At 37.7% G+C, this 121,896-nt stretch overlaps 2 protein-coding genes and 1 long non-coding RNA gene across 4 annotated transcripts; all 3 read left to right on the top strand.

The window, feature by feature from the left end:
* Window positions 1–1,411: 1,411 nt before the first annotated feature.
* On the top strand, window positions 1,412–62,480 carry LOC119693688 (somatostatin receptor type 2). Of its 2 annotated transcripts, XM_038117917.2 has the most exons (5): window positions 1,412–1,674; window positions 28,247–28,293; window positions 56,488–56,551; window positions 60,433–60,495; window positions 60,700–62,480. In XM_038117917.2, exon 5 carries the CDS (start codon window positions 60,744–60,746, stop codon window positions 61,956–61,958), a length of 1,215 nt encoding a protein of 404 aa, XP_037973845.1. In that variant the 5' UTR covers window positions 1,412–1,674; window positions 28,247–28,293; window positions 56,488–56,551; window positions 60,433–60,495; window positions 60,700–60,743; the 3' UTR covers window positions 61,959–62,480. The 2 variants fall into 2 exon arrangements, with proteins under 2 accessions (XP_037973845.1, XP_037973846.1); XM_038117918.2 differs by lacking the exon at window positions 28,247–28,293.
* A 3,891-nt stretch (window positions 62,481–66,371) lies between these two features.
* On the top strand, window positions 66,372–67,889 carry LOC125489079. The gene is made up of 2 exons (XR_007266730.1): window positions 66,372–66,724; window positions 67,517–67,889. It is a non-coding gene; the product is annotated as an uncharacterized LOC125489079 (long non-coding RNA).
* A 20,679-nt stretch (window positions 67,890–88,568) lies between these two features.
* On the top strand, window positions 88,569–89,444 carry LOC125489112. The gene has a single exon (XM_048623758.1). It carries the CDS (start codon window positions 88,569–88,571, stop codon window positions 89,442–89,444), a length of 876 nt encoding a protein of 291 aa, XP_048479715.1.
* The last annotated feature ends 32,452 nt before the right edge of the window (window positions 89,445–121,896 follow it).

Here is a 121,896-nt window from a genome sequence, read left to right as displayed (position 1 = left end):
CATTATAATGAAATACTATTTTTCTGTCTATCTTTCTTTCTTTCTTTGAAATACTAATTAAAAATATGTTAACTAAAAAAACAATATTAATAAAAAAAGTATTGTTATTTTTGATATTTAACACTAACGAGATGTTACTGATACCCCGTCAAGGTCTTAACAAGATTATTTGTATATTAAATTAATTAAAATTAAAATTCAGAGAATATTAGTGGATACCTTCATATCGCTTCGTTCGTAGCCTATGAGCTAACTACATAACTAAATACCTTAAATTTGAACGTAATTGTCAATTAAACAACATTAGTAATATTGTCTCAAACAGCTTTGCAGTATAGTAGTTCCGCCAAACGATTAATTTGGTTGAAACATATGCCGGTTGCAAATACACGACTAAATAATTATATCAAAGTGTTAAATCATGACATCCCCATGGCGGATTGGTTAGTAACTCTGTCTTTTGTCCGAAGGACCCGGGATCAATTTCCGGCCGGGCACATATATTTATTTGTACTAAAATTAGCAAATCGTACTTATTAACGGTGGCAGAGTTTTGGACATACTTCCGTAAGTTACTCGGCCGTTGCTGTTTTTTTCTTAGTATTGTCATTATTATTATTTGTTTTTTTTGCATTAACCCCCTTATTCATTAAAAAAGTTACTGGACGGATTAACTATTGAACTGTTCTGTCCCTCTCTAACAGAGAACAATTTGTTCTTTGACAGAGAGTGACAAAACAGTTCAATAGTTAATCCGTCCAGTAACTTTTTTATGAATAAGGGGTTAGATTGGATTATGAGCAAACAGCTTGTGCTACACCTATGATGAAAACCATAATAATTATATTTCTTACCCACGCATGCCTTCAAGTAATTACTTTGAAGGATACTGAGATATCTCGTGGCAAAACAGAAAGTAATGATGGCGCCCACTCAGAATTCAAATATAATGATGGAAATATGTAAACCACGCACGAATACCTATACCTACATATAATCCCGTTTTGGAAGTATTCATGTAGATAAATAATACAGGCACTAAAATTAAAGTAATACAGTCGTTAAAGTTAAAACGGCTGAGCCGATTTTCAAAATAGAATAATTGTGCAGAGCTAACTATTACTACAATCACAAGTACATAATATAATAAGGTAAGTGTATTTTTATTTCATACATATACCTACATTGTTAATGCAAAGATAATTTTATGCATGAAATAAAATTATTTTATGCATGACTTTTTTTTCGTCCGTATTAGTACATATTTTTTAAACACTTTAATTCGGAATCCTAAAAGGAAACCTTTTAGGGAGATGCAATGTAGGCGGGCAAAAGCAGGTACAATAATTTTATCATAGCTCCACTGCTACGCCGTGCTACGCGGCGCTACGAGGCGGCTACGAGCGGCTACGCTCCCGCTGCGCGTCAGTCCGACACGGCCGCTTTCGAGTGAACCACGTGTCAGCTACCGCTCCATAACTTTACGCGATATTTCGACTTTTTCTTCTATATTTTGTTCTACGTTCCAATTTCAAATTTTGAACAATAAAGTTTTTCTTCAGTGATGTGCTCTGTGGCCAGGTAGTTTGGAATAACTTTTCGGTGACTTTTAAAGTTTTTCGTTTGGTCGATAATTTTGTTTGACGGTTTCTGTGGTCCTGTTATCTGAGTGAGGTAAGTTTGATTAGCTTTATGCGTTATAGCTACGTATAGGTATGCCATATGCAAATATTTTCTAAGTTTTAGACATTAAATAAGTGTATGAATTAAAGTTTATATTGTATCCTATGTAGTACCTCTAAAATAATATATACTATTTTTCTTCGTGAATTCATAAGTATTTCGTTGTAATTAAGAATTATTACTTTAAATAAATCTATAATGCTTCTAATAGCACAGAATTATTGAAAATGCACATATTTAAAAAAAACTCGGTCATAAAAGAATTATTTTCTGTGCAGTTTTTTTTTACAAAAAGTTTTACTACTAACTAATACTACTAGTTCTACTACTTTATTTTTAATTTTACTAGTTTTAGTTAGTTTAGTTTTAGTTTACTACTTTAGTTTCCTATGCTTACATCAACGTCAGGTTTTTCTTAATAAGATACCATAAATAAGTATTTATTTTTACAGGCAGAATGTTAATTATATCCCAAAACATTAGTTAACATAGAAACTTCCAGGAGGTCTAGCACGGAGCGCAAGACGCGCACGCCAAGACATGACAAAAGTTTTGCTTCTCCCTCACCCCCATCGCGCGGCTTCGAGAGCGAGCGCGACGGAAAACTTTTGTCATGTCTTGATGTGTGTGTTTTGCGCCCTGTGCTACGGTAGCAAGTATAGTTACTAAAATCTGTCTCCTCCGAAAAAAAGTGAAAATAGGACACCGTCGTAAAAACGCATTGAAGTAGTAAACCACGTTTGTTTATGAAAATATGATTATAATGTTTAGGGTACGGTACTAAAATAAACATTAAGTGTAAAGTGTGTTTACGCTGGTCCCACCACTCATAATAATATTTTATGGATCATAATTATGGAGACCTGTTAACGAAAAATAGGTCGTATCTATGCCTCCAAGTTAATACTGAAAAAATATATTTATTACGTAAACGAGATCTCAAGTGAAGATCACGAACAGAAAAACATAGAGTGGGACGCCCTCCAGCCAGGCAAGTTCAGTCCAGAGTGTTGCGGCGCACCTTAGGAGAGACCTATGTCCAGTGGTCCAGCAGTGGACGATTACGGGGTTTAATGATAAATATAATGATGACATCTTAATTTAAAACTCCAGTATATATCAATTCTATGCTATTTAATTCTGTGGTCATTATTCACTTGATGATGTCTCTCGGCATTTTATGGATAAAACTTTTTCATTGATATGCTGACTGACGGTTATGAACACTATAGGTATAGCTCAGGTGTTTGTTACCGACACACTATAAATTAACAAGAAATATAAAAGATAATTTTAAATTTATACACTCACGGGCAATGAAAAGGTTCCACTAAGAAAAAAACCAAATTACTTCTAAACGGAAAAGCCTATCTTAATGCCGTCTTCTGCAACATTGAAGTACATTTATCAGAGCATCAGGATATTACCAACTAAAATCGGTTATATTTTAAATTAAATCTTTGAAAAAATTGGGGTCGTTTGTTGTTGGCATTTTGTGAGTGGAACTTTTACATTGCCCGGCAGTGTATTATCGCGATTTTTCTCTACAACTCCTGTCCATTTGTAGCGAGTTCCGAACAGTTTCAGACGCAGGACGTATCTTATCGGCTTCGACTCTTGCGGCCCCAACCGTGCGAGCCGGCAGCAATAAATCGTGCGCGGATCAAACTTGACAATAAATTCTACGCTGTGCTGTTCCGTTCTGCAGTTTTACGACTCTCCGCTTACCGTGCACCGTCAAAGTGGAGCGGGCAAAGTTTGAACTGTGAAGGCAGGCGGCATACAAATCTGGCCAAGTGCTTTAAGCAGCTTATGGCGATCACGTTCTGCCTACCCGCGCCGCGCACAACGCGCTGGGTTTCAAATTGAACTGCGATCGCCGAATAGTTACCATGTGTGAATATGTCATCATGGTTGTTTTCAGCTAACTATCGTTCATTGTGAGACATATGCCTGTCAGCTCCTGTATATATATATATACAGGAGCCTATACGTATTAGGTATATACATATATATACCTAATACGTATAGGCGTTGGTTCGATTTTATATCAAAAACAAGAGAGTTACCCACTTTTCCCAGTATATTAGTAAGTAAGAAGAGAAGGTAAGAATATTTTCTTGCTTTTTTAATATAAATGGTTATTATTTTACATTATAATCACCATATTTTACGAAACGCTTCGTAAGATCAGATATAAAACACGAGGAGAATAAATAATCTGGCTAACCATAATTAAAATCTGTCACGAACACCAATTAATTATGATAGTCTTTAATGAAGTCAAGTTTTAAATACTAGGTATTTATAATTACAAGAATCGTCTGTGCCTTTGTGTCACTTGTGGTATCGACCCTTGTCTGTGAATCCGAGACATTAATTATAGTCACGAAGTTAGACTAATAGCTGGGGCACCTCGATAACAGGGCATCTGGTCTGTTTGTGTGTTACTGATCATGGATTAATTAACTCCACGCCCTTATTAACAGCCCCGTATGAGTGAACTGTTGTTAGTGTTGTCTGTTGTATCGTAGTGTTTTTCTTTTTTCCAGAATAAGCTTGTTATTCTAAAAACTAATATGGTGAAATTTCATGTTTTTTTGGGCAGTTACCATAAATGACTAATATTTATACTAAAAACTCATATGAACAACAAAGTGTGATGGAAAAGAAAATGGTCTTTCACGATTTTTCCAAAAGCATATATTATAATAAAGGTTGTTCAGAATGGCTTACGTACCTTTTTGTAACATTCTGTATGTATGCAAATGATTTCCTATGGCACGTACTATTTGCGAATACACAAGTGATAAGTATAAATGGTGTTTTCCGCTGTAATATAGAAATACTGTTAATGTTTGCTAGAATTTCTTAGCTGCTCAATGCTCATTAATTATGTAAGTGGTGCAGTAAAACAACTAACATATTTAGCGTGAAATTCCGTTTAAAGGTAAGGTCTACCTATTGGTATGTTACATATCGAACCAAACGAATTTTCATGAATGTATGGATAAACGGCGTCGGTAATGCCGATGAAGTTGACGAATTTGTATGAATTTCTATACAATGAACACTGAATGCGATGCGACCATGTGTTCCGTTAAAGGTAAGCGTCCATTTTTCGGCACCGTACGCAAAGAACGTATATAAATTCTCACAAGTGAACTGTAAATACTAAATAAAATTCACTTAAATCATTTAATCTTTGCAACATCACAAAAATATCACGTTTATATCCTCTTAAATCACTGTGATGACACCGCGGCTGCGCCTGGGGCCATTAAATTAGCCATTTCCGAATAAAATGACCTGGAGCTGGCATCACAACAACCCTTGCCATTATGCCGTACCATTGATATCCAAAGTCACGCACGACATCATGATTTGCCCTACTCACTCGTTCCTTCTATTGCCTACCTTATTCCAAGCTTTTAAGGATAAAAACTGTGTGTTTGTGGTTTCAGGATTAGGTTGGGTTTATTATGAGGCAGTTTTTGTCAAGTTATTGCAAGCTTGTGACTGTGTGAGGTTGTAAAAGCTCTTATTGGCGATAACAAAACAATCTCGTTTATTGACTAAACATATCTATTTATTTGGTTTCTATACATACTGTATATAAACCAAATAAAAACCAATATATGAAAGTTATTATAGAATTTATAAATCAATTATAAAACTTATGCCAATATAAAATAGACATCAGACCATAATTCAGATCCTAACCAGAAATGACCCTGGACTATTTCTACTGTACGTATTATGTCGACCGAATTGTGCACCGGCCATTTCGGCAGACTCGCCAAATATTATAAGGAAAGGTTTTACGGACCCGGGGACTGTCCAATGAAGGTTCTACAATATTTATATATTTTCATAGAATACCAATCGTCAAACTAGCGGGCCCAGTATTTCAATATGGGAGTAATGAAAGTTTTTCTTATAATTTGTGCAGTGAAGAGTTATGTAAGTAGGTAATTTTGCTGAAGTTTGTCTAAGCTACATAAAAGCTGCACTTTTCTTTTCGTGATTTCAATAATTTGTTTACCCCAGCTTTTTTCTTGCGTATACTTTTCACGGAATTTACATTATTTTTTATTGTGAGCCTTTATTTTCGGTTGAAGGGGAAGAACGGATATAGGTAAGTACAGTCAACAAAAGAAATATGTACTTAAGAAAATCCTCAGCACAAAGAGTTTCATCCTAAAACGGTAGGTACATGGGACAGAAATGAGTTTAGAAATAATTACATTGTAGAATGAGAGATTCATTTGAGAAAGAAGCAGAAATAAAGTGTCATACATAGAAAGTACATTCAGCACCATTATTAGCTGAAATTCCATTAGTGACGTGAGTAGATATGCAAAGGTAGATAAGTTCTTTTGCGATTAAAGACATCATTGACAAAACATGATGTGAATAAAAAATTGAATTTAATACATTACTTTAGTGTGATTATAATAAACTTTTTAATAACTCAATCTTCGTTACTTATACGCTTAATTCTACGCTTGCTCTTTAATTTCTTTGTCGACTGTACAACCATAAAAGCATCTTCCGAAAAATAATAAGCAAACCACAACAAGAGAGAAGTAATTTGCGTGCGACGGCGGCTTAATGACGTATGATTTGATACGTGTCGAATAACGTCACGTTCACGGAAACAGGCGCCTCATTTTGATCCAAAACCTAATATGGAGGTTTATTACGCAGCCACAGTACCAGCTACACAGCTAGCTAGCGAGTGAGCTAGCGGGCGAACCTCATCTCACAGTGCGCCTTCTTACACTCACGACCAACGTGTAATGAAAAATGTAATTGTTCATTATTTCTATTCACATTGTGGGTACTTCACACTGTGAAGTACCCAAGTAGATTCAGGTAAATTCTGGGAAATTTATGTCCGAGAATTTGCCCTACCCTAATAAATTAGTTTTTTTTTACCTATGGTAGTATAAATTCACCTACCTCGCGACCGTGATATTAGCTATATAGCTGGCAGTGTAGCTAACGCTTAATACGTTGGTTTAATTGTGTTTTGGGAGGCGAAAAATCCCAACGTTGTTTGCGTGATATTTTAAAAACATTTGTATAGTTAATAAAAAAAATTATATCGATTTCTTAATGATAATTAAAAATATTTAATTTTAATTACCTATCATTAAGTTTATCTACATATTTAATATTGCTAGTAGTATCAATTATTCTCGTCAAAATTCCCCAAACGAATAGTAAATAATTGAAAAGTTTGATTAACTAATGATTTTGTTTATAAGTGCACGGTGCACTGGAGCCTTACTAATGAACTTTATATTAAGTCGTTAACTCATTTCCCTGTTTTACGAGTGCGGCAGAGCGACGCGTGCGCCATAAACCCGGCGGCTGCAGCAGGATGCCTCAATTAGGTCACCGCAATCGTTAAGGGAGAAGGCAATATTGCCCACTAACCAATAGAGCCCTCATTTCCTAACTACTCTCATGGTAACCAACCTTAGTCTATACTTAGGTTTTCAAACGATTAACACATTTTCAAATGGATAATCATGATACGAGATTAAAGAATTTTACTTTCTTCTTTCTTTCTTTCTTTTCTTTCTTTCTTTCTTTCTTTCAAACATACACAACAGTCACAAACATACACACTAAATATGGTATAATATACTCAAATAATTTAGGATCTTTAAAGAATTCAGAGTAGCATCACGTAGTTCATCATCAAATAAAGAGAACAGCGAGGCGGCTAACGACTTGACCTACAGATACACCCATCAGACACTAAGTGCGGCCTTAATACATTAATCATATCTAGCCCAGACTCGTTATAGTTTTTGCCGAAAAAGTATTTTTAAGATACCACGACAGAAAGGAGGCAGCCATTTCTCAGCTCTTTATGAAGTTGGAACACCCGACAATTATGACAAATGAGCCCTCTTTTTATATTGCAAATATTATTAAAATGAGCGCTTAACTTATTCAGGGCTGACCCGGGTTTGCTGATATCACAGATTTGTAACCAGTGACCAAAGCATCAAAACAAATGATTTCTGAACCGGCAATAGTATAATAGATAAAGTCACATTCCTGCCATGCCTTAATTTAGATAGACATGGGGTATGTTCCTTGTTCCTATTTTCGCACACGTTGCCAAAGTAAACACAGGAACATAAACAGAATAATTGACGTCAAAGCTTACGAGTAGACTAAACATGCTGAACCCGTCGACCAGTGAGAGAATCAGTCATCAGGTGCTGATCACGCGGAGTATTGGCGCTATGTGCCGCACAATTAGAGCCTCGCTGATTGATCCACAAGATTTGTTTGTAGGCTAGCAATCTTATTGTTAGATTTAACTTTAACAGGATGTAAATGGTGGATTCTTTTGTGAAAGTTCCATCGGATACCATATTCAAATGTGCTTTCACAATGTGTTTCACAATGGTTTTACAACTGAGAACATCGAAATCACAAAAAGCTGATCTTGCGCAGCAAGTTAAACACATTCTGTGTAAATAAATCCACGGTGGACCAGCGTGGTGGAATATGGTCCAAACTTAGGAAGAGAGTAGTAGTTAGTAGGGGAGCGACCGTCGATATAATATGCACAAAAGCTCCATTGGAGAGAGCCAGTTGCAAGTAGTTACTAACACCCTCATAGATAGTTTGATAGTAGATTAGAACAGCTACAGCTCTTCTCACTGTAATAATAATATTTAAATAAATAACTTAAAATAATATTTTTCGAAATTTAATCATTCAGCTGCGACAGAGTAATAAAGTGCTGTAAGATAAAATATGAGGTCGAAAATTTACATTTTGGAGTAAAAATTTCCATACATATAGTGTTATTATTCTCACTAGAATGTATAAATTTTATCGTGATAGTTATTATTTTGTGACATCGATAGAATCCCCGAAATTGATACTGTGTGTTTGCCAATCACGTAAAGGAGTGGGCAAATACATTTTGCTTTAAGTGTAAACAAAGCAATATATTCGACTGCTATTGAATATCTACGTATACTTAAATATTGACTTTACTTGTGTATTTAGATGAGAAATATAAGCTTAGAGAGTTATTTATACACTATATTTATTTAACCATAGGTAGGTATATATTCAACTTTATAACGATTTAAATCATTTAAGACCTAGGGCAAACGTACAAATGCTTTAGTTAAATAAAATAAAACAGTTTTCGTGTAAGTGGAATTACATTTTTGAAAATTACTTCAAATACTTCCCTGATAGTTCCCTGAAAATATTTATTAAGTTGAATGTGAAGCTCTTTTTTTGTGTGCAATAAAGAGTATTTTTAACCGACTTCAAAAAAAGGAGGAGGTTCTATCTTATCTAGTTTCTTCAGAAACTATGATTCCTGGTAGCGCGCTAAGAGCAAACACAGGAATACCACGAGTATTACATACTTTCAGTTCACAAAAATCTTGAAATATGTATTTTCAATAAATAATTGGCCAATTCAAACAAGAAAAACAGATTGTCGTAAAAATGAGATGTAGTAGATAGAAGACTTGAAAGAAATATACCCAGGTAATATATATATATAAGTGTATTTATTTATTCAAGGTTATAATATAAATTAACATTTAACTAATGAAGCCTAACCTAATTGTAAATAAAATTATGAAAACTGAACTGAAAGATAAAATTTTAAAAATTCAAAGTATTCGCCTCAAATATATATATTTATATATTACGTAAGTATATAAGAAAAGCCTTTTCAAATATAAAAAAACCAACATACTATACTATTGCATCTAGTACTATCGTTTATTTCCAGTAACTAAGCGGTTCCTCATGGTCGGCTGGATCGCGCTCGTCAGACGCAGGTCTATAAACCTCAGGCCGGTGTGTTCAGCCATTTACAAAACCTTTGAAGAAAACACTTCATTCAACCTTAGATACATACCTACCTACTCCAGTGTTTAAGGAAAACTTTTCCGTTATATAGTCGGCTATATTTATAGGTACGTGCCCCGATATTTTCCGAATCCACTGCGGAGCGGTCAACAAAGTTTCATGAAAATTAATGATTCCCTATCAAATTAACGCCGAACTACAAATTGGATAAATATAAATTTTGTTTGCAAATGGCTGCCCAGATTAATTTGGCGCTCGATGATAAAGGATCAATGCCGACTGCGGTCGAGGTTTTTCAACGATAAATTGAAAACTATAATTCAAAACTCGTCCGAAACTTTAGATTAATGACTCGACAGAAATGAAAACAGAAGTGCCACAGTGGTTCAGATTTAAAACAAAGGGAAATTAATGAATTTAACACGCTAGGTAGTTTAATATTTTTTTACTAAGTACTAAGGTTTGTTTTTTTTACTAAATATTATAATACTTTTCTCTTTAAAAGAGTTTTTATGTGCGAACATAAATTTAAAGTTAAGCCGAGAGCATCACCAAAAGTCGCAAAAAATTTACACCTGAAAGGCAAATCAAGAGATTACGAGTTTTCTAAATTAAGTTGGTGCTAACTTAGTTTGAAAAGTGCTATAAGTTAAATAGACCAAGTAATTAAGCAGGGGCGGCGAAATTGCTAAGATTACCGACAAAATTTGTTCTCCGATGAACCTCAAAGTACGTAAATGATTTCTTTTGGATTCACAATTTAGATTGAATTATATTTTCTTAAAACATGAATGACTGCGCCTATGTATGTACAGATTCCCATTATTATATTTATTTTTATTATTTAGTTTTAGATTTAGAATGAATATTGTGATCCATCACATGCAATAATTATGTTTACATTCCATGGGGTGTTGTAGTGGATGCCAAATTTTATGAACAACCACAATACGTGTATTCATTAGTTCAAAAGTACCTTCTAATCGTGTCTTGATTGTTCGGAGTTTAGGTTTTTGTTAACTATGTGACGACACAAAAAAATTCATCTATAAAATATATTTATAACTTTTTTTACATTTGTCATTTTCTTATTCAGGGCTCGTTAGTTTCCGACACAAAGATGCGACAAGACTAATGCAGAACTTTAACCCCTTTGTCTTGCCATCCGCAATCAGACCATGAACGTCGACATTGTACTGCGTGCCGAGACAATGCTGCCTGATGAGCACTGCGTACTCTATTAAAACATTTCTTTTCCATAGTAATTCGGTACTTATTTCTAAAATAAACAGACATATGAATAAAATAGTCTATTCATTTCCTGGATAGGTTTCTTTGATGAAATATCTGTGTCTCATCTTATTTTCCCTGCACTCAAGGAATTGGTACGACAGGAATGCGAATCAAACAAAGAAATTGTAAGTGCGAGGCCGTTATTATTCTGAGCTGTCAAATCATTTTGCTATGAGCATTCCCTGGTATTCACATTATTCAGAATGTCGTAAAGCTGAATGACATTGCTCATTACCATTTCACAAATTTAGCATGTTTATTATGCAAGCAGGTAGTTATTGCCGGTGTGTTTTACAGGCGATAAAATAAATCTGCTGTCGGAGGCGCGCTAACTGGTGAGTTTACGCGAATTGTCGAGTTCAGAGGGGTCACTCCATGTCACTCTAGCGAACAAAAAACAAAGCTTCGGAGTGTTACTGCGCTAGCCGCGACTCTAACAAGTTGAGTTAAACCTACGGATTGTGTGACAACTCCGGTTCATTCATTTTTGTTAAGCCAGAGTAACCCAACTGTAATAAACGACGCACTTACATAAGCCGACTCCGTAATGTATGTTTTAATTTGTCATTCCTTGGTCGTATTCTTTTTCTGGATACATTTACAAATTTTGTCTGTTAGCTAATAACCAGTCATAGTCAGTGTTACGAGTACTTATTCACAGTATCCACTGTCGATTATAAATGAGAATAAGCTAATAATTAGATTGATGGTAGGTATATAAATAAATAAAAATAAATAAATAATCATACTGATCTAATCGACAGCTGATGACGATGATGATGCTATGCTAGCTGTGGGTCGAGTATCAGATAGAATAGTAGGTAAGTACCTTACGTTTCTTTAGCTTGCTTTGGGTACACCAATATGATTATTTTAATATGAAGGCAACATCAAAGTATTTTACCTAGTTATCGATATTGAATACGTTTTTTTCTGTTACTTAAATATCTTTATGCAGTATAAAATATAAATTCTGTAAAAAATACAGTATAATTGGTGCTTCATTATTCTCAATATCAATTGAGTAAATGCAAATTTTCCCTCATTTCTTAATGGAAAAGACAGATTTCGTGACTGTGGGCAATTAATTATCTGCAGATTGCCAACACGGTCGATAAATGGCGACAATTATACTAATTGTAGTTCAAGTGCATAAGATATACCTACTTAGAAATAAAATATTTTAGGATTTAACTGAAATCTCTTATAAGTATCTTAAATTACTCGAAGCTGTTATTTAATCAATAATATTTATCATGTTATTAATTAAAAAATCATCTTAATTAATGACCAAGTACTTACCGAATTATTAATTTTGTAAGAACGTCCGTGGAATTGTTTTAACGCCGGCTTAATTCATTAAAGGGGTGTATTTCATGTAGAATTAGGCGGTTTTAATTGGATGTTGGATCCAAATAAATACGTTTGTTACAAAAACACCTGCTGCCACTTCGTATCTACTTAAATAAACCTTCTCCATATTTTTAAGCTGACATAAATAAATGAATATGCAAAAGTGTACCTATTAATTTTATTGCAGCTCTAAAATCAGGCCGATATAGTTTAATTTGCAGAAAGTATCATAACTTCAGACAGGTATACTTATCTGATTTAGTTATCTGTTAACTATGGCACTGAAAGTACTGACTCCTTTAAAATACAATATAATATATGAAGTAGATGTATAAAATACAACTTCCTTTATGATTATGACCCACTGTCCGTCCGCAGCTGAACGCGATCTCATGAAGAAATAAAAATATAATAAGAATAAGCCACTCTCCCGCAGTGTTCGCCCGTCGCGGCGTCCTGGATATTTAATACTCAGAGTGAACTCCGGAATTACAGACGCAAATGTTAAATGTATCTAACAAAAGGTTTGATAAAGTTAAATTTTCAAATCTGTCACTTCAGCTCGAGCTGACCCCAAACCACAGTAGGTACTTTAGCAAACCTGACAGTAACGTATTACAATTATAATTTATAGGGGTTACTTATCGCGTTGCTATTACTAAGTGAGACACGGTCTTGATAATCAACAAAGAAATGTAAAATTTTACGGTCAATAAAATGATATTCTATTCAATTGCATCTAATGCACCTCTGCCTACCACGCAAGGCGTGAGTGTTTGTTTTTTTATATTTTTTTGTTCTATACTATTCTATGCACTCGCTTCTTCCTTAAAAACCGTAGTCGTAAAACCGAAGTAACCACCCCGGCGGGTCTGCGAAGTTGCAATCTGAAATAGTTGAACTCTTACAAGTTGGAGCCTCTCGAGAGGAGCCCGACCCAGGGCTCTCCTGTCGGGAGCTACTTTACTACTTTGCATTCTTTTATTCGCCGAGGTTGCCTTATTTCGCGTGATTGCATTTTGCAAAGCGGAAAAGTGTTAAATGGCGTTCATTTTCTCACTGCTTGAATTATTAGTTGCGTTGGTGAATAGAATAAATATAAATTGTGGTAGGGTAACACTATAAAAATTAATTACTCTCTTAACTCTATAGTCTACAGATTATTATGCATTCTAATTCCGCATAGCAGAAACAGCGGAGAACAGTTGCATATGTACTCATATAATTTGTTTAGGTAGTGATAACGATAACGTATTGTAAATATGAACTAGCTAATGTGATTAAATTTGTAACACTCGTTTTAAATACCCCTAGTGCTCAGGTATTACTGCTAATGGAAATTTAAAACTTTAGTGTGGAATAATTAGACATAGCATAGAAAATTTAACGGTCGACATACATATAACTATTATGAAATACTTACTTTATTAATAAAATTTATGTTATTTATAGATGGGGATGCTACGGATAGCTCATAAATCTTTAGAGTATACGTATATGATGTAAGTTCTCGTTTGAACTGGCAAACCGACTGATAGAACCAGCTACTCGTACAAAAGTGATATGAAAGGGGAAAAAAACTAATATTGGCAGTGGTATGACAAGGAAGTCCTATATAGGACAGAGTGTGGCGCTCTCCCTCCAAAATTATGTAGGTATATTGAACCAACACTAATGTTTTAATAGGTTACAAAGTATGTAACAATAGTATCTAGAAATAACAATGTAGTTATCACCAACCCCCTCTACCTTTTCAGATTCTGTCTACAAATTATACACTCATTGGTTTTAAACAGAATTAAATCTGATTCGCAGACAAGTGTTAAATTCAGTTCCGTAATTAATTTTCCGACGGAGCGGAATGATCCGAGAGTCAAGTGATTCAACCCGTCGTCGAGTCGGAAACTCCCGCTCTCCGGGTTGACCTTTTGAAAAAGTTGGAGCGAGTGGCCCGGCCGCCGCCCGGTCGCCCGGCCCGGGGCAACACCGCCCGGACAATGGACATGATCCTCCCGGACATTCCGGATTATCATTTCACCAGCCAGATCATACTGGTCAATGTAAGCGTCAAACTTTCCCAAAAGTTATAGTTAAATTTCAATTTGTACTTAATCCCCCGGCCTATATAATTTGGGCTATAAAATAAGTGTGCCTCAGAATATTTACTCGCGGCTTTAGCCGAAATTGGCTGTCATAATACCTATCTAAAGACATAATTGGTTCAGCTTTTGGAAAAGCTTCTTTGGAACATTTTGTTGTTATTGTTGGATGTATTTAAAAACATTTAATATTAAAATAGAGATGCATAGAATGAAAATGTCACTCATGATTAGGTAAATAAAGAAGTTTGTCTTTGCTTGCTTTCAACAAGATGCGATGTCTGGATTCCTCTTTGTACCTGAGAGCAAGCAACAAAATTGACTGTTAAAATGTTATACCCATAATGTGTTCCCTGAAGCACACAAGTAACTTAAAATGTGAAATGTAAAAAAATATAAAATAGCTAGGTACATGTGAGAAAGGTGTGATACTAATGCCCCATACATTTCAGAATAAAAGGTCACCAAATTTTAAGCGAAGCGTCCGTAGTCGAGCGGGCCTCAGTGATCGTAACTGATCGCTGAGGTTAAGCAACAACTGACACGGTCAGCCATTGGATGGGTGACCAATTAAAAGTAGTGCTTTTCTGGACGCTTCCGTGCTTTGGACGGCACGTTAAGCCGTGAGTCCCAGTTGCTGCTTCAGCAGCAGTCGTTAAGCCTAGTCAGAGGCCTTCGGGCGGCTTGAAAACATCTGACAGTCGGGTTGCCCACTTACCCGACAACTCTCCAACTAAACTCAACCAACCCGGACTTGGCCAGCGCGGTGGACTAGGCCTAAACCCTTCCTTCATTGGAAGGAGACTCGAGCCCCAGCAGTGGGGACGTAATGGGTCGTGATGATGATGATGATGATGATGAAATTTTAAGAAGTGAAACTATTACGCGTGTTATTTTGGTTATTTCAATACATATAGAAACCCAAAAAGTTTAAAAGAAAGTTGTATTGGTACGGCATAAGAGTTAAATTTGCGTAGCACGTTTTCGGATTATCGAATCCAACAGTACAAGATTTACTGGAGCTAAGTAATAACATTTTAATAAAATTACAGCGGAGCGTTTTCAGGGGGTGAAAATGTAGTGTCACCACGTGCCGACATTTGTCAGACAAATGTTTGTTTTGGTGGAACACTCTTGGAACACTGGTGTGAAGTTTATGAGACACGCGTGCCGTGACGGGATGCGCTGAGCCACACCTACACGTATAGAAGTTGTTGAATTATGCTACAATACGGTGGGAATTGTATCCAAAATTAGTACCATAATTCTGGGTTAGGTTTTGATCAGAAGTTTGATAGTTTTTTAGATCAGATTAAAACATAGAAAAGTGTGTAAAAAATGTTAGTAGGAACGGCAAATTTGTTCAAAAACGGTGTTTTAGCCGAAAGAAAAGGAAATTAAAACATTCTCTATACCTATACCTTAAAAAAACCGAAAAAGAGTCTAACAATGTTTTTTTTATAAAAAGAAGATATTTTATTTTTACACACAGTATTTCAGGATAGTCTTAAACCACTCTTAAACAGTAATTAATAAAAAACTTCGGCATTAGTTAAACACCCAAGTAACACTCACTTTCAACCCATCAAACAGAACTTTTTCTTATTTAGTACGTATTTCCTTTTACACTTTAGCTGGAAACAGCCACTACATCCATTAAGCCACAGCCAGATAAAGACATCGCTAAGAAGCAACTCCGCGCCCCTCGGAGCTGCGACCCAATTAGCCCCTGAACACCTGCTGGCTGGGGGGGGGGTATTCTGGATACTGGGATTACCAGCTGGCCATAGGTTTAGTTATAGGGCGCCTGGAACACTTCTTTGAACAGTTGTGGTGGTGAACCACTTTTGTATCGTGGATGAAGCTTTTATCAGATTTTTATAATGTGAGTGTTTTGCACTAAAAATATCTGCATCTATGGCAGCATCTTGACAAGTTAAAAGAATATTGTATTTGTGTCCTAAGGTTACATTGATTACAGATTACTAACAGAACAGTAACAAACAAAACTTGCTTGCGTTTGTAAAGATTTGTGCATACGACTTCAGCCCACGCATCTGAGAATAGCATCCCTGCTCCCGCACGCCAGAGCTCGTGCTGGGAATAGTCCCCAGGCGTTCACTTTTCACGAGTCTTTGTGGAGCATCGTCAATTAGTGCCGGCTCCGTCCGTAATAGGAAACGTGCGAGTTTAGTAATAGCCCCCGCTTCCGAGACCACCTAATACTACTGGCTGCGCTTACTAAGTATACCAATTGAGATTCCAGTTCTGTCGATGGGTTGGTATTGTGTGTGTTACAGACTTTTAGTACTCGTGCTCCTTGTTCGTTAGTTGCGGTGGTTTTGATTATACAAGTTAGGGCGAGGCCCCATTGCTGCGGTGCGTCGCCGCACTCTGGTGTTTTTCATAATATAGATATTTGCCAGTATCTTGACATAAATAAAGAAATATGGAAAGCGTCCGTAGTCGAGCGGGCCTCAGTGATCGTAACTGATCGCTGAGGTTAAGCAACAACTGACACGGTCAGCCATTGGATGGGTGACCAATTTCAAGTGGTGCTTTTCTGGACGCTTCCGTGCTTCGGACGGCACGTTAAGCCGTGGGTCCCGGTTGCTGCTTCGGCAGCAGTCGTTAAGCCTAGTCAGAGGCCTTCGGGCGGCTTGAAAACATCTGACAGTCGGGTTGCCCACTTACCCGACAACTCTCTCAGCACAAGCTTGCTTGTGTTGGGGTCCACCAACCCGCACTTGGCCAGCGTGGTGGACTAGGCCTAAACCCTTCCTTCAATGGAAGGAGACCCGTGCCCCAGCAGTGGGGACGTAATGGGTCGTGATGATATGGAAAACAACAATGTTGCAATGAGGCCTCACCCTTAGCATGGAAAGTGCTTTAATTTTAAGGCCTTAATCTCATAAGTATCCTGAAACCCAGATAATATCGATCAGTACCTATGTTTACTAATAAAAAATATAGATTCTAATGAAATGAACCCGTATGAATGTTCTGTTCAATGATAAGTATTTTCCAAATTAATCGCACGATTACACCCAACTAGTTTTATATTCGCAATCAAGTGTTTACCAAACAAATTCTATTCATTATTTACATATTGGGGGACGCCTATTATTTTTGTTGTCGTTCATAATGTGGTTCTCATGTAGAATAATTGCCACAGCTATTCCAAATACAATGCCATGGGAAATAATAATATACTGGTATGTATAAAATTACTTATATGATAGTTTTAGAGCACCAAATAAATACAATTTACAGAGAGCTGTAGAACGAAAGGGAACTCACTCGCAAATTATATCATTCATTTTCATTATAGTAATTGCCTAAAATTACCATTCGATGGACCCGAATCGAAACATGTATCTCCATATTATTGCAATAAAACTTGCTATTACAACGAAGTATTTTGCAATGTAACTGAATAACTTACTAAGTAAGTCCTTAATAATAAGGTAAGTACCTACATAGTTTTCTAGTTCTAAGTCAAAATTATAAACATTTTCTTTTGCTGATTTGAAATTAAACAACACACAAATCAACGCTCACGACCACCACTGAAAGTGTTGACGTAAAATAATTTAAATTAAGGCATTCGTTTATATAAGAAACCAAAAGATTTGGCTGTAATTATCCCGAATAAGCCCTTTAATCTTTCATCCTTTTCTGAGGTCGCGTACATTTCAAAGTCAAAAATCCGTGTTTCATTATCGTTGAACCCAAACACGAATTACCCACTTAAATCTAGATTAGCAAAACGGTTTAAATCGTAGTCAGGAAACCTTCCCTTTACCTAATTCCATTCATAATTAAAATAATGTATATTTATTATTATTGTACCGACATACCACACGTATGCAACACCATGTATTAGATAGAAATATTGTCTTAATCATGTTAAGTATAAATAAATTGTCTGCGATGGGTTTCATTAGGGGATAGTGTTAATTAAAATAGCCCTAATGACTAAAGAATAGACTCCCTGGAGATATAACGCATTTCCATTACTCATAACATGTCATAGTGCACTTAAAACTTTAGACACTTATTTAGTTTTTATAGTTTCACTACTGGTCATTTAATTAATAAACCCACATACTTACTACTTACCTATTTGTAATATATTTTTATTTACCTATTCTGTTCCATTACTCTCAACATTCGACTAAGAATCTACAAACATGTCCTAACGAAAAAGTAAGTATATCAACAACTCAGAAAATCATTAGCCATCTGTTTATTCTCTATTTCAATGAAATAATAAATGTATACCGACGAAATTAAATTAATAAGCGTGTTGGTAATTTAAGCGGTAAGTAGTTCACATTCAGTATCAGAATTAATTCTCACTAATGGCTATCTGGAAACAACAACATCGATCATTAAATGAATCAATAATATAGATGGGTTGTTTACAGGAGGCATGCAATTTTCAAGTGATTACGTTTCCGCGTCCGTAAACTGTATAATTTTGAGCGGAAAACTAATTTCGTTGTGGTTTAACTACTCACTCACAGGATTATTTTTTAGAATTCTTTATGATTTCTTTTACACATAAAAACCAGCAAAATTTCTGCTGCTTTTCTTCATCATGCAATGTCAATAAAGACCAGCTAAAGCCGTGTTGTGTGACAGAACCTCTTCATTCTAGGTAGTATGTTTTGGTATATTAAATATTTATGGTATATTCTTTATTCCTGCTACACTTTACCCTTTACATCTAAATATCCTTCCACCCAAAGGTTGTCTGGAAGAAATCGCTTTAAGCGATAAGACCGCCATTTGTACATATGTGTTAGATTAAGTTTTGTATTGTTGTCCATATTTTTGTGTGCAAATAAAGAATATCTTATCTTATCTTATCATTCTTCTGGAGCTAATCGGTAGAATAGAATAGAATAGAAAAAATCTTTATTCAAAGAAAACAACTTATGCTATTACATACATCCCACAAAACCAAATGTTAATATGGTTTGACTGGTAAACTTAGTTTTCACATACGAACCACTAGTAGAGCTATAAAAACATAAGAACAATCGATAAGTTATGATTGCTGATGACAATGAAGACAGGTGACGGGGGCCGTGAACTGTAAAAATCGCGAATAGGAAGGTCACTTCAGCTTTCAGGTGAAGATCAGCGCGCACCCGTGGTCTCCGGCTACCGGTTGCGCCACGCGCCGCGCCTGCGTGTTCCGGGGCAGCGCCAGCGAGGCGGTGGAGTAGGATTTTACATCCGCGATGGTGTAAATGTTCGTGTTCGCTCTCATCCCGTGGCCGCTAATATTGAGCAGATGTGGCTCACGTGCACTGTAAATTCTGTAAAATTACTCGTGGGCACAGCTTACCGACCACCATGGCAAAATTTAAACTCATTCCTCGACGCCATCACTGACACAATAACATCTTTGGCTGGCTACGATAAAATTATACTTTTAGGAGATTTTAATGTAGATATACAGAATCATGATAGCTACACGCAAACTTTCAATGAGTTTGTATCTAGCCTTTCACTGAATCAGTTGGTCACCGAGCCGACTCATTTTGCCAATGCTGACAGTGAGACACTGATAGATGTCGTCTGCACGGATATTGAGACGCGTCGCACTACGGTGGACTATATTCCCCCCCTTGGCAGGCATGCTTTTATTTGTGTAGAACTAAATCTTAAAAAAGCCAAGCCTAAACCACGATGGATTGTTTATCGTCCACTTCAGGATATTGATATTACTCAGTTTGACTCAGATCTGAACAGCATTAACTGGGAGGATATTAAAACGCTTGACAATTTAAATCGCATGGTTGATTCATTTAATGACTCTGTTGTTAGGCTCTTTGACCTTCACGCACCAGAAAAACGCGTTCTTATAAAAAATAACAGCCATCCGTGGATAACAGACACTGTTAAAGATATGATGGAGCTAAGAGACGCTGCGCACAGAAAGTCCCGAATCACAAAATCGGATACTCAAAAGCAATCCTACTTAGATCTAAAAAGGCTAGTTAACTGTGCAATTTATAATGAGAAGCGGGCCTACTTTGAACATAATATTAATAAAAATATTAAAAACTCTGCCACACTCTGGAAAAACCTAAAGAACACCGCCCTTCGCAGTCACACAGAGCTAGGCCTTCCTAATCATCTACAAAACCCTGACAAAATCAACCAGCACTTTTTGGATCTACCGGGTAATAGCTCGGTTAGTGAAACGGACGTCAACTTCTACGAATCGCACAAACTTGGTACCTCTCACTTCAATCTTTTGACTATCCATGAAGAAGCTGTTACCAAAATCATAAACGACCTTAAGTCAAACGCCCGTGGAGCTGACAACATAGCGTTAAACATGATTGTCTTAACCTTACCGCGTACGTTAGAAATAATCACTTTCCTTATAAACGTCTCAATAAAAACTAGCACTTTTCCGGATCTATGGAAAATTGGTATCGTTAGGCCTATTCCAAAAAAAGAGAATCCTGCATCCGAAAATGAGCTACGACCAATCACTCTATTGACTTGTCTTTCAAAGATTCTGGAAAAAGCTGTTAACAATCAACTTACACAGTACCTTGAAATTAATAAAATCCTGCCAATGGTTCAGTCCGGGTTCAGAAAGGGAAGAAGCACAGCAACTGCATTACTGAGCGTCGTAGACGACATACTTGCTTCTCAGGATAAAGGCATGGGAACACTGCTAACGCTGCTTGATTTTTCCCGTGCGTTCGACACTATAAATGTTTCCCTGTTATTGGCAAAATTGTCATACTATGGATTTGAGGTCTCGACAATCAACTGGTTCAGAAGCTACCTCACTAATAGGTCGCAAAAGGTCGTGTTTACAGGCACTCATGGGAAAACCCTCTCTTCTTCTTTGCTACCTGTGACGAGAGGCGTCCCTCAAGGGTCAATTCTCGGTCCTATCCTGTTCATCTTGTATTCCTCCGATATAATCAAATGTATCAAGCATTGTAAATACCACATCTACGCTGACGACCTACAATTATATCTTGATTGTTCACCGGAGGATTGTGTGGATACAGTAAACAAGATTAATGAGGATTTGGAACGAATAGTGGATTGGTCTAATAAAAACTGTCTGGTACTTAATCCCACTAAATCAAAATTTATGACATTAGGCTCAAAAAATCAAATTCAGGGAATCAAAGATTCAAACCCCGACATAAAAGTTAACGGTACAAGCGTGGAAGAGGTTACTGAGGCCCGTAATCTTGGCGTACTCTTTGAAAGAAACCTTCGCTTTGAGAAACACATTTTAAATGTAGTAAGAAGCTGCTTTTACAAACTTAAAGTACTATACAAGATAAGGCCTTACATTAATGAGGAGCTACGCATTCAACTATGTGAAGCACTGGTATTATCCAGGTTAAACTACGCGGATACTGTCTACGGTCCTTGTCTGTATGCTAAAACGCAGAGCCTTATTCAAAGAGTCCAGAACGCTTGTGCACGTTTTTGTTTCAATGTCCCTCCTCGCGCACATGTGACCCCATTCCTCAATAACTCCAACTTACTGAAGCTATCAAGCAGAAGGAAGCTGCACTTTGCTACCTTATTATTCGGTGTCGTTAGGAACGAAACCCCTGAGTATCTTTTCAAGAAGCTCACATGGTCACGTCAATTTAATAAACACAATACTAGGGCCTCCTCTTATCTATTAATTACTCCTAAGCACAGTACTGCAGCTTTTAGATGCAGTTTTCGCTACGCTTCCTGCAAATGTTGGAATAATCTCCCTCCTCCTATTCGTGACTTAAAAAAAGCCAGCACCTTCAAGCAAAGACTTAAGTTACACTTGATCACATTGCAAAAATTACAGCCATAATATAATTTAAATTACAAATGAATTCATATAAAATATTATAAAACAAAGATCAATAGCTAAATCAAACTAAAAATAATAGCTTAATTAAGGTACATAAAAAATAAAATAAAAATCTTCTGGATAAAAAATTACATAAAATTTACAAAGTCATAGTCATCATCATTCTACTTCATATTATTTTATCCACTACTCACTTAAACAGTTTATAAATTATTATTAATGATATTTAATATAAACTTCATACACAAGTTGTATGTTGTATCTATGTATTTTGTAATTGTTTTAATATCTATTTGTTATTTACTTACCTATTTCTCTCTTTCCTGTCCAGTCCCTTCGTGATGTCACTGCAAAGGCTCCAGCTGAAAACCAGCGCTATAATCCTTGGATTATAGCACATGCTGAGTCTGGAGTCCTTTTCGACACTACGCAGCAACTTGCATTTTTACTATTTGGATATTTTATGTTTAGTTTACTTGTTTTTATTTTTTATATAATTTTAAATGTACACGTTAATACTAACCTAAAACTAAATATTTTCTAAATTTTAATTACTAACAGTAGATTAGGTTTAGATTAAGTGTTTAATTGTAATGTGTGTTGATAATGTTGCTGTTTATGTGTTGAATAAATGTTTTCTATTCTATTCTATTCTATTCTTTCGAAACACCAATTTTCGAAATGCTGTTACGCTGACCACGAATCTATCTCTTTGTATTAAACCTACCAATGCAATTGTTCGACAGCTCTCGTTAGTATTATTATATATTTATTCATTAAGAAATACATACAAAATACACAAATATAAATCCACCAAACTATAGACACATAGTTTGTTGGCGGAGAGAGAGAGCTCTCTTATACATAATCGTGCGTTCGTTTTTATCAAGCTAGAGTAGCCCTTGCATTCAGCGGCGTCGCTCGGGATACCAGTGTGTTAATAGCTTTTGCCGTAAACGTTTAATTAACATGTAAATAGCGCTGCACCGTGCTCTTGTAAATTAATGCAATATTTGCACTAGGTACATGTTTGCCGTGGAAGCGTGAAATCATCACATTTGTTTTGTTTAACACCGAGTAAAATGTATGCTATGCTAGTACATGATAATGTATACGTACTTTACGAGATAAGCTACCGTTGCAATTTAATTCATACTAATTCGTATTTCATAGGCATTAATTGTTTCGTTGACAAAAAAAAACATCATAAAATAAAGCGTGGACTACATTTCCTAAAAAATATCTCAGTAAAATACGTTCTAAATAGTGAGTAAGCAATATAAGTTACAAATATACTCGCGAGCAATGAAAACGTTCCACATACCATTGCCGTTTCAAATGTCACTGAAACTCTTTCATTGATTATGAGTGTAATAATTAACTTAACTAATAAGAAAGTGAAAATAATGTGGAAGTACATAATACCTAATATAATCAAAGTAGGAAACAACAAGTCACTTGTTGATGTATTTTTATGTGATTTTCCGCAACAAATAGTTTTCCTCATTGATCCCTAATCCCGTAACAAGTTATCCTTGTTCGATATATCGCCCGAAATACATTAGCATCCTGCTATCTATTATCAAAACAATAACACTCAAGTGCAGAGATGTTCGAAACAGTTGTAGGTTTACTTGAGACAATGTCTGTCGCAATAGTACTGACGCAATACAACAGTCGTAGGAAACTGCCTGTTAAGCTTCAATTTTCAAAACATCGGTGGAAATAAGTGTTAATAAATGTCGATCTTCACCAAATACCAATAAATAACTCTAATAAGTATAATATAATAAGTGTTAAAACTTTCTTATCGTAAAAACGCACCGAGCTTTAGATTTCAAATGCGCATTCCTATTCCAATTATTTCAACGACTTATCAGCGGCGTCGTCAATATAATAAAATGCTTCAACAAAACCACCTTCTCAGAAATGGTGAGGGAAGTGTTGTCAGATCGTTAGTGAAGACATCGGCGGCCGAAGAGGCTTCTTCAGCTCGCCTCGAGGACCCTTCTGAGGGGCCAAACCACTGACCAAATTATTGTTCCCTTAAAGTGCTTTGTTGGGATTTTATTTAGTAGATCTGATTTTCTGTCCCTGCTCATGTATTTTCTGTGTTTTCGTTTATTTATTTTATATTGTCGGGTGTCCTTTGAATTGAAAATTATAAGCTTTCCTTTGTCATGTTTTTTTGGGACGACAGCATTTTTCCTGAACGATACGCCGAAAACAATTATCTTTGTATTTTTAAATAAAATTACCTACATTCAATAATTTGACGGGTTTCTCCAAAATCGACCAGCAACAAAGCGAGCTTTCCCTAATCCAGCTGCTATACAAAGAAAACCTGGAACGAGGGTCATCAACAATTGATATCATCGACGATTGCTAGACTTATGGACCAAATTAATCAATCGATTTTATTTTACATCTGTACTTTAGGTACCTAGGGAGGTACCGGAGTTATAAAGCTGATATGACACAATGGGCAGGCATTCCAGTCGGAGGCTCGAAGCGGCTAAATCCGGTTAAACCCCGGCGAGGCACGCGCGCCCGTCGCCTGCTACCCGCTATTTGTCATACTAATCACCTTCATATGTATTTCACTCTCTTGAATAAATAAATATACCACTCACATTGTCAAAAAGACATGCAAGTGCTATTTGTTTAGGTGATTTGCGTGAGTCAAAACTGAATTGGAGTGAACATATAAAATATTATGATAGAAAAAGAAAGATATTTGCTGTTGCCAAACAGAAACACTCAGTAAAATGACTTTCATTATATTTCCGGATGGTAACCTCTAAACTCTACCGGTTGAGTGCAAAAAGTTTGGCCATACACTTACAGAAACTTCAGAAGCAAAACAATGCGAATAAAATAAACTACTAGTTGGGTAACTTTCAACAAAGCACGAACAGAAATTGTGGACCAGTTATGATCCGGACAAAGCTCTCCTACTACCCAACTTTACCTCTCTGTAGATAGTTTCGGGTATTTTATTATAATACTATGTGTATACCAAAGTGTATTATTGTCACCAAATGGCAATGCTTTCAAAAGTAATACCTATAAGTAAATGCCAAAATTAAATGGCAATTTTTTTCGTAAACATGTTCACAGGTTCACAGTAGGTACGTTGGTGTAGCTAATGCATTATACACTCGCATTACATTATTAGAACATTTCTTAATTATTTGTTACTATTACTTAGGCATCTAGAGAACAATGCATTTTTTACAAAAATATTCATTTTATCTTTGAATTGCAGTTGTTTACCTTTGTATGCGTAGTTTATTTTGGAAGATAGACATATTTAAATGAAGTACAACAAAGTTAAAATTTACGAGGCAGTGGAAACGTCCGTCTGTGTATTCCATCTTCGTGTATCAACGGAGGAAAATTTAATGGACGTAAAGTTCCGAGGAGCAGCGCCCTCTGACAATGGGCCATTAAATGCAAATGTATCGTGTTTTTATTGAACTTTTTTAGTTCATTTTCCTAAAAGGTTCATTGAAATCTCTTCACCATTCGTGCGAAATACTAATTGCATTCGTGTCTCCATGGTTTAAAGCAGAAATAGAACTTTTATTACGAAAAATATAACAGGATGTACCGTATATTTTTCCGTGACATTTTCATTGCAGAGTAGACCATGGTTTTCCTGTGAATTGCGTAGCCACTAGCCAGTTGAATTTTTTGGATGAAATGTTTTAGACTTAAATTTCCTGGTAGGTTATCAAGATCATTGTGTATTTCCATTAGGAATGCAACAATAAAACCTGGAATTGCATGCAATTTCCTTCGGTTATCAGCTAGTAATGTGAGCGTCAATCAATTCCATTAATTCCCAGCTAATGGCTTCAACTGAGAGCCAGGGGGTGTGGACACGATCGATAACTGCTCAGTACTGTTAGGCTAGATTGTAAATATCTAGGTCGACTATTGGGTACCTATCACTTGGTCTAGAAGTTGGTCTTGGACCAATTGTAGAACTGGGCCGATTATGCTATCCCTGGGTATATCACGTTACGCTTTAACTTCAAGATTTGCCAATGTTATACCAACTTAATAATATATCTTTCAGAGTAAAGCGTCGATGATTTGGCCGGCCATGTCTGGGCACTGGGCAGATTGTATCAGTTTAACATCCAAATTATCACGTGCCTTGGGATCCTGAGATTGCCATCGATTAATCAAATGAACGATACTACGCCCACGGATTTATAAATATTTTTCATAACTACAAAATAACACCGTATTCAGTTCAAACGTGGTCCTCCGTTTTGGAACTATATAGGTATCTACCTAGGTACATACATGCACCTAGGTACTTAAAATAGATGACACCCTTCGATTTCTGTTGTTTACTACCTACCACAGCCGTAAATAAAAAGCTCCAATCATAAGTGGCTCCGAGACACAAACCCTGTTCGCTATAGATTGAGGGACTATAGTTTTTATACAATTTTTCCTGGTTATCCTATACCTGGAAAAAGGGAAGGCCATAAATTTACTTTGCCCGTGGTCTGTCTTTGACATCAAACGATTGGCGGAATTTTTAACCAGAACTTGCAAAATTTATGTTGGCTAGTACAGGTTTATGTTTTTGCTAAGAAATTTCGTTCTCTTTTATGTATGTGTTTTACCAGATTTTCGGGATTTCCCTACAAAGAGTTTCGTTTTCACAAGTAGGTACATACGGCCTCTTTTATTTAGAACAGTCAAATATTTTTGAAATTTGCCAGAGCGCAGAAAACGTACCTACATATACACTGAAACACAACAAGTAGACGAAAAGTAATAAAATTTTTAAGCCCCATATATTCAGTTTATCCAGCTCAGTGCAATTGCAAATAACATAACTTGGCGTTTTACGGTTAGTTAGTCAAATACGACTTCCAGCCAAGTTAACTTCACTTAAATCAGTGTAAAACAGATGCTTGCCAAATATCGCTTGGTTTCTGCCAATTACAGTCTCTATAGTACTGGAATACGAACCAATAGCTAATATCTACTGCTCTGGATCCGGAACATTTCATGTCATGTCCTTCTTGGCACTGTGCTATGGCATGCACCCAGGAGAATCAATCAAACTGATAGCCACTCTACGAATCGTAGAGCAAAAGATTTACAATATGTATACATATATCGAGAATATTGTATGCATTTGTTCCAATTCGCATTTCTAGGGCGATGCACAATTGTACGGTACGTACTAGCAAATGTTCATCAGTATGTAATTACGTTTTCAGTTTTAAGACCTATTTTACGATATTTCAGAGACGTGTACTTTCGTGGAGGCCCTTTCGGAACGTTCTATCTATTTTCCAAATATCTGTTAGCAGCTTTAATATGAAGCCAGAACGATTACAGTATGTGCCTAACATATTTCGAACGTCCAAATTATGTAAGCAATCATACCCGAAGCGCTCCCGATCGTGCTCAGAATAATAATAATAATAATAATAATAATGTCCTCCTAGCCGAATTTCGACCACGGCGGCCAATCTCAATTGAGATCAGCCATCTACGCAGGAGTAGATTATAGTGCCCAAGTGTGTGCGCAGTACACAGGAGCACTCTCTGTTCCATCACTCTCATAGCCCAATGGGACGGATTGACCGACACGACTGGAGAGAGCTAGGCGCAGGACCGACTGCTTTACATGCCCATCCGACAGCATGGATCGTTGCTCAGAATAAGTACTCAACCAAATTGAATCCAACACACTGTGTGGTATTAACTCAATCAGTTATCAAAATCTTTACGCAAAGTGTTTAATTTTATTTTGGTATTTATAATTCCAGATTGTTTATAATTACATTTTAAATTTAGGGCTGTACCTGCGCAAACATTGAACTAATACGAAGTGTTACAGTATTAGTGTGTTGATGAGTTAAAATAAATGGTAGTATACTTATTACTTAATAAATACATAAAAATACGGTTTATATTTGGACCATGTTCATGCGTATTGCTCAGGTCATGGATAAAGTATGGTTTACAGTTTTTGTATTTGTAATTGGTACATGTAATACCTATATTGTGTTCAAAACATGCGATAAACTATTTATTTCTTTTTTTGCAGCTGGATTAGCAATCGTCATTCTGCATCCAAATCATATAGGAACCTAGGTAAGTAGATAATTACTAAAATACAAAAAATCATAATGAAACACGCAAGTGCACACATGGCGGCGTACAGTGGACGGCGAGCTGCGAGGGCAAGGCCTGAGCTGGGCGGAGGCCAGAGCAGTTGCTGAGGACAGGACGGCGTGGCACACTAGAAATTAAAACATTATAATGGTTTTAATGATAAGAAAGTATTTTTTACCGTTGTAATGGAATAAGATCCGTTATTGTGTCTTGTTTTTGTGTACAAAAGAAAAAAATAGATCTATCTAAAACAGGTCAGAACTTAGGTAAGTATCCGAAATAAATTAATAACTATGTATAAGTTACATAGTTATTAATTTATTTCGGAGGCCTTTTGCTTTCCTTCTGAGTTTTCTCTTATTAAATCGTTAAAGTTCTGGTACGTGATTCGAATATAAATAGGGCAAACTACGTAGCCCAATAATCAACTCGGGCCAATTTTCCAATTAAGTTCAATTCCATTGCTTTGGCAACAATAATGGTTTTCTTAAGCTTTTTATTCGTTATAAGGAAGGTTGAAGATACGGTATAAATGCTGAACAGATATTTATGAAACATAGCTAAGTATATACACTCGGCCTCCAGCCATTTGGGATTTACGCTACCACCACAGAAAAATACACACACAGGGATACACAGACCCGTTAAACTTATGTCACTCCTCTTTTTCCGTCGGGATTTAAACCAGCGGGGAACAAGTATCTTACTTAATGGTATCTGGGCGTGGATGCAGGTATCCTGTGACTACAGTGAACACAAATACAGTAATGAAACTGAGTCTAATCGAACTGGCTAATTAATTTTCTAAGGGATACCTAGTCGAGATCTAGGGTTTAACTTCTTCTTCTTAAATTTGATTGCCTCTCCACTGCTGGAGGTTGGCGGTCAGCTCTGTACTCATCTCAACTCTTCAAGCGCAACAGCTGTTCTACGCTGGCAACTCCCGTCTATTCTCTATTAAATTGCATTCATGTGCTGTAAAGGTTCCAGGGGAATTTACACGTATTATAGGCAATGGGTAACATAGAAATTCATCCTAATCCTAATCCTAACTAATATTAGGTCCTTACATATGAAATTGGCGTTTTCTATAGGAGGAACATAAAGTCGTTTTTTTTTAAAATGAAATATATTAAATTAATCCAAGTATGTACCATTGCTATGTATGCACTTTTGCCATCTCATAGGTAGTTCATTGATCCCCTTACTAAAAAAACCATTCGGGCGGGAATCAATAAAATCTTTGAAGGCGGTTTGGACTGCCCCATCGGAGTTGAATTTTTTTCCTTGCAAGTAGTTATCCAAATTGCGAAAAAAATTGTAATCTGTTGGATCAAGGTCCGGAGAGTACGGTGGATGTCTAAGACATTCTAATTGAAGCTCCTCTAATTTGGTAGCCGTCTGTTGCACAGTGTGTGGTCTAGCGTTGTCCTGAAGCAGCAGTGGCCTAGAGCGATTGACCAGCCTCGGTTGTTTAGCAGCTAGCTTTTCCATCATGCTTTGCAGTTGCTGACAATAGATATCTGCCGTAATCGTCTGGCCAGATTTAAGAAAGCTGTAGTGAACGACACCGGCACTAGTCCACCAAACACTTACAAGCAACTTTTTTTAAGTCAATTTTCGCTTAGGGCAGGATTTGGCTGGTTTGCCAGGGTTCAGCCATTGCGATGAGCGCTTCCGATTATCGTAGAGGATCCAATTTTCATCACAGGTAATGATTCGATTTAAAATTCCTTCATTATTGTGCCGGTTGAGTAACGTAACGCAGCAGTCGACGCGCGTTTGTCGGTTTGCTTCACTCAATTCATGAGGTACCCACCTTTCAAGCTTTTTCACCTTCCCAATTTGCTTTAAGTGGATTAGAATAGTTTTATCACTAACACCGGAGCCTGCAGCTAACTCGGCCGTGGTTTGCGATGGATCCGCTTCCACAATAGCCTTCAATTCTTCATTATCAACTTTGGTCTCCGGCCGTCCACGAGGCTTGTTCTGCAGGTCGAAATTTCCAGAACGAAAACGTTGGAACCAAAAACGCACTGTGTTTTCTTTTGCGACACCGTCACCATACACATCATTAATCCTTCGAGCCGTTTCTGCAGCACTGGTGCCACGGTGGAACTCATACTCGTAAATAACGCGATATTTCAAGTTTTCCATTTTGTAAACAGAGTGACACAAAGAAAAAAACAAAAGAAGAAAAAACAAATGAATTAAGGGGTTTGAAACACAAATGCATGAGTAAATAGCTGTATGAATTTGAATTTGGAATTCCTAACCATAAAGGTAATATTTGAGATCAAAGTGGCCAGTACGACAAAACGCCAATTTCATATGTAAGGACCTAATATTATAAATGCGAAAGTAACTGTGTCTGTCTGTCTGTCTTTCTGTCTGTCTGTTTGTTACTCTTTCACGCCAAAACTACTGAACGGATTTGAATGAAATTTGGTATACATATGGTATAGACCCTGGGAAAGAACATAGGGTACTTTTTATCCCGGAATTCCCACGGGAAAACTTTAAGAGGCGAAGCGAAACGCGCGGAAACATCAAGTATTCTATATAGTGGAATTTATTTTTTAAACCAAAATGGCACCACCTTTCAGGAAAACCCAATAATGAAAAAAGTGTTATCAAAATCGATCCATAATTCACGTAAAAAAATACATGCAGATGAATTAACAACCTCCTTCTTTAGCTCAGTTGGGTAAGCGTCCGCTTCTTACCCTCAAAACCCGTATAAACGTCCATCCTTTTTGTAAGTTTAAATTATCAAGCCTCCCAAAATAACTAAATTAATTTCCAAAAGCGGTGTTAATCTGAAGAGGTTTTCTCGTATCAGCAAATCGGTGCTTGTCACTGGCTGATATCGCTCTCGTATCGTGACGATATCGGATAGTTATCGGGTCATACTCCACGCGTCTCTAATTAAGCAGATAAGGGGGTTAATTCTCGATCGATAACTATGACATATACGTACGTTTTAAGTCATGTTGTGTGGACATTTTCTGGAGCGTCACTCTAGCTTCACGAAATACCTACCTAGTTTTGTACGCGACTGATTGAGTCTTTCTATTTAACGTACCGGATGCATAAAAAACTCTCGTTCGTTCCTTTTATCAAGTAAGAATAACCCCTTTGTAGTGCCACTCCAAGTTTTGAAGCGCTGCAACTGTAACCGCGACTCTATCTCGTTACATTAAACGTACCTACTGATTGCTTGACATCTTTGAACAATAGTAGCCCTCCTGTTGGGTACATATACATTGCGGATGTTAGAGGCTCGCCCACGGACGGACGCTTTTTGTAGCGATGGCGATGCTCTCCTGTCAAGCGTCTCGGCCCTCGGCGATGTCAACGCGTTACAGCATCGATCGTGACTGCATTGATGCAAACGCCCCACCACGTAGCTCGATATTCGGTATATACACATCTAAGTTCTCTGTCTATCCCGTTCCAAACGATCAATTTATTCGAAAGTAATTTCATTTCGTCGTCGTATTCAATAGCATATTGATGTAAATTGTTCACTTCATATTGTTCAATTAATGTCGCGACTATTGAGTATCGGAAAACTGGCAAATCTAACGTTTGTACCCGTTTTATTATGCCATGTTAAAACCCTATACAAATATAAGTGGGTAGGTACTCCGAATGCAGCGAAGCACTACCAAGCTTTGCTCACAAGGAAACCTGGAGCAAGTAATACCTGCATTACCTTTTCAAAACCGCAACATCTACTCGAGGTTGCTCTTAACCCTTTACACGCCACCCAGCCAGCGTTCTACAGCTCCCGAGAGCTGTTGCCCACGAGGGGACTTGGTTCTGTGTTTATCAACCTATACCCCCCCCCCCCCTACCTCAGAGGCTCTTACCCCCCGCCCCGCACCCCTCCGCCCTACTGACCGTGTCATAATCGTAAAAGACGCCACGTAGACTCAAGTGCAATACAGAGAGCGACAGCTTTTATGTTCCATGTGAAGTGAACGCTAATAAATTGAATGAACGTGCGCTGGGCGCGCGCCGGCAGCTGAAATGCATCAAACTAAACAGTTTTCATATAAAATACTGCGGGTTCTGCTCTTGATGTGTAAAAGTGTTCGAGCGTATTTCAAAATGTAATTAACGTTAAAAGTAAACGTCTACAAAAGTTTAATAGGAACTAAGCACACTTATTAAATACGATTATTTTATTTCGGTTATGACTTTTTTTATTACCTATATTAAACTAAGTTTGAATTGGATTTACTTCCAATGGATTAAAACCCTGAAAAGCGGATGCAAAATCGTGTTGATTTTGTTAAAGCTTCCTTTCACCTACTTCTGAGTATCGATATCGGACTGACTCCATACGTAGGTGTGTATGATAACGAAATTACCTGAGTATTTTTAAAACTGAGATTAGGGTTGACAGGTAGCTACTGTCTGTGCCATTATCTATGAATTCCTTCTGTAAGATACGTACTCTGCAGTGGTTGTTACGCTCCGTGCCACAGACTCTCTTGCCTCTCAGCGGTCACTCTAGCTTGCGAAAAACGGTGTTTCAGCGGCCTTAGTGTAGGTTTTTCAATACCGACTGAGCAGAAACCTAACGCAGATTGTATGGCGTGGAGCTAGTGCAGCTACTTACCGCTAGGTAGCGACTCTCCCCTCGCCATACAAATTGCTGCGTTGCTACGCTAACCACTACCGCTCTGTCAGGTTGTATTAAACGTATCCTTCGACATCGTTCGTTCGTTTTTCTTCAAGCTGGAGCCAGCCGTGCAGCTTCCATTACGATAATACGATGCAACGCGCGCGCTAAACACATTAAGATACTAAGCAGAGATATTTAAATTGGCTTGTTTTCAAGGGGGGTCGTCTGTTGTTTTACAGCTGATGTGCTTATTTTTATTTTTCTGGTGGGTTTTTTTTTCTCATCAGTTGATTATTTAGGGAGTAGGTTAGTAGTATAGTAGATGCATACAGTTATTTACTTAGCATAGAGGATATAGATTCGAATTATTCAAACTAGTAATTAAATAGCTATTCTAAGACAAAGTATTACAGAATGAATTAATTCTCTCTTCAATATCACCTAGCCTTTGATGATGAAGAACAAAATTTATTACTATATTTCGTCATAAATAACCAATGAGCTGTTTGCTTTATCTGATATTTTTTCTTTAACATTTCCTAGTCATGATTAATATTTATTTTCTGAATGGAAAATCACTGCTGGAACGATCGAACACGGTATCTACTGTCTACGGCAGGTAGGAATACCCAGAAGTTCTATTCAAAGATGTAATCTAGGTATATCTTGTACAGCTTCAATATCAGTAAGGATTTCATTAAGTCGGTCCCCAGTCAACATTATAAAAGTATTGAGCTCATGTCACTGGGTCAGCAAGGCAGTTAGCTTCTATATAGGGATGGTTGTCGTACGTGTAGATTGTGTACGTATGTGTTTGGATCCCGCGTCGTTATATTGTTCAATTTGAACCCACTTTGACAAGATTAGGTTTCATTACGAGTTTTTATATTGTACAATTGTACATTTACATGAAGAAAAATATGTTAAATAATCCAATACTAACTACTTTTGGCTGAGTCGCAGCCGCTACCAAACTTTTATGGAATCACTCCGGAAAGACCTCGAATGAAAATCCCGTACCTTGCAGCATAAACCTTTTCCGTTGACATTTTTACACTCGCTTTTACGCAGAATTTTTGAGCGCATTTTCAGGTGCAAACAGAATTCAAAAGTTATAGGCAATAATGTCGTTTTTGTGTAAGTCTGCCGTAATCTCGAACGCGAAAGGCATTTGTTCTAGTCGTTTGTCACAGTTTAACTGCGACATGGTTGCGCTTTTACTGTTACATAGTCATACGACTAAACAGAAAACCGAGATTATAATATAACAAGGTTATATTGTAGTAATGGCCACAATGAAATCATTTCTGTAAGTATGGATACCAAACAAATATCAGAGTAACCGCTTGACTGCACCTACTGCAGCGAAAAATAATAAAGAAATCTGGAAGTTATTACTTTACGCCCGACTAAAAATCCTTTTATAGAGAGGGCCACGTGAGCTCTACATCCGGATTACAGAAGGTAAAAGTATTACTTCTTTTATTTATCTGATAATCAACTTTCGTACTGTCTAAAGGATTATTGGGAATGTAAAATTGAATAAAATTGATCTACGTAGACACAATTTATGTTGATCATCTGATTATAAGCATATGACGTATTCCCAGATTCGCTTATTAAATAATTAACGCTAGTGACTATATGTTATAAATAGGAAAGTTTGAAATACAAGAGGTGAGTTAGTGAGAGAAAATTGAAAAGTAAAGTCAGCCAGTAAATACCAAATAAAAAATGGCCTGAACAAGAAAAAGCTTGATAAATTGGAAATGTTCGAATAAAGAGAGCCCATTGTCCGTTGCGTCTGTGATCCAATAAGGAAACCACCCAACAATACTAATCATTGTTGGTCTCGCGGCCTGTGACTCAGACATCCTACCTATCAAGTTACAATAGATCTCGTACAAACCTTGCGTATACTTTGTGTTCGTGACATTCTACAGAAAAGTCTTTGTCAAGATCCATTTCGTAAATTTTCCATTGTATCTCCGTCAGCGTCGCGGCGCAGACAAGTAATTGTTCGCGTCTCACACGCCAAACATTTCCACGTGTCACCAACATTTTTCGCAACGCTAAAACTCCCTCATTTTATAACTTTTATACAGTAAACTAAGTAGGTTATACAACAATGAACCTATTTATCTGAGGTTTCTTAATAGGATAGCTTCTCCTTTCTACAAAATACTTCTAAAGTTTAGTACAGTAATAACAAGGCGGTAGTGTTCCTCTCGAGGGCACTTTCTTCATCTTATTCATGAGGATACCTTATATAAAATAACTACATACTTATGTAGATATCCTGATAAACTTTTACACTTTTATAGATCGTAAAGTAAGAAAAGATTTATGGCAAGAGCCGAATTGCTGAAAACAAAATGGAAAAGATATTTATACAATAGATCAAGTTGGCCCATAAATTTTATTCGGCGTTCTTTTAGTTTTATTGAACCGATTCGGTTACTAATACTTTATAGATTGGTATTGTAATCGCCAATATCTTTTAAATATTGGACCAATAAATTACGAAGTCCCACAAACTGTCTTACTACCTCTACATAAATTGCTATGTTTTTTCAGAGAATGTAACCCTACCTCTCTTTTTCATGCCTTACGTTTTAAGAATGAGTATAATACCTAAATAAAAACTGTAAAGAAATAATTTTTAATCCTTTCTAACTTTTAATATATCTAACTCAATCATTTATGTAGAACATCATATAATATTTTCTAGTTACATCCGGTCAATGCCCCGACACTGCATCGAGGGGCGATATAACTGCTCAAGTAGCAGCATAAATGGTCGGACCAGCTTTCAATGGCACCTTTTGTTAGCTAAAACCCATTTAATATGCAGATTACACTGAAGGTTTTTCGTTTTTAGGTAGGCTAACCTCTGCGTTTAAATTAGAAATGCTTTTTGTATGGGCTTAAATTATGCAACCGTAAGCGCCCCAAAGTTTTAGAGGTCTACTTTGAAAGCGAGCTGTGAGAACAATAATAATCTTACATCGGCGTAGGTACTTAAACATTATTATTTTTTGTTTTGTTTCAGAGATAGTGGTAAGAGGCTAAGAACAGAAACACATTAATTACCTTACTGAATTTCCTAAGATATTAAATTTATCACCTATATAAAATAAATGCAGAGGCCACAGTCGTAATCTAATTATTTTCCCTTTTTCTGGCTGGGCAGGCAGGTGCCACATAAAATTATTATGTAACGTTCCTTGGAGGATGCGTAAAGCTAAAGGGTAAAGCGGGGAAATCCGCAATCACAGAGGTCTCGGCGGGTCATTATGTCTTAAAATATTGATACAGCAGTAAGAAATAAGATCAAACGTGGAACTAACTGACAAAAAAGGGACATTCCCTATTTTTATTTAGTATTTTGATAGAACTCGGATCATAAACATTCAGCTTGACGGATTTTCAGAGTGAGATTGAGCACACTGTGATACTCGAGTCGGCGTTTTTAGGGTTCCGTAGCCAAAATGGCAAAAACGGAACCCTTATAGTTTCGTCATGTCCGTCTGTCCGTCTGTCCGTCTGTCCGTCTGTCACAGCCGATTTACTCGGAAACTATAAGTACTACAGTGATGAAATTTGATGGGAATATGTGTTGTATGAACCGCTACAAAAATATGACACTAAATAGTAAAAAAAAGAATTGGGGGTGGGGCCCCCCATACATGTAACTGAGGGATGAAATTTTTTTTTTCGATGTACATACCCGTGTGGGGTATCAATGGAAAGGTCTTTTAAAATGATATAAAGTTTTCTAAAAAACATTTTTCTTAAAGTGAACGGTTTTTGAGATATCAGCTCTCAAAGTCGTAAAAAGTATGTCCCCCCCCCTCTATTTTTATAACTACGGGGTATAAAATTCTAAAAAAAATAGAGGTGATGCATGCTAATTAACTCTTTCAACGATTTTTGGTTTGATCAAAGTATCTCTTATAGTTTTTGAGATAGGTTGATTTAACTGTAAATTATATTTGCTGCTACGGAACCCTTTGTGCGCGAGCCCGACTCGCACTTGGCCGGTTTATTAATTATTTTCAGCAGCCTTATTGAAGCAGCCATAGTGCATTCAATAGCCATTATTTTGCCGAATATGTTTACAGTATATAGCATACCATAAATTATCGTTATAAGACTTATCTTACAGGAGATTTATAGAGCATTTCAGTGTTATTTATAGCCCTGCGATTTGAGAACAAGTGTTATTACAGAAAGATATCTAATGTCCGAAGATAAGTCATTAAATTAGAAGGAGGCAAGGTGGAGCCAAGTCATCGTATTTGCAAAAACAAAAGACAATTTTCAAGCCATTTCTCTCTATTCTTTCAACGACGACAGATTTTATTAATTTCCACTATCCTTTAGATTAATTTTTATGACCTTTCAAAGTTAATTTCGACAGTATTTAGTACGGCAATTTTTCGTTATCTTGTACCTAGATGCAGACAAATTATCATGTATACAAAATCTAAAAAGCAAAAAACGCCAAAAGTCATTGGGTCATTGGCAGGGATTTATTCCGCGTTCGTCTTTATTTGATTTGCTCATTTTTCACAAGAGAGCGGACTTCTTCGAAGTACCCTACAATACACGCTCCGTGTCAGCGAAGGCTTTCACTTCTTAAAACGACAACTTCCAAGAAGGCTCTAATCGGGTGCGACTGCCACGCGGATTTTTTGGAGACAAAATATCATGAAATAATGTATCCAAGCTTTAAAATAAATAAATATTATACTACGTATTTGTATATAGGTACTTACTGCCGTACTCAAATTTAGAAGGGGCAATTTCATATAATAAAAACACAAAGACATTTTTTTGTAACATTCCTTTTTTTGACACGGCATTTTATTCATTTTTATTTTTGGCTTCATAAGTTTTAAATTCTTAAATCATATTCAAGTAATATTGTTATGGTTATAATGTCGCTGTTCACACATACTGAAGTGGCACAGTTCCAGTTTCCTAATGGGCCAGAAATGTTTATGATAATTATCCGCACTGCAATTGCAACAGGAATCCATTCCCAAGTATTTCCTCTCATTAAAAAGCTTAAAAGTAATGGAATAAAGTTACGGTAAAAGTTGAATGTGAAATTGCAAATTAGCCGGTTGTCGAGTTGGCAGCAGTTTTTGGCTTTGCGGGTTAGTTTCCATTTGCATTCGTTAATTAGACATGTCGCAGTTTATGCACTCGGGGCGGTTTGCATGTAACATGGCGAGTCTCGTCCGGGGATTCGTTTTCAGACCCAATTAAACAGTTCATAATTATTTTGAGTATTTAAGCGTGCTAAACTGCCGAGCGTGGGCTTTGATACGCAACGACGACTATGCCATTTCCTAACATAACACTCTAGCATAAAAGGATATATGAAGCAAATTAAGTACATAATTACGGCTAATATTATATATGAAGATAAACTTAAGGTTAGACACCTAAATGTAAGGTTAATTTAAATAATCTGGATAAAGGCAGGAACTCATAAATGTGTCGATAAAATGTTTATTTGCGTCGCGCTCGCGTCACGACATGCCAATGCGCAATGTGCACATTATCTAAAATTATACTTTTAATAATGAACCAATAAAACCAATGGTTTAAACTAATCTTGGTAGAATTATATCACTGAACTTCACGAGGCACAGGCAATGTACCTAGCACAAATGTGGATTAAATTATTATACAGTAAGTATACATTCGCGAGCAATGAAAAAGTTCCACTTACTGGTTTATTTGCTAAATTGATTTTTTTAAAAGTTTTACCTTAACATTTAATAATAAATAATAATAATAAAATAATAATGTAATGTAATGTAAATGTATACTTCTATATTGCTGACAGCGCGGCGGCATAACCTAGCTTTTAGGAGTAATTTGGAGCTATGTTACTGAAACTTTTTTATTGCTACGCTAGAATAGTAAAGTCATCAATCTGCGTCCCACACGCGGCAACTGCACAATCAAAGTCCCCATTCACGTAAATGAACGACTCAACATACGCAGCCGTTTCCTGTAACAGGCGTGATTGATGTAACACCGCCGCCGCAATAGCGAACTCACTCACCTTTACGGCACCCGTGGAGTAAACTAGCAGGGCAGTGTCACAACCTGCCATTGTTAGATACCGGTACTGTTTAAAAAATATATGACATGTATACCTAGTCCTGTTATATTTATTTCCACTACACTTTATTCAAACATATTATATGGATCACATGAAACTGGTAATTACTGCTCTTGAAGGCATGGTACATTTGATGAACCTATAGGTACCTATGCATATGTAACGTAGAGGTATGTTATACTAAGCCAGTTGATGGTGCCTACAGTGTAGAGGCCCCTGTACTTCGTGATTTATAGCTTATACAGTGACCTCAATGGTTTCAGTCGCTTTGTTTGCATTGAGTTTTATACGTCATGTTTATTACATGAGACCAAACAAGGGAATACTTATAGTTAAAGTTATACCCAAGACATTTCACTGTCACTACTGGGTAATCTTAGTATTTAATAATTATAGTTTTAGATTTAGGCTCTTTTTCGGGTTCAATTATCCAACACCAATATAAAAACACAATGACGACGATAAAGCTAGTTCAGCTAAGGTTCAGCTTTAGTGTTGGTCACCGACACGCTATTTTGTATAATTTTTTTATAGCTGAATACATCATACATACATCACGACCCATCACGTCCCCTCTGCTGGGGGACGGGTCTCCTTCCAATAAAGGAAGGTTTTTAGGCCTAGTCCACCACGCTGGCCTAGTGCGGGTTGGTGGACCACAACACAAGCAAGCTTGTTCTGAGAGAGTTGTCGGGTAAGTGGGCAACCCGACTGTCAGATGTTTTCAAGCTACCCGAAGGCCTCTGACTAGGCTTAACGACTGCTGCCGAAGCAGCAACCTGGACCCACGGCTTAACTTGCCGTCCGAAGCACGGAAGCGTCCAGAAAAGAACCACTTGTAATTGGTCACCCATCCAATGTCTGACCGTGCCAGTTGTTGCTTAACCTCAGTAATCAGTTAAGATCACCGAAGCTAAGATTACGGACGCTTCATCATAGCTGAATGTTTTATATTTAAATATATAATTGTGGCTGAAGATATAGCATCGCATCGAATTTTACTCTCATCCGTAATTGCTCCGCTCTTAATTCCCGGCTTGGTTCGTAGTCGACTCGGCCGGGTCAGCCGCAGATTGATGGAGTTCCAATAGTGCCAAATCTATTTATTCATTACGCGAGTTGCTATGCCAGAATGTTTCCGTGCCTTTTACGTCGCGTCTGTTTTTTTTAACTTACACTTTAAATGTTATGCAAGTGCAGCAACAGTATGAACGTTTATATTAATTTATTACATAAGTACATGACTTAGCATCGTGATCGCATGCAAATTGTATCATTTTATTCAGTAAAATTATTAATTCACATTTCCTGCGCAAACTATCGGATATCTATTAATCTTAGATCTAAGTTCCCTTGTGATTATATCAGGAAAGGCGGCAGGCCACAGATTGATAGAGTGCCGCTGGACTGGCTCCCTCTGACATGAACATTGAACGCTCCCTGGAGTGTCGTGGCGATTAGCCCGTCGGCTTTTGCTGAAACTTTCTTTACTTATTGATAGTCTTCTGACTACAGCATCTAAAACCTATAGACCAACATTATATTTTAGTAAAAAGGTATCGTATTCAAATTAACATAATTAAATAACTGCTAAATAAATACACCAAGTTTAAAGTTATTTATAGAAATGTGTAGCATGATATTTGATTTTCTAAAACTATCCCTAGCTAGATATAGCCATACTAGACGACCATAGTCTGTGGTTTTTTTTTAATAAGTAGGTACTATTTTGTGTAAAAAGTCAAGTTAACTTTACATTAAACAAAATATATACTTACTTACTTCAGTAGTACTTACCATGTATTTTTGGAAACTTAGATAATGAGCCGTTTTCCTTGACAGCTGTCAGTTGAGCTTTTGGGTAAGCCGATAGATGGCGTGAAAACGCAGTGTACCAACTGTCAAAAATTACATAGAGAGCAAAGAGTACTAAACTCAGAATAAGAACTCACTAGTTGTGATTAAATGTCGGGTGGTAGCGCGAGCCATCCTTCCGAGGCTCAGACTGCATGTGGCTTGGGATAGTGCTAAGTATTCTGTGAATAGTTCTACCCAGTTCTTCTATCAAGGAAGGAGGAGCTGATAGCTCAACTACAACTCAATTAATACAGGAGAAACACAAGGAAACTGAGAAAACTTGAAAAGAACGGCTGTACGCACAATCGCACTGAACGCTGAAGCAACAGTGACATCGACATCATAGAGAAAATAATACTACAATTCTACCTACCTACGTCACTTTCACATTTCGTTAGCCTCACAGAATAACATATTGTGATCTGAGTGTGTTCTGAGGGTTTGAAAGTTGGTACAACCCCAGACAACGCCATCTATTTCTCCAAAAAGGAACTTTTTTTTTTTTTTAACAAACGCCTCATAACACGACTTGACGAAATGACGAATGTTTTGATGTTAAGGGGTAGTTACATTCCTTCATAAATAGTAATCACCAAAGAGAAAAACAAAATTATTGACAGACCAATGAGTCACGAAATTCACGAAATAAGAGATAAACAATGTTTTATAAACAGAAAGAGGTCGTCTAATACAGTGTTGAGAAAAGTGACAAAAAGATGGGGAGGTTTTTCTCAGTATTCTGCTTGCTATTTATACATTGCATAAATAAGAACTTAAGAAGACATTCATCTAAGTTGTACCTACGAGTTATAAGAAGACTTTGGGGTTAATTTTCCGAATGTCAGATACCTAAATATTAATGACCAGAGGTATATTCTTAAATATATGTTTCACTTTCTTTCTAACACAATATATCTAAATGGATGGTTCTGCATTAAAATAACTTAGGACTCCCTAGATACCGTTACAACTCTTACAAGTGTAAAATTTAAATAAATCACCAATAAAGCGTGGTATTTACAAACGATTAGATTTTAAACTTGCTATGCTTATGTATCACATAGTCCTCAGTTTGTGGTTTGTTGGATGATAATTTCAGTGTAGACGATAAAGGGTATGAATAATGGATCTCCTACAAATTGATGTCACACAGTGTATACGCTGTGCCGCACGAGGTGGAGTCGGCCCCGTACGGCGATGCCCGTGATGCTAAAAAGAGCAGTTGAGTCCGTGCCGCCACTGAAGTCTTACGGTAAAAGCGGGAACTACTTGAACGTACGATAAGATCTGACACTTAACTGCCTTGTAAGTGCAGCGCCGCGTCTATAGGACTAGAGCGGTGGCGCAAACTCTAGGTGTATGCTTACGTTTTTTTTTATTTTTTATCTATGGACCGCTAAATGCGGAACAGATCAAACACTTCCATTTCGACAGCCAAAAAATAGAAACGATTTTTGTAGCTCTTAAATCCATCGAAATCCTTTTAGGTTAATCCGGGGATTGAAGGGTTTTTCTCAGCTACACAAATTACAAACTTGTTACATAGAACCGTGGCTGGGACTCGCCGGATGAGTATTGCTGGTTTGGTTTTGTTAAATTATATAAGAATGTCTGTATACCTAAGTATGCAGACTCTGCAAATGGAAGGATTTTTATATATTAATCTACTATGCAGACTGTCTCATAAGTCAACGTAATCCCAATCCTGTAGAAAGGCTACTTTTCACTGCGTAATTTTATGGACATATTTTTCATTGCTCGCGTATTTATAACCAAAAACTAGCTGTGGCTCGCAAACATCACTTCGCTTTTAAAAGTTTTCCAGTGAAACCAGGTTAGTTTAAACCGGGTCCACTGTTGGCGTCAAGTGCGTCCGCTCGCCACGTGTATAGAGGTGTCGCAATGTCAACACCAGAACTTCAGTATCATCTTCACCCAATCAGAGGCAACAATACGAGAGTATGAATAGATTATTCCACACTACATGTCTGGTTTTAGGTGGATTTAGTCGGAACACAATATTAATTTATTGCATAAGAAATTAGAAACAGTAATAGTAAAAGCATCTTCATCCATAGAAATATCATATTATTATTTTGCAAGTAATGAAAACCTTAAGATGCCGGAAATTTTACAGGTAACTTGTGTGCAACAGCTTTAAGAAACAATTCCTTAATTCTATTATAATTAATTAACTTACACAATAAAACCCACTTCATTCAACACAATTAAGTTTACTGTATAACAATGCCTAATACCTCAATAAGGTACTTGAAGGTACTCGAGATCATTTAATACGAAGCCCTTAAACCGAAATCCGACCTAATTAGTCATGACGCGACGTAAATAAAGCGTTCCAGCCACCTTTGTAGGTAAATGAAACACGGAAGCATGAGTACAGTGAGTACACATCTGTAAGCCGCGTTATCTTAATCTCCACATTCCACATACAAGTACACGGGTACGTAGGTGAGGCCTCATAGAGAGCAGAATATAAACAGTGTTGCCATATTCTAGCGTTAACATATAATTTATATTTAAAACCGGGCGTAGTAATTGGTAGAATGAGGTTTTAGAGGTGATTAAGCCAATATCATCATCATTACGTAACCGTACACTGCTGGACACAAGCCAAGGACCGCTACAACACCGACCGTACACCTACACTGTATCGTCGGCCTTTTTAATCCAGTCACCGACCACACCATAAACCGACCACTTGTCAGGTCGTCGGTCCAGCTGGCCGTATTGGTCATAGTAAAATTTGTTCACCTAACTTTTTGCCGGTCATCTGTATTCCTTACTTTTTTTCGTGAAATAGTGGCTTTGTTTAGCCACAGCTGGTGTTGAATGTAAATTGCAGCATGTCACGTAGCATTAACAATAAAGAATGATGATAAATCGTCGCGTCGGCGACATAGACAAATTATACTGCAAAAAGTGGATCACTTCCATGTTTCAGTAGAATTATATATTTTGTACGCTAGCCAGTCATTTATAGGATGCTTTTAAGGTCAGTGACCATCAGTGACATTTCGATTATGTTTATATATGTATACCCTACCCTATACTGGCTCAACGGTTTTGATGGTTGACCATCACAGATTGATTACTAGTTCTAGGGCCTTATGAATAAAACTTACACGCGTCGTCAAGTGGTTGTCAAACGCTTTGTAATCTCTTGTCACAAATGTTTAAAATACCCGTCCTTATGTATTCTTATAACCATTTAACTTTTGTTTTGTGCGAGCTAATCTAACTATGATAGAAATTCAATTCAAATCATTTATTCAGGAAAGTAAACATTTTACTTCGGCTTGTTGGTAGCATTTTGGTGTTATATTACCTCGCTGTTCGTTCAAAATTAAAGCTACAGTGTTCAACTGCTGCAAGCTTCTGCTCTTATTTTGCGAAACAAAAGATCTACCTTGGAAACTAGTCTTATTGTGGGCAAAAATGGAACGTGCGAGTAATTGCAGTATTTTGTTGGAAACTAAAAGACAACACAGAATGAATTTCCATTTTCGTATTCACCAAGCAGAACGCTGTAAGAAGCTTTGAGCCCGTTTCACTGAGTCACACGGTGAAACGCTTTTCTCGGCCTCTTGATACGCTTATTTTTACATGTATGTACATACTATACTAAAATGTATTGTTTGTGAACGTCATTTTAAAGAAAACGACCTCCTAAGAATATGATTGAATTCTCCCTTCATTAAGTTAAATCTACTAATATTAAGAACGGTGAAAGGATAGGCCAGTCAAAATAGTGTCAGTTGATACGACATTTGAGGCGCCTCGTACATCCCAAATTCAGTAGAAGGAAACTTTACCTTCATACCTTGACAAGTATGACAACGGCTATATTGAACCGTTTTCGGATCGATCACTGGTAAATTTTCACTACGTGGGTAGATCATTCAGTAAAAAGGTATTGAATCTAATCAATACCAAAGATATTATAAGAAATAAACAACCAAGAGCAAAATACCGTTTTGAAAGTAAACCTGCTTAAGTTAATCCAAGTTTTTGTCTTAAAGCTCTCTAATTAAGCAATCAATTAGAACGTTCAAAAACTTCAAAGGTCTCCGAATCCTGAGGCCGTGTCCCGGTGACCTTGATATTGGAGAAACGTGATGAAGTCATTTCTCCAGCGTGTCAAATATCCTCGCAGCGACTTGATCACGTGGGGAGAGGGGCGACTCACGTTATGAGCTGGGGGCGCACTCCGGTTTGTACACATAGGAGTAACGATGCGGGGTTTCACTACATTAGAATCATGAAATCTAAAACATAAAAATAATAAATATATACACTGCCGGGCAATGAAAAAGTTCCACTAAAGATTTAATTTAAAATTGAAATAAAATATTACCGATTTTAGTTGGTAATATCCTGATGCTCTGTTTGTGTAAACAATGAACTTCAAAGTTTTGAGCTTTTTCCGTTTAGAAGTAATTTGGTGATTTTCTGAGTGGAACCTTTTCATTGCCCGTGAGTGTAGTAAAGTAAAAATATAATGTAAAGTAAAAATATTGTGTAAAGTAAGTCTAAAATGTAGAGCATGAGTCTTTTTAGCAAGTAGGTGTATCTGTCAAAACGAGCCTATTGCATTGTGACGACGATTAGGTCTAAAAATGTATTGCAGGCAGAGAGTCTGCCTACGAATCATCCAGCTATCTGATCAGCAGAATATTCTGTGAGCATCGGAGACTTATAAGATTTATAGGTAAATGTACAGTCAGCTGCATAATTACCTGTACACATTTGTACCTTGTCAAACTCACAGACTGCCTATTCAAACATTGACAGTTGGTTATGTAGGTAGTTTGACAAGGTACAAAAGTGTATAGCTACTTATGCAGCTGACCGGATGTTGTATGAATATTCTTTTAAGATCCCTTCACTAGCAGTCGCCGTGACTGCTCGACTGTGTAAAATTTTCTTCGATGTTTTTGACAGACTTTACCTAAGGGTCTAAGCAGAAATAAACAGTTTACTGGGAGCGATTCTTAAACATTTTTATTTATTTAGTAATGGTAACATTTAAAATACTCGAATTTATAAAATTGGCTGCGTAAATAAATTTCATTTCAAATGCCATAATCAAAATTTAGGTTATTACTATTCAGTATTAATTAACATTGTGCGTTCAAAAACGCTAATATTCGTAAATCTGAGTACCTACCTACATACTACGTAAAAGCCAATTGTAGGACAAACAATTCGTTCCCTAATTTCAATTGGAACCCAGGGTGACAGTGAATAATAGTCATGTTCACAACCCAAGTAATTTAAATTAAAATACCGATCCCATAGTAGGCTACATGTCAACGCGGCTACATTATTTTGAATTTATCACTATTTCTATGCATAAGCCTAGTTTTTCCTGTAAATACATACTGGAAAAACAGTACTTACCTGCCTTTTACGACGTTAAATCCACAAGTTTTAACCACCATGTATATTTTTTTCCCGTGTCTCTTTGGCCCATTTTCTTACCTTCTAAGATTCTAACTTACAACATATCTACTAAAAACGCACTACAAATACAAATTAGACAGATTTTTGTACGCAAACATAGCTAACACTGATTGGTTCGCGTCTCCACTAACGAACCTCGAACATTCAATATGGTGCTCATGAATCATGAACAAGCCAAATATTCTTGTTTGAGTATTGTGTTTGCTATGTTCTGCGTGCAATCGCACTGTTATCAAAATAAATCTGCTTATACCTACATGCTGCAAGTCCCTACGCACATGAACGATTTATTAAACATATACCTAAGTTCCCTGTCTATCAAACAAACATAACTCAATAACCCTTAACCTCTCTCCAATCATCGTTCAAGTGAGATTTGTGAGTAAGAAATTTCCAAGACATTGTTTGCTGGTAGGCTCATGTTCCCAATGATCTTATTAGGCCTTTGTGTTGCGAGCAGCTCGTATTGACGCGTTTGATTACCAGCCGTTCCCGCTCGCTCCAACAGGATTATGTCACTCCAGATTCGATAAGGAAATTTTGTTGAAACAAATCTTATTTCCGCATTCGGCAAGATTATCTGGCTCATTGCATGTTAAAGGGAACAACACGAAAACACGGACCGTTAAAATGATCGTGGTAAACATAGGTACGTCATTTAAAAAACATAAAGCATTTAAAAAGATGTTTAACTTTAGAGGGATATACTTAGTATAGTAGCAGTTTCTTAAATAAACTAGGACATGGTTAATATCATAGTTTCTCATCTATTCTAACTACTTAAACTGGATGGCTCAGTAAGTAGGTGCTTGACCGTCTAGTGATCTCTTTACTAAAGGCAAACTTTTAACAGATGTTCTATTTTCCCCGTTTATGAAAGTTTTATGCGCCATCCCGACAATAGTATGACCTCAAAGCGATTTGCCAATCTTTTCTAGATATATAAAGTGAAACGATCGCAGGCACAATTTATTCCGACGATTCTTTCAAGCGGGAAACTGAAGTACCTATATAGAGATGTTATGTTATACAATGAAAGGATATATTCTCATAAAATTATAGGAACGTTAAGGTTACGAGTAAAATAATACCGACTTCAAACATTCATAAAAATATGATGTGCTCTTATCTACAAAATGTATATGGGTCATGAACCCTGCTTATTAAAAAAACATAACTAACTGTAACTGATTCATCATGTAACCACTTGACTGTAGCATACAAACGAAAACATACAGACTTATAGACAGAACCATACAGATTTAGAATCATAGAAATAACACTTGCTATGCAAGTAAATACCAATTATACAATTCAAAACTGATCTTCTGTTAATGTCGACAGTGAGTACCGACCACGTATTTCAGCAACCTACACACATCCCAAATCGGCCTGTGATCCTGAAATCTTTGTGTAACTATTTTGTTAAGTCTGAAATGCTTTTGCAGGGAAATCCCCGACCTCGGAAGGAACACTATTTTGAGCTTTTATTTGAGGTCGAACATCAAAGAGGAATTGATAAGTACAAATTGCGGACAATTTGGTGCGGTATTTTTGTTTTCCAAACCTCAGAACTTTAGCATTATAATGTAGGTATAGTTGGGTCTTTCATTATAATCAAAGAGTTGGGTACGTTAGCGTTCAAGCTGAAAGTTGTCACTGTATAGGTGTAGGACGTAGGACATTGACCCGGCCCTGTTAAAAGCAACAAAGATACTTACCAACAATTATTCTATTCAGCCTGAACCGCGAGCCATTGTCATCTGAAACCGAAAACAGAATTGTTTTAGTATTATTACCATACCTATATAGTATGGTCCCTTACACAGTATTTAATATAGAGCTATGTATATTTTACCTATAAATTGATAATGTATCAATGAGCTCAGCTCTATTGTTGGTGTGTCTTCACAACTTAGTTATCTGAGATAGATTTATAAACTAAAATTAGTGCTACAAACGAATGGCATGAAATATTGCCTAAACTTCACATAATATGCGTGATATAGTTGTTAGCATTCGGCTTACGCAGATAATCCGGCTAAGCGTGTAGAGTATAATGGTAAGCTTCAAATTAGGAGCGAGTGTAAATTTTATTGGCCTTACACGAGCGGGTCATTGGACGATAACACTCAAACTACCTCGTTCGTTTTCCGTAGCCAATGTAATTGATCGTTTCAGAAATATATTGTTGCTTAATAAGTTGACATAATCTGGTCGTGGAAATGAAATTAAGAAGTTTATAAATAAGTAGGTACTCAAATGTTTATTGTCGGTTAACTTTATGGTAACTGCTAAAGACAGCCTTTTACCTCAGATATCCTCAGTTCTAGCCACCTGAATATAGTAAAAATAAAAATAAACTATAGCCAAACTACTATTAGCGGCAATATATTATTTGCGGATGCAATATATTCCGCTTGTAAGATTCTTAGACTAATATATTATAATAACAATATGTGTAGTTCGTAATCAAGTATATGCTGTGCAAACATACCATTGCGTATATTAGGTTCCTACCAAGATAAAGTGGGCAAATATTTGGATAGGCCTTAGGATACACAAACATTCTGGGTTTTCATTAACATACTGGGTGACCATTACCTTCAGATTAAACCAACACGGACAATACCAATCGGAAATCGATACCATCTACAGATTGAGTTTGGAATGTAGTCCGAGTAACAATTAGCTTCACAAGATGGCCGGAGGATTTGATTTCAAAACAAGAAGCGGATCACTCGCTCGAACGCAACTGCAAATATGGTGAGTCATTGCAGCTTTAGGTTTGATACGTTAGTAGCACGTAGGTAGAGGCTACCTTAATTACTGACGCTAATCTGACGTCAATCCTTTCACCACGGTGACAAAACCCTAGACTAGCTCTTGTATTTGTCACCAAAGAATACAATTTATCATTATTGGTCTTCAAAATATCAGAACAGGAAAAAAATATAACTAGAAACAATAAAAAATAGGCGACCTTATCGCTAAGAGCGATCTCTTACAGGCCACCGTTAGTTACAAAAAAACTACTACTTATGTTATCCAGTAAATCATCATCATCATCACGACCCATTACGTCCCCACTGCTGGGGCACGGGTCTCCTTCCAGTGAAGGAAGGGTTTAGGCCTAGTCCACCACGCTGGCCAAGTGCGGGTTGGTGGACCCCAACACAAGCAAGCTTGTGCTGAGAGAGTTGTCGGGTAAGTGGGCAACCCGACTGTCAGATGTTTTCAAGCCGCCCGAAGGCCTCTGACTAGGCTTAACGACTGCTGCCGAAGCAGCAACCGGGACCCACGGCTTAACGTGCCGTCCGAAGCACGGAAGCGTCCAGAAAAGCACCACTTAAAATTGGTCACCCATCCAATGGCTGACCGTGTCAGTTGTTGCTTAACCTCAGCGATCAGTTACGATCACTGAGGCCCGCTCGACTACGGACGCTTCAGTAAATATTGTAATGAAACTCAATGTATGATAAAACCCAATCCAACTAAATTTAAGCTACCCATCCATATCATATCTGGACTCACTCCACTTCGTCTTAAATGCAATAGAATATGAAGTATCTTACCAAATACATAATTCATGCTGCAGAAATAAAATTTACCATTGACCCTAGCACATTATGCAAAGAGTAATTTTATAAAAATGGAAAACATAAGTAAAGTGAGTGAAGGTGAACCATCTTCTTTGTGGAGCAGTCATAAACTTGCATGAATAAAATACTTGATGCACGTTGCACCCAAACAACTATTTGGCATAGTTCACCTGGAGCTGTTACACGACCTCGCTGATGTTTTTATAGTCTTTGCTGAGCATGAAGACCCATCTGCCGGGAGGAAAGGGCAAACATTTGCGTTGCTAAAGAATAATGTAACAAAAGCAGAGTGCTTTGTTCCTTGCAACGGCTCCAGTGTTGCATGTTCTGTAGTCGTCCTTCAAGTTGCTTCTAACAATGCGATACACGTGCTTAGTGTTAGGAATACGTTCAATGAACCACCAGCTTATTAGGGCAAGTTGCAAATGTTGGAATAAGATTTATAAAGTTCTGTAACATGCATTTATAATATAGGTATTTTGGATATATCTATTGTTTTTGAAAAGTTCAGTTAAGTCATTTAAACGGCATATACCTACCTATCTGAACTGTATATAGCTGTAAGGGTACGTTACAGCTGTTTACGAGTACACTATTCAGTAAACATATAAATTTATATATGTGTGATTGTAATATATACCTTTACAGAAGTATATTAATAAAATTACCCCCTTATTTAAAAAAAACTTACTGGACGCTTTAGCTATTGAACTGTTCAGTCACTCTCTGACAGAGAACAATTTGTTCTTTGACAGAGAATGACAAAACAGTGCGAAACTTAAAGCGTCCAGTAAGTTTTTTATGAATAAGGGGGTTACTCTATACAGCTTGGGTACACCTCCTATACCTATACCTACGCACATTATTTCAGCGCTACTACATAAAGTTAGCCTAAGCTGACCCCTAAGGGTAACCATCCCCATCACCAAAAGATTCAATTACTTATTTTTTTATCTCATTTATTTATAGAGGCTTTTTTCTCATATGAGAATATGTCAGCCTCATCGTAACCTAACTTTACGATTCAATTACTACGTGTTATCAAAAATAATAGACTCGTCTGTAACAAAACTCAATACCGATTAGACTAATCGGCGAAAGTTTGGAGGAGAGGATCACATAATACGCGACAAAGTCGCTGATGCTGCCATATTCAATATCGGGAGCGTCTCGCCGGATATTCTTATTGCAGAGGATGCACAACTTTTATTGAATTGCGATCCGTAGCGACGTTGCCGTCACGAGATTTGCAATAACACTAAAAGCGACCTTATCTCGGGCGGAGAGAGACTTATTTCACTTTTCCATTACGGGAGGGGTGCTACTGAACGTTGGGAAGGAATATTCGCCGACACAAGACGAACGACTGACATCAATAACCGCAGAACATCCTGTTCTGGCTTCAATCGAGCATCAAAACCAGGCTTTTTTAATTATAACGTTATATGGCTTATCATAATCAAGGTAGAGCTTGTTCCATTGATGTGGGAGCAGTAATTCCTGATAGAATGTACTTAAATGTGTGAGTAGGTTTATAATGATATTAAGTTAGCCACTTCAGTCAGACATTTTAAATATAAAAATAAAATTCTTCTTATCGTATTAATTATTTTCTTTACTTTTATTTCTTTATATTTAAGGTTGCCTGTAAGAGATCGCTCTTAGCGATAAGGCCGCCTATTTTTCATTGTTCCTAGTTTATAAGTTCTCTTTGTATGTTTTAATTTGTGGTGACCAATAAAGATATTCTATTCTATTGTCTTTCCTCTTTCAGATGCTCTGTTCACGTATTATTTCAGTATAGTATAATTGTCGCCCTATTAATATGATATGTGTAAAAACTTTTATAAAAGGTGGCGTTACATTTATAATGCTGCTTTTTTATTTTAAACCTGTTTGCTAAGGCTCAAAATATCCCAAGAAGTTTGGTGCGAAGTAGTTATACCGGCTAATTTCAGTTTGAGTTAAGCCGTCCAGCTGGCGTGGTCGGGGCCATTAATTAACAAAACAAACGTGCTTCGACGACCATCGGCCTGCGCCGGGAAGGTCACTCTAGCTTGACAAGAAACGAACGAATGGGGTCAGTTATGCAATCGGTATGTTTAATACAACGAGATATAGAGTCGTGGTTTGCGAAGCAGCGCTGCGAAACTTAGTTGTCCGGTGTCTAGAGTCACCCCAGTAATCTCGGAGACTATCGGAGACGATACGGCGCAGTCATGTTACTGTCGGCATTAACTAGTAACTGCCTCATTGCACCAAACTATGTATGTCCAAAATAACAAGTAAGTATGTATAATAATAGTCTGACCTGACTACGCTTACTTTGCAATGGGTAAAGGATGGGAGTTTTTTTTTTCTTTAAATTGTATACGAGACGGGTGTCAAAAATTACAAAGAATAATTGTTGCCATAGTAAATTTGTGACTTGTGAGCTCTCGTTTCGGTTGCGCATTTACTGTTTTCAGTCACTATTTAACTTTGACTTTAATATAAAGTCAGAAATGATATTGTATGAAAATATAAACGTAGACTAGACATTGACTGATATTAAAACTATTTAGGCTGCGAACGAATTGATGAGCAGTTATTAATCTCAGCAATAATGAAACGCTTCTGTAAAGAAATGATTGAAGAATCTTATTCACGGTAATATTTTTTCTGAGGAAAAATAGGGCCTCAGTATATTTATGGCCACATTTTTTACGGATCTATCGTTGTTGTAGGAGAGTAGATAAATTAGGTATGTTGGTTACATGTAATTCAACATCAAATTCCTTCATAATTCAACACCAAGACCCATCATCATCATTAAATAAATATAAAACCACAGTACTACACTAATAAAATTCACTTAAAGTGAATAAATTTTCATTAAATAGCCGTCGAGACACCAAGACTATGGAAATATTTTGTTAAAGTACCCTTCCCAGCGGATGGATTCGGCGACACTGTCGCTGTGAAAGTAACATTTTTCGACCAAAGCGTCACAGTTGAAAGTGAAAAGTCAGTGTCGCTGCGCCCAAACAAAAGTTACTGCGTGTCACCGGAGCCGCTCGGCTCGGAAGTGTACTCTTACATTGCATCTGCCACATGGCATGGTAGTATGAATGGTACGAAAAAAGCGGCAGAGCTTTTCAGTATTTCGCTACCTACCGGCACAGTGTTATCCTAACCTGATAAGGTCCTTTATATCCAATATGGTCAGTAACTCCATAATGTCACACCTATTTTATTCCTAGAACAGATACTACATACATCCATATCATAATGATTGTTACATTTTCCAATAGAAAATTTAATGAATAAATATTCAGGCTTCCTCTCCCATTCATTTTCCAGATAAATACCTAACTGAAAGTAAAATTTCTTATTATTTTTACATATTATGTTTCTAAATAAATAGTTTTTTTAGATTCATGTTCAAGTTAGGGCATTTAGTAGTTACTTCTAAGAGCTAAAATGAGTGTGATTCTCTCTACTTTATACAACGTAAAAATATTACAAAAAAATAATTTACATGGCTTCTATTTCTTATAAATTCAAATACTTACTTAAATAAACACAACACTGAGTAAGTACTCTGGTATTACCAAACAAAATTCAACCATTACTTTTATTCCCATTTTCATACACTTCGTAGTATATTTGGTGAATACTAAGGGATTTATGTTCTAGCTAGACCGTAATTCACTGCTCTCTAATATGGCACAGTGAAACCGCAAAAAGCTGAGATGCGAATATAACGCTACATTAACACTTTTATGAATACGGTAATATTCATATTCAGCCAAAAGTGCCACCTGCATTTTGACATAAAAAAAAACCTCCTCATCCGGATCTGAACAATTTTTGTTCTTCATCTTTTGGAAATTCGTAAAACTGAAACAAAACTATTTATTAAGTAATATTTGTTTGGCCGATCTCGTTGCAAAAGAACCAAACTGATAAAACCTAATTATCAATAAATTTAATATTTCAGTACGGATTTCATTGTTATTTGAAATATAATTTATATTTATTACCTACGGTGACAGTGGTAGTTAAATTATATTTCATTGAATTTCTGCGTGGTGGTTTGATAATTTTTGGTTTCATTCAAATGTGAGCTAATTAACTTACCCGAACCCACACGCGGCTTATCTGCCATGCACATTATATTATTTGTGGTAAGCTGCTTCAAATTGTACCTACTCTTTTCAATTTAAATCAAAATGAAAGTAGATAGGTATTCGTTAGGACATTTTGCTTATCTCTGTTTTTAATGCAATCCCTAGCTTGTTTTTATTCTGAGCCTATGTTTGTTACAAAAAGTAGTACTTAGGTAAGTAGGTACTATGTAGGGTTGTGACTTCTATAGATCGTCATCGTCATTAAACACAGTTGCAGCTGGATATAGGTCTATGTCAAAGCTTACTCGTATCATTTCTAACACACCATACTGTTTATATTACACCTAAAACCATGCCTTACCTAAATACGAGTTGCACTTGGTGCAACAAGGGGGATGAAATAAATCTAAAACAAACAAGCGGCTATTGTATATACAAAATTGACGTCATGAGATAACATTGTCTGTCTGTTTGTCAGCGCTATTGTTCCGCAACCGGGTTTACGGTGAGACATTTGCCAAGATGTTCCCTTGCGAAATGGTATTTCGATTACAGCTGCATTGTTTCTATATATTCACGATATACCAATTTACCAAAGCGTCTTAATAATTTCAGTGGTTAAAATGCCTGTAGCACCCTGGAAAGGGACACAGTTGTTCCATAAGCATCTACAATGCATCATTCTTTTTTTATCTTACGGGTCAATACTAAGGTTGTCTGGTGTTACGGATTTATTTCACAAAATTTTATACTGTTATATTATCTACAATTATGTAAATAATTAAAGAATATTGTATGGGATGATAAATATTTATTTTTATTTCTAATCATTTGAATAGAAGTAGTTTTTCATTCCCTCCCACGATTAATTTTCAATCTAATGTAAGAAGATTATTATAAATTCATCTCAAGCGCTCCAGTCACTTTCCTTTCAGACTGAACCTTTATATTAAAAAATAAAAGCTGAGTAAAGTCAATTTAACTCTGTTAATTAATTGCTCCAGGTTGTTAAACTCATGTAGCTACTTGTAAACAAAAAATAAAGAATAAAAGCGTTAAGTTATTTGCAGTTACCAATGTTGGACTGTCCAACTTGGTTATATGCGTTATAATAGTTAGATTTAATAAAAAATACCGTAAACTTTATAAACACTCGTGTGAGTGAAATACAAAAAGAGCATAAAATTATAGAGTGTGAATTGAAAATCCATTTGCCTACACACCATGCCTTCGGTAGTATCATTCGCTACCTACTCTGGGACTGATGGCTGAAGCTGTGAGAGAAAAATAAGATTAGGCGATGGGGCCAGGAAGTTTCAGATACAATCGTACATAGATGTGGTGATCTTTGTTCGCGTTATAATAATACAGCTGTATGTACTGTATGCCCTTACAGATTTTAAATTGTTAATTTACTGTGATGTACACTTTTATGTATGCGTCATATTTTACATAAACTTATACTTAGTCCATCACCAACAGGGCAACAGTGATGTACAAAAGCTCACTCGCTTAAAGGTCTGCCTTTTTATCCTTGTTAAATTGCCTCAATAAATTAATAGTCTTGGCATTGGATCTGATAAAATTAAGTGTATTCTTGTTATACATGACCAAATGTTTTCATACGGTCCGAAGCCATCTTAGGGTGCACGCGCGCCAACAGAACTAGGGGTCGAAGTGGTAGCCATGGCCGAAATCGGTCGGACCTATCATCATCATCATCATCACGGTCCGAAAACGTTATTCCATGCCTCGTGCAGACCCAAGCAGAGATATGATAGCCACTTGCTTGAGGTTTACTTCTCTAAGGACTCGAGTAATATGTAGATTATTATAACTATATGTTCTGCCTGTGAGTTCCCGCTGCAGGTGTGGCCCACCATCCCGAGTCCGACGTCGTCGCCCGAACAATTTCAATCATGACACATTCTCCGTCGGTATTCCGCTGGAGACGCCATTGTAAAGTAACTATCTCGGCGCTCTTCACATATATTCTAGGTCATGCTTTAGAACTCCGGCTTGCTGATACTGATAAGGGAACAGAGTGTGCTGTAAGAATTTTCTGGAGAAAATGATGTGAGTTTTCCATTATACGTCAATTTGAGTGGATGGGTATTATAGGTATTATAGGAGGCTGCAGAATAAAAAACAAAATACCCCTATCTAGACAGACATACAGAAGGAATAATACCTGGAATACATTTCATAATAAGTACCTACAGATTTCTAGAATCGAAACCGGAACATTCCGAACGACAGCCTTGTATTCTCCCATTTCTGAAAAAAACTTTCTAAATGAATTCTTTGTGACGAATGTTTTCTTTCCTATTGTTTCAGATTACAGCAACGACTACTATTTCTTCAGAGGATCATGTTGCAGACCCATTTTATAAAATAGCAGGTAAGATTAAAATGGTAGAATTTCCGTTGTTTTCATTCTTTCATCTCGGACGTGAGAACTCAGCCGTCGTGGTCTGACCGTTATAATTTAATAAGAACGAACGTAAATTAAATTGTAGAAATTACTTTAATAGTAACTATTATTCTGGCTATACACACTAACAGCCATTTACATACGTCAAGGAAAATCATCTAGAAAATATATTAGATTCTAATATAATTATAGAAAAATAAAACTTAACAGCCATCTTGTCTAATGCAAAATATACATGGAAAAAACTCGTGCTTTGAATTTAAAATACTTGAAAATGTCAAAGGAAAACGCCTTCAGTCTAAAAATAGAGATAGAAATGTGCATGGATGAATTCTCGCAAAGGCTTAAGGAACCGACGCCACAGTCACAGCGGCGGCAGCGGCGGCGGTGTGGAAGCTTTTAGAGTGGTTGGGTTCATCATACAATGGGTCACTCTCTAATCCGATGCTTAGGAAAAACATAGCTGCAACGCTAACCACGTCTTATTTTATTATTATTGCGTGATAATTATCGTTCGTTCGTTTTTTTTCAATTTAAAGAGCGTCCCCCGGACTCCATCCGACCACTACGGACTTTCTAAGGTTGTTCTCACACTAGCACGCATGACGCTGCATGGTGCATGAATGCGAGTCCGAACGTTGCTTGTAATTTTCACATTTTTCACCGTTTGTATAGAAAACACTCACAGTCCCACATACAGAAAAGTCATGCATTGAATTCACTCTTTTTTGACAGAAAACGCATCTACGTGCGTTCATGCGTTCATGTAATGAATTATTCACGCATCACCCAGTGTAAAAAACGTCACGTCACAATATCACCAACTGCGGTAAACACAGCTACATGATTGGTAGGACGTGTATACGTCTTTATCTACGTTTATAAACGCTAGTCTCTCCTGTGTTTGTTAGATACACGATAAGAATATCTACGTAGATAAATATAAAGGGAGTTAATTGTCGATTTTTACTATCGCTTTCAATCTGACGGAAGCTACCTAATTTCTTACGATTCTGATTCTGCTTAGTTAATATTGTGCTGCCAGATTTCACAGCTCTACGAATACGAATTTCGTTGGTTTTTAACTATTGGTAGGCATTTTTGACCAATGGTTGAGTTAACTAGGGATCAAAAAACTGGCCCTAAGGCCGAGTTTTTTGATCCGTGGTCAACTTTAACCATTAGTCAAGTCACTTGTCAAACATGACAGTTGCATACGAATTTTGTTGGATTTTAACTAATGGTAGCCATTTTTGACCAATAGTTGAGTTAACTAGGGATCAAAAAACTGGCCCTAAGTCTATATAAAATACCTACAGACGATCGAATTATCAAGAACCTCCTCCTTTTTTCGAAGTCGGTTAAAAATAGACGTTAATTGCAGATATTTAAGCACTTGGAGTTTGATATAAATATAAATCAGAGATGTGCTTCATTAAGATCATTAATTAACAAATTAATGAAATACGCAATGCAATTAGATACAAATTGGTGATATTGAAGTGACAATTAGGTATTTCAATTAAAGCAGTAAATAATTTTCAATTTAGCCTATTTATCGCACGGAGAGTTTTATTACAAGCACCAAATTTTATATTTCAATAAATCGGTTTATATTATCAAATACAATTTCCCATTCATACAATTATTGATCTTCCGCCATCTGCTAATGTAAATAGCCAATATAAACTACATAAATATAATTATAATATTCTTAATAAGTTTTTTATTAACCCGCGGATAGTCGCGCGTGGGTCGAAAAGACCCAGCACTCTATTTATACCTCGATAACTTTTAAAATATTCTATATTACTAACTGGCGTGCTTAGTACCTTTAAGTTACCATATAGGCTAGCCGCACTCCCCGCCCCGGCCAGATTCAAAGGTCAGACGGACATTCAAAGTGAGTATGGGTCTTTTCGACCCAAGAGCGACGCTTTGTGTCAGTATAATTTTTTTGATATTTTTTTTATTTTTTCTTTTCAGAAATATCACGTAACCTTTTAGACGATCGTTGTAGAGATCACACTGCATTTTTATGCATTAATTGTAATCCGAATATGTGAAAATACCGAAGAAAATACCTAATTATATTCTTAATCAATACAACGAAGAAGTAATTTTATATGTAAATTTATGTTAACTTTGAAGGCTGATTGTTGAATATTTAACCTTATTAGTTTAGATATAAAATATTTTTTTTTATTGATAAATATAAAATTAATAAAAACAGGCTGTAATTTATGTTCCTATGTAGATAAAAAAGAACATGAAGCATACTAATTTTGAAACTGTCAAAACATATTTTTTTATACCTACATAAATTCATAAATAATTTTGATTTGAATATAGTTTTATTACTAACCTTACGTTTAATGTACAAAAATATCAAAATTTTCTTATGTTTCGAGAAAATAAAGCAATTTACTTTCGGGTCTAAAAGACCCACATGCGACTGTTTGTGTCACGAAATTTGACGCGAGCACTGGCGGGTTAATAAACAGTAATAATTTTCAGTGATGTTACTTTCAATCCCTATTTTCAAGTCTGACTGGCACTACACCACTATTCACTATCCGTTACAAAACCCAACGCTATAACAATACCTGAAGTGGGTACGATTAGGATAGAAATTTCAAATGAGTGATAACAAGAGGCTTTCGCTCAGTAAGCCGGTTCCGTGAGAGCTACATTGAAGAGTAACATAGAGTCCTCGGTGCGACGGACGCGAGTCTATTGTCTCGTACTCTTTGTGCTGGCAGCTACGAGTAGCGGCGCTCAGTGCGCGATCAGTTTAATGTGAATTCTATTCTCTGATGCTAACTTTTGTTACTTTGGTTTGATTTGGGACGCGATCACTCGATTTACGAATTATGTCAGGGAATATGCTGGCTGAGGTAGTGAAGTAGTCAGTGTATTCAGCCAGGGTGGTTAAAAAACGGCTTTTTTTATTGGAGTTTTGATTTAGGATTGAATTGGAACACATTACAACCTTGCCTACGCTGTCAGGGATTACAGGCGCAAGTGTGTATAAATTTAATAATATTCTTTAGTTTATGATTAGTTACTAGCAAACACACACACACTAACAGGTGGGCGAACCAATAAACCAATTATATTTGTATGTACTAACATGCGGCTTGTATCTCACAATGATGCCGTGTTTACATCGGCGCTGTCCGAGTCCGCGTTGTTGTATGGCGCTAGCACAACACGAGAGACTTATGAAATGTGGACACAAATGACCGTTTAGCCGATGAGCAACAGCCGCTAATACACAAAGCGCACCAATAATTGCATTATAATTTGTGCTTCACTTTACTAGCCAGTGCTTAATTCAGCTGTGACATTAAAAAATATAATTATAGGTTCATCAATCAAACATGGGGTTTTCATATTATTTTACAATAACATTTACGAGACTCAGTGATGAGCCAAATGAATTTCTTACGGAATAACCTAGCGGAGCTTAATTGACTGAGTTAGGTACTACTTACCTATATCAGTTATCTTCCAAAAGGCCCACTGTATGTTTGTTTTTTACACATGAAAGCGTATTTTTTATTTAACTTAAAAGTGAATGTAGTAGAAGGGACACTCACATTTTTTATCTATCGCAAGTTTAAAATAATTTAGGTATAGGTTTATTTCAGGAGCGTGTCGAGAATGAGCTTTAAAACAATTGACATTCTAAAAATAGAGAGTATTTAATGTATAACGTGCTAAACTTGTTTGCGAAATACCACTATTGTCATTACAAATAATATTGAATTTATCTACTCATTTCCCGTGTACAAAATCAGGAAGGGTGTTATTCTATTTACTTATAACATTTTGTTTTGTTTCAGAGATGCCTCGCTTCAATTCCCGGTGGGATACGAATAGCTTTTAATCTCAGGATCATCAATTATGTAAGTTGTTTATGATTGTTGATTCGATGGTTTATGTTTATTTGCTATATTTATATAGGACCTGATTTTACGAGGATATCACTTATTACAACCCTTACTTAAATGGATCAAGGTCCTTAATAAAATTGTGTCGACTATTTACTCATCATCCTCTGTCCGTTATCCTCTTTTATATGTTATAAATAAAAGGCATAATATTTTCAGGTAATCTGATCTCCAATCAAGAACTCAGCAAACATCGATCCACAATGGAGCTGGAAGACGTGGAGCAGTACGGCGCGATGAACTTCAGCTACTATGACAACAACACGTACAACTCGACGTTCGAGGCGTGCCCCAACATGAACACGCCGGCCGTGTACCTCGTGACGCAGGCGCTGTACGCGCTCGTGTGCGTGGTGGGGCTGCTGGGCAACACGCTCGTCATCTACGTCGTGCTGCGCTACTCCAAGATGCAGACCGTCACCAACATGTACATCGTCAACCTCGCCATCGCCGACGAGTGCTTCCTCATCGGCATCCCCTTCCTCATCACCACCATGTCCGTGCGCTCCTGGCCCTTCGGCAAGTACATGTGCAAGGCGTACATGATCTCCACCGGCATCAACCAGTTCACGAGCAGCATCTTCCTGTGCATCATGAGCGCCGACCGCTACATCGCCGTGTGCCACCCCATCGCGGCGCCGCGCCTGCGCACGCCCTTCGTGTCGCGCGTGGTGTCCGCCGCCGCCTGGACCGCCTCCGCGCTCGTCATGACGCCCATCTTCATGTACACCACCATCATCCAGACCGACAACGGCCTCTCCTGTAACATCGTGTGGCCCGAGAAGGAGATCAACAAGGGACAGAACTCCTTCATCCTCTACTCGTTCGCGCTCGGCTTCGCGACGCCGCTCGCGCTCATCTTCATCTTCTACTGCCTCGTGATCCGCAAGCTGCGCACCGTCGGACCCAAGAACAAGTCCAAGGAGAAGAAGCGCTCGCACCGCAAGGTGACCAAGCTGGTGCTGACGGTGATCGCGGTGTACGTGCTGTGCTGGCTACCGTACTGGGCCTTCCAGGTGGCGCTGATATACTCGCCGGCCACGGAGTGCGCGTCGCGCGTCACCATCACCGTGTTCCTGGTGGCCGGCTGCTTCAGCTACAGCAACTCGGCCATGAACCCCATCCTGTACGCCTTCCTGTCGGAGAACTTCAAGAAGAGCTTCCTGAAGGCGTGCACGTGCGCGGCCGGCAAGGACGTGAACGCGACGCTGCACGTGGAGAACTCGGTGTTCCCGCGGAAGCGCGGCGGCGGCGGCGCGGCGGGGCGGGCGGCGCGGGCGGCGCGGGGCGCGGGGGCGGGCGCGGCGGCCGTGCGCGCCTCGCACACCACCAGCGAGTCGCTGCTGCTGGAGCCGCGGCCGGCGCTGCTGCCCGCGCTGGCGCCCAACGGAGGCGGCGAGGCGCACTCGCAGCTCTGAGGCTCGGGCGCGCGCCGCAGCGACCCCTCGCCCGTCGCCGATGAGGATACGCTGATGGTGTCGCTGGACTGAGCGCCGCGTGACGTCACGAGGCGCGCGAGCCCCGAGCCCGGGCTCGTGCGCGTCCTGCCTGTGTGCGCGTGCGCGTGTGTGAGCGTGTGCGCCTGAGTGCGAGTGTGAGTGACTTGTGTACCGGAGTTCTCCTCCGTGAAGGATTGTAAATATCGGTGGATAGTTCGTACGTACTTATTATCTCTTTATTTTTCAATGTTCCTGTTCAATAAATTACTTTCTAAATGTATACTTAACATAGCAAAAGACCGAAGTACCTACTCTCGATCGAATTAAGATGTTAGAATAGGGTCGTAACGAAGAATTTACTAATGTGTAATTTTAAGATAATCGTTTGTACTTATACTGTTCATTATACTTTACATTTTATTGTAAAAATGTACATATCTTGTAAATAGTCATAAATTGCCATTACTAATGTGTAAATCGTAATAAAATTATGTGAAGCAAGTTTGTGATAGTTATTTTGTAGTCTTTTCAGCGCTAAGTGTGGGTGTAGTACTTCCTGCCGCCCCCACTCGCAGCTGGTATCAATCAAGTTCGACATCGGGTGACGTCAGCACCGCGGATATCGGAATATCGGCAGATTTACACAACCAACCGCCGGCGAGCCACGTGCTGCTGCAATACTAGAGAGTGTCATATGGTCAGCCTGGCTTAATTTATTATAAGATATTTGAAATTCGTGAATTCGTGAGAGGCTATTTACGATGGGGGGTCTGATGATGATGATGAAGAGCTTGTGAGCGTCATAAAACTTATACGTACATTACATACTAACATAAATATAAGTTCTAAAGTCACGTATACACTACTGTTAGCAAAATTTTAAACGACCGATTTATCGTAGTCTTAGGTCAAAAACCGTTTTCAAATAAATAGGTACCTACTCGTATTGTTATTATGCCCGTCTCACTTTCAGGTAGTATACGGTATACCTAGGTAAACTTGGACTACAATATCATTTAAATGGAATATCGCTGATTAATTGTGACAGCTACCTTGATGGACAACTGCGAGATTGTAATTATCCTAATTACCTTACAGAAACGCGACAGAATTGCTTTCTCTCTAGATGAGTCCTCGTTTTAGTTTGGACGGTAATGAATATCATAAATCACAGGATCATTTAACTGAGATCACAGAGTTGGGTTGTTTGATTTATTACTACGTTTCAAAAATAAACAGAAAGTTTCTTAACTATTCCAATTTTATGTAAAACATTTCTAAATCGTACCTAATTAAGGTTCCATTTTATTTACTTTTAATATTTATTTTACCTATAAGGTTAAGGCTTCAAACTAATAGTCAAGGTAAGTAATGTTTCATGGATTCCATTTGAAATGTTTATACCTAATCTATTTAAATGGGGAATATTGTGATTATTTACGTTGCTATTGATTTTTAATTATTACATACATATTATTAATACAAGCATAATTTCCTTATATTAAATACCCAAAACTACCTATAACTACCTATGTCCTTAATTTAAAAAATATCAACAAGTAGTTGACTTGATTGCTGCTCATTCTGCCCATTGAGTTCAATAATGACTGAGCACTAATGCGCGCATCGAATGAAATGAAACTTTTAATGGTATGTTAGTACTCCGGCAGATTATCGGATTTTCCATCAATCGGGTTGATCGGCAAGTCGGACGCGCTGGCCGGGCCCGGAGGCGAAAATATGCAGAGCGTGGCTTCCACTCTACGAATTTTATTGTTCATACCTTTATCCAACGTACCACTTTAAGAAAACGATCATCATCGATCATGCGATCTTGAATCATCTTGGAACTTCTAGATAGGAGTTATTCGAGAGACGGCTAACCTTCGACCAATTTGTAGACAATCTGGATAAAGTATGTTCTAATAAAACCCATTCTCATATTAGGTAGTAAATAGAATAATCTATAACAACGTGTAAAAATGTAATTATCGCAGTGATGTGGTTGTACTATCGACTCTTCGGAAAGTAGAGCTGGGAGCCGCAGACAGCAGATCCTATGATAAGTATTCCTACAACAGTATCACCTATACATACAATTTTATTCAAACTATGAAATAGAGTAGGAGTTTGACTTATTTGTGTGTAAGCCTTTTTATTATATCTTCAAAACATTTGAATATATTTTAAATACACTCACGGGCAATGAAAAAGTCAGTTCCATTGAAAAAATCACTAAATTACTTCTAAACGGAAAAAGTTAACTTAGTAGCGCCTTCTGCAATGTTCAAGTACATTCATTTTACGGCGCATCAGAATATAACCAATAAAAAACATAAACATTTTGAAAAAAAATTCAATGTTTTAAAAAATTGGGGCCATTGGGTCTGTATTTTGTAAGTGGAACTGTTTCTTTGCACGTGAGTGTAAATGTTTTAGTTGGAAAAGTTACTTATACCTAAACATAAGAAAATATAATTTGTTCAATAGTTACAAGATACCTTCTCAACATCGAGGCATTTTTTTTAATTTAGTTAAACGTGGAGGAATAATAAACAAAATCACAGAGTCCGAAGTGCTTTGTTTAATCAAGGAGTAATCGGATAGGACTGCTTAGTGCTTATTGGATTACACACTTGTAATGTAATTGACGCCGACCGGTGGATGCAGTGAGGTGTACGGTGAGGAAAAATAAGTCGGGCCCTGAAGGATCACTCTAGCTTACTTTGTTTTGTTTATTAATGTTGCAGCGCTAGCCACGACGAACTCTTTCTCTATACATTAAACGAACGGCTTGGATGAGAGCGTTTGTTTTTTGTAGCTAGAGTTAACCAGAAAGTACCTTAAATTCTTTTAGTTGGCTTATTTTTCTTAAAAAAGAAACAACATTGTATTTTAAGATTTTCTACTCTCAAAAACTTGCGAAAAATTTGGGAGCGCTAACCAAGACTAACTCTTTCTCGTTACGTTAAACTAACCCAGTGTTTTTCAACCTGTGGGTCGCGACCCCCTGGGGGGTCGCGAAGCTTCTGTAGGGGCGTCTCCAAGGGTCGAAAAAACTGGGTACTTTAGTGAAAAAATACTATAAAGACAATTAATTTAATTATTATTTCTATTAGATAGATCAGCGATCATAAGCATTTTACTCCATCCTTGTGAGCATGGATTTTTATAGCAAACTACTACTAAATCTGGCCAAAATCTGTAGTTTTCCCGAGAAATCTTTTGTTGATACCTACATACAGAAGAAGAATACAATTAGCTCGAGTCTACTCTCACTTCATCTTGCCTCTCACCGTAAATTATTAAATTAGAGAAGGTTTTTTGATAGATTTTTTGTTTTAGGCCATTTTTGCTTCCAATGAGTGCAGAAGATAATAAGTATTAATATTAAATGTATTAAAATATATCAGTTTTCAAAATTACGTATAAATTAACAACTATTCTCAGATTTTTCATAGTGAATCCAGAAGCTGATAATAATAACAGAATTGAATTATTCAGGGTGTTGCAAAAAGGGTATTTTTTCCGCAAGTTTTGAAATAAAATTCTGATTTCATTTTCGGTCTTAGATATACAATGAATGCACAATTGCACATGTAGGTTTATTTATTTTATTTATTTTTATTTTAACACTTTATTGTATACAAAATACATACTTAGTTACAATAAAAGATGAAGAGAAATAAACTTAACTACCTAGTATACAAGGGCGGACTTATCGCCTAAACGCGATCTCTTCCAGTCAACCCTGCTTCGTTTCGGCTTCGTAAGAATACCCTTTTTGCAACACCCTGTATTTAACATAACTAATAAGATACTTTGACTATATTTAGGACTTTTTATATGGTAGCCAATAAAAAAAAACCAAAAATAATTTTGGCTCCTTTATACATACCTACATGTTAATAAAAACCGAAGGGTCAAGAGGGTCGCGAAATATTTTTTAATACCAGGGGGGTCGCGTCATGAAAAAGGTTGAAAAACACTGAACTAACCGATTGGATGAGAGCTCTCGTTTGTTTTTTGAAAATAGAGTTAACCTCCCAAAGATAAATTAATTTAGATTCCTTTAGTTGACTTTTTTTTGATAAGTAACAACATTGTATTTAAAGATTTTCTATAACTTACTTAGCTTGCACATAAGCATAATTAATGTATTTTTACCTACCTATCTAAAATGTGCTTGGATACCTAGTACTCTAACGATACCCAGGTCTAACACAGGCCAATATCAAGTAACAATTTGCTATTTCATAATGACCATCGCTAGCTCGTTAGCCATTTAGTCAAATGCGAATGACAGATGATCGATGGTGTTGACCATTCGTCTATGAACTTATCGATCTGCTATTTCATTGCTTGCAAGTGTATTTTCCGCCCTAGAGCTTGTAACGTTATTTATTTCTTCAAAATAAATAACTTACAAAGTAGTAAATAATCTTCATAATTTATTAATTTTAAGTATCGACTTTATCGATAACTTAATCTTCGCGTCGATAATTCTTCAAATTATCGACGCGTTCCCATCCCTAGACAGCGAAGCGGTCTTTTGTTCTTGTCCCCACCTCTCGCGGCAGCCCCACTCGGTGACCACTGGCTCTCGATCATTCGGCCACGGGCTACGGCATCGACTGCGCGTGACCCTACCTCACGGCAGTCCTCTAGGTGCCTAGCCCGCTCTAAAGTGTCGAATGACCTAGACATTACCAGTGGTATCGTGTGTGTGTCTTCCCCAATATTGGGTAAGTGTGATCAGACTTGCTTAGCTCATTTTAGGAACCTATTTGTGCTTTAAACGTTTACTTATTGTGTTTTAAACTGTTAATTTAAATGTGTCTAACTTAGCTTCCATTTTATTTTATTCGCTGCTTACGCCGCTTACGAGTTAGCACATAGCTAACGTAACTACTTACTAACTGCGCACTTATAGCAGCCAAGATGGCGGATATGGATGGACGGATGGACGGTCGAATGGCGTAGTGGTTAGTGGCCCTGACTGCTATGCCGAAGGTCCCGGGTTCGATTCCCGGCTGGGGCAGATATTTGTTTAAAGACAGATATTTGTACTCGGGTCTTGGGTGTTGATATTTATATTTAGTATCTATCTATCTATGTATTTGTGTAGATATATCAGCTGTCCGACACCCATAACACAGGTTCTGCCTAGCTTGGGGTCGGATGGCCGTGTGTGAGATGTCCCCACATATTTATTTAAATATTTAAATATGCAATTACGCATTATCATTTTGATGTTTCATCAGCTTTCCTGTTTCTTTTATTATATCTTTTTGAATACGCTAGCTAGCCTAGATGCATTAAATACTTTTATCAAAATTATGCTGCAGCTAGTGTACCGCTTTCGGCCTTTCCTAATTGTTTCTATTTTTTATTTAATTAATGTTAGGTATTCCGTTCTGGTTTTCACTGCCGCCTCAATCAAGTTAGATTAGGTACTCTGCTGTAGGTCTTGATGACGGTATGTGGAACCTAGACGATAACGGTGTACTGATGCGTTGGATTTCCATCTTTTCCAGGGTCCAAGGTCCACGCTACTACTCCAAGGTCCATGCTTACGTCCACGGTACGGTTTACCGACTACACGGATCTGCTACGTGGCTTCTACGGCTCGCCCTCTCCGTGCTGGTTCGGCAACCCCCTACCTTCGTGTTGCTGACCACGCCGCGCAGCCGAGCTACACGCCACGCGCACGCTACGGCCACGTGACCTGCCTGCCTACCTACCTGGGCACTGGAGAAGAGGACTTCCACGCCGGTCGCATTATCGGGATTCCACGCCGATACTCTTCGACTCAGGGGAGTCCCTATCCGTACCAACTGAAAACTGACTGATCGTGTAGTGTAGGCCTAACCCACACTTGACCTCTAAATAAATTTGTGTCAAGCTAAACCCTGGCTTCTCATTTCTACCTCTCCGTTAGCTAGCCATTTTTTATAAGCGCGACAAGCTGAAGACGAAAGCAAACATAATAATATAGTATGTGGATATCTCACACACGGTCATCCGACCCCAAGCTAGGCAGAGCCTGTGTTATGGGTATCGGAGAGCTGATATATCTTACACAAATACATAGATACATACATACTAATTAAATATAAGAGGGATAGATGCCGTCGGATGAGGTCCAAAGGTGAAAGTTATTGGTATTCAATGAATGTTCAATCATCTTACGCAGCGATAATGTTTCAAAAATGTAGTTACCCACCCACGCTGGCCAGGAACTTCATGATAAAAGTCCACTAACATAGCTGTACCTATTATTTAGTGAATACCGGGAGTTAAGAGCAGATATAATACTAAACATGTCACTGTTTTACTATCCCCTTGGCTTTGAAACGGAATTTCTATAGAAGATAATTATATTTGTGGTCCGGAGAGACGGGAAGTAGTAAACTTTAATTGGTATAATATATATAAATACCAACCTACATTTTAGGTTATTTATTTTATACTTTTTCCTATAACTGGAGAGCGGTCAATATGACTCAGTCTCGGAGGAAAGCAACGTTTCCTCACGATGTTTTCCTTCTCCGTAAAAGCACGAAGTACAAATTATTGTACTTAAATTATTTAAATGAAAAAAAACATTGCTATTTGTTAGGATTTGAATCCGCAGCTTATTGAATGACAGGACGAGGTGATTATCCATTACGCCACCACAGCCCCAAAGTTTTTATCGTTATTTTATTTTAAATAAGTTTTTTTTTTCAATTTATAAGTTGTGATGGATTTCCGAGGCCCTCGCCCCGCGCCGGACAGCGGACAGTGATGTATGGCTTGGTCTATTTCAGTTCAAAAACAAACGTTCATGGTAGTAAGGAAATATAAAACTTTTTTACAATCAGTCAACAGGGCAAAAATCTTCGAAAACTATTCATGTGAGAGAAAAAAAACAGCAGGGCGACTCCGCAACTTCGTTCCCAAAATATGCGAACATATTCATACCCTAAGAAAGATTTTCAGTAAGTTTATCACGTACACTGCAAGACCGATATGAATTTTACTTATAAATTTGCTCCACCTGTATAGCATTTCGCCTTAGGTAATCGGCGGGCAGCCAGGTTTATCCAGTTTAGATATAGGTAGGTACACTATCAACGGCAAGGCTGAAGTTACCACACTATCTGTCTGTCTGTCAATGCTGTCACAAGCACGTCTCGGCGTTCCAGTGCGGATATAATTATACATTTGCTTACGAAGAGTAAATTTGTACCTATATGTATGGGGGTAAGATATACATTAAGCCTTACGTTCGCATATTTTTACCGCAGCATATATTGGAAAAAATCTTACCAGCGCATTACTTCGAACAGCTGTGCTAATTTAAATAGATTTATTTCATATAGTATCATTGCTCCGGTCCTATCCACGGCTAGCCGTTACGTAAAATGCCTCTGCAAAACTCTACGGTCTGCTCATAACTCGATTCATGTACGTTAACGAAATCTGAACGATTATAAATGAGCCTATGACGCATAAACCACAAAAAGCCATGCTTTATAGGCTACGGCAGACCTAGCAGGTAGGTTAGTTCCCAGAATTTTTCCGGAAGACTTCACTGGTGGCGCGGCTCTACGTATCGACTTGAGTGGCACTCGGAAAAGCTCTTTTCGAGCAATTCTACCTGCTCAATAATACTATGAAATTAATGTAATCTAATGTGGCTCAGGTAAAATTGATTATTTTTATCATTATAATGTTTCAAGACATTTAAATGGATGAATGGACTAATTGTAACTTGAAACAAAAGAATAATACTCCAACATTAAGCTAACTTGTTTATTCAGACTCAGCCTTGTAAATAACTCCGGTACTTATAACTTTGTTGTACACAAGAACAATAAAAGTTATACAAATTTTAAGAACACTCGCTTTTACAAATTAATGAAATAAGTAAGTAGAGCACTAATAACATTTTTTTTATTAAACTGTCACTCCCTAAATATTTTCAAACATATTAAACTCATAATTCTTTCAAAAATACCGGGATTTATTTTATTCCAAGATAACTACGATTTACGTATAGGTAAAGGTATACAAACACGTGTATATTTTTAACGAAGAAGTACCAAAAAATGATTTTATTTCTATTCAATAAACTTCGTTAAATACATACATACAATACATTGCAAACGAACTCAATGAAAGTAAAAAATGTGTTCTATTCACCAACTAACGCAATCACGAATAGATTTACCAAGAAAATTGCTACTCCAATTAACTTTCGAATTTTCGTAAACTATATTAATACTAGTAAGACCAGCCTTTTTCGTTGTATGTATTAGAATAATAAGATACCTTTAAAAATATATTTACATTTCGCAAGCTTTATTATACACAAAAATATTGATATTAAATGAGATGCTTTATATCAGCCGTAAAATATATGATCGTAAAAGCGTGAATTTTATGTACATACAGTGATATAGCACATAAAGGTTTCCTATCGCCTATAGTAGGTAAGTACATGGTTTGTGGGCTATATAAGTGAGCCAGTGGTAGTAAAACTAACTTTATGGTGTTCTAACAATAAAGTTATACCTACTCCAAATTCATAGAACGAACTGTCCGCTTTACAAGAGGCTTGCAAGCGTCCCCATGATACTCGAATCTTTGTGTTGGACAGTGGTTGGACATAAACTCAAAATTCGAGTATCACGATGACACTTGCGAGTCTCTTGTAAAGTGACCATGCGCTCTATGAATTTTGTTTTGGAGAACGGATAATTTCAAATGCTCCAATATTTTAAGAAATAAAACATTATTAAATAGGTACATACGCACACATTGAATTTAACCTAGATACTTACTATCCTGCAGACGCGTTCCATGCAAGCCTTTCATTGGAACCAGAGCACAAGAATAATTGATGAAAAGTAAACGTATATCTACTAATTTAGTATTTGTTCAGCCACCCCTAATGATGTAGCAAATAGCCAATCATACTGCAATCATAATATTAATAATGACACGCTCTGTGTGTCGTAATTGCTTAATTGAGTGGTTCCGTGTCAGCGGGCACGATGTCACGATGTCACGATGTCACGATGCACGTCATGACGTCACACACGTGGCGCCCACTTCACGCACCGTGCCCACTTAGGCCATCTTGCACCAAACCTTTAAACGAAATTAAATCCATTGCTTTTACAGTATAGTAGCATAGCAAGGCAGCTATTGATTAAAATTATGTGATTAGCACGCAACTCATTTCCCACAAAAAACAAAATGTGTAAGTATTTAATACACTTATACTTAATGTTAAAACAGTACAAACATACACAGTCATATACACAACATACCCTATGAAAGTAATTGTCACATGCAAATAATCGAGCTGATTGTCTGTCACCGCGAACAGTTGCGATCGGCCTTTGAAGTTCAAATTAAAAGCAATCAACTGAAGATAAATAGAGTGTGTATTGAGTGACACCCTAGAATGGCGCCCCGAATTTGTAAATACTCAATAACGATGAGTTTGTTTAGTTTTGCTAATACAATTTAAGTTTGTGATTTGATTGCGAACGCACTCCATCTATTGAGAGTTTTCTGCCAATAAAATATTCCTGAGTGAGTTTGGAACATCTCTTGTGAACTTTTCTAATTTAAAAACGAAAATAGATTTTTATCCCTCTCTGCGCGACACCCTATTAACTGAGTGTGGTGGTGGGAGCCCTGTATGGTGCTCCTGTCACCGCCCCCACTAGTGCTGAGAGGTGATCTACGTATCATAGGTAGGTAACATAATTTAAGTATTTTAAGACCAATGTACGGTGGCCTGCGCCTAAAAGTATACAGGCGGAATTTTTAAAATAGCGATCCTTGATGATGAAGGGAACAGCTACATCTGTTATAAATCCGAGGCCGTGTTGTGTGTGATGTGTGTAGCAGTGGTGTTTATGTGGATGTGCTTGAGCAGCATGTGAGCTTGAGATCGCTATTTTAAAAACTCCGCCTGTATACTTTTAGGCGCAGGCCACCGTACGTATGCAATGAGTGAAGCCGTGCGAATGTCGGTGTGCGGTCAAACCTAAACTGGTATTTGTCACACTGTAACTGTTTTTTTTATATAAAATGTAACTTTGTGTAATTTATAATAAATAAATAATAATAAATAAATGGATATAATAAATATTTATAGGTGCTTAATGGACATTAGACAGTACATAACCTTTAACGTGATTTATTTTCAAGAAGATAGCAAAAACTAAATCCGTTTCAGTCCAACACCCGAGTACGCGTTGTTTTATATCCAATCTGAACATTCAAATTTATAACCGAAAATGAGTTGACTTCCGAATGAATGCTACTGAAGACTTGTAAACATCGCTTATCTCCCAAGTTTATTCATAATAAGTACCCAATTGTAATTAAAAATAATATATTTGATTTTACACATCTTTATTTCCTTGGTTATAGGTAATTGAATAAACTTTTGGTCTATAAAACGCTAACGCGGAAATGTTCACCATAATCTCCACACGAACAGACTGCTTCCAGAGAAGTCCATAAAAACAACTGAAAGTGTGAATAAATGAAATAATTGCTGCTAATGGCCAGCACCAGCTATCGTTAAGCTTTTTATACCCTTTAATCTCTGGGAAAATAAATTAGTCTTCGGGAAGAGTTTCAATAAGAAAATTGAAGTTAGTTTATGTTAATCTTACGTAACCGTAAAGCAGATTTTGAATAATGCTGTTTTCTGCAGATTTTGAATCATGCTGTTTTTTGCAGATTTTGAATAATACTGTTTTTTATTGGTTCAATATTAATGATTGATAAAATGAAAGATTACCTATATTCATTCGCACAGTTTTTTTATTTTCAATAAGTCGTTTTGGGGGACCTTGGAAGGTATACTGTCAGTTTCACAGTTGAGAACATCAAGATAAGTAGAGTTTGAGTATGGAATGCAGCTCTGTGATTGGCTGAATTATCGTTGAGTCGGTCCTAAGTTCATGCTTAGGTAGATTTACTCAAATGTGAAACTGAGCCATAGTCCAGTAGTTGATAAACTTAAAATAACACAAATTTTAATACATATATTATTTTCAAAAATTTTGAGCTAAATGATCTGTAGGCCTGTAATCCACAAATAAATCCATCATAACTATCCCCCCTATATAAACACGTCAAAATTATAAAAAAGCTTTCATTTTATATTTACCATTCTCAACCTGTGCAAAGCAAATGCTTTTAAAATTATTACAACATAAAAAATACCGTAGTACTTTAGAGAAAACTATTTAACTGTTTCTTTCAGTGGTAACCGGGAGTGAAGACAATACTTAACTTTTAAAACAACGGAAAGAATAAAGAACAAAGACTGAAATTTTCATCACACTGCCAGCAGCTTTTGTCCTTATTTTTGACCAACATTCAGAAAAATGGGAGGTATAAGGTTGACCTGTTTTATATACTATGTATGATTAAAATACTATCGCAGTTACCGTCACTCAAATATCATTAAAATATTTATGAAGTTTATGCTAGATTCTCCGCTTTTCTAAAATCTAATACTTTTAAAGAAGCAAAATTGTCCTCTTGCTGAAAATCAAACAATAAAATTGTATTATTACGTAAATTACATTCCATACTTACATCTTTATAGGTCATATTATATTCGCGATAAAATTTTTAATAAATATGTACGTATTTAAACGTTAAATACGTATCATAATAGATATCCATAAGTCTTAATAAACGGTTTTATTTTCAAAGTGAAAATGTTAAGTTTAATATCCAGAGATCTCGTAGCAATTTCGTAGCATAGTGCTACGAGTGACGACGGCGTAGCTTCTCGTAGCAAAATACATTTTGTTATCTTTTTCATTTGAATATTAATTTCTACCAGTTTACTTTTTCTTTATACACATATTTTTAATTCTTATTCTAATACACAAATACCTGTGTTTACTTGACGATTTTATTTTTAAAACGCATAGCATCTCTTTACAATTTCTTTTTAATCAGTCGAATGAACCAATCACTATAACACTTGGACACTTGGTGTGAAGTACTGTGAAGCAATGACATCAATTTTTGAGACAATTAGCTGGGGTACGGGCGACAGCGGCCGGCGCCGGGGGAAATCACTAGTGATACCTCCAGCGACTAGTCGCGGCTCCGATACAACCGCAATCTGCCCGCTAACCATGTTACTCTTCATTTTAATCCATTCTAATACCTAATTTGAAAGTGTGCTATTTTTTGGCCTGAGACCTAACATACTATTCTGTTTTGTAATTATAATTGTTTTGTAATTTGTATTTATATGAAGACTCCGCATGAGATTTCACAATTGTAATTAATAATGAAAATCACAAAATAAACAAAAATGAACTTCTTTTACGTCGCAATGGGCGGTGCACAAAATCGTGCAACGTGTCACAAAGATTATGATGGCAGGAATTTTCGAGAACTAGCAAATGCATCAGTCAAATTTTGTTACAGTGCCACAAACTTATCTGTTCCGGTGACAGCTCACATAAATGTGTAATATTTCTTCACTCTATAAGATTTTAACTTTGCCAGTAGTGGTAATTCGCTCTTGTGGTTTCAATAAACCCATCTAATCTATATCAATATATAATTCATTAGTATATAATGAGATATGGATCAATTTAGTTCGCTCTCACCGGAACAGATAAGTTTGTCGCACTATAGGTTTTCTTTGGAGATCCACCTGTCATGGAAAGGATTACATTGTTGCATGATTTCTACGTTCAACAATACATTTGATTTAAATAGAACCTTACGTATAATATGAAATAAACATACTGCATGATTGATGAACCAAATATTACGCATGAATGAACTAGTTTTCAAAAAAACCACACATGTAAGGTACCTGTGCGGGAGACTGCGTAACAATATGTTTGTTATGATATGAAATACGGCGCTTTTCAACTCACAAAGAGATGATGTAGAGAGGATCGATCAAAGTCCGATCCTTATTCTTGTGATAATAGAATAGAACTTGCTATAGTGATGGGGTACCACAGTGTGGTTTATATACGAAGATGCACTGCCGCATCGTATTTCAAATTAACTTGGGGTTAATAAAGGGTAGGGTAGAGTAAGTAAATTAGGTGATGCAGTGGTCATTCTGAACAACTAAAAACTTTGCTTATCCGTAGAAACTTTCTTGTTCACGTGACTTTTTTACTCTGGGGAGTAGAATTTTGAACAGCCTGTATGTATACATATTAAATAAGTAATTTAAAAAACCGTTTTTAAATATATGTATGTCCCATCCCTAAGCATAGCATGTTACGCTACAGGCGAGATGGCTCACATTTAGGGCACTTATCTCGGAACAGAACTATGAAATATTGAACAAAATCTGGAAGCCTTCCAAACAGAAACACAGATTCCAAACGCTGTTTGTCTTTTTAAATTTTATGCTTGCTTATTTCATAGTGTTCTTTTGAAGATAAGTTTATGTTAGAAATAACATTATACTTTTCAAATTAAATTTATAGATTAAAACTTTAATAATTTCTCCTACGTAACCTCATTTTATAGATATACAATCTTCGATCATAAATAACTCTATAAAAACTTCGATAATTTAAAATCTATCCAAGTGTATTTAAAATTTGATAATATACTAAAGTTTTACTGTACATCCATCCATACATACATAATAAAACTAGTATTTATCTAATAATATTTTACATCCTAATCTTCGCATTTATTAATTATTTAAAATATTTTATATCCTAACCTTCGCATTTATTAATTATTAAAAATATTTCCATCCTAATCCTCGCATTTATTAATTATAGTATCGTACACATTTCATACATGATTATTGTACTTACTCGTATATCTCTATCTCTTCTACTGAACCACAATTAGTCTTGGGCACTTTATTGTTCAAAAATGACTTTTGGAACGATCCGCCCAAAATGTATCAAATTGGGCTAAATGTATAAAAGTCGCGCGCAATGAAACAGTTTATGTGCTGTTGTTTTTATGTCCCTGTCTTCCTGTTTCGCTTATTTGGGAAATAGCTTTTTTGTGACTTTTAAATCTGAGTTCAAATTGAGACTCTTTTCAGACAGCTTAATTTCTTTAGTGGGTACTAATTAAATACTGTATCATTAAATCTAATCATATCCATCAAGTATAACAAGACTATAAATGGTTTTGTTTAAACTATGTCTTCTATCGAGCGGAAATGCTACTTCCCGAACCCAATACAACTTGGTCCATTATTTAATGCAAAATTCATGCATAGTTTCTGTGTAGTCAACAAATCAAATGGGATTCTGGATGCGATAGTGCATCGAATTAACTGAACTATCCAAGTATGAGATATTATTGTGCCCTTTGATTACCCATCCGATATATACCATACGAAAACATACTTATATGTATGTACATGTTTGCAAACAGCACACACTAGAGGGTTGTCTGGAAGAGATGACTGTAGTCGAAAAGACCGCTGTTGGTATCTTAAGTTTGCAACTTGCGTGTCGGTGACTAAAACTAGAACTGGTCTAGGGGTATGTTAAAAGTAAATGAAGAGTACTCTATCTACTAAGTATATATTATACGTACTTAATCATTATATTTTCAGATAATTCAACAAACAGCTGGTTATCATACCTTGAGCGTCAAAAGATCTTTAAGTTTAAGCTGAGGTAGTAAATACAACTCAGATTTCATTGCTCATCGTATCATAGCAGTAAAAATGTATTTATGTCCATCATAAAATCGTACTTACAATACCATAAGATAGCATTTTTCTCTTTCTTTAATATTTTGTGAACCAGTTTCATTTCAATTCACCCCGAATAAAAAAGGTTATATGAGTTTGTCGTGTATTTGTCAGTAGGTATCTGTCTCAGGCCACGTAGCTTGGAAAAGCTAGAGGTATTTGACAGTAAATAAATATAAATAATAATAAATAAAAATCTTTATTTTTCTCTCACACAGATGTTTACAGAAAATGTATAGGTTGTTATGCTAAGATTAGATTGTACATTAGTTTTGATCTATGTGAGAGACTGGTGTCCGTACTAGGAGACCTGTATGACGGATTACCAGCCTCTCCTACTCTGAACCATGTGGGCAATGGATACAATGCGTCTTAACTGATAACAATGAACATTAAACAATTAGTAGTAGTAGTAATAAATTAGGGTGTGAGGGTATATGTATGCGTATATGTGTGTGTGTGTGTGTGTGTGTGTATGTGTGTGTGTGTGTGAGTGTGTGTGTGTGTGTGTGTGTGTGTGTGTGTGTGTGTGTGTGTGTGTGTGTGTAAGTGAAAGAAATAAATACTTTTGTGGCGACGAATAAGTATAGTTGACATATTTAGGTAATAATATGAAATAATAGGTATTATGAGACGACGTGTAAAAGATTTTCGGTTTCTTCATAATCAAGTGATCTAAGCCATTCCGATACAACTTTTTTGACGTTTGCTTTGGTTAACGAGTATATTTGAAGCATTTTATTTGCCTTATTATAAAGGTAACCTCCCAAGAATTCAAAGAATCTATTCGAGAACACTGTATTCATAACTGTATTTGAGCGACAGATCATATGTTTCACGCGTCTATTTTGCATAATAGATGGGTCATATTTGAGGCTAGAGTGTTGCTTTAGTATGGTATTAAGAACGAATAGTTTACGGATAGAGAGAACATTCGACAAAGAGTAGAGATCTTTCGTAGGGAAGAAAAATGGTAAAGAGTGACTGACTTTTAGGACGGCTCTTTGCGCCCTTTCTAATTTTATTATTCTAGATTTGCATGAACCCCCCCAAACAGTAATGCAGTAACACAGGATTGATTGACATAGTGCTAAGTACACCATGTTGATGATGTTTTTATCAGAAACATGCCGCAGGGTTTTGAAGATAAATATAAGTTTACGAGTCCTAGATGACAGTAGGTCAATGTGACGATTAAAACTTAGAGTGCTATCAATCATTACACCCAGATACTTTATATTGAATGCTAGAGTTAAATCGTCACATTGACAAACTTGGTTAGATTTACAAAAATGAGCTTTAATGGAGTATTTATTATGTACTGACACCGCCGACCTTCGTATTGAAAAAGGTATAAATTTTGTTTTATCAACGTTCAGCGTGAGAACATTATCAGTAAGCCAAGAAGTGACAGTATTAAAACCTGACTGCGCAAAATCGTAAGCTTGTTCCCAAGTATCTCCATGAAAAATCAAAGCGGTGTCATCAGCATAAGTTATAACTTTGCCATTTGGTAATTGGAGGTTGCACAAATCATTGATGTAAGTTAAAAATAGGGTAGGTCCGAGTACACTTCCTTGAGGCACACCATAAGTTATTGGTAAGTCCTCACTTACGTTCTCATCTATTTTAACTCTTTGTTGTCTATTCGAGAGATAATCTTGAAACAAGTTATGTTGTATCCCACGGATTCCAAGTTTTTCTAGTTTATCCATTAGAAGTGGGGCAGAGACTGTGTCAAATGCCTTGGCTAGATCTAGAAATATTCCTATAACTTTCTTACCGTTGTCAAGTTTAGTCACAATATGATCCACGAGCTCATGAACAGCATCACTTGTTGAAACACCAGCTCTAAAACCAAACTGTGACTTCGATAACAGTGTTTTACTGTCTAAATAGTTTACTAATCTTTTGTTTATCAATTTTTCTGCAACTTTTGATAGAGTAGGAAGCATTGAAATTGGCCTATAATTATTGACACAGTCTCTGGCCCCACCCTTATGAATGGGAATCACCTCTGCAAGCTTTAGTTCTGAGGGAAAGATACCTGTGGAGAACATTAAGTTAATTAAGTATGTAAGAGGAGAAGCCAAAATATGAATATATCTTACAAGGAAACCAGCAGAAATACTGTCACGTCCTGTGGAATGGAGCTTTTTAAGGTTGAGTATGCAGCTACTAACTTCTTCTTCATCAGTAGGATTCAAAACAAATGAGTATGGGCAGGGAGGTAAAGTAGATTTTTTGTTGTCGGTGTCTTTCAAGATCTTTTCGGCTAGGTTCCTACCGATTGAAGCAAAGTAGTCATTTACATCATTAACAGCTGAGGTTGGGTTCAATTTAGATATTAAATCGGAAGCAGAACTATGAATTCTTTTTGAATGCGTTATATCTTTTATTGTGTCCCAAAGTACCTTGTTGTTTGTTGTTGCAGCTTTTTGTAATGTATTTTTTTCATATTCTCTTTTAATCTTTTTTAGTAACGAGTTACAGAAATTTCTGTACCTTTTGTATGTAATTTTTATAATTTCATCATCTGGATTTTTGCTACTTTTTTGGTGAAGTTTATCACGATTTTTCATGCATTTTAATAGTCCTTTAGTTATCCATGGTTTTTTTATCTTCTGACGATTTGAGATTTTTATAACTTTTGTATTAGAATTTATTATATTGTTCAACTCTCCGACAAATATAGACATCGCTGCATTTGTATCGGACGTTTTATAAATTGAGTGTACATTTAGGTTTTTCATAGCGTTATCTAGACCAACATAGTCGATTTTTTTTTACAATAGTTGATTTAAAAGGAGAGCGGGTATGTTCCTCTAGTATGAGGATTATAGAGTCATGATCTGTAATTGAGGTTTTTGCAACATAACAATGAGCAGGCCGTTTACTTTTGAGCATGAAGTGGTCGAGGCACGTTTTTCCATGAGTGACAATTGTATGTGCAGGTAAGATGGTCTGATATGCTAATAGGTTTAAATAAGTTAGTGAGTGTGGGTCGTTTGTTCCAGGCAATATGTCAATATTAATGTCACCCACCACAATAATGTTATGATAATTTATGCCAGTTAAAAAATCGTTTAGTGATTGTAAAAATGGATCAGCGTTTTTATATCTTGAAGGTCTATATAAGGCAATAACTAGTGTGTTGTTGTCTATTTCCAAGGTTAGGCAGTTAGCATCCTGTATGTTAGGCTCTGATATTGACAACTGCATATGATTTTTAAAGTAAACTACAACTCCTTCGTTTTGCGATAGGTTCTTCTCCGTTTTAACATAGTGGTAACCATTTATGGCGGGAATGAAAGACGTATGCGGAAGCCAACATTCACTAAGAGCAATGATGTCCCAATCTGTATTAGATCTATCAAGCAGTGTCATTAAACTAGATAAATTGCAATTAATACTGCGAATATTTTGATGGATAATTTTTAGACTTTTATTGGGTGTTTTAATCAAATTAGGACAATCCTCTATAGTGCATATGGATGATTGTGCAATATTAAAGTTATCCAGATCATAGTTTATTATATTTGTATTATCGAATTTTAATTAAAATATTTAATAGTGATGAAAAACAAGCTAAGTGTATGACTAATTGTGTACAGTTAGAGACTAGTATCATATGTAAGTCTATGTTGTCATTTATTTCTTCAGTGTAAGATAGATTCGTCGCGAAGTGTGTAAAGTATGTGTGTAGATATGTAGTATATGTGTAGAAGATGATAGTGTGTGTTTTATGTATTTTCAGTTGTGGTGTGGTGTGTATTTTACAGATACCAAAAAAGTTAAACTTATAAACATGCAAAAAATGTAGAACTAGTACTAGTCATTTTTCTATTTGATTTAAGTCTTGCTCACTGTCTATACGTACTGCCGGTGAGTCTGTAGTCTTCCTTATATAGACTTTGCCGTATGAGGTCCAGGTGCTGTAGTGGTTTTCATGAGCTAACTGTCTGGCAAGGAACGCCAGTCGCCTCCCATAACTAGTCAGTGATTCATCAATGAATATGGGTTTGGATGGGCCTGACAGTTTGAGGTGAGAAGTGCTGAGTTTCTTTTCTTTATTAGCTTTATTAAAGGATCTGCAGTTTCCAATAAAACCATCCTTACAGGTCGTTGTAGTAAAGTTGACGACAATATGATTGCTGGACTCTTTTTTGGATTTTATGCGATACACATCTTGGATATCAGAGTCAGATACAGGCTGTTCAATAATCTCTCCCACTTTTTTGACCAAGGTGCGTAGAGCTGTTTTATTTTCAGGGGTCTGTTTAGGAATATTCCTGATTTCTATCATAGAGGATCGGGAATTACGCTCCAGTTGCTCTATCTTACTTTCTAGATTTCCTATTTTCGTTTCATATGCTTTGTTTTTTTGCTCTAGTGTCAGTATTTTCTCCATAGCATCATCGTATTTGGATGATAAAAATTCGATACTTGTCTGAATTTCAGTGTTTTGGTCTTTTATTGTTTGTGTAGACTGTATAATCTTTTCTAGTTTTAGGTTTTGTTGTGCTTCAAAAGTATCGAACAGTGACTTCATTTGTTGCAGAACTGTCTTTTCAGAACTTTTCACTTCGTGCTCGAACTTTCGTTTAGTTCTGCGTGAGATAAAGTCAAGCGAATCACCTATTTCTTGACAATGCGTGGATTTATACAATTGAGGATCCGAGGCAAAGCTAGTTAGTGGAGTATTATCCAAATTTTGACGTTTAAGTGTCTCTGGCGGTGGCGTGCGATGTATTGACATTTTTGCACGGGTGTACAGTGTAAGCTTTTTGGTGCGCTGTACTTACAAATAGTGGCCGCTAAACAGGTTGCTGGACGCGTGACGCGTGGTGCGGTATTCGGCGTAGCACTTGGTGGGGCGTGTAGGTAGTTTGCCGCTCGCTCTTGCCGGCCGGTTTGCGCTAGCCTCTTCACTAGTCTTGCGCTCCTGGTAGTTCGTTGAATTTTTGCAGCACTATTTTTTGATTTATTTATAAAACTATTATATATTAATTTTAACAGACAGTTGCTTGTAAACACGTCCGTACTCCACGGGGGTCCAGGGGGGAGAGACAGTGTTTTGGAATAGGTATAACCTTAGGTATAACAAAGATCTTGTGAGATAATTTTTTATCCGTGTGTTATTAATTTATCCATGGAACAAAAAGCGCGACGTACGGAAATGGTAACCTAACCTGACTGACTTGACGTAGTGATATCGACATACGCTTTCTTGTGAAGCCTCATCAGAGTCATCAGTTACATCGTTTAACGTTAGTACACGTTCTCGATGAAATCCTGTGGTGCAATTCTCAACCGCACTCCTTTCGAGACGTCTGCCGCAATTCACTACAGGATGGTAACTATTATTCCATTAAGTCGTAATAACGACTTAAATGTGTTTTTGTGAATTTTCGTCCTGTGCTAGGGGCCGACGAGACAAGGGATAGAAGAAAATATTTCCCCCGGGTAAATTTAGAACAATATTTTATTAGCCTCAGGTCACGATCGCAATTCGGTCAACTTGGTTAAGTAGTTTGAACTTGTTGACAAGCGTTCGCTACACTACGCGATGCCGAACCTTTTACGTGAGTATGTAACATCAAATATTAACCGTTTATACTAAATCTATTTTCTTTAAATCGGTTGTAGAGGAAGAATTTCCAATCGATTAACGAAGTAAAAAAGTATGAGTTTTGTTTTGACCGACTGTTCTAATTTTTTTGACCATATTATTAGTATGGTGTTTTATCTTATTTTCTAAAACAAAAAAAGAGTTTAACTAAACAACATGACTTTTACTGGAAAGGTCACTCTCATAGGGTCCTTAGCCGGAACCAAAGCGTATCTTCGCCGGAACTGATAGAGATGGAGACTTATTTTAGCCCTTTAAAGATTAGCTGAAAAGTCAGAAACCCTCAAAGTCATTACTTTTAATAAATGCTTAGTTGTTGTTACGGGCTCCTTTTTCAAGTAATAAAGTAAACCTTACTTCTACTTTCAAGGATTATAGCCACTTTACTTTAGGAGCCCTCATTACACCTCGAAACGAGATACACTGAACTTAATTTTACTATCTTAACGTAATTTCATATATACACAAAAGTACCTTCGTAAAAGTTAATTATCTTTACCAAACAATATATAAAAAAACGAAAAAGAATCTCTTTTCCTTTGCAATTTAATTATATCATGTTCCGTTTGAAATGTTAAATGTTTTGCAAAAATATTTGTTAAGGTATTCGGGATTGTAAACGTGATACTTATTTACACTTTAGGTTACAATATAATAATTCAAATTAAGTATCATGCGAAATGTACTCATAGCATAGTGCGTGTCGTCGCTGGTGAATACTAAACCCGTAACACAAATATACTAAGTACATGAATCTGCAAAGCTTAAACGCCGTAGTAATTCAGAGTACAAAATGCAAGCAGTAGCAGGTAACTATTACCCACAGTAACGACATTAGAGAAGTATGTATAAGTATATTAGCAACCCTAACTTCCTAACTAATATTATAAATGCGAAAGTAACTGTATCTGTCTGTCTGTCAGTCTGTTACTCTTTAACTCCAAAACTACTGGACGGATTTGAATGAAATTTGATATACATATGGTCTAGAGTAGAGTCTAGATCCTGAGAAAGAACATTGGCTACTTTTTATTCCGGAATTCCCACGGGAAAACTTTTTAAGGCGAAGCGAAGCTCGTGGGAACAGCTAGTTTTCTATATTTTTATCTTACAACATGAATTGAAATTCCAACAGCTCTTTTCGATAAATTCGACTCAATTTATGGGAAATGCGGCTCGTTTATTAGTTTTTGATACTATTGCGGTAGGCTGACTTTGAAAATTTTCTTAGTTAGTTTGTTCTCGGGTTTTGGATGTGCCCGTAAAATGGCAATAGGCCCGCCCCCTATTACATTGGGACTAACATACACTCTGGCGAAAAGTGGGTGCAGCAATGCACCTCTGCCTACCCCGCAAGGGAGTACATTAGTACAAGGCGTGAGTGCGTGTTTTTTGTTGTTTTTTTTTATTAATTAGCGGCATGCCGACTTTTTAAAAAAATCGCTTCTGAATCGTATAAAATACTATACGAATTAGTGATGTAACGAATATTCGCATTCGCATTCGCATTCGCAAAATTTTGTGCGAATGTTTTGCGAATATCAGTAGGTACTTTTTAGAAAAAAACTATTTGAAAATAATGGTAGGTTAACAAAGTCAAAATCCATTCGTCTATAACTTTTTTTATTACAAGTTACCCTCTTAATTACTAGTCTTACTTTATTTACTTTGGAAAATAAAACTATAGTTTAGTTGATAGTTTCATAAGACCTAAACATAAATAAGCTCTTTAAACAATCAAAAAGCGTATTTTAACAATGTAGTGTCAGAGCAAGAGAGCCATAGATTTAAATAAGGTACGTGCGCCAAAGATGGCACTATTCCTAAGATGGCCAATTTCAAAATTTCAATCTTTTAGACGCCCGGATAAGTTGTAATTTCGCTCTAATGTTTGGTTAGTGCCATAGTAAAAATAGCCTACGATTTACATCCTCATTTTTATAAACTTATTAGTATTTCTTAAAAATAAAAAAACTATTTTCGTTTTTTTATTCAGACTTTCGTAGGTTCAATGGCATTCTGAAGAAGCTAAGCGTTGTTTGCATTCTTTGTTGATTTTTATTTTATTTAATTAGTTCTTGTCGCCTTGTTCCTATGAAGGCCCACCACACGCGTTGCCAAGATGGCCCAGGCCTTACAGGACTATACAATATCAAAGTTTCTTTGGAACATGAAAGAGACAATGAGTGATTTCGGCTATATTTTTATTATTATGTTATATTCAAACACAGAAACTAAACTTTAAGCGTAGTTACAGTCTCTTATTATTCCAATTTAAGTAATTATAAAATTAATAAAAATTCAAACATATTTTTTTATAAACCTAATAAAGCCAATATTCAAGCATTGTTTTTATTTTTGTGAATTAGTAAAAAAACTGTTTTTACTTTAAAAAATTGTTAGAATAACAGAAGAACATTTTTATTATTTTAATATCATTACAGACTTTTGTAATGAAGTTAGATTTAGTTTTGCTAAGCTAAGATAGACCACCGTACTATTACGTCCAAAAAACGATAGTAATTGACTAATTAACAAAGAAGTTCATATTTTTGTTTATTTATTTATTTAAATCTTTATTGCACAAATATTACAAGTTTAAGTTTTAGGTAAAACATGGTTTTTGTTTTGATAGCATTTATAAATTACTTGATTAATATCGGGCCATGATAAGTGCCTATGTTCCTAAGAAGGCCCACATTAAAGGTGTTCGAAAATGATTGTTTCCGTAAAGAAGCTTGATTTAATCTGATGATTTATTTGTTGATTAATATTCAAAAATAAATGCAGAATATAGTAGGTAATCATGTTTATATTCTTAAATTGTTTCTCATTTTAATATTTTTTTCTCATTTTTTATTTATTTAATTATTGCAAAAAATGGGCATTAAAAGGAGCACGTACCTTACGTTCAAATGTTTTGTGTTTAAGTCACCCTCAGAAACCGCACACAGTCGCAATGAGTCGAGATAAATAAAGGGTAACTACTTAAAAAAAAAAACTGCAACTGGTATTGGCTAATCTGATTCGGAATGCGATGCGCCTAGAACGGAACGTACCTCGTTCAGTACGAGACTGCCATCAAACCATACAAATGACGCCAAATTTGAACACAAACTGAATATTCGCATTCGCATTCGCATTCGCGAATGTCGATATCAGATATTCGCATTCGCATTCGCATTCGCGAATGTCCAAAAACACACATTCGTTACATCACTAATACGAATGAATGAATGATACATATTTTACATGATACGTAACGTACAATTTCAAAGCATTGTAAACTCTCAAACAAAAGTGTTTCCTTTACACCACAGTTGCATTCCGTGCTCATTGAGCCAGCTCTCGACTGTAAAACCACGAGAGCCACATAACATAGCATTATTGTATTAAAACACCGCGAGCTTGCTACCTATTTCAGAAGTCTTACAGTTGTGGTGCTCCAAGAAATAGTTATAGCTGCCAATAGAGCAACGATATACAAAAGCAAATCTGTTTTTTTTAAGAAAAATACTTTATTATATTTATTAATTACTTATGACATGATTCATTGATAATTATTTATCTGACTTAGGTATTTCTGTTCTAGTTTTCCTATTCCTTAATAGAACTATCACGACTTATTCATGACTTGTACGAACATCCTCTTAAAAACCTACTTTAAAAAAACTTAATATTATTATACTTAATAAAATCTTTGAAAAATATGAAACAAGCAAAGCACATCAAATATTTACACATTCCAAACAAAATGTCTAAAACAATTTCTAGTCTCAGAAAAGGCTATTCCTATGCTGCACCCTTCTTCACATGGAAAAGACTCACTTAGCATAAACATAGTTGACACAAGTTTTAGACAAAACAGCTAGAATACGTATATTATTCCTTAACTAAACACTTGGGACAAAAATCACGTTTCACTTTGCATAAAATTCAGACAATATTTAGGATTTAAATTTTAAGTTAAGAAAATAGACAATGGAAAACATTGTGTGCCACAGTGCGTAGGTATAACGAGTGGGATTTTCCTGAAAACAGAAATGTTTATTTTAAATCCAACTTCCTACACTCGTCAGCACAGTCATCCATCGATACTTGTAGGTATCATTGTTGGGTTTTTCAAATTCTGTTCGGTTTTATCCCGGTATATTTCGGTATTGCTTTTTCTGTTTCATATGTTTTTGACTCGTAAACTGATAACCGAAAATGAACAATGAAATATCGCAATATTCCTCTGAAAGTAAACAACAAACGCACGCACGTTTTAGGTTCAAACGATTTATACCGACAGGTTTTTAACTTATTTTAATTTAAAAAAAGGGTAAATAATATTTTTTATTGTGTGAGTGGCCGATGCATGGAGGGTTCACATAGATTAACATACAAAGAAAGTCTATACAGTACTTCCTAATTTAATTCCTGCATTTAAACTTGTAGAGGTATGAACCGATAATATCTGGCCCGTTTTCATAAATTTTAGCATTATAGTTAATAGGGAATATGCAAGTGGATCAAATAAAGGTCAAATATTATTTATAATAAACTTTGTTGTTTCATAACTACGACTCCATCATAATTTTTGATTATAATTTATTTTTGAGCAAGTAAATGAAGTTGAAAAGTACAAAAAAACTTCGGTAAATTCTAACTTCCGAGAAACGTCACCCATTTTCTTAGGGCGGATGTGACGTCATAATTCTTTATATATCAATCTCAGAATAATAACTTCTTTGCGTTTGCGTATAGTTAAATAAATGTCAAGTGTAAACAAAGAAATGTTAATGTCACCGAGTATTTGTGATGCTCGTTGTGATCAGATACGATGGATCACATAAAAATTCTTCCAATACGAGTAGATCCTAGCCTCCTATAACCTCTCCACTTCTTGTTTGATATTATGCTTGTTTGTTTGCAAAGTTTAGGACTTTTTATATTTTTTGTTGGTAGTGTATGGGCTGCCACTAGTTGTTCTTTTGTAATGAGGCGTAAACAGCCATTCGCTAGTCAACGAGCCACTCAAATATGCTCCATATTGCAACACAATAAAATTAAATTTGTATTGTAAGTATTATGACATGAACATGACACAAGTTGCTCTTTCTACTTTTAGGTTATAATGGCAGTCGTTAGTATATTTCAAAAGATGTTATTTTTTTCTAAATTAAGTAATGGAAGAATTCTCGTAATCATAAGAACTGGACACATTAAATTTATTACGCAGTATGAACGAGTAAACTGTGGCCAGCTGCGGAAAAGGACAGCAAAGACTATTGAAAAGTCGAGAGCCGTGTGCCCAAATATTAGGGAATATGCATATATTTTTATACTCTTATTCGATAGTTTAGATAAGGGGGTTTAGACCTTTGAGGGGGTTTAGAGATATGCACAATGGTTCCATTCAAGAGAGCCAGGTGCAGGTTCTTACACCCCCACAGATAATAGAATAGAATGACCCACTAACCCTAGTCTCTCTTACTGAGAACCAAAGTTACAGTAAGTACTTACATACAATACAAATATTACTTTATATTCATATTGCCATAATAGCGTAATATTGTGTATGTGGCGTACTCACCACACATAAATATATTTATCATTATATTTATTTATTTACCTATTACAAATATTTACACTTACACTATACAAAATAAGAAATAAAATTATAATCTAAAAATATCTATTTATATACCTACACCTATATTATTATATTGTATAAAACATTTATCATTTAAACCATAATTATCTATACAGAAATACACGTCAAAATTATAACACCTTATTTTTGTTGTCAGTGGTTAAAAATGTGATACACACTTTGCCGTTTTTATTATGCGCTTACCCGCGAATTCTGTGCGCGCGAGCGAGCGCGCATCAGTCGCCAGTCGTGAACTACACCTCCGCGGCTATTACATTATTTGTTTGCGCTCTCGCCTGTTACGCGAATACCAACCGTATGCCTTTGTGATAAGGACTATTGACTGTTCGTGTTTCGTGTATCTTGTGTAAAAACTGTTCGTTAACTTATCTAAAAACTATTTGTGCTTTCTTCTTTCACACCTTCTATCTTTCTATCTTTCCTGTGTGTGTTATTGTGACGATAATAAACTTTTGATATTAATTTGGAGTTCGGACTTTAATTTAAATCGTCGCACCTCAACATACCTAAATTGGTGACCCCTTTGTTGGACCGTGAAATATAAAGAAGATGACGGACAGTGAAGCAGATACTGCAGAGTCGCAGCCACCTACGCCGCGCGCGAGGAAGCGCGCCTCGGTGACCGCGGTAGACCAGCCCGACGTGTGCCGAGTGGGCGTAAAGGTACCCCCGTTTTGGCCCGAGAAACCGGCGATTTGGTTCGCACAACTCGAGGGCCAGTTCGTTATTTCACGAATAACGGATGACACCACGAAGTTCTACCACGTCATCGGGCAGCTCGAGCACCAGTATGCGGCAGAGGTCGAGGACATTATCACTTCGCCTCCCGACACCGACAAATACGAGAATCTGAAGGCGGAGCTGCTCAAGCGGCTGTGTGTCTCCAAGGAGAACAAAGTGAAACAGCTGTTGATGCACGAGGAGCTGGGCGACCGCAAGCCCACACAGTTCCTGCGTCACCTGCGTCACCTCGGTGGTCCTGACGTTCCAGAGGACTTCCTCAAGACCATCTGGACCAGCCGACTCCCCAGCAGCATGCAGACCATCGTGGCTTCCCAGGCGACCTCCAGCCTCGATGCGCTGGCTGAGCTAGCGGATCGTATCCACGACATCGTGCCAGGACACCACCTCTCAGCCGTAGCCAGCTCAAGGCCAACGTCGGCAATGGAGGAGATGGCGAAGCAGATCGCAGCGTTGACGAAGCAGGTCAGCGCACTCACTGCCCACGTCCACGGCGACCGATCCCGATCCCGCGACCGACGACCACCGCAGCGACGCGACCGCCGATCACCTTCGACCCGTTCCCAGTCCAGCTACCGGAAGCACCCGATCTGCTGGCACCACTGGAGGTTTCGGGACCAGGCGAAGCGGTGCATCCAGCCCTGCGACTTCACGGCGGGAAACGGCCAAGAGGGCCGGAAGTAGCGACGACCGTACCCTCCAACGCCACTGCCACAAGTCGCCTCTTCGTGACAGACCGTCGATCTGGACTGCAATATCTGGTCGATACCGGAAGTGACTTGTGCGTCTTCCCCAGGTCGGCACTTCGTGAGCGACGTGCAAAGACTACTTATGAACTGTGTGCCGCTAATGGTTCGACCATATATACCTACGGTTCAGTGCACCTCACTCTAAATTTAGGTTTACGCCGAGATTTCAATTGGACATTTACTGTAGCTGATGTTACTAAACCCATCATAGGTGTTGATTTCTTATCATTCTACAACCTTGTGGTAGACATAAGAAATCAACGCCTATGTGATAACACCACTAGTCTATCTAGTATAGCTGTACCTGCTGATGATAATGATTCTTGTGTTTACAGTGTGAAGGTCTCGACTGGCGACTCCAGGTATCATGTTATTCTTGCTGAGTTCCCTGACATTACACGGCCAGCCGGCTCACCACGCACACCTAAACACAACACACAACACCACATCCGCACCACCCCAGGTCCTCCAGTGTCGTGTTCCCCGCGCCGACTCGCCCCGGACAAACTTAAAATTGCGAAGTCGGAGTTCGAGGCAATGTTGGCGAATGGCACGGCGCGTCCCTCCGAGAGTCCTTGGGCGTCTCCTCTTCACCTGGCGCCGAAGAAGGACAACGGATGGCGTCCTTGCGGTGACTATCGGGCGTTGAACGCCAGAACGGTACCGGACAAATACCCAATCAGGCACATCCATGACTTTTCTCACAGTCTGTCGGGGTGTACGATCTTCTCCACGCTGGATTTGGTTAAGGCATATAATCAGATCCCAGTTTTCCCGGAGGATATCGCGAAAACTGCGATCACTACACCCTTCGGACTCTTCGAGTTTCCGTTCATGACGTTTGGCCTACGGAATGCAGGTCAAACTTTCCAGAGATTTGTTGACGAACTGACTCGTGGCCTAGATTTTTGTTATCCATTCCTGGACGATTTTTTGATCTTTTCCAGGACCCAGGAAGAGCACGAGAACCACTTACGCCAAATATTTTCCAGGCTGCAGGAATACGGCATGCTCCTGAATACAGCGAAGTGTGTTTTCGGCGCTCCTGAGGTAACATTTCTAGGCTACACGATCAACAAAGACGGCACCAAACCTCTGGAAAGCAAAGTGCAGGCAATAAGGGAGTTTCCAGTACCAACCACGGCAAGGCAGCTCAGGCGTTTCCTCGGCATGGTCAATTTCTACCGCCGATTTTTGCCCAATGCTGCCGTAACTCAGGCTCCCCTTAACGCTTTGCTGACCGGTTCCATAAAGGCATCTCAGCCCGTCGAAGTGAGCGGAAACTCGCTGCAGGCCTTCAGCGACATTAAGGACAGCCTCTGTAGCGCTGCGCTACTGGCTCATCCTGATACGCAGGCCAAATTCAGTCTGGTCACGGATGCGTCTGATTCGGCGATGGGCGGCGTTTTGCAGCAGTACAAGGATGGGATTTGGCAGCCTCTAGCATTTTTCTCCCGCAAATTGAGCCCTACGCAGGTGAAATACTCACCCTACGACCGGGAGCTCCTTGCGATTTACGAGAGCATCAGATACTTTCGGCATATGCTAGAGGCCAGGCACTTCACCATCTATACTGACCACAAGCCGCTGTGTTACGCGTTTCACGAACGCAAGCGTAACTGTTCACCGCGTCAGTATAGACACCTGGACTTTATATCTCAGTTCACCACCGATATCCAGCACATCGCTGGCAAGGATAACGTGGTGGCTGACACGCTCTCTCGTGTTGAGGAGCTGCAAAGTCCAGTCAACGGTGAAGTATTAGCCGAATCCCAAGCTTCAGACACGGAGCTTATCCAATTGCTGCAGGGTGATTCATCGCTTCGGCTAGCCAAGGTACAAATTCCCGGGTGTCGTACTGAATTGTACTGTGATATCAGCACACCGACCCCCAGGCCATTCGTACCTAAGCCTTTGCGCAAGGCCATTTTCGACTGCCTACACTCGATGAGTCACCCTGGAGCCAATGCTAGTGCCAAACTAGTAGCACAGCGCTACGTTTGGCCACTGATGAGGAAAGACTGCCGCGAATGGGCTAAGGCATGTCTAGACTGCCAGCGTTGCAAGGTTACCCGACATGTGTCCGCGCCTTTGGGCACACTTGACATACCTGCAACGCGATTTAGACATGTCCATATAGACCTCATCGGCCCTCTTCCTCCTTCCAATGGATACCGGTACTGCTTGACAGCCGTCGATCGCTTCACACGATGGCCGGAAGCTGTCCCAATTACCGATATCACAGCGGAATCAGTGGCTAAAGCGCTGCTAGCTTGCTGGATATCCAGGTATGGCTGCCCAACCTCCGTCGTTACCGACAGGGGCCGGCAGTTTGAGTCTGCCCTCTTCCAGCACCTGTCCAAATTTGTCGGTTTCCAGCACCGAAGGACCACCGCTTATCATCCGCAGTGTAACGGGTTGGTGGAGCGTTTTCACCGGCAGCTTAAGGCTGCAATCATGTGCCACGCTGACACCACCTGGACCGAGTCGCTCCCACTTGTTCTACTCGGCATAAGGAGTGCCTTCAAGGACGACCTCCAGAGTTCCTCTGCCGAGCTGCTGTATGGCGAACCATTACGTCTGCCGGGCGAGTTTTTCAACTCAACAGCCATTAGTCATACCACCGATGTGACTGAATTCGCCGCCCGACTCAAGTCATTCGCCAACAAATTGCGACCAACTCCAACTTCGCACCACGTCAATCACAAGACTTTAGTATTTAAGGATCTCGCCACTTGCAGCCACGTATTCCTTCGAGAAGACGCGCTGCGAGGCTCACTCCAACCCGCATACACGGGCCCGCACGAAGTCTTGGAGCGCATCAGTGCCAAAGTTTTTAAGTTAGATGTCAAGGGCAAAGCCGTAACAGTATCTGTAGATCGTATTAAACCAGCCTACATACTGACGGACTCGAACACCCTTGACCAGCAACCTAACGTGACACCTGCCCCTGCACCTGACGTCACACCTGCACCTGCACCTGACGTCACGCCTGCACATGCACCAGTACCGGACGTCACTCGTGCATCTCCACCTCAACCTCCGATCAAAACCACTCGTTCTGGGCGGAGAGTTCGGTTTTCCGATTTTTATCGCCCGTAACCCGGTCTCTGGAGGGGGGTGATGTGGCGTACTCACCACACATAAATATATTTATCATTATATTTATTTATTTACCTATTACAAATATTTACACTTACACTATACAAAATAAGAAATAAAATTATAATCTAAAAATATCTATTTATATACCTACACCTATATTATTATATTGTATAAAACATTTATCATTTAAACCATAATTATCTATACAGAAATACACGTCAAAATTATAACACCTTATTTTTGTTGTCAGTGGTTAAAAATGTGATACACACTTTGCCGTTTTTATTATGCGCTTACCCGCGAATTCTGTGCGCGCGAGCGAGCGCGCATCAGTCGCCAGTCGTGAACTACACCTCCGCGGCTATTACATTATTTGTTTGCGCTCTCGCCTGTTACGCGAATACCAACCGTATGCCTTTGTGATAAGGACTATTGACTGTTCGTGTTTCGTGTATCTTGTGTAAAAACTGTTCGTTAACTTATCTAAAAACTATTTGTGCTTTCTTCTTTCACACCTTCTATCTTTCTATCTTTCCTGTGTGTGTTATTGTGACGATAATAAACTTTTGATATTAATTTGGAGTTCGGACTTTAATTTAAATCGTCGCACCTCAACATACCTAAATGTACAAAGGTCCTCTGGTTGCGCGCTCCCATTTCAAAAGAGCTACTAGCAGCTATTTACTTTACGAGCTCCCATTACAAAACAGCCACTGGTCACACTTTATTACCATTACAAAACAGCCACTGATCACACTTTATACACTTCCTTTTTCGTTTGTTACCATGACAACATTGGTTTGTTGAAAATACAAAAGTACTCTGTGATTACTTGATTAGGTAAAAAATCTATGCCGACTGACGGGACTCATTATTCTGAGCCGTGAAATTAAACGATTATGACGTCACGACAGCCCGCCATCCTGACGGGAATTTCAAAGTGGTCGTGATGGTTGTAATTTTTTAACTTTCTTTAAAATACCTTAAATTACTTATTTTGGCGTTGAATTTTTTCTTACTATAATAAAGTGATGTAAAACTATCCAATAAAAGTATTAAAAAAATTACGCATATTCCCTATTATCTGGACTAAACCTAACACTGGCGAAAAGTGGGTGCAGCAATGCACCTCTGCCTACCCCGCAAGGGAGTACATTAGTACAAGGCGTGAGTGTGTGTTTTTTTAGTTAATTATCTGACGATGGACTTAAACAATATTATTATTATTCTGGAAGAAATTCATCTTTGACTCATCGATGAGTGCCAATATAAATATGTTTTTTCTATGAATGACAAACCGACATAAAACCTCTAAGTATCCTGATTCCTCATATTGTACCGTTTGAGGTTTTTAACATCAGTTATGATATTTTATTCTATTTTAATAGCTCTGTATTCCTTCGTCTGCCGGTGAGTGAGTGACGGCCGACATATTGACGTACACGCGGCAGACGGAATTACCCCGAAACAGAAGCCAAAATATTGAATTCAACCTATGATATTTCATTACGAACTAGATGGAGTGTCAGTGCAAAAGAAAATTTCGACAAATATCACACCACCCACTTCTGCCACTGCGCTTCATCATCAGCCAACAATCATCCACTGCTGGACATAGGCCTCTCCCAAGGAGCGCCACAACACTCGGTTCTCGGCCGTACTCATCCAACCACTACCCACCACCCGCCTAAGGTCGTCAGTCCAGCGGGCAGGAGGGCGTCCCACGCTGCGTTTGCCTGTTCGTGGTCTCCACTCGAGAACTGAACCACTGCGCTTATTATGAATTAATTCGGGTAAAAGATTTGTGACAATATTCATTGCTGCAATGGTTGTACTTAACAGTAAACAAATGCTGACAGTTTTTTGCTTTGTTTTTGTATGTGACACACCATCTTGTCCGTATATCGTTAATCTGAATCCAACCTTCCACTACGTGGGCAGTCGTGGGCACGTGCAGATGGTATTGCGATTTTGTAGCTAAGTAAGTATACAGGGTGTTAACTAGAATGCGTTTGAGCGGGAAATGGGGGTTAGTATTAGTCTAACCAAGCACGTTTCTAAGAAAAAAAAACATCAGAATCTCGAATATTTATGTTTAAAGTCTAAAGTAAAGTGGAAAGTTTTACCTTAATCAAAAACATGGTCACCCTACACAAACACATAACCAATGAGACATTCGATTGCAAAAGAACACACACTGTAAATTTGTTATCAACTTCACTTTTCATAATTTATTTGATGTAACTATGATTGTAATTAATTACACAGTAGGTAATAACAATTATTAAATAAAATTGAAATTATTCATGGTGATTAATGACATACTAATCAACAATGAGCCGTTTTCCTTGACAGCTGTCAGTTGAGCTTTTGGGTAAGCCGATAGATGGCGTGAAAACGCAGTGTACCAACTGTCAAAAATTACATAGAGAGCAAAGAGTACTAAACTCAGAATAAGAACTCACTAGTTGTGATTAAATGTCGGGTGGTAGCGCGAGCCATCCTTCCGAGGCTCAGACTGCATGTGGCTTGGGATAGTGCTAAGTATTCTGTGAATAGTTCTACCCGCGCCGTCACGTAGTGTTCTTTTCTCTATGCGCGCCGTTTGAACGGGTGCTGCGTGCGAGAACTGATTTTCTATTTTTATTTATTGTATGATCCTAAATAAGATCCCAAAGAAATGTGCGCTAACTCTACAGTATCAAGGGAGGAGGAGCAGATAGCTCAACTACAACTCAATTAATACAGGAGAAACACAAGGAAACTGAGAAAACTTGAAAAGAACGGCAGTACGCACAATCGCACTGAACGCTGAAGCAACAGTGACATCGACATCATAGAGAAAATAATACTACAATTCTACCTACCTACGTCACTTTCACATTTCGTTAGCCTCACAGAATAACATATTGTGATCTGAGTGTGTTCTGAGGGTTTGAAAGTTGGTACAACCCCAGACAACGCCATCTATTTCTCCAAAAAGGAACTTTTTTTTTTTTTAACAAACGCCTCATTAAACAGCTGATTGTCATAAAGTTTGATAGATCGTACAGAATATAATTTATGACTTTCTAGGAGCTCAGAACAATAATTAAACCTTTTTACTCAGAATAAGGTAAGCGTTTAGTATTCACCCTTGATACTTACCACATTTTATTTTTCTTTTATTACCTAAAGATGCGTACAGACCGGCCCAACGAACGTCCACCGATGGACATTTATCATACATAATACAGGGGCAGATTGAGCAACGAAGGTCAACAAAACCCGTTCGTTGGCGTTCGTTTGGCCGGTCTGTATGCAGCTAAAGTTAAAAGACCACAATGCATAACAGGATGATAACAGGGTCTACCTTCAATGACGAATTGGTTTACTTACACTCGCTCATCTCGATTTGTGTTGCGTACTTGCGATTGAGACGTCTTTGATGACGAATAGTACGGAAATCCTCATAATAAGTATGGCCTCACTTTAAATACCAGTAGAATAATAACAATCTCGCGTATCATAACCATCGAGTATTTATGATAGTCATTACCTTCTCTGTGGATCTAGTCTGTCAGTCAGTCATTGTTGTTTACTTGTTTACAATCATTTTTTACAATTATTACCTAAAAGGGAAAAGGTACCTACAATTCTATCTTTTGATTACCAAGCCTTGTTCCTCATTTCGTTTTATGTTGTGCTGTGCTGTGAATACGTGTGACCTATGTTATGAAGCATAAAATGAAAATGTTCTGTATTCATAAAAGATAATTGTGTATCAATAAAGTGATACTTATGGAGTAAAATGAAATGTCTACAATGGATTGGGTACTTTGAGTACCCAAAATCTCGGTAGGTACCTTGACGATGTGGCTCCACGAGTGTGGTGCAGATGCACGCATACTTTTTTATTGACCTTGGCTTTGAATTGTTTGGCCTTGATCTTGACTTTCAAGTTCATGGTCATTCTGTCAAACGTACCTAAACCTGAATAGGGTGACTATGAAATTTTAAAATGTACTAAATAAAACTGTTTTATGTTGGTCAGCTTAAAGCAAATAAAATACGTTTTTTAATGTCTTATCGTGTTCAGTATCATCAGCTGTATCTACCATTTCCCGCTCCAACGCAATTAAGTTAACACCCTGTACAGTACTGGAAATCAAACACGAGCTTTGAAAACCTAGGTCTACTTACAGCTTTTATAAATCTAAACGGTGTAAAAAATGGTACTCGTATACTCTGAAAAACCGAGGTCTACTTACAGCCTCTTTATCTAAACGGTGTAAAAAATTGTATAATAGCCGATAAATCATTATCGTGTTTAACCAGTAAATTGTAAAAACTGTTGATTTGCGAACATCAAGTTGAATTCGTTTTATTTAAACCTTTTTTACGGATTCTCTAAAGCGTTTGAGGTCCGCTAGCTATGTAAGTACATCACGGAAATTGGAAACTCTCAATTTAATGTCTCATTAAGGATAAAATAATTTATTTATTATAACTTAAACAAATTATTTTCATGAAATTACTGCTACTTATTTGATACTTTATTGCACAAATATGAAATATAAGTGTACAAAAGGTGGACTTAATGCTAAAAGCATTTTCTACCAGCCAACCTACAGGAGGTACAGAAAAACTAGTAGAAAGGTGCAACAAAAAAAAGTAGTTACTAAATTCAAAAAGCAAAACCTAAATATAGTTTTAAAAAAAACACGCATTCACGCCTTGTACTAATTTACTCCTTGCGGGGTAGGCAGAGGTGCATTGCTGCACCCACTTTTTTTTTAGAGTGTTATGTTAGTCCCAATGTAATAGGGGGCGGGCCTATTGCCATTTTACGGGCACATCCAAGACCCGAGAACAAATATCTGTGTTTAAACAAATATCTGCCCCAGCCGGGAATCGAACCCGGGACCATCAGCTCAGTAGTCGGGGTCACTATACTAACCACTACGGCATTCGGTCGTCCTAAATATAGTATTAAAGTAAGTATAAAATGTTTCCCCGGTTTTCACCTTGTGTGGTGTGGACCTGCATTAATGCAACATTTAAGTTTCCTACAAACTAGTTACACAGTTATGCGGACAATGTTGATGAAACTACCAGCAATAATTCCTCTGTCACAGTACTTATACTTTTTATTTTTTTCAGAGATGCTTAAAAAATGTTTTCACGGCTTACGTTTATAAAGTTATAAAAAGTTCCGAGTTGGTAGCGGGCGACATGACGCCGCAGCAGACGACGCGTTGCAACGACAGCACTGGTTTCTCTGTGATGGTATGGGATACATTCGAACCCAGCGACATGAAGCTAGCGACGCGTCGTCAAGCAGCAGGCGACACTGTCGTCCGACCCCAAATAAAAAGTAGTGCCGCTGACGCCGAAGCAAGTCGATAAAAGACAAGCATGTTTCTTATTAAAATGTTTTTCTCTTAACTGGATTCTATCTATGCTGTTGTCGTTTATCGCCCGCTTCCAACAGTTTCATTCGCACGAACAGAGAAATCTGCTCAATTATGCCTACCTATGTAGTAACACATAACAATCCGATATTGCAATGCGACTAGTTATGCGACTGTGTTCAATATTGGATTTGGAATGTGAGATTGTTTTGTACCTACACAGACACAGTCATAGTTAATTTGAAACGGTAGTGCCAATAATACATACCTAATGTAATGTGTATTTATGGGTGCCTACGAGGAAATGAAATGACTAATTAATTATGTTATTATAAACTAATCAGTCAGTTGCCTGGGGAATAATTGTGGCTCTAAGCAGAGTATGATATACCGTTCTACAAATTTAGTTTAATGTAGGCTTTCTAGGTTGGATACTGTAGGTTTGTTCAGTTATTATAATAATATTAACCTTATGCTAGTAGGTACTTAAACAGTGTGTAATTACTGTTTCTTCTGGGCAGGCGGGGCTGATATATCGTATTTATTATGTGGTGTTAGTGCTCGTTCACATTGATCTTACGAGTGTAGTCGCGGGCAGTCGCCTGGACCGCACGTGCGTTTCGATTATCCTAACTTCCTAATATTATAAATGCGAAAGTAACTGTGTCTGTCTGTCGGTCTGTTACTCTTTCACGCAAAACTACAGGACGGATTTGAATGAAATTTGGTATACATATGGTCTAGACCCTGAGAAAGAACATAGGTTACGTTTTATCCCGGAATTCCCACGGGAAAACTTTTTAGCTCGCGGGAACAGCTAGTTCATAATATACTTGCGAGCAATGAACTGGAACTTTTTCATTGCTCGTGCGTTTATTATAACGTCATATTATATTTAATATTTCGTGACCGTGCTCACGAGGTCAACGTGAACAAGACCTTAACAGGCACTTCTACAAGGGGTCAATACAAAATAGGATTTTCAGAAATGTATGTCTTCTTGAATGATAATTTCACCTGTGGTGTGGCACTGTTTTGGTACGATCTTAACGCATTATATATGTCGCAGGCATCTGGTTGAATCTCCTTTTTGATTGAACCACTAGCCCGTTCATTGGATGGCGCTATTCAGTTGTATGACTAAAGGACAGCTCGTCAAGTCGTTGATTGTAACGTTCGACGTCTTGATGCCTGCTACCTATATTTTATATTCTCACGTCAAATTTCGCAATATGTTAGATCTGCTGCTATTTTTTCAGTGTAGAGCGCTCTGCGAGTTTGCAGAATATCTATTTTGCGCTTACTTGTTGATAATTAAAGCTTTAATAATAAAGTTTTCACTTTTATTTCATGTTCAAAATTGTTTTAATGATCTATGTTTGTTAATGGCGCTTACGCGTGTTTTGAAAGTATACAAGGCCAGAACGCACCCATAGTGTACTAGCACTGTATAGTTTCAAGTGAAAAAAATAAATATTTTACTTGAAAATATACACGATTTGTGCGTACTAATCGCGTATACTTTCAAGTTGGGATTTACTGAATCGTACTTGAAAATATACATTGCTATTACGCATATTGCTTGATTGGCGTACTTGTCGCATATAATTTATACCTACATGCTGATTCTAATTTACTTAACTATTTCGGTAAATGTAAATGACTACAATTGACTTGTTCTGCCTGTCATACCTATAAAATTATAATAAATGAAGATGAACAAGCTCTAATTTGATTGATAAATTGATATTTATAGCAATCATACTTGCAAGTAAGCATACCTACTAATATCTTATTATTTAAATGAATTAAGAGTAATACCTACTACACTCCTGAACGGATAAGACTAACTTAATGACGCCGTCGGCAATATTAAAGTGCATTTAACAGCGCATCAAAATATTATTATAACCAACTAAAATAGTAAATTTTGATCAAATTTTAAATTTAACGGTTTAAAAAAATTAGGGTCATTTGGTGTTGACTTTTTGCTACTTGGACTTATTCATTGCTCGTGAGTGTAGTAGGTATTACCCTATAGACCTATTATAGACATATTTTTCATCAAGTTTTGAATTCACCGTAATTGTCTTTTATTAATTGTTCTACACCCTCTCATGAGATAATTTTTACTATTAACAACAGTTCTACAGTTTAATATCAATTTACTTTTTAACTTACGGTGTAAACTAAAACGCCTAGTGCGGAATGATGATGCAATGTTTAGAAAGCAATAGACTTATTACTATTTCGCATGAAAGAAAGAGAGAGCAACAATTCAAAAGGGCTACCTGGTAACTAATCACGTATAGTTTCAAGTGCTCGCATTGCCGCTTGGCGCTTGAAAATATACACGATTAGTACGCAGTGGTAACTGCTGCAGTATATTTTCAAGCCATAATTTTGGCCCAACTTACTTGAAAATATACGCGATTAGTGCGTAATGGCCTTGTATACTTTCAAGTAAATCATGGCACCATTTTAATTTGAAAATATACGCGAGCAGTCCCAACCTCTGCGTTCTGGCCTTGTATATTTTCAAAACACGCGGCGCTTACGTGATCTTACGTTAGTCAAAAGTTATAATTATTATAATGTTATTATTTCTTAACTTTTGTATGATAATAACGGATCCATATTTTGCAACAAGATTTTAAAAATGTGGTATTACCCGTGGCATATTTTTGTCTTGGTTAAGGTATTCTCGGACATAGCTGCGTTTCCTACAATCTACCCGATGGTAACAGTTCGGAATAGCGTAATTTTTCATAGAACGAAACTTCGTTTGAAATTCCCTATATTTTTATCACAGTTTCACAAAATATATTTACAACCATATGAGGTATCACACGTTGTAAATTGGATTTATGTGGGTAGTAATACACTGTAAAAAAGGTTATGGACCAAAATGTAGTCGGTACTGTGTACCCAGTGGCACAATAATAACTACTTAGTAACTAATTAATAAGTAACCTATCCTTTTTTTAAACTACTGGTGGTTTAATAAAGGGATATTATTTCTGATTAAATTCGAAGACCTATAACTTATTGTAATAAGAATGATGAGCTCTAGCTGCAAGCAAAAATAGTATATACCTATATTATATATATTTTTATAATAAGTAGTATCAAATACTTAGCAGCAACAACTTTAAGCCAGAATTACAACGATATTATTATTCTTGGAAGAAACTGAAACTAAACACCAGTACTCATAATATTATTTTCGTTAAAACAAACGGGACCTATTTCGTATCGTATTATTGTTACTGAGTATGAAATAAATTCTCTTCGTCTATAGATATTGATGTTCCACTCAGCGAGTTGTGAATAGCTTTTCTAGCAGGCAAGGAGAATTTATGACTATTGTAATACACATCGTATATTGTAATGTACATCATATCCAACTATTCATTATTTTGTATTTATTTATCAATTAATCTCATTATCTGCTCTAGTTTTAAGACAAATACTCGTATAGGTACTTAACATAACGTAGATTGAAAGTGAAATGACTGTCATAATACCCACTCGTATAGGTACTTAATTACGATAAATTACACTGGCGAGCAATGAAAAAGTTCTAAACTTACCTAGAGAGTTGAACTTTTTAGTGCTTTTATTTCATTTTATCCCAGGTCTTTATTGGTTCAGTTTATCCCAGGATACGACAGTGACGGTATTCACTATTGCATCTCTTTAGCCAGTTCTCAACACTGAAGTACAAAACGTTACACTAACATAATTTGCTCACATCACCACATATATTAACTCTACGAGCCATTGTTTGCCAGCCATTGTCAACATGATACACAGCCCCATATTATCAATACTGACGAATATTATGCCGTGAAACATGATTACAGGAGTAACATTGACTAATAACAAATAAATGGGAATTACATTTTATACGATTAATGACCTCCGCTCAGTAGTTGTGTCAAAAGTGGAAAAGGTTGCGCATTTCAGCAATCTATAAAAGTGCTAAAAACATGTTCAGGGAATCATGTTGAACAACTTTTTGAAAATCGATGCATAGTAAAGAAAAGTCTCGAGCCCTGAGTCACCGTGCTTCGCCTTTTGCTACTTATATACTACTTTTTCAACACCCTCTATTATTATGCATTATCGTAAATAAATGTCGCTTAAGTTAATTTGCCTTTGCACCGTCGATAGTAAATATGTAAAAAAAGAAGTTCCATTGTAATGTTATAGTTATGTATGTCCCACGTTGGGCGCCCGATATTTTTGATCATTGGTTACGTGTTTTATTCCCGGGTTAAGATAGATTATGATGAGGGTTTTTCAGGTTGATGTAGGTTTTGTCCGGCTTTCCTATTCTTTTGGATATTTTATTTTCCTAGGCTTAGGATGCTGCTGGAGATTCTTGCCTATCTAAGCTAAGTGGGGCACACATGACATATACATGACATATACATGTTATATATATATTTTTTGCTTAACTTACCTTGATACAAGTTCACCTCAGATTATAATTTTATTATTTGTTGTGATATTACCAATTATGTATAACAATACCTAAAACATAAAAAAGTATTTTGTTTAGTATAAGAGACTCCGATCCCACAGGCAAATTGTATACAAACAGTTTTGTGGGACTCATTGTAAAACTACAACTAATATGTAAGCTTATTAAATAAATAAATAAATAATAATAATGTACACTAATAGGAATACTTACTTTCATAATTCAGGAGTTACGATGCATATTATTTTTAAATATGAATGTACCTGAGTCGCCAGCACAAGTTTCGATCCTCCGTTAACGTTGCGTATCGATAACTGTCACTGTCAAAATGTAAGGCAAAGTTAGTTCCAAAAGTGACATTTGTTTTTTCCATATGTTAGGTGGAATTTCACCAAACGCTAAAAGTATTTAGTAGCCTGTCATACGTCTGTCAGTTAGTAAAAAATGTATTTAAAATTTGATTTAAATACGTTTAGCGTTTGGTAAAAGTGACCCTCGTGTAGATTCGAAAATAGTATCGAATCCTATGCTCGCTGCACAGCTCACTGTGGAGTCTAACTATAAACGAATTAATGTTTCGCATTGTATTGTCAACAATGACCTCCTGAGTCCGACCTTTTGGCTTACTGTACCACTTTTGCAAGAGCTTGTATGTGTTTTAGTCGCTTCAGGTGGTCAAAATACCTACATTTTAACTTCATTCTTTTTCATTGACGAAATCATTCGTGTAACATTACTAAAGTTAATTGGGACTTGAATTTACTTTGATCCAGCACTATCATGAAATCCATACAGGCACATCTATGTACGAATACCTTCTATATAAATAAAGATTATTTTCCAATTAGTACCGACTACTGGCAATATCATAACAAACATAATAAAATAAACACATTTAATATCCGGTCGTTGTGTGAGGGTGTATTGATAATATCTCCGGCAGTTGGTGCGGAAATTCGCCTCTTATTTATTAGTTTTTACTTATTTATTAGTGTTACAAGCTTTTATTTATTTTCTGTATCTTATTAATCATTTTTTGTAGGTTTTTCATTACCGATCCAGCAGTACGTGACACTAACGCAAAATTGTATGGCGCGCAGCTAGTGCAACTACTCGCCGCTTGGTGGCGACTCTCTCGAACCCTACGAATTCACGTTTACTCGCCACTTCTCGAACGGTGTAGATGGTGTCTCGTACACCCCAAATAGTAGTCATAATTTAACCTGGATCTGTGAAGCGAAAGGAGCAAATTAAGTTAACTTTATGGTACAGTCTAGCTAATCCGTCCAAACCGCACCTCCACTCAACTTCACGCGTTATTACAAAGTTCCATCTAGTCAGTCTGGTTGCCGACTCAACTTGCACAATCATTGGCTACCGGAACTTGGTCGCAGCCAAACACTGGAGGAATTTATTTGCGAATAACTTTGCCTTAGTAAGAACTCTGAGTCAGGCTCTAAACGAGGCGATTGAGGAAGCAAAGTATCGCTTAGTGATAATGCCGATCCCAGTCCCTCTGGATGGAATCAGCCCAACTACCCTGTTAGACCGACAGAGGCACAATCAAAACGCTTACAGACGACCTAAATACTTAGTCAATGTAAAAAAATGTAGAACAAGGATTTCAAACCCTAATTTGCCAACATTCCACCATCTTTCTTAAGCTCTTTTCACACCATTCATTGTAAGTCGTGCAGTGGATTGATAATGTCAGTGGTTCTAATAATGGTTCAATAAGCCAAAAAGAGGGTGACTAAGGGGCTCAACTCAATTCTTACCAATTTCGATGGAACACTTTTGTATAAACTAATTGCGGGCCGACCGTATCTGTCAAAGAGCCGAAAAATCTCCGGCTCGATTTACCGATGGCTTTACCTCTATACCGGTTATAATTATAAGGTAGTCGTTATGGTTATTATAGATTTATGGGGAACAGGAGCAGTAGAAAATTTGCCTCTAGTTGGGAACATGTTGCGGTTAATGTAATTTCCTGGTACCCAAATATTATTTATTAATATCGATATCGAATATCTATAGTCATGTGAGACGGAAAAGGGTTCGCCAGTAGTGGCCAATACTTAGTGAGTACTTAACCTTTGACGGCGAGCCTTCCGGCACGCGCGCCGGCCAATTAACCTTTTACCCGCGACGCTACCTTTCCACGCTACCGTCCTCTACAATGAATCATTCAGGATATAGGGAAAAGGTAAATCTATAACAGGTTACTAGTAGTTATTATAATACTAGCTACTCCCACGAGTAATGTGATAACTACACATGTAAGTATTAAACGAATACATACTTAGGCACGTCACTCCCTCGCTTCGAGGGAGTGACGTGCCATGCTCATAATAAATATGTTAGAAACAATCACCAAGTTCTGGATTTCCATATTCAGGCAAAGAGACTGTTCTAAATTCAGTTCAATTACGGATGATTTTAATGTCAGTATTTTAGGAATTTATAAAAAATAAATAATATATTATATGTATACAGAACACAATATCCCTATCTATCTAAAACACAACTAGCTCATTAATTCTCGATGATTCTTTTAAAAGTTATCGTAGGCTATTCATAATCATATTACATAATTATTTTGCATATAATTTTTCAATGAGATTATAGGTACGACGATAAACACAGTAACACCTAACTGAATGACGATTACGAGTTTTCCCCCTTGCAAGCATATACGTGTACCTATGTGTCAATAGGTTAGTATAGTTTGTATTAAAAACATACGTATTTTTGGCATTTTTCGAACATTTGTGGTAGTTTTCGCTCCCTCCATAGACCTGAATAAGGATGTTCGCATTTCCCTAGAATTTGCTAATTGCCTAATTCCTTATTGTTAACTCAACTTTCTTAACTCAACAATTGGGAACTTATACTTACACAATTAGATCTAAGAATTACTTTAATTATTCTCATCGTGTACGGAGACATAATTATAAGTCAACAAACAAAGTGTGGGCAAGAGTGAGGAGAGAACTTCAATCAACTTTATGTGTTCTCAGAAATCCTAAACTTCATATTTATGAATTAGGTATACGGCTCACACTTCCAGACACGAATGATGATATAACTTAAAATAAAAATATATACCTACAAGGTATGACTTACCTAAGGAAAGGTTTTCAGGTTTGATATTGCTCACCTAGGTTACCTGCCTATTAGGTCTATCTATCTAGATGTTTTACTCAAATTTTCAATGGTTGTTACCAGACCTCTTTGTTCTCAGTAGTCACAAAAGTGGTAGGTATAGTAAACCAAAAAGGGGTGAGTCAAGCAAAAGAGTTTTTCAGTCATTCGAACATAATTTATGTTTTTTGTAATTTTAACAGTAAAACAACTAGCGCCACCTGAAAACGAATAGCTTCACTAAATTTTATGTAAGATTTCTTATAAATTATTAGGTGTGAAACTAAACTAATCCAAAATATTTATTAAGTAATGGTTAATGGTTTAATAATAAATGGTTTGTGCTATATACATTTATAATTTAGACTTTTGAAGACTTTTCAAGGCACATTCTTAAAGAGCTACCTAGCGTCGAGTAGAAAAACTTAATAGTTTATTTTCATATGTATAGATGGCGTTAGTTATCTTGATAGAAATTTTAAAAAGTGGCTTAGATAGAAGATAGGATACACTTTATTTGTACACCAACAAAGAATAATAACATACACACATTGCAACTTAATTAGGATACAAAAGGCGGTCTTATCTCTGCCAGACAACCTTTAGTTTGTTTTCATATTGTTTATATAGGATGTTGCAAAAAGAGTGTATTAATCCGAAACCTACGTGTGCAACATGTTATAACAAATAACAAAGCCCGGAAATAAAATGAGAATGTCAAATTGGCGTTTTTTTTTTTTTATTTTTTTATTTATGTTATATTTCTCAACCGGGATCGAACCAAGGTTTTGTAGTAAATAGAGCTTGTACTTCTATACGTAAACCAGAAAGTTAGTTTATACGAAGAAGTAGGTACCTATGTAGTATTAGCTAAAAAGCCTTACGAATGTACTTTCTTATACGATTTCTTCATGCGCGTTGAACAGAAAATAAGTGTATGTACCTAACAGCGCGCGTTTAAGTAGGTACGCGTTTTTACTTGTCTTCTTCTCTCTTAGTAACAGGACCACGGAGACCTCCGACTAGTTCCGACCCTCAGCTACGCCGCGCCGCTGCAGGAGATTTCTTCAGCTTGGCAAAAAAAGAAACGAACGCTGTCATGCGATCGGTACATTTATTTATTTGAGGTAAAGTCGTATTCAGCGCAGCAGCGCCCCGAAACATACTTACGTTTAGCAAGTTAGAGTGATGACCTCTCAGATAGTGGACGTTACTTCCACATTATGAACTAATATAACATGCTAGTACATAATATATTAATTTGCATACAAATTACTTATATTTATTGAACTCATTTAGCATAGCTGGCCTAATCCTAAAGCCAAGTCAAATCTATCGACCTACTTAATTTAAGCCACATGTTCCGTTTCTGTCGCTACTGTTGTAGTATTCAGCTTATCATTATCGCAAACATTTTATCAATGTGTATTGTGTGTATTTATAGCAAAAACCACTTCCGTGGGCTCATTCACTAGAGTGTGGGCAGATAGTTGTGGCAGGGCGACCTCCTGCGACCGACCGGCCGAGCAAACACATCGCATAAACAATCACCCCATGGACCACCATATCTACCTACATATAAGCCACATACTTATAGCTCTCAGCCTCCCCACAACCCATCAACACTCCATCCATCCAACATTGTAAATCGTCCGCCGACTGATAGCAAGCTAATTACTTCGCCCCATTTATTATCGAAGGAACGTTAAAATTTCAAAACCAATAAATAAGCGATAACGAAGACATCGATAAGGACAGTCGGCAGCGCGGGCGATGTGGATCGTCATGATTTGTGTTACGTAAAGCATGCACGCCGAGGAAAATACCGGAGCTAGATCTGAGTTGCGGTGATAGCCCGTGACCCCGCAGTGGCCATTGGATTTGAAGCCGCATATGTGTGGAGATATGGGTTAGTTTGGTTCAAACTGTCACGCAGAGGACACTGGGGTGATAAGAAGTGCCCCCTGAACCGCTCGTCTCCGCGAGCTGATAGCGCGGGTGGCTGCAGCTTGGGCCCGTGGGGACACTTCTTCTAACCATCATTGACCAGGGTATTTACTCTATGAGTAGGAATGTAAGTCGGCTGGTGTTCAACTATCCACGCACGCTCAGTGGGCGGCCACTTGGCGGTCTCGGGGGAGCGGGGAGGGCAAACATCGGGGGTCGCTCTAATTGGATGTCCTGCTTGTAGTTTGTACCCAGTGCATGCAATTATAATGTTTTCTTTCTGTAGGGTATGTTTCAAGATAATATTCAAATTCTTACAGTTTTTGTGTATCTACGTGGTTTCACATAGAGTTGGTAGGTACGTAGATAATAATCTAAAAGTATAAATTTTAATGTACTTGCTTACAATGTGATTTTTTTCAGCGAAGTTCAGATAGGTAAATTAATTTGGCAACGGGAATTTGACTGAAAACTCCATCCTGTATATAGGTACACGTCTCATTGTCGATGCTGAACTCTACCTCACAGCAGACAGGCTGAAGACGTCATTCGCCGAGTTTACCTCATCGATTGACTTTCAAATGTGAGTTGTGCCGAAGACGCGGAGTACCTAAGTCCACTCCGATGTAAGTACTTACCTACTTGTGCAAAACGCGTACCTACCTACCAGCCTGCTGTACTGTCACGTTTGAGGTGCAGCTCTCATCCAAGGAAAATAAGTGCTTCTCTAACGAGATCTCACCTTTCATTATAGTTATTGTTGAAAAATACTTAATTTACAAAAGCCGTCAACATGTAAATAAGCTAATCTGAATTTTAAAAAATCTGTGTTTTATGCCAAACGGCGGTCTAAATTCTCTATTGGACCACCTAAAAACTTTTAAAAAACTTTTTTCAGTCAAACTGTATGAAATTAAATAAAACTTAACCAAAAGGTTGAATCTTGATTATGAAGCTTTTACATGATTTTAGTTATCTTTCACTGACGGTGAAAAACAGGAGTTGAAGGTATCACGAGAAATAATAGTCTCAGCAACAGTACCTACCTATATTTCTGTGACCCAACTATTCCGCATACCTAATAGAATACATGAAACATTCATCGCACTTAAAATTTATAAAATCGTGTTATCATTATCACCATATCGATTCGGGACAACTTGTGAATCCCAAATCGGTTTTTTTGTCAACCCAAAATATAATGTCGATGTCAAGGTTGGATTTCTGGACCTACCTACATAGTTACGTTTACATAGTCCCACTATCAACAGGGGCGTATTTAAAGATTACGCGCCCTGGGCTCCTGTAGTTTTCCGCCCCATCAAGGAATGAAAGAAAAAAACCGGCCAAGTGCGAGTCGGGCTCGCGCACAAAGGGTTCCGTAGCAGCAAATATAATTTACAGTTAAATCAACCTATCTCAAAAACTATAAGAGATACTTTGATCAAACCAAAAATCGTTGAAAGAGTTAATTAGCATGCATCACCTCTATTTTTTTTAGAATTTTATACCCCGTAGTTATAAAAATAGAGGGGGGGGGACATACTTTTTACGACTTTGAGAGCTGATATCTCAAAAACCGTTCACTTTAAGAAAAATGTTTTTTAGAAAACTTTATATCATTTTAAAAGACCTTTCCATTGATACCCCACACGGGTATGTACATCGAAAAAAAAAATTTCATCCCTCAGTTACATGTATGGGGGGCCCCACCCCCAATTCTTTTTTTTACTATTTAGTGTCATATTTTTGTAGCGGTTCATACAACACATATTCCCATCAAATTTCATCACTGTAGTACTTATAGTTTCCGAGTAAATCGGCTGTGACAGACGGACAGACGGACAGACGGACAGACGGACATGACGAAACTATAAGGGTTCCGTTTTTGCCATTTTGGCTACGGAACCCTAATAAAAAGTGCAGTCAGTTTAGAGTACCTACCGACCTAAATTATGTATAAGAACATTGTGGTGATAGATTTGCATAGATAATGATATCTTCTGAACAAAAAAAAGATTTTTCTGGATAGACGAGTACATTTTAGAACGTTTAGAAATAAGCTTGAGTGAGGCAATTTGAAGAGCGGTGGTAGCTCAGTTGGGTAAGCGCTCGCTTCTCACGCCAGAGATGCGGGTTCGAATTCCGGCGCTGACATGTACCAATGAGTTCTTTTAACTTAAGTACAATGCATACCATCGCTCTTACGGTGAAGGAAAACATCGTGAGGAAACCTGCATATATAGATTTAGCACATCTAGATATGTGAGCCCACCAACCCGCAGTGGACCAGCGTGGTGGGAAATGGTCCAAGCTTAGGAAGGCAGTTTAGACCTTGGGGATACGCACAAAGGTTCCACTCGAGAGAGCCAGGTGCAGGTACCTACACCCCCACGGAGAATAGAATAGAAAAGAGGCAAAAAAATCTTTATATTTCCTTAAAAAAATACCGAGGCGGAAAAAAATTTGAATATTCCACCGGTTTAGAAAAGAACAAAGGCCGGCTTTCATACTTTAAAAATCTCAGCACTGCTCGTTACCAAAATACCTCGGAGTGACCCTAGATAGATCCCTCACGTACAAAACCCACTGCCAAAAAACCAAGAAGAAAGTCAGCTCCTGAAACAACCTTCTGCGACGGCTTACGTCTACCAGCTGGGGCGCCTCTCCGCAAGTTCTACGAACAAGTAGCCTAGCACTCTGCTTCTCAGCTGCCGAATTTTACCTGCCCCATAATATGAGCAAGGTCCGCGCATGCTATAGAAGTAGATTTTGCTCTTAACGACACAGTTCCTATAGTAACGGGATGCCTCAAAACGACACCGCTCTACAAAGTCTACTCTCTGGCTGAGATAGCACCCCCTAGCATACGGCGAAAAGTGGCATGTTCTGTTGAGAAAGCCAAACAAGAATGCGACTGCAGACCTCAGAGACTTTTTAAAGTAAAGACTTTTACTTCAGACTTTACTCACATACTGCCGCACCTTCCCACCTTAAGAGCCGCAAAGCGTTTCTAAATAGTGAGGTGTCCTTAACGTATGAAAACCCACAAAACGCAAGGCAAAGGCTCTGGAAGGAAAATCCGCCCCAGGATCCTTTCCTACCTCTTGATAAAAAACTTGCTCCCGGTAACAGTCTGAAGCGTCCGTAGTTGAGCGGGCCTCAGTGATCGTAACAGATCACTGAGGTTAAGCAACAACTGGCACGGTCAGCCATTGGATGGGTGACTGATTTCAGTGGTTCTTTTCTGGACGCTTCCGTGCTTTGGACGGCACGTTAAGCCGTGGGTCCCGGTTGCTGCTTCGGCAGCAGTCGTTAAGCCTAGTCAGAGGCCTTCGGGCAGCTTGAAAACATCTGACAGTCGGGTTGCCCACTTACCCGACAACACTCTCAGCACAAGCTTGCTTGTGTTGGGGTCCACCAACCCGCACTAGGCCAGCGTGGTGGACTAGGCCAAAAACCCTTCCTTCAACGAAAGGAGACCCGTGTCCCAGCAGTGGGGACGTGATGGGTCGGATGGTAACAGTCTCCCCTGGCACATTTGGAAGACTCTAAATCGGTGGCGAGCAGAGGTAGGCTGCTGCAAGGAAAATCTTTGCAAGTGGGGCTATACCGTTGGTACCAACCTATGCGACTGTGGTACCGCCCCCAGACTATGAAGCATTTACTCTCCTGTCCCCTGTGCCCTTCCACATGCACTCGGGAAGACTTACTCCAGGCCAACCAGAATGCTATCAAAGTTGCTTCTTTTTGGTCTGGACAAATTTAAAAATTCGCATGTTTACTGACACGAAAGAAGAAGTGTAGAGTACCTACCGACCTACATATGTATACGAACATTGTGGTGATAGATTTGCATAGATACTGATATCTTCCGAACAAATAAATATATTTTTCTCGATAGACGAGTACATTTATTGTGGAACGTTTAGAAATAAACTTGTACAGGGCGACTTTTTTTTCCTTCAAAAAAATACCGAGGCGGAAAAAAATTGACTATTCCACCGGTTCAGAAAATAACAAAGGCTATGAATCAAATTTCTTAAGACATTAAATCAACATGTGGAAAGATGGCCGTTCTAGGCTTACGTCCTAAAATATTGTTCTGTAATTTTTGAATCCTCCAAACTAAAGCCCAACCAGCCCTGGGCCGCCCTTCGCCGCCTACCGCCCCGGGCTGTAGCCCTTTTAGCCCTAGGGTAAATACGCCCCTGACTATCAATATGTTATAACTTGGGTGATATCGTGTAGTAGTTAACTACCTCCTGTTCTCTGGGTAAAATGTTTTTGCCAGTATCTTAAGCTTCTTCTACTTAGTTCAAAGTGCTGCTCAATGAAAAATCATCCAATCACTGCGTGAGATTGTTCTCAGTTCTGAAACTGGCAGTAAATGTGCCCTTAAATCTTATTTATTTTCTTTAGGCAAACATAGAATGTGACGAGTAAAAGTTTGTCCTTCATATGAGTTGAATTTAAGATGAGACACAGCTAAAATTTATCTGAAAAAGAGATTTAAATATTAACAAACCTGTGCAGTTTTACCTAATAGCTCCTGGACAATTTATACTGCATCTTTAAAATTTGATGGTGTGAAATTATAGAGCTAATAAAATATCGTTTTATAGGTCACTAAATAATGTTCTTATTTCATTCAAGTATGTCTGCCAACAAGTCGACGTCTGTGTGTGTGTGTGTGAGTGGGCCTCCAACGCCACCTGCGACAACACATACACATCATTAAACACCATTTACAAATTAAAACTACAACATTCATCACTTACATTCACATAGAGGCGAATCAAAACGTCTAAAATCCATAGCGGACCTTTGCAATACGTAAACGTCTTCTGAATCTTACCTCTGTAAGCCCTTTGGCTTAGTTAGTTTAGGTTTTTTATTATCGATCGAGCAGTGGGACCTAACGCAAAATTGGATGGTGCGGTGCGGAGCTAGTGCCTACTTACCGCTACCATACAAATTTTCTCGAATGGTGTAAAAACTTACACTCCCCATAGTAAGTTTCACAGTTGAGAACGTCAAGATAAGAGTTTGAGTTTAGAATGCTGTGCTGTGATTGGCTTATCTTTGAGTAGGTAGATTTACTCAAGTGTGAAACTGAGCCATATATTTATTCCTAATATCCTCTATATTCAATAATGTCCCTTTAGGAGCTGAATTTCTGCAGCGTATCTTGGAGTGCGTAAGGATTGTTTGCGAGGAACTCCGTAACAATAAAGTGTGTCTCGTGTGGTGGCCGTCGATATAAAGTGAGTATAAAGAGTGGAGGAGGAAGCGCGAAAGTGCCACATACCCAACTCTCCATGCAAATGAGCCAGCTCCACCGTAAATTGTGGCAGAAGTGTCTCGCGGCGACCAAACAAGTCTTTTTATGGCCGATTCCGTCCGAGGTTGTCTCCAAGCTCGATTAGAAACGACACTAAGCTCACTCCATTTCTTTCATTCTAAAGTAAATAAAGTGAGAAGAAATATTTAATGACAAAACCAGTTATTTGATATACTTAATATAAGTATGCGATGAACATTCGGCACTCAATGATATTTTTTTCGACAACGGTTTTTTGGAGTTATGGTATGATATGGTTTGTGTATGAATTTTTGTAAAAGATTCAAACTAAAACAATCTGAATAAACAACAGATCAAAGATAACTGAACTATCTTATCTCCTTCCTGTCAGATGACATTTTATGGTCTTTTATCGTTACTCTCCTACCCTGCCTGGATACAAGTATTATGTAGGTAGGCCCTTAAAGTTTTTTTCTAAACAATTTGTAAGTTAATGTTTCGGCTCTTATCATACAACCAAATCTCATATCGTTTATACATCCGCATATACGATGCGGCATTATGCAGTTGCCATTCAAAAGCTTTTTTTAAAGCAGTGATTGTAACTGATATTTAAACTGCTGTTAGCTATTAAAAAAATATGTATTAGGTAACTATGGCGTTACACGAAATCTTTAACCATTCAATATTCAATAATTCAGGTGAAATGCAAATATGCAATTCATAAAATAGACTGATATGATAAACGTCTTCATTCATCCTCTGTTCATGATTTATCTGAGGTTTCTTAGGTTTTATCTCAATCCGCTGATATCACGAACTAACTAGTAGGAATTTACATAAATAAGTAGGTACAGTAAGGTGCAGAGAAACCTGACCCCCCTCAGATACATTGTTACTATGAGAGGGGGGTCAGGTTTTTCTGCACCTGACCGTACTAATTTGTCCGATTACATTTATACTAACCACCGCCACCGAATGTATTTTTTAAAGCTCGTGCTGTTGGCTAATAAGGTAATAAGTTTATTTGTAGCAGCACAGTTCAGGAGTGGTGCGTCTGATCGATGCGGTGTCGGTTCCAGCGATAAATATGCTGAAAGAACGAAGGGCGCGGCGCGGGGAAGGCGGGGGCGCGGGAGGGGGCGGCGCCGCACCTGTGGAGCACCCCCGCGCCCTCGGCCCCACCTGTGGAGCCACCACCACGCATCACCTCGGACTCGTCACTACATGTGGCCGATCGAAAACTCTTCCCTTGACTAAAAGGGTTAACAAAGTAGAGAAGAATCATATCAGTGGTGTTTAGTATAATGTTTGATCCCTTCGGTATTCGTGAAGAGAAGTGATTGCACGAAGTCTCACTTTACTACAAGATAAGCAGAATTGGTTTATTTTCTTCATCGTGTCTATTTAAAGCTTGTCATGTGACTTGTTGACCCTTGGGCCGTCCTAGTTCGATAACACCCTGGCTCTGCTAGAGTACAAGAGACGACACTCGTATTGGGAACTATTAGTTACAAATCACGGAGGCTTGTGTCTTGCATTGCAGTCGTAAAATGGAAATTAAGGAGAAATATCTAGGGTTGGACAGAAACCGTATACCTGCACTTACAGATGTTTTCAGTAGGTAATTAACTGTATGAGGATTTGGTATTTTGCCTCAACTTCACTGGTTGGGTATAAAGATCCATATCGCAATTTCTCCTCACATCACAGCTGCAGATAAAATAAAAAATATCCCTACCTCCCTAATGGAAATATCTGGGGTTGGGCTGAAATCCTGTACCTCCATATGTTTTCAATACCGTAGAAGAATTCATTGGGTTTGAGCATCACACAGGCCATAAAGACAGCTACTGATTATTGTTTTGGTAAAAATGTATAAATATGGTAGGACTATAACTCCCTACTTCATTCCTACAGAACATAGTTACATCTAGACATCTTCCATGCAACTATGTAGTTTGAGCCGCGTGAGTCACAAGCTCGCGAGGGTGAGTCCACACCGCCTGCTCGTGGTTGATCGGTCCCTGCGGCAGACAATGTCATATTCGGGGCAGATAAAGCCTGCATTACTTACTGGACTTAATTAAATTTGCGTGGACACGACTCCACCGCACGCGACCCGGGGCCGCGCGGTGGCGGCGGCGGCAGCGGCGGCGGCGGCGTCATTCACTCCACTCTACAATATGCTATTAGTACAGAGCCACGTCTAACGGAAGAAAGAGTTCATTATAAAAGTATAAATTCTTATTATTTTTATTTATAAACATCTTTTTAAACGATATACTTATGTAAGTATAAATGAGATTCAATTTATCTCAAATCCAGATAGGTATACTAATCGTATTTACCTCTGCATTCAGGTTGACAACAGTCCAACTTGTCTATTTCTGCAACAAAGCAACATTTCATACATAGTGTCAAGTTCGACTACTCTGCACGTTTCTTTCCTGTTCCAAGAAATATCCTTTTGTCATTGACCGGTATACTCACCTACTCGTACCTACAAAGAGTCAATATTTCATACATTTCATAAAAAAAACCCTCTCCAACTTTTAATAATCGTCGAAGTCCTCTTGGGCCTCTTGAGCGTCTAGCTTGTTACACTGGATGCCATCTTTGTTTTAGAAAATGATTTCAGTTACTGCCAGTATGATTTTCATCATAATCTTTATCCAGGCACGAACTATTTTCATTAATATGAAGACAATAATTCAACTACTACGCTGGGTTACCTTACCTCTTCATATTCAATGAATGGATTCATTAATAAATTTCATCGTCTGTCACATTGCAACTACATACATTAGTAATCAGGCATGGCGCATAGCTCACTTAGTATAATCCGTAACCATTACAAAATGTTCTCGTACGGTCGCCATTTACAGTTTACATTTATATAATATGTTGTTAATATCCGGCACATGGGTCCATGCGATATCACACATGGCCGCCACAGCTGTGTGAGTGTGATAGAGTCATTAGTATGATAAAAAAAACAACTAATTCTTGAAGATGTTCCAAGAGAGATAACTATCATTTGATTCTATCATTGATGAACCATGAACGATTGTTGTTGAAGTTAAACATATGAGCTTCACAAGGTTTTTTTAAATATTTAATCAATAGTGCTAAAGTTATAATTTAAGGAGCCGTCATTACTACCCGACGAGCTATCCTGTAGTCCTCCTGAAAACATTCAACAAGTAATTGTGAACACTTGTGATAGGGTTGTTTATCCAGTGTAGGTACTCGTTGTTTCCATGTCTTCGGTCTCGCGGGTTATCGCGCGACCTCTTATCACTTCACATTCACACACACGCATACACACAAGTATTTCGATTGACGGACAAACGCTTAGAGCATTATTTGACAAATAAATCTTGAGCGTTATCTACGTAATTGCGCTTACATTGTTAACACATTTATGTTTTACCAATACATTATTCTAGAATCTAATTTATCATTTTTATAATGGGCAAGGAAGGAACAAATGTGTTGAACATGGTAACTGCTGTGTACACAGATACGGCACACAGTGGTGCGAATGTGTAGTGTGTTGGAAATAGGTCGAGTAGTCGACATCTGGGTCTACATCGGTGACACTTACTGCCACATTGTCACTTCATTATTTCGAAATATTTACTTGCTTACACATTAGTAATGACACTCAAATTCAATAAGATATGATTATGATAGAGATATGATAGACTTTTGAAAAACTGCAATCTTCAAACTAACTCAAAAAAAATACGCAGTCAAAAATTGTGATCCAAGCCTTCTAGAATTTTTGGGGTTTTGTTTTCTTGACCTAATATAGCGCAAGAATATTTTCATAAAAGTTGTAAAAGCTTAGTTTTACATCTGAATATGATTAAAGAGTATATAGGTAATACTCCTGGATGATAGAGGTAACTACCTACATAATTATATTTACATAGAGTTTTAATCAATTTCTATATCCAATTCACTCAGATGAAAGATTCAAGTAGATACAAACCTAAGCATCTCCCGAGTCAAAAAAGCTTTTTAGCTTACTTAAATATCTAGGTTATAAAGAAGTCATGAAAGTGCGCCCGCTATTGTCCCGCAAAAACTGTGAATATAATTGGTGACAATTAGATGGTGTTCGGTGTCGTGTCATTAGTTAATGAGAGGTCGGTGTTTGCGGGGCGCGGCCACACACCCTCGCTACCGGCGAACCCACTTGTTCACGGCAACAAACCTTGTTCAAACGATATTGAAATTGTAGAGTTCCTGGATCGAGTTTCACGTAGTGAAGTACTTTGGCAAAGTACCTACTTGTAGCGGTGTCTGATGTTTGGAAAGTCTACATTTGTCTAGTACCTATAGGTACTCGTAGAGTGAATCCCTGAAAAACTAGCATCGTTTACATTCAGGTGTGATCCATTTTTTGGTAATGAATTCTTTTAACTGTTCAATGATATATAGGTACCTACGTAGACAACTATAGCTAACACACAACGTCCGTTCTATTACAATTGATCAAAGATTTCAGAAATACGAGGTCTCACATCTTTATTTAATTTCGTATCTGATAAAAGTTTATTTTAATTTGTAGTGAACTGGAGTAAGTACATTTAATTTACACTTGTCCAAAATTAATAATGCACATGCAGATCTTCACATCCGAATCTTTAAATGGTAAGAGCCTTAAAAATAACACTTGCATTTTGCACCTTGTTCGAAAGAAATAGGACTCAATATCATGTGTCACATAATCGAAAAAACCGATCTGTCAAAGATTTCTATGCGCATTATCAATTTTGGAGCACTGTACATGGCTTATTTGACGGGCCGTAGCAACGTCGTAGCAGCGCGCCGCCACCGCCGCCTGCCGTAGCGCCTGGAGGGTTACTCTACATAAATATACTGACGAAAAACGAACGACCGCGAGCTGTCGTGCAATCGGCACGTTTAATACAACTAGTAAGAGTCATGGCTTGCGCAGCAGCGCCCAGAAAGCCCAGCGTTACGTTTTACGTCATATAAAGTGACCCCCTGCAACGGCATATACGCCGCGTAACGGCGCGACGGCGATGGGGCGGCGCGACGATAGCTTTAATATAAAATACAATGTTTTCATCAATAATAGCTCCTTGACTTGTATAGGTAATACACAGTGTAAATTGTATTCTCGCACATAAAGAAAATCTAAAACCAAAGGATCTGGGTAGGTAGTAGGTACTGATCAAACTGAACAACCTTCCCTTAATAATTCTTTTTATGGAAGATCGAAGATAAATTTCATTTAACAGAAACGTAGTATGTTTCTTTAGGAAAATGTATCAGTTTGGTCGTCAGTCTATGTGATTGAATTTTTCGGCTTGACCGTTACTTTTACACCATGTATGTAAATACTTACTCAATATAGTTAGCCTATGTGTTAATCCACGGTGTCAGTTAACTACAGTACTAAATATCATCCTATTTTTTTATCATTGTTTTGTTATATACTTACATAGCTTATAAACACTATATTTACATCTTATACCTTCACAAGCTGTGGATGATTGATCCGTACTTACATAGGTATATTTGTTTAAAAAATGTATGTACTTGCTCGAAAAAAAATACACTTTAGGGCAATGAAAAAGTTCCATCTGTCATTGACGTTCCATATGTCACTGAAACTTTTTCATTGCTCGTGATTCTAAATTGTTAATAATGTATACCTACTTACGAGGAAGTTTATACCAGCAAACCTCACGTATTTTATTTTATTTTATTTGTGGATAGAATGAGTTCGCTGATCTTCTTCTTCTTATCGTGTCGACGACAAACGAACAAAGTCGCTAAATAATACATGCCCAGAACTGGGCCACTGATACTGCACCGCTGGTAGCGGTCATAAGCTCTTCCCGCGTACAGGTGTAGGGACACGCGGGGCATGAAGTGAGGTGCACCATAGTTTGTGGCGCTTCACACAAGCAGTTCAGATTTTGTGCGTCCGTGAATCCCCACCTAGCCATATTGTCCTTACTACGACCGACCTGTGTTCGAAGTCGGTTTAAAGACTTCCAGGTCTCCCAAGGCAATTTATGTCCAGGTGGGAGGTTCTCTGACGGCTGCACAAATGGGGTTGGAAGGGACACTTTTTGACGCCAGAGAGCACACCTCGCTTGCGCTTGGCTAGTGTTCAGTGGATCAACACATTTCATAAAGCTGCGTCGGCTTGGCAGTCTTTGCGGCGCAGGGATGAAGCCATGCATGGGATGTCGTGTGTCGTCCATTTTGGCCCTTTCTGCGGAACTTGCCACAGTCCTGCGGACGTCCGGGGGCGCTATGCCAGCCAGTGGATAAAGCATCTGTACCGGAGTCGGTTTTAAACAACCAGTTATAATTCGGCACGTTTCATTAAGTGCAGTATCCACCAGTTTGGCGTGGGCAGATCGGCCCCATACTGGACACGCATATTCTCCTACGGAGAACGCAAGCGCCAGTCCAGACGTCCGCAGCACCTGTGGTGAGGCTCCCCACTTTGTGGTTGTAAGGCGCTGTAGAATGTTGTTGCGGGAGTGTACCTTCTTTTTGACATTTTCACAGTTCTTGCGATAGGTGAGTGACCTGTCCAGGGTAATACCCAGGTATTTAGGGAGACTATTATGAGCAATCGGCACCCCCTGCCACGTGATATCAAGTTTACGTCCCGCTTGATTGTTGCGAAGATGGAAAGCGCAAGATTCTGTTTTTGATGGGTTAGGCTTGAGGGAGTTTTCCTTGTAGTAGGCACTTAAATTATTAAGAGCTACGGTGAGGTCAGCCTCAACTTCCTCAAAGCTCGTGTGTTGCGAAGTTAGTGCAAGGTCATCTGCGTAGAGAAAGCGGGACGTATTTGGGCTCGATGGTTGGTCATTTGTGTAAATGTTAAAGAGGAGCGGGGCTAGAACGCTACCCTGTGGCAGACCGTTCTTTTGGGCTCTCCAACGACTTCGTTCTGTGAGAAGGTTGACTTGGAAGTGACGGTTGTGAAGAAGTTCGCGGAGTACCATAACGAAGCGATGATCCCCAGTCATAGTTTCCACCTTCCACAACAGTCGCCTCAAATTCACCGTGTCATAGGCAGCGGACAGGTCCACAAACACAGCGCCAGTCACCTTCCCCAGCTCGAAACCATCTTCGATGTGTTGCGTGAGTTTCAGTGTTTGGCTGCAACAAGACTTGGCTGGTCGGAATCCTGCCTGTTCTGTGATAAGTTTCGGGTCAACAATCCCCGTGAGCCGGGTCAACAGTAATCTCTCAAACAGCTTGTATGTATGGCACAAGAGGGAGATAGGCCTGAAGTGCTTGGGGTTATCTGTTGTTTTACCCGGCTTGGGGAGAGCTATTACCTTCGACTTTCGCCAGAGACTGGGGACTTGGGCGGACTCCAGGCAGCAGTTAAAAAGCTGAAGCAGCCAAGACACAGCAACTGGGCCGAGGTGCTGCAATTGTTCGACAGAGATGTTGTCCATTCCAGTGGCTTTACCGCGCTGAAGGTGTTGAATGGCCTTGACAATATCGCTCAGGTTAAATGGCTTGCTTATACTGTGGCAGGAACTAGTATGGTTCAGTTTCGGGACTTTCGCAAGCCGGCCTGGTGACTTTCCATTGAGGAGGAGCTGATAGGCTACCTGGTTAGCGGTAACTCGGTAAGGAGACTTGAGAGGAGTTCGCTGATGAATGTATGTAAGGGAATGTTAGAGAGAAGTATGAAAGTGAGTGCTATATGTTAAATTATTATTGTAACGATTTGGGTTTTGTGTTCCTGTTATGTTACAATGTGTGTGTGTAAATAAATAAATAAATTTTCAAATTTATGTATGTATAAATGGTATTGTAATTATTTTAAAAAAAAATTTTTTTAACTAACACGCCAAATATAAGAATGGAATTGGAAGAGTACAAACATCCATCCAGCCATACTAGAAACTATCAGGTTTTTAATATTAGTAGGAGTGCTGAGTGCCCTAGAGTGTGGGGCGAGCACTAGGTCTCACCGGACGCCCGGTTACGTGGATTAACCGGTTACCAACTATATTTAGCTGGAGTATGCGTAGAGATCGAATATTACCGATTGTAGATGACATTAGGTAGTTTAGGTACTTTTTAACTATCTAAAAATAAAAATACTCTTTCTTATTAAATTATTTACAGTATTGACTTCAGTTAATATTCAAAGGATTCATCAAATTTTTTTTGGTTCGTTTTTGGAGTTTTTGCTAAAACAGCACATAATTTTAATTAAAATATTTGTAGAATTTAAGACCTTTAAATATTGATGCGCTTTTCTTAATAGATAGTGTGATTTAAGATAATTAGAAATTTACAAGACACGCTGTTCAAATTTTATCCTACACCGGAATTATTTAAAACATTGCCCCACTACACAAAGAGGTAACCTTTTTACAAAAATGACTCTATTTGCAATAAAGAATTCCAATAATAATAAAGGCAGTTGTAATTACAGTCGACTAGCGCAGGGCGGCTGCAAGGTGCTCGTCTGCGACTGGTTTACCGCCGCATTCACAGTTACACGCCATAAGATGCTATACAGGGTGTTGCGAAAGTGGTATAGGTAGCCGAAAGAGGATGATTGAGGAATTTTTGTCCTATATTATATTTGGAAATTAGCGAAAAAACTGATTCCCTAGCAAAAAGTCACGTGATCAACAAAATTTCTATAGAACCGCTAAAATATTTTTAGCGATTTTTTAATGGTCGTAGATTTTTTTGTTTAGAATGACTTCCTGAGTAGCCTCCTTTCGGCTTAATACACCCTTTTAGAAACATCCTATATACTTACCTGTATATAATATATACAGTTGTATACATGTACTTACCTTGCTGTAGCATCGATCGCATTCGCTGTTGCTACCCGCCACGCGTGCACCTCCGAGCTACTGGGTCCGTGACCAGCTACTGACATACACTTCCTTTCCTATCCATGTATGAAACTGACTTGAACATATTACGTTTGTTCTTCCGTCTTGCATGCCCAAAC

Source organism: Plutella xylostella, chromosome 10 (assembly GCF_932276165.1).
Source record: "Plutella xylostella chromosome 10, ilPluXylo3.1, whole genome shotgun sequence".
Lineage (NCBI taxonomy): Eukaryota > Metazoa > Arthropoda > Insecta > Lepidoptera > Plutellidae > Plutella > Plutella xylostella.
Note: the sequence above shows the minus strand (reverse complement) of the source record. Positions and strands in the feature narration are given on the sequence as shown.

Bases quoted from the DNA above. Each gene is read 5' to 3' on its own strand.
- LOC119693688 (XM_038117918.2), top strand. From the start codon at position 60,744: ATGGAGCTGGAAGACGTGGAGCAGTACGGCGCGATGAACTTCAGCTAC.
- LOC125489112 (XM_048623758.1), top strand. From the start codon at position 88,569: ATGACGGACAGTGAAGCAGATACTGCAGAGTCGCAGCCACCTACGCCG.